Here is a 144,179-nt window from a genome sequence, read left to right as displayed (position 1 = left end):
CCTCTTAACTACAAAATCTGTCTCTGGTCCTTCCCTTTTCAGCCCTGATGCTTAAAATTAACTTTTTAGAATGTATTCCTTTGGGTATTGAAGATGTCTTTGCCTTAAGTATGCCCTATTAAAATGTAATGCCTCTGAGTGAGTTAAGAGTATATAATCCATCAGGTAATGCCTCCAGGAAATTTGTTGACAGCTAAATGACAGTTAGCTGAAAACAAGATCTGTGAAAAAAGAAAACAGAGAAGGCATCTGGGAGGGCAGGGAGTTGGGTGCTGAGGGAGGGGAAGGTGCTGAGAGGAGAGGCTTCCACAGGGTGCTTGTGGCTCGCCCTGCCTGCAGATGGTATGTGCAGGCCAGATATGGGGTCAAAGGGAACTTTATCTGGAAGCTGACGGGTGGTGTTCAAGCCTCCAGTTTTGAAGGGAAACACAACCTGTGTTTAAACAGGGAATTGTCTCTCCAGCCAGCAGCCTCCAACAGCTAGAAGCACACATTTGCATTTGGTTTGAAAGGGAGAAAGAGGGAGTGCTGGCTTATGTGAGACTCTAGTTATTTTCTTCTGCTTATGGAGAAATATGATGGATGTGACTCCAAACTGGGATACTCTTAGTCTCTGCTAGGGACCTGCTTCCTCATGTGGCGGGTGCCTACAGACTGGTGCAGGTTTTACATTAAACTTGTTTTAGTCATCTCCAGGATATGTACTGCATTTATCTCCAAATTTTGATATATTGTCTGCCCATTCTACAATAACTAATTGAGCTACTAAGTGACAGAGAAAAGCCTTGAAGTTGTTTCTGTTATTAAACCATGAGGACTATCTGCCTGTGGTGGTCAGCCTCCGAGCTGGCCCAGGATTCATACTCTTGTTAGCATCCTCTCCCACATGGAATAGGGCTGAGTTCTGTAACAAATAGGATATTGCAGAAAGGACAGAGTGCAATTTCTGAAGCAAAGTCATAAGAGACAGTGTGGTTTCTAGCTTGTATGCTTGGATCACTGGCACTGGGGATGGCCAGGTGCCAGGGCATGAGGACTGACGCAGCCTAGGGGTAGGCTAGCATAGTAAAGGCCTAAGGTCTCCTGCCAACAGCCTTGTGAGTGAATCATCTTGGCAGTGGATGCTTCAGCTCCATCAGGCCTTCAAATGACAGCCCTCCCAGCAGTATCTTGACATGAGATAAAGACCCTTTGCCACTCCCAAACTTCTGACTCCCCCAAACTATGCACAATAAATGTTCATTGTTTTTTGCCTCTAAGTTTTGGGGCAATTTTTTACATGGGACAGATACCTACTACACTATTACAATGAAGTTTGCGATAAAGTGTGAGAGAGCACTAAAAACCAATATATAGTGCTCTAAACTACAAGAAGGATGTGTATTTCTGTTGTTTGTTTGTTTTTTGAGACAGAGTCTCACTCTATTGCCCAGGCTGGAGTGCAGTGGTGCAATCTCAGCTCACTACAACCTCCACCTCCTGGGTTCAAGTGATTTTCATGCCTCAGTCTCCTTGAGTAGCTGGAATTACAGGTGTGCACCACCATGCCCAGCTGACTTTTTTGTTTTTTATAGAGACAGGGTTTCACCATGTTGGCCAGACTGGTCTTGAACTCCTGGCCTCAAGTGATCTGCCTACCTTGGTCTCCCAAAGCACTGGGATTATAGGTGTGAGCCATCATGCCTGGCTGGATATGCATGTCTCTAAACATGTGACAATCCTATAAAGTTTGTTCAATAATCTAGGGTCCTGGATAGGCCATCAGAATATGAGGGAATGTAAATGTGTCAATACAGATTAATTCCTGACAGACATGATAGGTAGATATAAAGGAAAAAGCACTCAGGCATATGCAAGGGTCTATTATGGAAGGGAGATAATGCCCAAAAGACAGAGAAAGGGAAGCCATAATCACACAGAGGGTCTCCAAGATTTGGGTGGCATTACTGTGAACTTCACTGACTTCTTGCATTCTCAGAAGGTGGAATTATTGAAAATAGGAGGATGACGTATTCCTGGGAGGTGTAGCAAATTCAGTGAGAGAAGCATCAAGATAGCACCTTCCAACTAAAATCATGAACCTGGCCAATTCACTTATCCTCCCCTTCCAGGTGATATTTCAGCTGGCCTCAGTGGAGACAGCTTCATTCAAAGATTGTTATTAAAAAGAAAAGAACCCATGTAAAATGCATGCATTGATTCTTGTGGTGGAAAACCAGGGAAGAAACATAAGCAAAGGTACACAGTCAACATGTTTCTTCTCCTAGATTTACTGACAGTATCCACTTTTTAAGCTGGGAACTAACATACTCTCATTTCATGTGGCTCCAGTGTGAGTACCAATCCCTCTCCCCTACTTTTCCAGCCAGAACTATGTAACCCAAATCTGACCAATCAAACCAACCATTTGCCTAGTCAGAGGATACCTTCAGGGATGAGCATGTGACTAAATCTGGGCCAAGCAGAGTCTTCTCTGGAGTTTCTGTATCAGTGCTCTGGGTAAAGATGCTTTTTTTCTTAACTGGGTTTGCTAAGCAGTAGAATATGAGTCTTGGGTTGAGAGCAGCCATCATGGCAACCACTTGTAAAGAACTTAAGACACAGTAGAGATCCCAGATGTTTCTAAAGCTACATTGCCTTAGGACTTTTCAGAGCTATGAGCAAATGCATTCCCCTTTACACTGTTAGTCTGAGTAGAGTATCTAACATAAGTACAAATCAATTTAATATTACAGAAAGCAGAAGAGTTCACAAAATAGTCCCCTAGAGTCTTAGAAAAATGAAAGATGGCATGGACTTTCGAAGTTAAAAAAGCTCAAAAAGAAAAGAAATAGGAATATCAAAGAAAAGATGGGATAAGGCAGCTTAAAAAGTTGGAAACTGAGCTGGCAGAACATAGAAAAGAAATGGAAGAGAGAATAGAACTATTTCAAAGAGGAAAGCCACATAAACAAAAAGCAGAAAAAAATGGATGTAAGCATTGTCAGAGACATTGTTTACACGCTTGATAAAATTATCTTAAATAATAAAAATTTGATTTTAATTTTGAATTTAAAAAATAAAGTAATAGCAATAAAATAATAAATATGGAAGGCAGACCCATATACGTGATATATATGACTTAGTTTAGGTATGCTACTCCTTATAAGAACCCTATGGAAGTAGGTCTCCATTTCATAGGTGAGGAACACAAGGCACAAGGAGGTTCAGTAACTTATCCAAGATCACTTTGAGGTAAATGGCAGAGCTGAGATTTGAAACCAATGACCCGGCTTCAGGGTCCATATTCTGAACTTCTGTGTTATACTATCTCTCCTATGTGATACAAAACAAATGGAGTCTTAAAATATTCAAATATGGGGCTGGGCATGGTGGCTCATGCCTCTAATCCCAGCACTTTGGGAAGCTGAGGCAGGTAAATTACGAGGTCAGGAGTTGGAGACCATCCTGGCCAACATGGTAAAATCCCGTCTCTACCAAAAATCTAAAAATTAGCTGGGTGTGGTGGTGCACACCTGTGATGCAAGCTACTTGGGAGGCTGAGGCAGGAGAATCACTTGAACCAGGGAGGTGGAGATTGCAGTGAGCTGAGATGGCGCCACTACACTCCAGCCTAGTGACAAAGCAAGACTCCATCTCAAAACAAAACAAAACAAACAAAACAAAACAAAAAAACAGTCAAATATATAATCAAAGAAATGCTTATGGAGACAATAGTAGTAATAATAAGATATTACGTGTCACTTATTTTCAGGCTATTCAAAATGCTGTGTCAGCAAAAAATAGATACAAAATTGTCTACATCCAAGTAACTCATGCTATAAGGCAAGACTCTTGTGGTATTTAAGCAAATCATACCTATAAGAAAAAAATATCTAAGTGGCAGCATTCAATGATAAACTACAATTGACCACTCAGGGGAAAATCCATATGAAATATAATTTTGATTTTTAATTTCTATGTCTACTTTAATTTATACTTTGGCTTTAAACATATGTATGTACTATATGAAAATTACATCTTATTTTGCATGCTTTGGTTCATTACTGCCAATAGAAAACAAATTATGTTAAAATCTCAATTATAAAAACATAATATGTGATTTTACTAAAGTACAAAAAATAAATACGTAATACTTGGTAAATTATGTATGTCTTTATTTTATTACTGACTTAAACATCTAAATGTATCAATGGGATTAAAAATAATTATATTTGCTTCTCTACAATATTTCCCAACTTTTAACCATATTAAAAAAATATATAATTTTACTCATGCACATATTTTTCAATTTTGTAATTATAAAGGTGTATTTGTCAAGGTAGGAAGATAAAGTGTATTTCATTTAACAGTTAACATTTATAACATTTAAATGTTTAGGCATAGGGACCTTTGCTATAACCTCACAAATGGTAAAGCCAGACCAAATAGTATAGAATCAATAATCATGAGATGGAAAGAGAAAGCTGTGTGCTAATTTTCTTATAATTTATTGCAAGGATCAATAATCTGTCTAAAGTCAAAACAGGGATTTTGTGTGTGTGTAGCGGGGAGGGGGAGACATAGTCTCTCTCTGTTGTCCAGGATCAAGCGATTCTTCTGCCTCAGCCTTGTGAGTAGCTGTGATTACAGGCATGTGCCACCATGCCCAGCTAATTTTTGTATTTTTAGTAGAGATGGGTTTCACCATGTTGATGAGGTCTCAAACTCCTGACCTCAGGTGATCTGTCTGCCTTGGCCTCCCAAAATGCTGGGATTATAAGCATGAGCCACAGTGCCCAGCCAGAATAGGGAACTTTAAAAAAAAAATTATTCACAGTCTCTTAATGCTATCTATAATCTTCCCTTTCAAACTGTAGGCATCTTTTAGAAACTTAAAACTCTTTTATGTGAAGACCAATGTACTTTATCTGCCTATAAATTATTAACATTTAGATAAATGAAGCTTAATATATTTTAATAAAAATAGTTTTCCATGAACTTTGGGAGGCTGAGGAGGGTGTATCATGAGATCAGGAGTTTGAGACCAACCTGGCCAAGATGGTGAAACCCCATCTCTACTAAAAATACAAAAATTAGCTGGGTGCAGTGGCAGGTGCCTGTATTGCAGCTACTCAGGAGGCTGAGGCAGGAGAATCACTTGAATCCAGGAGGCAGAGGTTGCAGTGACCTGAGATCATGCCACTGCATTCTAGTCTGGGTGACAGAGCAAGACTCTGTCTTAAAAAAAAAAAAATAGTTTGCACAGTAACTTCATTTTTTGTGAAATTTGCTTCCCAACCTCCTTTCTTCTGTCTGCGTATGGATAGCCAGACTCATGGTCCCTAAAGTTTCCTGAAGCCTGTTTGGGAGGCTCCTTAGCTGGGGTGCCTCCCCATGATTTCCTTACTTTGCTCTTTGTACTCCGCATTGTGGCCTTTTTTTCCACGAGCCGCTATCATTTTTACAAATATATAAATGTGAATGTGTATATGTGAGAAAACAAAGAAAATCATATTAGCTTCACTTACCAGAGGCTAGTGATTATTTGGCAGTTTGTTTAATTGAGGTTTCCTGTCTTGATGGTATCAGCCAATGTCATCCCGTTCAGGTTCCACTTGAGGTGATTTGCAGCGTCCTTACTCATTTGCATAGCACCATATGCTGCCCTAACGGAATCTTTGCACAGTATGAAATAATTCCGTTTGACAGGATAACCACTCTTACAGCAGGTATGCCAAACTGGGGGAAGATAGTAATCAAATTAAGGAAACAGTAAGCAGGCAATTATGTGTACCCACCACCAAATGCTGGCACTAATCTGTTCAGGATGTTTGTAGAGTATTTGGCTGGGAACGGCTTGAGGGCCACTTAGAATGTTACTGCAGTGTGAATGTGGGACCTCCTGAATGAACTTATTCATAAACTGTTTAGAACTTACTGATGGCGTTAAGTCTTGTGTTTTGCCATATTTTGAAAAATGCCCATTTCAGTCCATGCCTCAACACCCAAAGGTATAACCCCAGGACCAAGAATACAACTACAAACAGGCTTTCCTATTTAGCCCGATGGCCTGTGCATTAGTTTAATAGCCATGTTTCTAAATTTTAGTGTCAAAAGTTAATGTTTAATTATCTGACAGAAAATACAGCTGCAGAGTCTGGAATGTAGTGCTCAGATGATACTCCCTCTCTCCGACCTGCCACCTCCTCTGTCTCCCTTCTTTGCTGTCAATGAGGAAGCCATTTCAATAAGTTGCAAAGCAAGAATGTGATTTTACAAAGTATCTCACAGAGAAATCTGAAGTGAGCTGGCCAGGAGGCACTAGGAATCCCTTTACATTCTGAAACCTTATCCTTTCCTTGATTGGCATGAAGCAGTTGACTTCTAGATGCCCTAGAAAATTGCTGCTTTTTTCTCCTCCCTAATGTGTGATCCTGAACAGAGCAAAGACACCCTCCCTTACCCCTCTGCAAGTCAAGTTGAAATGCCTGAGATGAAAAAGCCACTCTGGAAATGACAAGATGTGAGAGGGCAGAGTTCTATTGGACAGCTCCTCTGGGAATAGGCACAGCTTCTGTTCTTCAGGAGGTCAAATGATTCCAAGGGATGCCACTGAGGCAGGAATGCTTCTTAACATCTCCTGAAGTCCAAAGAAGAAACTCTCAAAATGTAATTGTGCAGTCTGTTGGCTTTTTTATAACCTGGGTCTTTAGGAACAGTCAATTAGAGTTTACCTGCTGGAGCATTTTGCAAAACAAAGGAATATCTCATTTATTAAAAATTAAGAACCCATAAGCTAATACATGAGTGAAAAAGCAGGGAAATAATGTGGCAAGGAAGGCTTGCAAGTTTGGGGGGAAAACCACAACATACATTTCTGATTTAAAATCTACCACAAAGTTTGGGTGCTGTTACGCTGCACTGCATGGTATTAGCATAATCAAGTTTGCTTACTTTTAGTTTATGAGCTGAAGACTGTAGTTAAGCTTGATTTGCACTCTGTTTCCTCTAAATCACAGGCTCCAGCCCTGAACGCCAGAGAATTGCTAAAGAAGTTGCTCACGGAGGCTGGAGAGAGTCAGCAAGCTAATGGTTTCCTTCAAAATGGAATAGGAAACAGAAAGCATGGTGAAATAGAGATTTTTCTTACTGAACTTTGCATTCATAGATTTTGACTGGGTTTCTCCACCCAAGAAGCCTCCCCAGAAAAAACTCTCTTGCTCTTCCTCCCTACACTCTAATTTTAAGAACAATAATATATTGACATTCCACAGATACTTGCCTATTGCACAGCTAAATCCACTGATTGGATCATCATGTCTGTACTTCAGTCACAGGTTCTGAAACTTGTCTGTGCATTTGAATCATCTGGGGAGTTTTTTGTTATTTGCTTAGAAACAGAGTCTCACTCTGTCACCCACCCTGGAGTGCAGTCATAGCTCACTATAACCTTGAACTCCTGGACTTAAGTGATTCACCTGGCTCAGCCTCTCAAGTAGCTAGGACTGCAAGCATGCACCATCATGCTGGATTATTATTATTATTTTTTGTAGATATGTGGTCTTACTATGATGCCCAAGCTGGTCTTGAGTTCCTGGCCTCAAATGGTCCTCCCACCTGGGCCTTGCAAAGTGCTGGGATTATTTTTACAGGCATGAGCCACCACTCCTGGCTCATCTGAGGAGTGTTAGAAATCACTGATGTCTTGGTCCCACCCAGAAAAATTCTAATGTAATTTATGTGGACTGCATCCTAGACACTGACATTTTAAAATTCCCAAAGTGATTCTCATGTGCAGCCAAGTTTGAGAACCACTACTATAAGCCACTGGTTCTTAAAGTGTGGTCATTGGACTACAGCTTCCGCATCAACAGGGAACTTGTTAGAAAGGCAGACTTTCTGGCCCCACCCCAGACAAAGTGATTCGGAAACCCTGGGGATGAGCCCAACAATCTGTGGGGTAACAAGCCCTCCAGGTGACTCTGATACATGCTAATATTTAAGAGCAATTGCCTTACATAAAGCTTTGAGGACCCACAGTGTATCGACGCCATTTGTGTAGCTGCTGTTCATGTCTCAAATTGATGTCTTTCTCAGGAAGCAGCAAGATATGATGGAAAGACTACAGGCTTTGGGGTCAGGCCAGACCTGGGTTTGAATCCCAGCCCCATCATTTACAAGCTGTAAATGTGTGAGCTTAGACAAACATGTAATTTAACCTGTATGAGCTTCAGTCTCCTCGATTCTGAAACAGTAGAAATTTTATCTAACCCGTAATGTTGTTGTGAAAATTAAATGGGATAATAGCATCTAAAATGGACTCGTAAAGTACTATAAATCAGATCTTAGTTCCATATCCTTCCTCCCTTCTATTCCAAATTTTAACAAGCAATAGAAAGAAGTAATGGGACATTTACATGAGTTGGACTTATTCACTTTCTTGTCAGTTCCTAAATATTCTTTTCTAGCCTCGTCTGATAGCATCATTTCTTTGCACTTGAATCAGCAGCATGACGTAGGACTTTGGCATCCGGTGAGTCTAATAAACCAGGCACAGGACCAGGCTCTGGCTACTGGGCCACTGAGAGAGAGTCCAACTGTGGTCTCATTACTCGACAAGGGCAAAAAGTAAGGTCGGGATACTCAAATCTGGCAAATCCTTTTCCAGCATCCACTGAGATGATATATATTTATTCTCAGAGGTAAGTCAAATTTTTAGAAGTAGTTGCCTACTTAATTTAGACAAATTGCTTACTTTATTCTAATAATTCACCTATTGTGTGACTTGTTTATAGACTTTGTATTTTAACATCAAATATTCAGTTTCTCACTACTGCTTAAGGAAAAGGTATCCAAGTCCTCTCCGGGACAAGTGTGTCAGTATAGTATAATACCTAATAACAGTACTAACAATTAATATCTGAATAAGTCATTGCTGCTTAAACCCATAAATTTTTTAACTCCATTTCAGCCTCACAGCAACTCAAAGAGGGAGGCATAACTATTATCCCCATTTTACAGATGAGAAAGCTGGAGCTCAGAGAGGTTAAGTGACTTGTCCAAGGTCACACAACTAGCAACTAAGAGAGCTGTCTCCCTGACCCCTTCCCAAGTCTCGTATCCTAACTGCCAGGCTGCCATAATAGTGATAATGAAATGAACAATAGTAACAATTTAAAATACAGAGCACCTGAGAGATGGAATGAATTGGCGACTAGAAGACACGCATGAGTCTCATTCATGCATTAACGGCTGGTTTCAGAACGACTATTATTAATAATTCTCTACTCTCCACTGCTATTACTATACTGCTCCCTCTACTATTACTCCCTTGCCCTCACTGACCTCAGTATTGTTAATCCCTAGAATAAGGAGATGATTTCCCGAGAATTTCCTTAAAAATGGAGAGAGTAACCTGCAGTGAAATTACCAGGTGTCCTAGCGCCGTGCTTGTTGTCAGATGAGCAGCAGCAGAGTCACCAGGGAGAGATGCAGACGCTCAGGACTTGCCCCAGACCTCCTGAATCAGAGTCTACCATTGAACAAGCCCCTCTGCCCAGGTGACTGATCCACACAGTCTGCAGTTCCTAGCAAGCTCCCAGGTGAGTTCAACACTGTTGGTCTGTGGATTCTGCTTCAGCAGCAGGTTCTAGAACAGGTATATCTTCCACTCCTCTGCCAGCACACTGAGCCTCAGGTCTCAGTGCTGTGGCAGAGCCCATTAAGCTGATCATATTCTATGGTCTACGCTGACTCCTCCTGCCAGCACCTTCCACCTGAGGGAAGCTGGGAGAGCAGGAGAGGCTCTTTGAATCTCTCTAGGTGCCTGCTCTGCAGAGGTACCTGGGATGTATGCTTCAAAAGGGTGCACTGAACTTCTCAGTGGAAGTCTCTCAGCCTGCCTGCATGTGGCAGTGGGAAAAGATATCTATAAAGCTGGTTCTAGGTGTCTGTCTGTAAAAATGTCAGGACAAGAAATAACTGAGATAAGCTATGTCTCCAGTAGATCTTACATCATTCAGGAGGATGGCCCTAGAGCCGCATCAGGTAAATTTGGTATATTTTATAGAAGGTTGCATAGGACATCTGCCTGGGCATAACTGGCCTCTCCTTGCTGATTCTGACATGCCCCTTTCCTCTTTGCACACAAAAGCTATGCTGCAATCCTCTGTCAACCTGGCCTGTGCCCCAGGGATCTGCCAGTGCTTACCTGGTCCATGTCAGCTTTCCCCAGAAGCTCTGTTGTGTTCTCTGTTCCTGGGCTCGTGGCACGGGATCCAATGCCTTGTGTCTGAGTTTTGCTCTCCTGATCCTCTATCACCTAGATGTCAATCTAGGTGGCAAGCATCCTTTTTCTTGTTGCTTCCTTGACTTCAGAAACAAAAAAGGCAATGCAGTTAGAGGAACTTGAAGGTCTCAGGTCGTGAGAGGGATTTAACTCATCCAAACCAGAACTGTTCATCATTCCACCAGGCCAGAATCTGTTTCTCCCTCATGGAACTTTCCCAATTCAGGATAAAGTATCATCACCCATGTAGTTGCTCATGTTGAAATCCCAGGCAGAAGTCATTCCCGAATGCCTCCTTCCATCACACTCACATCCAGTCCATCAGCAAAGTGTCAGCTCCATGTCCAGAATACATCTTACGTGTGCACACTGCACTTCCTGTTTATCAACACTGCCTTGTCCACCATCTCTAGGTTATAGCTGTCCCCAACTGGCCTCCTGACTACCAGTCTTGCACTTCACATGGAAGCCAGAGTGATCTCAAACTCGCTTCTCACATTATCACTGTAATCTCTCCTCTTCCCCATTTCAAAACACTCAAAATCCAAATAGAACATCATGAACTTTTACCTTTGTCTCCATCTCTGCCTCTATTTCTTCCTATTCATTCATTAAATGAACTTACTCACTTCTCAACTTACTCTACTCCAGCCCCATGGGCTCCTCCCATCGATGGGCCTCCTCGTGGCCTCTTTTCATTGGAAACTCTCTTCCCCCAGAGGATCATGTGGGTGATTTTTTCTACTGAAGCCTAATCTTTGAACAAACCTCAAAGATTTTGTCCAAAGAGACGCCCTCCTCTGACCACACTATCTGAAGTAAGTTTCATACCAACCTCACATTTTAATGTTTTCTAGGCCTATTGCTACCGGAATCATCTTATTACTGTTTCTTTTTCTTTGTTCCTGTATATGTCACCACTGGAATATGAGCTTTAGAGAGAAATTACCTTACCTGTTTTGTTCATACATTATAGGTCCTCCACAAATTGAAGAAAATGATGGCAGGAGATAGGACGAGTGCCATCTCCATTTCTGTGTTAATTTCTTTATTTTTATAACATTTATAATGCCAAAAAGAATGTTAAAAACTATGCGCTGGGCACGGTAGCTCACACCTGTAACCCTAGCACTTTGGGAGGCCAAGGCCGGTGGATCACCTGAGGTCAGAAGTTTGAGAAGAGCCTGGCCAACATGGCAGAACTCTTATCTCTACTAAAAAAAAATACAAAAATTATCTGGGCACGGTGACACGCACCTGTAATCCCAGCTACTTGGGAGGCTGAGGCTGGAGAATCACTTGAATCTGGGAGGTGGAGGTTGCAGTGAGCAGAGATCGCACCACTGCACTCCGGCCTGGCTGACAGAGTGAGACTCCGTCTCAAAACAACAACAACAACAAAGCTACACTGGTTGGAAAACGCCATATAAATGGACTCATGCTTAGACCATGCTCTGGTCAACCATAACTCCAGCACGCTGGGGTGGCAGGTGATGCTGTGGGAAGCAATCAAGGCTATCTGCTTCTATTCTTGGCATAGTAGTTCAAGGTGCAGAACTCAAACAGCACACCTTACAGGTAATGAATGAATCCATGGTGTCACGTGAAAAAGGAAGAAATGAGGTTAAATCAATGAAATCACTGATTTGCCCAAGAAAAGGAAAAATTTTCTTCCTGGTTTAATTGTTTATTTGTGGATAGCTCACTCAAGATCAGAGCCAGTGTCCCATGTAGACAGAATGACCCATCTGGGAAGTCTATGTTCCTAACTTGAGAGCAAAAGCGTTGGAGAACAGATTTCAAAACTATGCCATGGGCTCTTCGACTATGAAAGGATGACAAAAACAAGACAACAACCTAAGAAATAAAGAGACGTTGCTGGCAGTGCCTTCCCTGCCCTCATCGTGAGTCCTCTTGCTCTGCCAGTCCCGTGTGGTGTTCCCACAGGATTCTGTTTTCCTTTCCCTCATCTACATTCATCTACATCCAAGGTCTTAAGGACTATTCACCTATCGATTCCTGTCTTCAATTAAGATTGTTTTCCTATGCTGAAACTTTTATCTCCATTTGCCAGGTAGGTTTTTTTTTTTTTTTTTTTAAATTAACAGCCTTATTGAGGCAAAATTGGCCTACAATGAACATCATATACTTGAAGGGTACTATTGGATACATGTGATATATGTTTACAGCTGGAAAATAATGACCATCATTGAGATAATGAACATAACCATTACCTCCAAGTTACCATGTGCCTGTTTGTAATTCCTTCTCCTGCTCCTTCACATCCCCAGGGAAACACTAACCTGCTTTCACTATAGATTATTTTATATATTCTCAAATTACATAAAGGAAATGATTCAGTATGTACTCTTTGTTGTCTGGCTTCTTCCATTCAACTTAATTATTGTGAGATTCATTCATTCATGTTGTGGGACTCAGTAATCCATCTCATTTAATTTCTTAGTAGCATTCCATTTGTGGATATACCACAGTTTGTTTATCCAGTCACTTGATGATGGACATTTAAGTCATTTCTAGTTTATGGCTATTACAAGCAAAGCTGCTGTGAAGATTTGTGTACAAATATTTGTATGATTTCCCTCTTAGATAAATACCTAGGTGTGGAATATTTAACTTTTAAATAAACTCTAAAATTGCTTTTCAAAATGGTTGCACCTAAATTACATTTCCACTGGTGGCATCTAAGTTCCAGTTGCTTCCACATCCTTGCCAAAACTTGTTTAGGCCAGTCTTCTTATTTTTAGCCATTCTAGTAGGCTTACTTCCTTAATTCAGGGCATCCTTACATCTTCCCTGAATCATAACAGCCTCTTACCCTCTGCCTTCTTCCATCCCTTGTCTGTATGCTATACTTTAAGAACCTACTCAGGTCTGCGATGTCTTCCCACATTTCTTGTCACCCAAAAAACTATCACCTTCCACAGAATTTGCCACTGTCTCTTTGGCACCACATCCAGATTCCATAACAGACATACCTTGGAGGTGCTCCTATCCTGTACTTATCATTTTACCCATCCCACTGCACTGCAATGGTTTTCTACCTGTTTCCTACCATGGATTGTTACCTTGAAGTCAAGGGCTAGGCTTTATTCATCTTTTCATGCCCAACTCTTTTTAAACTCAGCACAGAGCCTGACACATAAAAAGTACCTATTGTTTCTGAAGGATGGAGTGAAAGAAACCCCTGAGTCTCCATTTAAGGTGAACTTGATATTTCTAATTATTACAAGACCCTTCAAAAAATATTTAATGATTTGAGGATATGCCCTATAACCAATTTTATCTATACAATGAATAATGATGTTTTCTTTTCCTGTTTTCATTTTCTTTTCAAAAGATGAATTTACTATTCATCATGTTAACTGAGAAATTTATTCTCATAAAAGGGATGGCTCCATTGATTATTTTCTTTTACATATATATATATATATATATATATATATATATATGCATACATGCATACACACAAATACACACACACACATACCCCACACACATTTGCAGTTTTTCAGTGTCCTCCTGTACATTGGAACATTTAGTCAATAAGACAGTCAGTAAGATCTTTTATTTCTTTTACTAAAGAGACAGGGTCTCACTCTGTTACTGAGACTTGAGTGCAGTGGCATGATCAGAGCTCACTGCAGCCTTGACCTTGTGGGCTCAAGCAGTCCTCCCACCTCAATCTCTTCCCCTCCACCTCAAGTATCTAGGACTGCAGACGCACACCACCACACCTGGCTAATTTAGTAAGATCATTTTTTAACTCAATTTATTCTTTTCTCAGTGTTACAGTTGTTGTCTTTAAATAATACATCTAAATATTACAGACTTTTTTGTATGAAAATTCATATTAAAAGTGGGAGAGAAATGACAAAGTTAAACACAGCATTGCCTCAAGTGCATTGTAATTCCCAGCAACTGTTATTAAAAGTTTTTGCTTTATTAAGGGACAGTGAGTTATACCACAATTCAAAGTGAAGTTTAAAATAAGATGATCAAATGGCTTCTCTTTCTTTAATAATTTCTCCCCTTCATGAAAGTACTATTTAAAGTGAAATACGGTATTCATATTTCTGAGAAATAAACCAGAAAAGGCCACTAGCAAGAGATGATTACACATGATATTTCCATTAAGAATTCCCATTTCTTTCAAGTTTCAGATCTACAATTTAAGCACTTACAACCCAGGGGAAAAAAGAATTCTAGGGTTGCTCGCCCTAGTTTACAGCATGAAGCAGGACTGTTGTGTGGACGCCCCAGGGACCTCTACAAAAGCCTCGTAACTGGAGCTCAGGAATACTTACTACCACTCCCTACTGGGACTGAAACACAAACTGTTTAAGTGAAGTAAGGTAGATGGAACAGAATAAAGGGGATTATTTTACATCACTCTTTCATAGTGTTCATCTTTCCTTTTGCTAAGTCAGGTATCAATAGCTAGCTGATGTTTAATGTTTTTTTCACTATGTATGTGTGTGTGTATATATACGTAACATGCCCATCTCAGGCTTCACCAGCCAGTAAGCACAAATTTTTAAGACCTAAATCTCATTAGCTTATATTTAACTGCATACCCCATCCCACTCCAGGGTAACTGGACTTGTTATGGCTTATTATTTTATTTTAAGAGACAGGCTTTTGCTTTGTCGCCCAGACTGGAGTGCAGTGGTACAATAATAGCTCACTGCAGCCTCAGCTCCTGGGCTCAAGCGATCTTCCCACCTTGGCCTTCCAAAGCTCTGGAGTAAACAGGCAAGAACCACTGTGACTGGCCTGCTTTTCAATCTGGTACTCAGTATTTCCTGGAGACTCTGAAGCCTTGCCCTGATGTTTCTAGAAAGAGTCTGTTAGGTTTCTAGAATATGGCTCTACTCTCTACTACTGTTGCCTGAATCCTGCAGGAATTGAACATTAGCTGTTCTTCATGTCAATGAAACTGGAAGCCTACCTCAAGCTCTGATGCCAGAGATCCTAATCACCACTCTTGCAAAGTCAGAAGAAGAGGGTGGAAGGCAGGATTTCCTGCAGAAACGCAGCTTGAGCCTCAAAATAGTACAGCAATTAGTGATCCAGCTCTCTTTCCCTCTAGGTGGTAGATCTGAGCCGGGATCACTAGCCCATAGATGAGCAGTTCCTCACAGTTCTGAGAGTGGAAATCTGCTCGCATCACTTTAACGGTGACTATCTCTTCATTAGCTGAGGTTTAAAGTAGTGTGCCAGACATGCCTAGGGCAATACTTTTGAAGAAAAAGGGGGAAAATTGCTTCATTTTCAGTCTGGAAAGGTCCAAAGGAAGAACAAGAATGCATGAATAGCTCTCATGTATTTAGAGATATATAATCCTTTCAAGGTACATGTATGCATGCACACATGAATACACACTGCCACTGTAACTGGATGCAGCAGATTAGAGATGGTGGCAAATTCTTTCACAGGCTTCTTATGGAGAGGTGAGGGCTATTTGTCCTTCCCATGAATCTAGGCTTGCCTGAATGTTTCACCAATAGAGTATAGTGCAAGTGAATCAATGTCAGATGTGAGCCTAGCCTTTAAGAGGACTGGTAGCCACTGTCTTGGCTTCTTTGAGCACTGTGCCTGACTAGCATCCTGCTTGAGAAACTTTGTGGAGAGGCTCTGAGCCTACATGGAGAGGAAGAGAACTGAGGCATGTGGAGTGAAGCCCATGGACCCTCCAGCCCAGCTCAGTCACCAGTTGGATACAAGGGGCCCCAGTCAACTCCACTTGATGCAAAGAAATCAGCCAATTCTTGACCCATATAAAATGATCCTTGTTTTAACTTACCAAGTTTGGGAATACGCTATCATGCAACATTAGATTCCTGGAGCCCTAGTTAAGTACAAATATTATGAGGTCCTCCAGGCTGTGTTAAGAACTCCCATCCCCCCCTCTTTTTTTTTGAGATAGAGTCTCTCTCTGTCGCCAGGCACCAGGCTGGAGTGCAGTGGCATGATCTTGGCTCACTGCAACCTCTGCCTCCCGGGTTCAAGAAATTATCCTGCCTCAGCCTCCTGAGTAGCTGGGACTACAGGAGCACACCACCACGCCCAGCTAATTTTTGTATTTTTAGTAGAGACGGGGTTTCATCATGTTGGCCGGGATAGTCTCGATCTCATGACCTAGTGATCTGCCCACCTCGGCTTCCCAAAGTGCTGGAATCACAGGCGTGAGCCACCGCGCCTGGCCCCCATCCTCTTTTAAGAGCAGTTCTGCATCTGACCCTTCTCTCCAGACTCTTTACACTGGGTGCAGACCTGTGGAGACCTTGAGAACAACCAGCCTCATTAGATGAGTTTCAAGTTTTCCCCTACTAGATTCGATTACTACATGCAAAGGGGTACACTCAAAATGTGGAGCTCTGTTCTCTGCCCAGCCAGGACACCCTGTTACATGTACTTTACCAGTTGCCGTGATTGCTATTTTAAAGTTTTAAAAAAGGTTAGAAGATGAGGCTTGAGCAGGAGAAAAAAGTACATCTTTTCAAAGTTTTTCTTAGAATTTGAGGGGAAGGAATTATTCAAGGATGGGAAGTACGAGAGTAATTATATTACTTTAGAGTTCCTTTTTTCTTTGTAATCATTATGTTTTGTCTTCCCCAAAGCTCACATCCTAAACCCTGTGCTGCATTTCAGAATAAATCCCAAAGTTCTCAATTATTAGTATCTGTTAGAACTGTTTTCTCCTCATTTTCTTTTTCTCTTTCCCTGCTAAAATTAGCGTTCCTACCACGGCTCTGTAGTTAACTTAGTACACGTTCGAGCTCTGAGTCAGATGCCAAGAACACCTTTTCTGTCTGGCTCCCAGGGTGTCTGCATTGATGTACTATGCTGAGGACATCAATATGATGTTCAGTGATGCATAATCATTTCTATTCTAAGGGATACATTTGACTGTTTATAGACCAGCAAGAAACAGCTCTTTATTAATTAATTTATTTATTGCCATCAAAATAGTGTTTATTTCACTTTTCGTCTGCCCGGTTCTCTGGCGCCTCCTCCCTGGGGTGGCATGTGGGGCTCACTCTCTGTCTGACCACAGGCTGGGGGTGGCGGATGGGTTGAGGGACCGGGAACTGAGGAAGGCAGTAAGAGCTGGACAACCGGGGGCGGGGGACGCTTGGCGGCACTGCAAGCTCAGAATTGCAAGCTCAGCCGTTGTCGAGGGACAGAGCGTGGCCGTCCCCGGGCTGGGGAGGCGCCGTCGGGACCCGGAGCGACAGCTGCTGGACGTGCCTGCTCACGGGCGGTCCATTCGGAAGGTGTCCTCGGTGGCAGGGTCGACCAGACCATGTCCGGGTCTTTGAGCATGTGCAGTCCGTTGAGGGTCAGGGGGTAGATCTTCAGTTCATCCAGGGGTAACTGGCTGTCGGAGTGGAAGCTGACGTCGCCGGACCCGGCCAGAGCTGGTCAGTTCTTTAGGGAGGCTGGGGGGTTGGGTGGGACTCTCCCATCACTGTGAGGATGATGTTGGGGATACCACTGTGGCTGGCGTTGCCCAGCTGCTGCGAGTCTGGCAGGCTCCCGTGGCTGCCCGTGAGGCCCATCAAGGCCGCCTGCGAGTAGTTGAGCGTGGAGCTGGGGCTGTGCTGGCTGCTGGAGCTGATGGCGTTCTCCATCATGCTGAACTGCTCCAGCTGGTGGGACAGAGCATTGGCCTGCCTGGCCGCCATCTGCTTCTCGAGTACGCGTCCCCAAACACGGGGCCCATGGTGGAAGTGTGTTGCGGGGAGCTCCCTGGGGAGAGGCCTTGACTGGAGACTGGCAAGGTGAGAGACTGGTTGGTCCGGGAGCTGGTGCCCAGGCGATGTCGATCCCCATCTACCGCAGTCCGGGGGTTCTCTGGGGGAGACTGGGGAAGAGACGACGGTACCGTGACCGCGAGCAGGGGTGGCTGTGGCCCAGAGCTAGGCAACAGGGGGCTGCGGAGGTGGTGGGAATAGGTGGACGGATGCCTGCGGGGGTGGTGGGGGTGGCGGCTGTTGGGAGCCCGCCTGGGTGATGAAGGTGTAGGGGAGCTGCTGCTCCAGAGACAGGGCATCCATGGCCACGGCCTGAGTGACGGGTGCCAGAGGGGACAGGGTGGGCGATGCCTTCTGACGCCTCGCCTCTGTGCTCAGAAACACGGGCTGACGCCGGCTGCGCTGTGCCGTGGAAGAGACCCAGGTGTGCTCATCCCCTGGCCGGCGCCGCCGATGCCCAGGTGTGTCAGGTTGGCCGCGAGGTTGCGGGGGCTGCTGGAGCTGCTCAGCGCGGGGAAGGTGGGCTCCTTGGGGTCCAGCTGCGTTGGGAGCGGGAAGGGGAAGTGAATGTTGGTCAGGTCGGGCAGGGAGCTCCCCGTGTTGTGAGTGGCGGGGATCAGGGCTGTAGTGTTTTCTTGGTCGGCTGACGAGAAGATGTTGATTCAGGGGACCTCACAGTACTTGGGCCTGGACCCCGTCTTCTTGGAGTCCCACGCTTGCTTGGAAAGGTTTTTGTCTGCTTCTGATGTGGTCTCTTCCATTCCTGGGACTGTTAACAGTAAGACTCTTTTCTCTTGCACGTCCCGGGACCCACTGGTAAAGGATTCTGGCTGTGTGGGCTTCATTGTGCTCTGTTGCAGGGCGGAGTCAAAATTGGTCCTTCTCCAGCTGGTGTCCGCGGGTGGCGAGAGGTACACGGTGCAGTAGGGGCAGCTGTTGGCCTCTGGTCGTGTTTGTCCACTGACAGGGGCCGGCGATGCTGGAAGCTGAGCCGGCAGAGCTCCCGGTACACCCTGTCTCCCAACCCGTGATGCAGGGTGGTCCGGCTGGTGTCCAGGCCCGAGGATTGGAAGGGGATCTGGAAGGGCAGGTCCATGGTGCCACTCTCAGTCTGGGTCACATTGGGCAAGGAACCGCTGTAGCAGTGGCGGCGGCTCGGGCCCAGTTGCAGGTACTGGGATTTCTGGAGCTGGAGCCTCGCGGCCCACGTCAGGCTCAGGTCCTTCATGACCTCCTCGAAGGCGGGCGTCTCCTCCGCCTGCTTCTGATAGTGCGGTGCGATCTTCTTGCGGAATTTCCACGGATTGTTTGAATTCGCCATTTTCTCGCTGCTGCCGCCTCCTCCTCCTGACAAAATGAATGTGTATAAGATGCTTCTAGATTTCTGGCATAGATGCCTGTGAGCAGTGATCAGCTAAGTTTAGGTGTGGCTTACAGCAGGTAGGAACTCGCTGAATCTCAGATTCTCAGATGAGTTTTTCATCTGGGCAGGAAGACAACTTTTCTTAGCTGGGCAAAACTAAGAAGAGTTCAGAAATTTGATGTGTCAGATTCACCATGATTCATTTATCTGAGTCAGGGGGTTATTTTTTTTATCTTCTCACATCAATTTGCAGAATATTAGCCAAAGCCCATAAAAGAAATCAAACTGGATGAGGAAGAATTGAATGCATTCATTAGGACTTGTTCCTAGTTATACAAATACTAGGGTGGCTGTAGGATTTATAATATAGATGAGGACACTTTAAGAGTGCAAGGAAGCACTACTAATAATTACACCAAGACGGCAGGTGTGTAGGCTTGGACAGTCCTAGGCAAACAGGGATGCATTTCCACCCTTGAAATAGCCCAGCTCAAGTTGTCTTAAGGCAATAAAGGAGATTCACTGGCTTGAATAACAAGAAATGCAAAGTTTAGATGAGCTTTGAAACAGCTCAGCCAGTTTCTTTTAATGTCTCTATTTTGCCTTCTGGAGGGTAGCTTTTTTAAAAGATAAATATTTCCCTAGGAATCAGACTGAGAATATGGTAGGTTTATCTCAAGACTGGTTCTTCCTGTGGTCATAGGTGGATGCCAGTAGCGGTTGGCCTGTTTCCTTTTTCACATTCAGCAACAGAAAGGACACCTCAGTCCCAGCATTCTAAGCAAGAATTGCAAGGGTCAGACACATCAGTGCCCACTGTTATAACTGACAAGGAAGTGGAATGTCTTGTTTGGCATCAACCAACAAGGGCTCACCATTGGAGCTCTGAGTGGGTTTAGTTTCTTACAAGTACTCGGGACAGTTTGGGGATGAGTGATTTTTTTTTCCATGAAAATTTTGGGTAACATTTAAAAAAAAAAAAAAAGTGGCAATGAATACTGGATAGGTAAGAGCAAACATCTGCTCTATTGGAAACAAACCTGAAATTTAATAAAGTGACTTTCTTGGTGCTGTGAAAGTTAAAAGAGAGGGACTCTCATGTCAGACTTTCTATGTGTAAATGCAGGTTTTACCCTTAATAACCATGTAACCTTGTACCAGTAATTTAAGTTTCATTTCTTCAAACTGGAAAATGGGAATAATGCTAATAACTGCCTTACATGTTTGCTATGAGATTAAACAAGACAATATATACAAAATGCTTATGACACTTATGACAGAGCCTATCATATTGTCAGAGCTTAATACATGTTAGCCTCTATTGCAACAGTCATTGAAGTGGTTGTTTTAGCAGGATGTTCATGAGAATGTACGAGGAAATTCTAAGGTATCAGCAGTAAAGAAATGCATGTAGTTAGTTGAGGGATAAATAATGAAGGCAGGAATAACAGCTGAAGGAACTAGGGTGTGAGGGCTGCATCCAGGAGAGAAGAATGATCCCAAGTAAGTAGATGAGTAGAGTTGGGTTCCAGAAAATTTAAAATGATTCCCGTCGAAGATGAGTCTCTCATTTTTAAACATCACAGCAGACTCTCTCAGGATCCTTTTCTCATGTTTCATGGTCAAGAAATTCTCCCTTATATTAAAGATAAATCCGTGGTTGTCACATAATCCCGTTTTATGTCTTCACACAGGATAAAACATAGGTAAAGGTTTTAGAGACATGGAGAGCTGAGATGGAGCTTTAGAGATGTTGCAGGGGAAAAGTGACAAGGCTTAGTGACATCCATTTCTTAGTGACAGGGAGAAAAGGGTAGAGTCAGATGCAGGTCCATGATAGTGGGCATGAAAGATGAGGGAGACAATGGTATCTGTGACAAAGAGAGAGAGGGGAGAGGTTGGTCTGCTAGATAAGGAGTTGGATTTATAAATATAAGGTGGTGGCATTACCGGGGCTTTGATAATAAAATCAAAATGGTGCCAGAATAGTAAAGAAGACATTTTCTCTTCTCTGTTCTCTCCTAGATAAGTAGGATGCTAAAAAAAAGGGGACATAAAAAAGATGTTATAGTTACAGCTTACGAGAATCTGTACCCATTCTGGCAAGGTTTACTCATTAGAAATACATCAAAAATGGATATAATCCAGTCCTGCTTTTTGTTTGGAGTGTAGGAGTGGCAGGTGGTAGTAAAGGTTGGCTTTTCTTTGCCTTACAGTGGCTTTTATAACAAAAGTGGCACTTTGCCCCAGTCATCAATTGAGCGAGTCTTCTGTCTTACAAATGCAGTATAAATCATTCACGACAACCACATATGTGCAGCAATTTTTGCTTTCCTGTGTTTTCCTATAAATTTTCTGTGGGATTGGGTTTGAATAGACTCTTGTATTTAAAATAAAATTTTATTTTCTCATGATTGGTTTCAATAAAAGACAAACTAGATTATCCACATTTTGGTTGTTTATTAATATAGCTGAATTAAAGGTAAGTTCTCCAAAAATTAAATACGTTTTAATTACACAAAGTTATATGAGGTTTTTTAAGTACTTAGTTTAACTCGCTATACACATAGCACCAGGTAATCTTTTTGCATTGAAAATAACGAGGAATAAGGATCCATTGTTGAAGTTGGTACCTTGATTTGGAAGGTGCAAATATCTAGTTGTATCATTGATGGAAAATCGAAATTCTAGGGAGAATAGTGTCCCACTTAAAAGAGATCATATGAAAATAATGTTTGTTTCTTGTGTTTTTGCTCTCCAAACACATGCACACTTAGCTTGTGAGACCATTATAGATTTTTCATATAGAACCATTATCTCCATCATCAAATTGATGGTAAATAACATGCTTTTTTTTTTTTTTTGGCAAATAGTAGTTTCTCAAAGATAATTGCAACTGAATGAATGAATGAGTAAATAAATAAATGTATCTATTATACTTGAGAAAATCAATTCAGAGTCCTGAATTTGCTCATGAGAAGCATCAAAATAGTATGTGTATTGATGCAAAGTTATGGACATAATAAAGTTACATTTTGTATTATAAGCTATATCTGACCCTGATTTATTAATATGTTTAAGAATTTAATTCTTGCTTAACTACTTGACCTACTACTGTCCACTAGTCTCAATTATTTAACAGCTTAAACTGACACTTAATAAGTATGTAAATGGAAGGCACCCTAATGTAATACAGGTATCTGCCTAAGTGCCAATTATATGCCTCAACATTCCCTTCAATTTGAATGTGTTAGTAAGAATCTAATTACACTGGTTTATAGCTGATGGAACTACAGAAGGAGAAGATTTCTCTCCTACATACTTATTAGACCTCAGTAAGTGTTCCTTTGCAATCTGTTGCTATTCAATTACTAAGTAATAACTGTCTTAATGAATCTAATTGAAATGCTTATTTCAGACTCCTATCACACCAAAAAAGAGGCTTGACTTGCAGTGCTGCTGCTGGATGGGGCCTGATTTGTTTACCCAGAAAGAAGTGAGTTTTCTGGGAAGAAAATTATATTTGTGAAAGCCTGTGCAGCATTTCAAGGACATTCATGTTTTCATCATTCATGTATCAGAAAATTGAAGCCCCTACTCAAAAACCTTACTACTCAAGCCCATGACTATGTGTGCACTTACACAATCATTCTGCCTGAATTTTTACCTCGCCATAAGAAGCTTTTGTTTAGCTTTCCTCAATGAAGACAAAATAATAACAATTAAAATATCAGTAGCTAATATCTGTAGGGTACTTACTAGTGCCAGTAGTGCCTAAACGCTAGTTGAATCTTCACAAGTCCCCAAACAGAGATACATATTGTTATTGACTCTATTTAATAGATTTGGAAACTGAGCATAGTTCAGTCTTTGGCAGAGGGAAAATTCATACCGCTTATAGATTAATAAGTGGGAGAGATCATGATGCAACTGCAGGCTCACTGGCTTTGGAGCCTCCCATCCACCTGCAAAAACTATCACAAAAGCAAAGACATGAAATAAATAATTAGTTGATGCAATCTCTTGTTTCTTGGGAAACTGAAACTTCAAACTCACACAGCAGATATGAAACTAGCTCCAAGTCTCCTCAGCCCCAGTCCTGTGCACATGAACCTACACCATGATGCATTAAAAAAAAAACAAACTCATCGAGCTCAATGTTCTAAGTAATACTCTCTGCATCCCCATTCTTTGCTGTTTTTTTTTGGATCCACAACTAGGACATAAAACTCATTGATCTCAAGGTTATGATTAGAATTTGTTTGAAAGATATGTAAGAGGACAGTTCAAAACATACTACTGTGTTTTCTCTTTTTTTTTCAATTGTTCTATATTATGTTTTTGTACTTTAGGTTCTGGGGTACATGTGCAGATCATGCAGGATTGTTGCATAGGTACACACATGGCAATGTGATTTGCTGCCTCCATCCACCGGTCACCTACATCTGGCATTTCTCCCCATGTTATCCCTCCCCAACCTCCCCACCCCCACACTGTCCCTCCCTTGGCACCCCCCCAACAGACCTCAGTGTGTGATGCTCCCCTCCCTGTGTCCCTGTGTTCTCATTGTTCAATGCCCGCCTATGAATGAGAACATGAAGTGTTTGGTTTTCAGTTCTTGTGTCAGTTTGCTGAGAATGATGGTTTCCAGATTCATCCATGTCCCTACAAAGGACATGAACTCATCGTTTTTTTATGGCTGCATAGTATTCCATGGTGTATTTGTGCCACATTTTCCCTGTCCAGTCTGTCATCGATGGGCATGTGGGTTGGTTCCAGGTCTTTGCTATTGTAAACAGTGCCACTATGAACATACGTGTGCATGTGTCTTTATAATAGATTTATAATCCTTTGGATATATCCCAAGTAATGGGATTGCTGGGTCAAATGGAATTTCTTTTTCTAGGTCCTTGAGGAAGTGCCACACTGTCTTCCACAATGGTTGAACTAATTTACCCTCCCACCAACAGTGTAAAAGTGTTCCTATTTCTCCACATCCTCTCCAGCATCTCTTGTCTCCAGATTTTTTAAATGATCACCATTCTAACTGGCATCAGGTGATATTTCAATGTGGTTTTGATTTGTATTTCTATAATAATCAGTGATGATGAGCATTTTTTCATATGTTTTTTTGTTTCATATATGTCTTCCTTTGAAAAGTGTCTGTTCATATCCTTCTCCCACTTTTGAATGGGTTTGTTTTTTTCTAGTAAATCTGTTTTAGTTCTTTGTAGATTCTGGATATTAGCCCTGTGTCAGATGGGTAGATGGCAAAAATTTTTTCCCATTTTGTTGGTTGCCAATTCACTCTAATGATTGTTTCTTTTGCTGTACAGAAGCTCTGGAGTTTAATTAGGTCCCATTTGTCTATTTTGGCTTTTGTTGCCAATGCTTTTGGTGTTTTAGTCATGAAGTCCTGGCCTATGCCTATGTCCTGAATGGTTTTGCCTATGTTTTCTTCTAGGGTTTTTATGGTGTTAGGTCTTATGTTTAAGTCTTTAATCCATCTGGAGTTAATTTTAGTGTAAGGTGTCAGGAAGGGGTCCAGTTTCTGCTTTCTGTGCATGGCTAGCCAGTTTTCTCAACACCACTTATTAAACAGGGAATCCTTTCCCCATTGCTTGTTTTTGTCAGGTTTGTCAAAGATTAGATGGTTGTAGATGTGTGGCATTGCCTCCAAGGCCTCTGTTCTGTTCTATTGGTCTATATCTCTGTTTTGGTAACAGTACCATGCTGTTTTGATTACTGTAGCTTTGTAGTATAGCTTGAAATCAGGTAGCGTGATGCCTCTGGCTTTGTTCTTTTTGCTTAGAATTGTCTTGGCTATGCAGGCTCTCTTTTGGTTCCATATGAAGTTTAAGGTGGCTTTTTCCAGTTCTGTGAAGAAGGTCATTGGTAGCTTGATGAGGATAGCACTGAATCTATAAATTACTTTGGGCAGTATGGCCATTTTCATGATATTGATTCTTCCTAATCATGAGCATGGAATGTTTCTCCATTTGTTTGTGTCCTCTCTTATTTCGTTGAGCAGTGGTTTGTAGTTCTCCTTGAAGAGGTCCTTTACATCCTTTGTTAGTTGTATTCCTAGGTATTTTATTCTCTTTGTAGCAATTGTGAATGGCAGTTCACTCATGATTTGGCTGTCTGTTAGTCTGTTATTGGTATATAGAAATGCTTGTGATTTCTGCACATTGATTTTTTATCCTGAGACTTTGCTGTGCTTATTTTCTTTACAGAAAAAATTTCAAGTTTTATTGGTCCAAACACAGAAGTGATGTTGAGTCAAGATACGGCAAATCACTTTGACAGGCACAATTTTTATGCAGATTCTGTGAGGCTCCCTTTATTAAAACCACCCTGGAGATCTGGGCATAGCCATGAAACTGCTGACACTGCTGGGCTCAGCCCAGAGACTCCCTGAAAAGTCAAGTTATCCTCAACAGTGTGTGTGACCCTTCTTGAGTTGCATCCTCAAAGTCAGGGTGAGGGATAGATGCCATGGTCCATCTTTGGGACAGTTGCAGTATGGAGTTTCTTCCTCTCCAAAAATGATGATGATGTGGTCACTTCAGGGATTTCAAGGATTTCTGGTGAACAATATCTCTATGGAATTTACAAGGATTCTAGGTACAAATAAAGAATTTGACAAGAATAAAAATAACACTTTATATAAATTATCTAGGTTTGCTAAAGAGTCACCTTATCACTTACACAGGTGTGGTGTTCATCTTTAACTGTTGGTTCTTTTCAGTAGCAATTGGTTTCATCATTTTGTATGAATAGACAGAATTGCTCAGGTCTGTTCCTGCCCCATTTTTCTCATTTGAAACTATGATGTTTCCCTCCAAACACCTGTGCTGGTCGGTGCTAATTCCAGGGGCTTAATGCCCCCTCTGCATTCATCCAGAAACGGTTTTGTTGTTGCTGTTTCCCCAGAGAGGGTCTCTGCTGTCACCAGGCTGGAGTGCGGTGCAGTAACACGATGATAGCTCACTGATGACCTCGAACTCCTGGGTCCAAGTGCTTCTCTTGCCTCAGCCTCCCAACCAAGTAGTTTAGACTACGGGTGTGAGCCACTACACAGGCTAATTTTTTAATTTTTTTGTAGAAACAGGGTCTTGCAGTGTTGCCCAGGATGGTCATGAACTCCTGGCTTCAAGTGATTCTCCTGCCATAGCGTCCCAAAGTGTCTGTATTATAGGCATGAGTCACTGTGCCAGGCTTCTAACAAGCAGTTTTTAAGGAGCAACACGTCCTTGTATTTATCCACTTAACACAGTATCAAAATTATGAGCCTGCCAACAGGCCATAACTTCTTTTATATGGAAAGAAAACAATAGGATAGCAGAGAGTTATTTAGCCTCTTGAGTAAGCTCTGAGTTCACCCAGCCAGATGACCTGATAGTTTTGAGTGTCATTAATTTGCTGAGCGCTATGCTAGGTTCCCTCCCTCCCCTTAGGTCTTGCAGCCTGGAGAACTACAGCTTATAAATGTTGGAAAATTCCTGGGAATACCCTTACAATGATGTACATGGGAAATTTGAAGTGGGGAACAGAGAATACACGATAGTGATATGAAAGTTTAACTTAATCCTGTCCTTTCTAAACAGAGAAATCTCAGAACAAGTGTTCATATAAACATCCAGCAGGCAGGGACCAGCTCCATGCAGAAAGAGTAGTTTATGGAACAAAAAATGGGCAATAATTTTTATTTCCAAAATTGGTTGTTTTGAAAATGACAAAGGATTATAAGAACATGAAATCTTTTATATTGAAATCTTAAAATATTTTAAACGTGAAATTATGAAATGTGAACATATTTTAAATGTGAATTTGTGTAATGACTATCAGTAAATTTAATAGAGAATGAGAAACTTTTTCTGAAACAGAATAGATTGTAAAGTGTTTATGGAATATACAATACATATGATATTACTATTTAATTTTTTTCCAAATAGTGAGTTGTTTGGTTTTTAATTTTTGCAGGGTTGTTAAATGCATTTATTATTTATTTAATAATTTATCAATTATTTATTAATGATTAAATTGTGACCAGTTTTACTTTGTTGTTTCTTTGAGGCAGAGGTTGTCAATCATCTATGAAGAGTTTGTATTGCTCTGTGAGTTACCAGAGGACCACAGTCTTTATTGCAATTCAAAGAGTGATTCACCAGGCTTTGTGCTCAGGCCTTTTGGTCCTTATCAGAGGCCTACAAGCAGCTCTTAATGCAGCTGCAGCCCTGAAGAATTTCCCTGTCTCCTCCTCTTCTTTCTCTCTCCTCTTCCTCCCTCTTCTCTTCCCTGCCTTTCCCTCACCCCTGCACGCACGTGCACACACACGCACACACACACACACAAACAACTCTTTGGCTCTTTAATTTTCCTTTTAAGGCGTTAAAATCTATTTTGGAACTCTAATTGCTCTAATTGGTACAAAGAGTTGATACGGATTTGATACCGATAGGGTTGACTAATCTCTCCTCTGGGTTTGAAGATCTTGATACAAATGCAAAGGAAATAATCTCAGACTATTGTGAGAGATGACACAGTGTAGAGGGAAGAGCAGAGGACTGAAGGTGGAGAAGCACTTGTTTATCAACATGTATTTCTTGAACTTCAAATATGAGGATCAAGCCATGAAGGAAACAGAGCCCTGCCTCTGCCATACACGCGTTCTGGTTGGAGAAGACAAGTAGGAATACACCAACAAATCAGAGAATATCTGATGATGATGAGTGTTTTGTGAAGGGGATAAAGTGTGACTGCAGGGCTCGGGAGGAAGTGATTATTTTAAGCAGGGAAGGTATTTTGTGAGAAGGTACTGTTTGAATTGAGACTTTTTAAGCTGTGCAACTTTTGATAAATTATTTAGCCTCACTGAATCTCTCAAGAGTAAAATTAGGTTAAAAGTATCCAGCTGTTTAAACACGAAGAAGAGGAAACTTCTTTTTTACATAAAGTGGTTCAACAGCTAGTAGCTGTTCTTGTTGCCATTGACAAAATACTGTGTCAGTTAGGATCTGAGTAAGAAACTGACAACACATGCAAATTAAGATAGTCTGAGTGAGTTTGATAGAGAATTTATAAAACTGCGGGTGGGGTGTAGGGAAACAAGAAGGGAAGTGCAGTCTCTGAGGTCTAGTAGAGCAGGGAGCGTTGACCCACTTCAGACCCCAAAGAGAAAGGACAGTCAGGCTACTGGCACTTGGAGGCAGAGAAAGCCATGTGGAGAGCGCAGCCCAACTGAGCTAAAACCTTTAGCCTGTCCGCCTTGAGCTATTTGACGGTCTGTTATGTGCAGGATTAGGCTCAGCACTATCGAGGATCACAAAAGTGTGTTCGTTATGGAGTCTTCCACCAGTAGGCTTACAGTCAAGAATGGGAAACAACACGTACGCATGTAATTTGATTGAAATACAGGAAGTCTTAAGGATCATAGGAGGAGTTCAGATAAAGACTAGAAAGTTCTCAGGTGCCAGATTGCTTCCAGCCAACAGATCAGAGGAATTACTATAGAGGAGGTGGCTGTGTATGCCCTGAACCTCAAAGGAGAGAGGATATTCAGATGTGTAGCAGTGATGGGCAGAAGCACATTTTAAGTGGAAGGAATCAAACAGGATAAACAAATGGCTGGTGACTGAAAAACCCTGGTTGCATGTGCAGAAAAGAGGAAGCTTAGTTTGACTGGAGCCTCTGGCATATGAAAAGGATTTAGAATTTGCTGTTTCTGTGACTCTGTCCATCTTTACCCTCACTCAGTTCTCCTGTCCTCTTTTATCCTATATCTTCTCTCTCCTTGTTTTGTTGACTTTCTCTTTTTTGTTTTCTGTTGTCCTTTTTTATGAGTAGAGCATTTCAGTGTAAGGGCAAATGGGAGTGGAGTGGTGTTCTGTGGAATGTCAGAAATGCATGCTCAACCTAGATTTCCCAAGCTCTCACTCAGTCTTATCCCAGGGATCACTTGATATGATGGGAAATGATGAGAAAAAACAAACAAAGTGATCCCAGAGCAAAGCCTATTTACTTCACCCCGTTAACCCAATTCTGCTTCTCTCTCCACTTCCCAAGAACCAGGGGCAGAAAGCATGAGAAAGCAAAAGGAAGACAGATTTTAGAGAATGTGAATTTGTCGTTTGTCCTTCCAAGACCAGAGGCCATGTCTGACACCACTAGTTTCAGGGAATAACCGATTCATTTCACAGCCCCACCGATGTATACAACCTGGCTTGTTCTTGAGTCAGGTGCTTTCTCATATCTTATTAGTGACAGAGCAGCAATGCTTTCCAGCATACTGTACAATTACCCAGACTAAAGGCCCTTCCTCTGTGTGGATTGACCCTATTTAAGAAAAGATACATAAACTGTCCTGGCTAATTCTGTGTTTTCAGTTTTTGTTTCTTTATTCATCATCAAAGCCCGGTTCAAGTGGAAAACTTTAAGCTCAGTGCATTTCCACTGATTTCTCTAGGTGCTCTCATGAGGCTCAATGGTAGACACTCAATAAATGCACATTGAATAAATGAGTATTTGCAAAAAGGTATCTAGGTTTAAGGAATCATCATAATTATCATATAAAAATGATGCCAATCATTACTTTTTCCTTTCCAATAAGCTTTGGTCCCACTGTGGAGAGAAACAATACTTTTATCATTTTTTAAATTTCCAGCTACTAGAAGACTGCGTATGGTTCATAATGGGCCCTCAATACATACTTGTTTGAAGGAATGAGTAACTAAATCACCAAATACACAATCCTGTCTTCTAAGCTGATTTAGGGAAATGATGGGAGATCATAAGTCCCTTCCCAACATGGAGACTGTGTTGGGAAAGGCCTTGTATATGAGACTAAGGATGTTGCATTTTATTATTTATTATTTTTGCTATAGGGGATAACTGAGCATTTTAAGTAATCAGTGAGTGATTTAGTGGTCAAGGCTGTTTGAGAAAGATCATTCTGATGGTTATGTAGAAGATGAATTTCTGTGGTCATCAATCTGATTTATGTCTAAGCTTGTGTTGTTTTCAAAAAGTAACAATGAAAACTTCAATGAACAAGAGGCTTTAAGTTGAAACATAGGTGTGGTTAAGTCTATTGCTTACTGATGGAAATAAATATACTTTACCCAGATTACATGGTCTAAAGGTGTTGTATAGTTTTAGAAACAACATGGCCTCATGAGACTAGTATAAGCTAAATGTGCTCAATTATTTGTCATTTCTGTAAAGTACAAAGTCACAAGGATGTCCCATGTTTTTAATTGCAAATGACAAGACTATCTTCAAACTAGGAAGGAGAAATGTTCCCGTTCTTATTTATTAAACAGCCCTCTGAGAAGAAACAATGCTCTTTAAAGTGCTGGACCTAAAATTGTAAGCTTTTCGTAGCCACTCTAAGGTTTGAAGAGTTAAACTTGTAAAAGCAGATTTTTTTGTTTGTTTTTGCCATATGACTAGCTGACTTGTGATGGTCACACCTTAACATACTATTTTAGTTAACCACTTGGGATTTTCTCAGTCAGAGCCATCTGAAACATGTTAGGCTGTAGCTGAGGATAACTCAAATCCATCTACCCATGATTTTTTGCACCTCTAAAGCCAAACACCTCTTTGTTAATATATCATCATAAATATTGATTGCTTACTGTGATATATACAGCTATATATTTTTTTATAGCTCCTCTATCAAGCAGTGGAGTCTATTTCCCCTACTTTCTGATCTGGACTGGCTTTGTGATTTGCTTTGACGAGAAAGAGGTGGCAGATGTGATTTTGTGTGATTTCTAAGCCTCTTGCTAATGAGGGCTGGGAGCATCCTCTCTCATTCTCTTGGAACATTGCATTTTGAAAGAAGTTTAGGCAGCCTCTTTGAGGTTAAAAGATCACATGGAGACAGTGAAGGATACTGTATGACAATAGAGATCCATCTGTCCCAGATGTCCTAGCCAAGGCCCAAGGTACGTGAGCTCACCGGGACAGCCAACCTCACAGACAACTCTGCTAACTGACTGACTGCAAATGCATAAGTAAGCCCAGCCAACATGCTGTGGAGCAGAGGTGAGCTCTTCCAACCAAGCCCTGCCAAATTGTCAATGTACAGAACTGTAAGAAAATAAATGGCTATTGTTGTCAGCCATCAAATTTGAGGCTATTGTGGTAGACACAGTCCTAAAGATGGCCCTTCTAAGATTCCCATTGCTTGGTTATTCCATCAAATACTAATCTAGGTACTGCTGTGAAGGGATTTTTCAAATATAATTAAAGCCCCAAGTCCATTGACCTTCCAATATGGGCCTTATACAATCTTATAAAATGCTTAGGTGAGCATTTAAGAGCAGCAAGTTTTCTCTGGCTGGTAGCAGAATGAAAACTCATAGGAATAAGAAGAATAAAAAGGATTTGAGGCTGGACATGGTGGCACATGCCTGTGATCCTAGCACTTTGGGAAGCTGAGGTGGGAGGATCATTTGAAGTCAGGAGTTTGAGACCAGCCTGGCCAACATGGTGAAACCCAGTCTCTAATAAAAATACAAAAAATTAGTATATGAGTGTGATAGCATGTTCCTGTAATCCTAGCTACTTGGAGACTGAAGCACGAGAACTGTTTGAACTCGGGGGCAGAGGTTGCAGTGAGCAGAGATTGCACCACTGCACTCCAGCCTAGTTGACAGAGCAAGACTCCTTCTCAAAAAAAAAAAAAAAAAAGGGATTTGATATGGCCTTGCTGTCTTAAAGATACAGGGGTCCACATGACAAGAAGTAAAACAGGAAGTAAAACAGCCCCTAGATGATAAGAGCAGCCCCTGCTGACTGCCAGCAAGGAAACTGAGACCTCAGTCCTACAACGATAAGAAACCGAGTTCTACCAACTGTCTGAGAGAGTTGTGAGCAGATTCTTCTTTAGAGCCGCCAGCTAAGAGGACAGTTCAATTAACACCTTGATTATAGATTCATGCAACCCTGAGTGGGTAACCCAGTCCAGCTGGCCCACATTTCTGACTTATAGAACTGTGGACTAATAAATTAGTGTTATAAACTTCCAAGTTTGTGATAATGTGTTATGCAGCAATATGAAACTCATACAAGAGTTTATTTCATACCAATAGATGGCAAATACACACATGTACATTTTTACAATACATAGAAAAGACATAACACAGAGCAGGAGATTTCAACTCTGTACATTGAAATCTTTTGGAGACCCCTTTTAAAATACCAATGAGTTTGGTATTTTTGGGTCACTCTAGAGATACTAATTTAATTGACTAATTATTCTGGTATGTAGCCCAGGCCTTAGTGGTTTTAAAAACCTCACCAGGTGGTTCTAACATGTTGGAGCACCAATATACATGCATTATATAGGCAGATAAATAGATAGGAGAGGGGGGAGATTTTCATCCCATCTTCCCTCCAAATCCATCCACTATGAGATAACCACCTAGAACATGTTGGTTACTCTGTTATGGTGCTCTTGCCTGGAAGAAGCAATACCTGACCAACAATGGGACAAAAAGAACATTCACCAGGTGTGGTGGCTCACACCTGTAATCCCAGCACTTTGGGAGGCTGAGGCAGGTGGATCACCTGAGGTCAGGAGTTCAAGACCAGCCTGGCCAACATGGTGAAACCCCATCTCTACTAAAAATACAAAAGTTAGCTGGCCTTGGTGGTGAGCTCCTGTAATCCCAGCTACTTGGGAGGCTAAGGAGGAGAATTGCTTGAACCTGGGAGGTGGAGTTTGCAGTGAGCTGAGATTGCGCCGCTTCACTCCAGCTTGGGCAAAAGAGCGAGACTCTGTCTGAAAAAAAAAAAGAGCATTCATGTCTCCTAACAGGAAATCCAAACCTCAGAGTCTTCAAAGTTCATTAGTTTAGCAGCTCTACGTAGCCATCAAGGACTTGAGGGATCTGTCTTTACTATGCCACCTTCTGCATGTGAACCTTTCCCCCAGTTTGCTTTCATAGAACCAAGGTAGCAGCTGCCAATCCATGCACCAACTGTGGCTTGCCACTACCAGAAAGAAGAGAGTTTTCTTCACGTATTCCCTTTTTCTTAGGGAAGACAATCTTCCTCAAAGCCCTCCCACACTTTTGCTCAGATTCTACTGGCCAGAATTGAGTCACGTTTCCATGCTCTCACTGTAGGAGAGACTGGAAAAGGAAGTATTTTGCATTTTCAGGCTCTGTAGATGGAGGTGACCGCTCCCAGCAAGTTAGAAGCAGGGGTAGGTGGGTGGATGGTTAGCAGGTAGACAGCTAAACATGCTGATCTTCCAGACACCTCTTTATCCTGATACAAGACAAGGCATTTGTGTATCTACATAGATATAGATATGGATATCTACTCAGGAATGGGATGATATCGTACATGCTCTTTGTTTTTTTTGGTTGCAAAAAGTGATTAATTTAGACAGAGAAAGAGGAAAAGGAGAAGGAGAGAGGAAGAAACAGCTAGCTCTCACACTGAGTGAGAAGGGTTCCCAGAGGGGGAAACCAGAGAAGGAAAGCTCCTCTCACACTGAGAGGGAGAACCCAGAAAGGTGGAATCCAGGAGAGGAAAGCAACTTCCACACTGAGTGGAAGGGAATTGAGAGGCAGAGAGAGGTGGAGTTTACGAGAGGAAAAGCAGCTTCCACAGTGGGTGGAAGGGGACCCCAGAGGGGGAAAATCCAGAAGGGGACAGAGAGCTCCCACTATGTGGGAGGGGATTCCAGAGAGCTGGAAATCCCTCATACATGCTCTTTTCTGTGGTCATCCTCCCTCTCACATTCTATTATTGTTATGACCATTTTGACTTCCCGCACTTTACTCAGTAACATGCGTTAACACTTGGTGTTTATCCTTTAATAATTTTCTCAATGCTTATATAAATCATAGAATATACATATACTTATAGAATGGAAGTGTGTCATTATTTACCAAAATAATACGCTGTATATTATGACAATCCTTTTAAATATATTAGGTAGCTAAGTATCTAACATTTAGGTACCTAGCTAACACTTAGGTACCTAGCTTACTAGTCTTTAAATGTTACGCATTGCTGCCCAGCTCCTGCCGGTTATCTCTCCTATCCAACTTTCCTTTCTATCTCCTTCAACTTTTATCAAAGAGTCCAGCGAAGCGTGAGTACAGAGCTTCCTAGCCTCCCTCATACTTTGTCGTCTGGGACGTCAGGATAACGTAGTTAAGAAGCAGAATGTTCTCTATGTGCCCTTCTGTCTTTCAACTAGTTGCTTGCTCTTAGAGAAGTTTTCAGGGTCTTCCCACACTCCCATTTAGTTTCTAAAATCCTTCGTTCTCTTTCTGCTTTTTCAACGAAAGCCTGTAATTAATCTGTCCCTCCTAAGCTTCTGGAAGCTACATTCTTTCCTGAGGGAAATATAAGACCTCAGAGTGATATTTTGCATTTCCAAATATGCCACATTCTCATGCCTTTTGCCACTTGCATGGTGGAAGGATCTGAATTGTAGGGCTGGAGAGCTAGTCATTCTTTCTAGACTCCCTGCCTGCCTTTTCAGTGTTTATTCTGACGCTGAAGGGAGTTTTTTCACAAAGCTCTAAAATTCAATCGTTTTGCCAAGAATTTGTGTTGTGTTGTTTTTATGAACTGTGACTTTTCCTGTTATGTTTCAATCAGATGTGAACAAAACCAAATAGTTGTTAGACACGTTTATACAGGGATTATCTTATAGATTTCTGTCAAACATAGTTAACCTGGATCTTTCTTGTATGTCTTCTAAATAACTGCCTAAATATACTGATGTTTAAATAAAGATGAGAAGAAAAGAAGCAAAAGATGAGATCACTGGCAAAGACATAAAACCATTCAAAGGGAAAAACTGCAAAATATTGTAGCTCTTGACCACCATCAATTCAGGTGCAGGGCAATAACTTAGCCTAGGGCCTGACATGATTCTCACCAAATGTGTATAAGGCCCAGTGCAGCAGGGGTCTCAAAATGTTGTAACCAATGTGTTTTCAGTGTTCCCAGGGTACACATTTTAGGCACTGGAGATTCAGAAAGTATTCAGTTGGGGAGATTTCATATGTACAGCTGAGAAAAGCATTCTATCTCCAGAGCTCTCTCCTCGTTCCCTGGCAGTGGGTAACTCATCTAAAACCATGAGACACATGTCTCTTACAGGAAAAGAGTCCCAGTCCAGATCCCAAGAGAGAGTTCTTGGATCTCGTGCAAGGAAGAATTCAGGGTGAATCCACAGAGCAAAGCAAAAGCAAGTTTATTAAAAGGGTACAGTCTTGAAAGAACAGCTACTCCATAGACAGAGTAGGGCGTTTCCAAAGGTAGGAGGAGAAATGTGTCCCCCTAGGCGAGCTACTTGTGTATGTATACATACAGGATGAAAAAAGATCACGGGAATATGTGCTCTGCTACAGAGGTTTGTGATAAAGGATTAATTTTATTAATTACTATATTTTGCAAGAATCGATATTGTTATCTTTAAAGAGAAATTAGGAATGCTTTTGTTCTCAAGATATCAGGGCATTAGAACACTCCCAAGTCTGGGTCTGTTTAGTAAACATTATCAATCTGTTCCCTTAACCATAAACATCTAGAGGCTAGGAATGCCTAACTTTCTGGGAATGCAGCGCAGCAAATCCCAGCCTCATTTTCCTAGCCCTCATTCAAGATAAGGTTGCTCTGGTTCAAATGCCTCTGATATGTCCATTTATGGGCATGAAAAAAACTTAATTTTTTTTTTCAACAATGGGGGTAATTTTCTCTGTGGTGGTTTTTTGTCTTTTGTACCCTACGCTTATTTTTAGGGAACAAGATCTTCCTATTGAATGGTCTTGGTATTGACATTCTTGATGTAAGTTGGAACCATGGAAACATGAATGAAATAATATGACATACAACCACATCATTGAAATGCCAATTCAATTTTTGCCGGCTAGTCTGTTTGAGATTACCCCAAAATGTCTTCCCTCTCCTTAAGGTAGTCTATAGCTACAACAGAAGGGAGGAGCAGAGTTATCTGTCCCAAAAGAGAACCTGGTGAGAAAATTTACTTTTTAAAAAGTAGGGGGAGGGGGGATATTGCAGGGAACTTTGCAAAGGGGTGTGGTTTTCCTGACATCCTTAACTGGCATCCTGTCACAGAGGAGAGGATTTTGCTCTACTAATTATTTCGTATTTTCCCAAGTTGTCATTACCATAATAATCTCATTGTCCTCAAAGCTACCTGTTCTCTATTCATCTGCTTGCTTGCTTTGTTATTCTTGAATTTAGGGAAGAAAAGACAAAGGAGAAAATGGGGTTTTCCAGCTTTTTGTATGGTTGCCCTTTGAGACACAGAGAAGGCCCAGGCTGCCACAGTACCTCTATTCTGAGTTCCTGCTCTGGACACTAGCCATGTACTCACACCATGCTCTCTGCTGTTACCTGGCTATTCTGCCTGGGTCCTAGTTCTGTGCTGAATTCTGTCTTGCAGTTTTTTATAATTTCCACATTTCATCAGTTTATTCCCAGTATCTCCAGCAAAAAAAGAAACCCTTTATTTAGATACTCTAGGAACCAAAGAACATCGAGGTCGATCATGATCATTGATACCTTCCTTGCGGTGAAATAAAACCTTTTGGGAGTTTGTTCTCAGTAGTAAACAAAGACTTCATCTTTTCTTGAGACTTAGATAGCTAAACAAAGTCAGGGGCTGTTTCTAGAATTTTTTTTCCTTTTTAAAACAAACAATAAGAATGTACAGCGAGTTTTCAGAAATGTATGTTTGAATGAAGCATGTTTCAAAATGATACGTCCGTTTTAAGGATTCTAAGCAGTTTTTGATATTGTGTTTCTTTCTAGACTCCTATATACGTATATATATTTAAAATAATTTGAACTCAATTATGTTCCTCCATTTTAGTGTTTTGCTCTTTTCACTCATTTATGATATTCATGTAAATTAAGCAAACAACATGAAGCCAATCATTTCTATTTCTTTGAAGTGTGGGTTCCATAGGTACTTGGAAATTATAGTTTAGTAAGTCCTGAAAATCTGATGGAATTTTGCAGGGGGAAGGCTTAATTGAGCAGCCAGAACAGGCTATCATCAGGTCAGACTGAATCTTAAGAATTGATCTCAATTTTATGAGTCACTCCAGTAACATACAGACCAACAAAACTTCAAATTGCCTGACTCTGTCTCTGAACCTGAGATGTCATTGAACTCTGGAGCCTAATTCCTATCCCAAATGCTCTCTGAAACTCAAGGTTTTGCAAATTTGCAAAAGCACTACAAGGGTTCCATTTCTTTATTATACTTTCCAAAGCTGTCTCTCAAACCCATGGAATGCTCCTTTGAGAATGGTTAAAGGATGTTATAATCCTCTTATTTGGAAACCTGATTTGCAAATGCTAAGAAGGTATATATGCTTTTACTATGCTTATTAGCATTAACAATTGCAAATATCTGGCAAGGCCTTGCCACCTGACTTAGGATATGAAGTTGGGGCAATCACCAAATGTGTTTCTTCAACAGATGTTTTTTGTGTGCTTACTCTAATGTCTCACAGAAGGCTAGGCAGCTCAAATGATCAGAAAAGATTCTTTAAGATAGTCCAACTCCTAAAGCTCTCCCAACCTTAGGGGGAAGTGGAAAAATCATAACTGTGTTTAACTTGCAGTATACAACCACAACTCAATATGAAAACATTCCAAAGTAAGAAAAAAATTTTCTTCCAGAGATTGTCTGCCGGTCCACAGATGTAGATCGGGGCAAGATGCCCAGAAACCTAGACAGGTACAATTTGGACACATCGGGTTAGTTCCTTGTAACGTCTCTGAATGCATCCTTTTGGTTGCTTTCAGCCTACACCTTGTCAGCTTAGCCCATGGATTCTTTTTTCAAATAATTGACTTGGCATGTTCATTATAATGGCTCAGTATGTGACTGATGTCACTGAATGTTCCATTTTTCATTGGAGGTTTGGCACATATTCCTGGATACTGTAATTATTCTACCTTTTTTGTTTCTCATTATACATGAAGTGCTGGAGAGAGGCCATCCTTACTGATTGAACACTGATGCTCCCTTTTCAACCCTCTTACAGAGGGTGTTAGCTTGTGCTTCGGGCATGAGTGTGAGACTATGTGAATTAGCCCTGATTTGTGAATTGACTGTCATTTATATTTCCATAGTTGTCACACTCACACAAATCTTAACTTCTGTACCTTGAAAATGGGAATGGCAATCTTATCCCTTTCAAAAAGAAAAAAAAATGCGTGTTGGGAATTAACTGAGTAGGGCTCAAAAGCACCAGGAAAATGTAAGAGAAGTCTGTCCACATAAGCCAAGAGCTGATGCTTTCTTAATGGTCAATGAATTTGCTTATTATAGTTTCTAAATCAGAAAACAGACCTCAGACTAGATCTGTGATTGATCGGCGATCAATTATGAGTCCACTCTTTGTGAAGTCCCACGGTAGATATACAGAATGTACAAGGCATGTCTTAACTTTTAATCAGAGTTAAATAACTCATGGAATTGCTGTATTCAGAGCCATAGCCTGACCTCTTACGGTGGTGCCAGCAGCAGGGGTGGCCTTGTAGATGGCTTTGCAGTCCTCACAGGTACTAGCCACTGGTCACATTTCAAGTACTCAGTAACTGCATATGCTAAGCTACTAGGTTGGACAGCACATACTAGAACTTTCATCAGCATGGAACATTCCACTGCACAGGGCTGCTTGTCACTGACAAATGTTCCTTCTTACCACTGCTCTAACTAGTCTGAAGTCAGTCTTTACAGTAGCGTTGGGTAGGTCCATCTCACTCTAATGAAAAACATTGTGACACTGCATATATACTACTATATTTTCATACTTTCCTTTACCCAAACAGTATGTATGAGGCTAAGTGTACTCAAGTGCATGCTAAAATGAGATTTATCAACCAGTAATCAATACCTAATTTTAAAAAATTATGAGACAGGGGTGAAAATATGCTATTTTCCTTTATATATGAATTCTAGTTGATTCACCTTCTGAATGACCAAGACATTACCTCCCCCTCCATCCTTGCACCCTCCAATCCCCCAAGAATTAGAGATTGATTTTATTATTGGCCCATCCCTCTTTGTTTATGATATCACATCTATTTGATAAAGAATGCAACACTGGCAGAGATGTAAGTGTTTTACGTGTGATATATGCAAAAAGTGTAAACATAAAATATATTAATAGATCCAAGGTAATTTGCTTAAAGTGCATTGTTTATAGTATCTTTATTGCTAACCTCACATATATCTTATATCTAACAGGGAGTAGGCTTCATGCATCCATGAACATACTACTAACCGAGAGATCAAACTAGTAATATTTCAGCATAGCATTCATAAAATAAATAATAGACTTGCAGAGTTGACAGAGACAATAGAACTGTCAGAGAAATGGATGTCAAATCATCTCTTTGCCAAAGTCAGGAGAGGTGGAGTGTCCCTTAATCACTAGATGAGTGCTGGAGTCACAACTAGAACTCAGCTCCCTGGACCTGGAGCTAGGGCTGCTTTGGAACCTTTGTTCTTTGCCCTCCTTTGACAAGGAGATGAGGGAGACCAGCTAGGAGAAGAGGAGGAAGTTGATCTCTCTCTGACGGCAGGAAGGTGAGTCCTTCTGGTGCCTGGCCAGCACCTGGGCCATCATGCCACTACCTTGCAGAAGAAGAGATGCCCTTTCTTCTTAGCCTGTATCATTACTCTAAGTGTTCCATCTGACTTCAAAGTTGCCCCTTCCCAGCGTAGCCCAAGTGCTTAGTCGATGGAATTTCTGGAACCAGAGCACAGTACCTTGGCCTGGTGAGTTCATTGTATATGTGCCATTACTCTCTGGTTTTATGTGCTCCCGTTGAAAAAAAACCCAAGTTCTCTTACCCTACTTCTCTCAAATCAGATCTGAGCATTTATCTTGAGGATTCATAGATGTGATTTTAAGGGACTGTAAATGTCCTGGAGAGGAAACGGAAATCCACCTTTCAGTCCATAGCATTCATTAAATGATCAAAACTGACTATGATAGAATAAGGCTTACAACTCCAATAAGGTAGAAAAGAAAGTTGCATTTTTTAAAAAAGAAAACAAAATTGCTGAACTCAGAAAAACTAGTAAATGGGTAGTAGGTATAATAAACACCAATTTCATGGAAATAGGCAATGTAAATGAATAATAATACAATGCTAAAGGAGCCTAGGAAGAGGCTGGTGTGGTGGCTCACGCCTCTAATCCCAGCACTTTGGGAGGCTGAGGTGGGTGGATCACCTGAGGTTAGGAGTTCGAGACCAACCTGCCCAACATGGTGAAACCCCGTCTCTACTAAAAATACAAAAAATTAGCCTGGTATGGTGACAGGTGCCTGTAATTCTAGCTACTCAGGAGGCAGAGGCAGGAGAATCACTTTGACCTGGGAGGCAGAGATTGCAGTGAGCCAAGATTGCGCCATTGCACTCCAGCCTGGGCGACAGAACAAGACAAGGCTGAAGATGCATTTCCCTTTTGTCTTCCTTCAACCATTTGTTCGAAATCTGAATTACAAATTGAATTCTGCAAGTCAGTGAGATGGGAGACACCTTCCATCCTCTTCTCCAGCACTACAGCAGTGTGCAGATTTACACAGACTTCCTTCCAATGATGGAGTAGTTTGGAATGCCAAAGTCAGGCTCTGTGGTTGGTGGCACTGCCTATGGTGTCGGGAGCTGTGAAATGGGGCAAATAGGCCATCACTGGTCTTTCTTTCACAAAAGGATTCCTGCAAATTTTTCCTCATGTCTCTGGGGTATTGCATGCCATGATAGGAGTAAACAAGGACTTCTGATACCACTAAATTGACACTGAAACGCAGCACCCCTAATTAGATGACACCATCAAGGAGAATAAGACTCAAGACAGGAATATGGTCATTCTGCTGTTCAGCAAAGATGCTGTTGAGGGTCCTTGAGAAAACATGACCACACGGGAGCTGCAGATGGGCTTTGGCCAGGAGTAGCAGCTAGAACCAAGAGGGCAGGGATTGCTATAACCACCCCTGTTGTCTTTCTCAGAAGTGGCTTGCCACTGTCAACATCCATGAGAAGCAATGACAGCAGCCACCAACTTATTATGTGCTAAGGAAGAGCCAAGGAATCATGTTGTTACCTTCCGTTTCAATACTTAGGGAAGATAGCTCCTAATTTATTCTATTCAATTAAAACAAGGGAACTGCGAAACTCCATATACCAAATAGCAAATGTTCACAGGAACCCTGTTTGTCAGTTATAATTTTGAACTAAAATTACATGAAAAACTTCATGAAGGAAAACAAATCATGAATTTTAAAAATGTATGTTGATCTAGATCGATCTATGGACAATGTGAACTACTGTTTGCCTAAAGCATTTGACTGTTGATGCAGTACAGTTCATCTGGCTTTCTGAACAGTTTCTCATTTTTTTCAGGGGCTCTGACCTCCAGTATCAGCCTTCCAAGGAGAGAATGGTAGTATAACCATGACTGGAGACCAACTGTTCCAGGTAAGAATATTTTGGCAGATTTTAAAAGCAACTCTTACTGGTGTTGATTGACTTAAAAATATTTTAAAAATATAATATGTTATAAACCTCTTCAATATCAAGAGGCAGGAATATAATGATTTGTATATTTTATTTTGACTTTACATGCGGTGTTAAAAACCCAAAGTACATATTATTTACACATCCACAATACAAGTTTACAAGATATCTATACATGTTAAAGTACTCTATAAAACAGTATAGAGCCACTTCACTTTAGGGTTACTTTTTATGCCGTACCATTAAAAAAGATACAATCTGCGTTTACCTTTGCACAAATGGATAAAGCATTTAAAAATTAAATTAACAGGATAGAGACTAGATTTAATGTTAGAAATTTCAACATAAATACTGATTGAACTCACATTACAAACTACAAGGAAGCACAATGTTACAAAATGTTATCTGGGGTCACACACAGTTACTGTTCCGTTTTACACACGCTGGGATTAATATTGGTAAGGTGAATTCAAACATGTTGTTGGTGGACTGAGTAGTGTTTATCATTGGTTGGTTTAATTTATTAATCTGTAATATTTTAGTTGCAAAGCTGAAGTGTTTCAGAAATTTTAGCTCTAGCGCTTCCAGAGATCACCAGAAATCATGTTCTTTATAAGACAGTGTTCTTTAAAAAAAATAAAAATAAAAAAGAATAACTGTATCAGTATTTCACATTCTGTATAAAAATGATCCGGTCTTCTGCAGCCTGTCCTCCTCCAACAGTACCAATAGGTACCAACAGTATTATCACAAGAAATCAGTCGAACTCATTTGCCTGACTACATCAGGAGCATTCCTCTGCCTTGGTACTTTCTAGATTTGGTTCACTAAACAATCGTGTGGTGTGCAGCATATTACTGAAACAGTCAGCAGGGTTGCACATCATCAACCGTAAGTGGTTTCTGCCAAACTACGTATAAATGACGCTATATAGTTTCCGCAGGTGTCACATTACCCAGGAAACCTCATTTGAGTTCACATTATCACTGTTTCATCCTTAGGAAAGCAGGAGTGGAATGTTTCTCATGGCAAAGAATGTAATGCTGCTCTGAGGGTGGATTATGTAACAATTAATTGTTCTAGATTGTTTCTGTGATTTTTTGAAAAGAGTCTTTTCAGGTGCTGGTTGAAAAACATTTACAACTGGCACTCAGTAAATAATGTGCTATACTGAAAACACTTGACATATTTTAGTACTTCTATCATTCTCATGAATAAGGCACAAAATGCACAGATTCAGGTAAACTCACATGTGGTATTTACAGTATATTGTCATTACCTGCATGACTTGGGAGAAAATTCTCACATAACACAACATGGACAACGTGATTGCACCACTATTAGGTTTTCACAGACTGTTTCTGTTGAGCCAATTACAATTCCTTTCATATGTCTTTTGTCTTCTATTTTTTTTGTTTTGTTTTTTGTTTTTTTACTTGAGGGGTAGGAAGAGTTAAAGGAGGAGAAATTTTACTATGTGGAAAAAAACCAAACACAATCAAAATAAAACCTTATTAGTGTGTCCAAGGTTAAATAGAGTGACTCAGGCTTTGATTCACAGTGGACAGGTAAATTTTACTACTGAATACTGGAAAATAAATCAAGGATACCTCGTAATATCTTGATCTCCTTAAGCTGGCAAGACTGGAATAGAAGTTTTAACAAATAGCAGCACAAAATCACTTGCAACTCTTACATTCTGGCATTGGGTACCACATAGTAAAGTTCATCATTTTGATGGTCAAAGGAGCCTTGATTCTATTCCTCTTTCAAAGCTGAACCCAATGGACTCCTGTGGGAAGTAGTTATTGTCTCTTGTTCAGTCATGCTCTATGTAAACAACTCCATAGCACAAAAAGATGCAATGGGCACCTAAACAAATCCTAGTGGGTACAGAATGAACACACACACACACACACACACACACACTCGCGCGCACATGTGCGCGCAACAAGTTTGTTGGTGGCATGAAAAAAAATGCCACACATGAAAAGAAATGCTACAGCTTGGGTCAAAGATTGAATTTTTAGCAAACTGCCTGGTAATCTACAAGTTCATTTCTTTGAGACATTACCATCTTATTTTGACATTTGTGCAAGAGGCAAGGTGAATGCATACATAGTAAAACGTTCACATTTAATGGGAAGACCACACATAATGGCAGTCTACATTGAACCCATTTTCAAGTATTTGTTCACAGATTCGTCTGAGTACTGTTATCAGCTCTTTATACTGGTAAGGTAGCCCCTGGGAGCTACACATCTCTTTAGCTTCAAACAAAAGAAATGGAATGACCAGCACCTTCCTTTGTTTTCAGGCAAGTACACAGAAGCCTTGCTGCAATAGCTACATGTGGCAAGTTCTGATGTTGCCAAAGTTAGAAAGAGTTTCTTTGGCCACCTGCTTCTCTTAAAATACAAGCGAGTCTCGTTTTAAGGTACCCTTACAACATCATCCTCTCAACAACATGGACGAGATAAAGCCACATGGGAATAGCACACTCGAGGCCTAGTACGTGTATTTGTTCAGTGGTCTGACAGACGGGGTTTGAGGAACAAAGGAAGGCTTTGGTGGCACGTCAGGTTTTAAGGACGGCGTCCTCTTTAGTCCCGTCCTAGGAAGAGTACCATTACTGGTGTAGCTGCTCTGTCTGGAGAGGGAAGGCTGCAGATGAACACTCACTGGTGTTCCCTGAATATAGTCCACCTTTGCCCCAGTGGGGGTGGGCATATATCCTCCACGGTTCATACTAGGCTGTCTGGATAACAAAACACCATTTGGTGAGTTTAAGTTTTTAGGCATAGCAGATATTGAGTGCCTCTGGGAGGAATTTTTGTGATAACCCCTTTGTCTTTCCAGAGAAGTCATTGGGACTCCAGGAGTGGTGGGGACATCCACTCGCTTGGTGGGGCTGTTTCTGGGGAGAGTTGAAGGAGGGGAGTACAGCGATGCCTCCCGGTTGGGAACTTTAGGCGGGACCTCAGACATGGACCCCACGGGGTCCAGCATTAAGTTCTGGTGGGCCATTTGGATGTCTCCCATGATGGCTTTGGGGTTACTATTTGGGTCATTCAGATGCTTCAGGAGATCATTGAGTGTATTTCTGGAATCGACAGAACGCCGGTGATCTCTCTTACTGGATGACTTTGTGAGAGGGTGATCAATGTTTTGAAGCTTCTTTTCGGCTTTGTGAGCATTGGAGTTTGAGAAAGACGTGTTGTAGTCATGCGTAGCATTTGGAAGAACAATGGCACTGGGGATGTGCCCATGACTTAACGGGGAGTGAGGTGGCGGACTAGAGGGAAAGAACTGAGGGGTTTCTTTCCTTGAAGCCCCATGGCCATGGGCCTTTTCTGAGTGGCTTTTCATGGCCTGCAGGGTCTTCTGGTGAAGCACAGGTGTAGACTCAGGAGTGGGAAGAGCAGCCAGTTCTGGAGGTTGCCCTCGATGGTCCATTACCATGGATTTAGTATCTCCATTGGGTGGTAGCTCTTTCCGACTGGACAGCAGGTTACTATACAGTTTAGGAGAATCAATATTCTGTTGGTATTCCTTGACGGGGCTGTCAAAGAGACCATTGAGTTTGGCAAAACTTCCACTGGAGTCTGTGCATGACTGGGCGGATTCTGCATCTTTATGGATCTTTCTGTTTTTCCGAACAAACATGTCTCGATAGCAGTATACTGCCACACCTGCAATGAATGCCCCCAGAACAAAAGCAGCAAAGACACAGGTGATGAGGACATTCATGTGGACCATCTGGTTGGACTCTCCAGACTGGACTTCCCATCGTACACCTGCAATAGACACATGGGACAGTATGAATGAGGTGCTATTTAAACATAATAATAAATAACAAATGGCTTTCAGTGAGCCAACATGGCCTTCACGTGGTCCATATGCTTAGCTTTGGAGGGTCAAGTAGACTCCAAAATTCCTTGTATATTTTGTTTTTAATCAAACTAGGATCCCCAGAGACATACAGGATTGCTGCAAATGCCAGAATAACTCTAATCTCCCACTGATCTGTATTTTTCTGTTCTTTTCCTCCAATCTCTCATAAATGGTTGTTATATGTTAGGAATTTTAAGAGTTTCTATCTTAAAAATAGTTAAAGTGTATATTTTCTAAATAGCTAACTTTAAACTCCTTATATGTTTTGTGTCATAATTTTCTCTTAATTTATAAGTCAGAATTTAAGGGTACTGCTAAGATATAGGAAAATAATAATTAGCATAAACATATATTATGCTAAAGTAATTATTCCAATACAATTATACTAACTTAAAAAAAGAACACATAATTTGTTCACAAACCAAAAATATCTGCTTGATCACAGTTAGCTATAAATAGAGACTTTCATGTTTGCTTGGATTTGTTTTTTCATTCCATCTTGGGGTGAAGCACTCTTGAATGACTGACTATGTCAGAAATCCAGACAGTCTAAGGAAACATACTGTGTATTAGTTAAGTAAATTGTCAAATTATCTGAACATATTTGAAAATATTTAAATTACACCTAGAAAAAGAAGAGCAAATTAGTTTATAATTATTGAAATTAACCTTTTAATGCAACCACAGACATCTAACAATTAATCAAAAAAATGTTAGTTTAAGAGGTATTCAAGTCTGTTACATGCTATAAACACAGCTATCCCAGAGTAAGGTAAATCAGAGTGATTCTCAAGATTCCGTTGCTTTAAGTTAGTACTAAGGCCTTTGAACATTAGTTGTTTTTAATTAATGTTCAGGGTTATGGAATTCGGTGGCACTGTGAAAGAGCAAGAAAGAAAAGTAGAAAAAAATGGCGCTACTAAAGAAATCAAAGCAGAAAGAAGAATGATTATAAAATTGTTTACAACAAAAACACATAAAACGAAAATCAACTGATATAAATCATAAATGACAATGCACTGCCTTAAAAACTGATTGGAAACCTGATACCATCGTTTAGTAAGCACTAAAGAATAGATTTTTTTGCCTAGAGTAATATATCTAATAAGCTAACTCAACAGGCAGCTATTTTATAACTGCTCTTATTAAGGGCTGAAAATGATAGTTATGGACAAGCACTCTGCTATGTTTTATTGCTTGCGGCATTCAAGCAACTTAGCATCTCACATATCCTTTTCAGATTGCATTTTGAACTGAAGCTAAACAAGAGACTGACAAAGGTTCCTAGACAAAATATCTGCTATCAGGATTAATTAATGAGTTTTGTTTTTTGATGTTGCTGCGGTGACCCTTGAAATTCCCTGAAATCCAGCAGGCTCTCTGCTTCTTCAGACAGAAATCAACACAGATTAGATTGTCGGAGTGGCTGTTTCACCAGCCCTTTCTCCAACAGCTTTCTACCTCTTTTATCTTTTAAGGAATGCACTCAGATATAACCACAGAAAGCCGGAGAGACTGTGGCCAGGGGCGGTGGAGGTACAACCGCAGAAGCTCCAGTGAGGCTCACCTCTGGAGAACCACATACTCCACAGTGATATTAAGGATCAGGTTTCCATGCAGTTAGAGATGAGGTCCCTGCTGAGGCCTTACCCTTTGGGATACCCGATAAAGGATCAGTAAAATCAGAAGTGTTTGGATCATCTTGAACTACAAATTTCCGAGAGCTTGTCAGTTTAGGTCTCCAGGTATCAATCACTTTAGGTGTGATTTCTGGGATACTTGCCATTGTGGTAACAGAAGATGAAGATACCTCCATGTCTGTGGTGGCAAACAGATTTTTATTAACATGGACAGTGTCAAGATTTTTTTGATTGGTCTGTTGCATTTTTAAATAAAGTTTAAGTAAATTTTATGAGAAAGTATATTCTAGGATTTTGTAAAAACACACCTGAGGAAGCTACATCAAATTCCTTTCTTTTAAGGGAGGAATGGAAACTAAAAATTAACAAACAGTAACAACATAGTAAGCAGATTTCAAAATTAAAGATACTCAAAAGCCTTTTAGGAAAGCCCCTGTGGTTACTAATGACACTCATGAAAAAGATAATACAATTCCCAGGGCAGATTAGTTGCTGTTTCCTCATTTTCTTGTGAGACATCTTTTCATTTCTTTTTGTGTATTTTAAAAAGCACTTTCGGCCGGGCGCAGTGGCTCACAACTGTAATCCCAGCACTTTGGGAGGCTGAGGTGGGCAGACCATGAGGTCAGGAGTTCAAGACCAGCCTGGCCAGCACAGTGAAACATGTCTCTACTAAAAATACAAAAATTAGCTGGGTGTGGTGGCACACACCTGTAATCCTAGCTACTCAGGAGGCTGAGGTAGGAGAATTGCTTTAACCCGGGGAAGTGGAGGTTGCAGTGAACTGAGATCGCGTGCCACTGTACTCCAGCCTGGGCAACAGAGCGAGACTCCATCTCAGGAAAAAAATAAAAAGCACTTTCACAGATGGTTAGAAAATGTGTAGTCTTCGTTAAGGAAGAAGCTATGATGGGACTTGGTTGGAAAATATCTGGTTAAATCTGTGAAAAGACTTGATTTTGGATGTGATAAACCAGCTCTGCCTAAGAGGTTATTACCAGGTGCCTCCCATTATCCACTACACTGAGGCTCTGCCGTCCCCAGTAAAACACTGAAGCAGGGACTTTGCCTGTGCTCTCAAAAACCGCTGGGGAGTTCCTTCCAAAAAGAGTTAGAGGCTGCTAATGCAAAGGTACTGGCATTTACTAACTGAATGAGGATATTCTGATATATAAGATCTGCCATCTTTTTCTCCCCCTGAGGAAAGGAATTGCTGGTGAGTTTTAGAAGCAGCAATAGGACCGGGAGTAACTTAACCTTTTAGCATGTCTATTACTGATTTCCTCCAAATAAATTTTCCCTCAAAATGTAAGCTTACGCTTTTAGGCTAAAACCTCAGAGACTGCAATTCTGACTGGTGCAACAGTTCCAGATGAAGGCTCCAAAACAGGTACAGAGAGGCTTGGAGAGCCCACTGAACATCTTAATACATCAAAAATTAGCTCAACTCCACTGAAGTCTTTTTCACACCACTGAGACCAAACATTCAAAGATTCCCAGGATTAGCGCAAACCATTCAAAGATCTCTAACTTATAAATACACATTTATGGGAAATGTGTATTTGTTTACTAGGTCATAGGAAAGGTGAGGAGAGATGGGGAAAATAATGAAATTCTGCCATCCATTAAATACGGATGGCCAGAGGGAACATTCACAATGCAAAGATGTGAGAGAGAAGAAAGCTTGGGTGGGCGTGCGTGCAGCTGGAATGCAGTCTATGTTAGCCCATTTGAATTTTCTTTAAGGATGTGCCTTGGTCAATGATGAAGTGTTAACATGCTCTACAGGGTGAAGTGCTAAGTAAGAAAAGTCTTTTGGTACCATCAGAGGGATTATGAGTCAAAGCGGAAAAATGAAGGGCTGCCAAACTGCGCAAAAGGAGGGGAGAAGGGGCTGAAAATGCTGAACTGAAGGAAAGAAAAGGTAGTTAATTCAAAAAAATTAAAAAAAACTAACCAGATGTTGGACCGCCAAATATTTTGTAATCTGGTGTAGTTGAAGTAGGCAAAATTTCTAAAAGAATTAAAGGAACAAGTAATCAGTGAAAAGTAACCAAAAGAAAGCAAAAATTTATGAATTCCAATTAACTAAAAAAGTCAAAAATAAAAGAGACTACAAATTAAAAAGATTAACCTACTGGTTAGACTACCTCTCTCTAGATTTCCTACAAAATTGTAAATCGTGAAGGAAAAAAACGTAAGCCTGTTTTCTAATGTCACCCCGTGACCAAACAGCTCAGCTTTTGCGAAGTTTAAGTTAAATGCTAGGTGGTATGTGTCCTGAGTCATTAAAAAGACTGATTGTCCACGTGCAAATGTGGTCCAAAAGAAGGTCCAGGTGGGAATGGAAGACTCTGTCTTACCGTGGCAGTCCCCTAGATGAGCTGTGTTGCCAAATTCTGTGTCTTGCTCATATCCTCCAGCACTGTGGTTATGGAAAGCAAAGAAGTCTTCGGTTAACAGCCTTCATAGGAACACAAGTGACAACCAGAGCAGAACCAAGAACACAGACTGATTAGTAAGAATGGGCAGAGAGAAAATATATATATATATATACATTTCAACATAACTTGCTAAAATGACTATTTCTGTTAAAAACTGGTAAACTAGAATGTTTAAGAGAACAGAAGAGAATTGGTGTTTTCTCTCCATCCATTTATTTTAAGTATTACTAGGTCTACCATTTCCCTTAAGTATTATTTGTTTCCTCCTCACATCTCCAGGTTTTCTTTTTCCTATTTCCCCCACAACAACAACAAAAGAAGAAGAAGAAAAGAAAAGTAGTGTAATTGGAAGTTTTCTACAATTTCTAGCTTTAGAGAATTTGGAGAGGATGGCTCATCCTAGTTCACGTGACAAAGTATACTTACAGCATCCCTGGGGTCACTCTACCGCAGGATCCCTGACTTAACCAGCCACAATACGGGTCACGAGATGCAATACAAGACCTGTATGAAGCCAAAGAGAATGTAGCTTGGATTTTCTCATCATCAAAGGTTTCGATGCTGCAAGACCCAGGGTAAGTAAAGAAACACGAGCTTACTTTTTACATGATCCGTAACGCTCACAGCGACTGAGGGGGATGCGGATAACGCAGCTAGAGAATGCCACATATATAGCGTGGTGATCTTTATCCAACTGCAATGAGATGACCTTTTTGTCTTCCTCATTCTCAGCATTGCACCTATTTTGTGGGAAACATTTTGAAGCCATATGTTTAGTCAAGTGTGGTTTGATTTAGCAATTATTAAGAGCTGGGAAACTTTAAGGAATATTCTTGGTTACAAACAAGGAAAGTACATAGTTTGGGAAATAATTATGTAATTCATCTTCTATTTCTCTGCATGGCTGGTTAAATTTCAGGCTGGACAAAGGGTTTTTAAAGATTGCTTTCCTGTTATGATGATAGAAGTGAATTGGATTTGTGAAGGCCACATTTGACTATAGAAATAAAAACGATAGTGTTTTAATGCATTTAAATTTTCCTGTGTTAGATGATTCTAGATCTCTCCTTAGTCCCCTTTGCTCCATTTCTCTAATGTATTTCTTGTCTTCTTTTTTCATGGTCTAAATAAACATTCTCCTACATATTAGTGATAGGAAGGAAACGCTTAACTAGTATTACATTCTGCATATGTATGTGCATGTATATTTGTGTGTGTGTGGTGTGCAAGCTTACAACTGTCTGCTGCATGTAGCATCTTGAAATATATTTGCAAGGTAAGAGAGGTGCTGCTAATACGTTCTCATATTTACAGGTGAAAAACAAGGGCTGAATTATTTTTAAACTCATCAGCTGTTCACTCTCCTTACCCTAGTGGGCTTGGGATAAAAACAAACCCAGGATTTATTTCAATGCGAAAAAAACGCAAAACACTAATATGCCAAGCCACTGCTAATTGAGAGGGCCAAAAGGAAATGACTAGATGAAATACATGTTGGAAATTTTTTAACAGTGCTGAAGCGGGTTCTTGTAAGATACACCTACTTTGCATGGTTGTAGGCTTCAATCTCTTCCAGTAATACGCTGTCGTTCAAAGAGAAAGGACTGGTCTTCGCCAGAACTTTAAGTACCACGCCAGCTTCAGAGCCAACAAAGATGACTGTGTAGTTCTGGTAGGGCCCGGCAGAATGGTCCACCGCGATGGCTGTCAGTCTGTACCTAACAGAGGAGATGGCACAAATCAGAAGGGGAGGCCAAGGGGCAGCGAAAACGTTGGAGGAAGGAGTGTTTCCCACACCATCTCACCTGACCCGAGTCTTTGTGAACCAGGGCTCATCGGCAATGGGTGGAACGGCAGAGTCCATTAGGGGATGAGATTTGATGAATGACAGGGTTTCATCCGGGAAATCGATGGAGGTTTTATAAGCTTCGGCAAGGCCGTGTTTTGCACAACAGCCAGGCCTGGAAGGAAAACAGCATTCTTTTATGCTCTCGGCCACCCCTGCCACACCATGTACTGTATCTAAGGAATAAGTGTACATTCTAAGAGAAGAGGTCAAGGGAGGAAGGAGGTGAGTGAAACTAAAGGAGCAATGCTATGTCCCTGAATTCAATGGGCTGTACATTCACACTCATGAGCTTGCAGGTCACAAGGCTATGTCTACTGGTTCTGTCTGAGATGCTGCAGAGGGAGGGACCCTTTCCTGGTGTGGGAGGTTGGCCCAGCTGCTCCCTGAGGAGGGATGCTTCCAATGACTGGAGGGTTTTGTTCAAGACAAAACACTTTTCGACTTTTTTGTTTACCTTGGCTTTGGGACTTTGTCTTCGGGAACTGCTGTCCACACAGAATCTGGAGTTTTCTGTTCCTTAAACCGGCCTTTGAATACTTTTTCAATGTCATCCATGCTAAATGCACAGACAGCAGAACCAGGGATGCTGAAAAAGGAGAAAACCATCAGGCTGGTGACATGGGCCTGTCTTGGTTCTGACAGGCATGTACAGAACATGTTTGCAGTGCCGGGGTTCTGCTCTTACCTATTGAGCTGTGTGGTAAACACCCCGACCACAGTGGGGATGCCATTGATTTGTATTATGTCTGTAATAGACTGCAGAACATCAAAGTAGAAAAATGAATCTCCAGGGACAGAACAGTTCAGTCGAGCTTTCAGAAATGAAGTCCAGTGTTTCTCCAGGACCCGCTGGGATCCACCCATGTCATTTTTGCATATGCGGGCCACACGGGAATATACAGCCTGCCCAAAGGACAGAAGCAAAGCGATGGGGTTATGAGCACGGAAAGGAATGGAAACAAAATGATACTATTTAAGGGAGGAACAAAAAATGCGAAAGATGTATCTGGTTCACTAGAATCCAGCAGTCTTCTCTCTAGGGGTCTATACAGTAAGAGGGTAAACTAGATTCACCTGTGAGAAAAAAAAAGCCATTTTCCTGTTTTGCCAAACATGCTCCTCAAGAAGTGAGCTGTCTGTCTGCCTTGCTGAATGAAAACCATTCCTGCACTTTGTCTCCAACTTTGCCTCCTGTATTGTTAATGAAATGTTTCATCTTTCAACTTGGCATAGAAGGGGTTGCAATACTTTAAAATCACATGGGCTTTCACTGAAACACTAAAAATTGAATGGGGTCCCTACTTTCTATCCTGCCTTTTGACACTGAGAAAGAATAGACTATCAGTGGATTTCTAAAGAGTAAAAAAAAGCATCCATAGCTCAAGGGTACCTGTAGAACACACTCTGTGGCTGCTGGAAAGAAAAGAAATCTTCTCAAAACTCAAGGCTGCTGTTCCCACTCAGGCTATTGTTCAGATGTTTTCCAGCAATTATTCTCATGATAAGCAACCCACCTCTCTGCATTGGCCCTGTGTGCATTAAATTGACAGCTGGAAAACATGTCAAGGGAGCGTCCTTAACTCTACCACAGTGGTCTCAATTTCATGCAGCACAAGTTCACAATTCAAATGCATATACTTGCCTTGCCTAAATTATTATGTTCGACAGCAATTTCTCGAAAGAAGAAATAGACATAGTTTCCGTATTCTATGGCATGAAGAAAGTGTGGTTCTGAAAGAAAAATTAAAAACAACTGGTTCCTACAGGATAATTCAATTAGCATAAGACCCTGACTGCAAGGCATGACTGACAGATGTTGCACAGTTACATTCAAGCCAACAAGAACTCCAATCTGCCAATGATTTTGAGGAGTCCCAATGTGGGTGTGTTCAAGCTTCAGGGAACCTGTCGTCTCTAAAGTCAGCTAATGGACTGTAAAAAGGCCTACAGGGAAATGAACTACAGCAAAGGTCTTTGTTTCAACAGACTTATTCATTAACCTATTTAACTAGGGAAGAAAACCTCTTACATTGAAAATAAAAAATCTTGATTTCTAGACTCTGAAGAACAAAATGGCTCTCACATGGACTAATCGATTCTCAGTTAACTTTCCAAGACGGGTAGGGTGGCAAGTAGGACTATGTGGATTTAGAAAGTTAGACAAATTGGCACACACAGAGATGAGATCTCTCTTTTTTTTTTTGAGGTCACCTGAGATAAACATCTGGATGAACTTACTCTCCTGACGTGGCTACTAGTCTCCTCATTCCCTGTCAACGCTCCCATTCACAATCAAAGCAGTATGTACTTGTTCTAAATAAACAATATAAAGTCATGCACTGAACCTCTTGATGGCTGTGGCTGCTGTCCCCACTTGGACCATCCACTATCCTGGTGACCCCACGACACTGCTCTTCAAAGGTACCTTTTATCCATTTGGAATCATATTTTATTGTGCGAAGGGCAGATCCATCACCCATGCTTCGATAAATAACGGCATCACTGGCCAAGAAGTCAGCCACTGTGGCAGAATACAGCTTCCCATCTGAAACCAAAGTTATAATTTTGGTAAGATAACCGTAATTATCCTGCAGTGTGTTAGCTTCAGAAGCGTGTTATGCCCTTTGGAGTGCTCTCACTGGTATTACCATTACCTATACAAATAGGGCTACACCTGATGCTCACCATCAATGCGTGACAGGTCAGCCGTGGTATTATCTAATTTTACAGATGAGGGATCCAGGCATCAAAAAGTTAAGCAACTTATCTGGGGTCACTGGCCTAGTTAACAACAGGGTGTCATAATACTTACAATGTGCACTGAAATATCCTTCCTTAATTTATTTTCTTCTTTTTTTTTCTTTTGGAAATTTGTGCATAGATTTTAGCCTTTCAAACACCTAGATCAGGGTGGCTATCCAAGTTTTTAGCTTTTACTCATCCATTAAATTCCTTTTTCACCTTCAATGTCATTAATCATTTATATTCATTACACTAAAGGATCTTACCAGCAAAGAGGGCAACATTGGTTTGTCTGGCATCAAATGGGCATCTTGCCAGGCCACTAATTTCTTCCCCATCATATTCTAAGGTACTCAACTACAAAAGAAAAATAAATAGCCAGTGTCATAGCTATTCAATGTATCTGTTTCAAGGCAGTACTGTTTTATTTGTATTAAAATTCCATTTGAAGCATTCTGTCTTCTTTCATAGCACTAGAGATAAAACGAATTACTGGAAAGCGGAAAGGTTTCAACTCTAACAGCATGACAGTGAAGGGAGAAAAGTTGATCAAAAGAAGCACATCACATAAAATATACTTACCCTATAGTATCTACACATGGGATTGAAGGCATTGGTACCACAAACAAAAACCATCTCATCATTTCTTGGAACAAATACTTTGATAAAGTTGTGGCATTCATCCTAAAGAAAGTAGTAGTTAACATTAATATCAGACATTCAAGCATGCTGGCACTGTGGTATCAAGCCCACAGGAAGACTACATCTAGCAGACATTTGTCTGTTTAACTCACTTTATGCTTGCCTTTCATAGCACAGTTTTCTCGATCCTGTTGTCTTGATCGCCATGTCAGTTTCTGTATTAATCAAGCAAAACCAAAGTTCAGGTTTTAATTGGGAACATTTTGGGGGAGGGAGTGGAAAGATTAATCAGGTTCAGAGGGAATGCCAATAAATTTGCCAACTACCATTGCTCACCTTGCTTGGTGTTACTTCTGTTTTGGGCATTTCATTTAAGTTTACTGTATAAACTTGATCCCTGTTGGAAATAAGGAAATAAAACATACCACGTGAATACATAAAAATGTTAAGCTGCTTCTTATTTTATTTTGACAGATCTGCCTTTATTATGTTTTAGAGATCATCTGGATTTTCTCTGTCTCAAACAAAGTCAACAAAGAGCACTTTTTCATTAGTGAGATGCTTTTATATATCACTGTAGTCACAGAGCAAAGAAAGCTTCTCTCCAGGCATGGGTCAAACTGCTACTTGGTATTAGCATAGACATATTTCTAATATTTGCCTGAATAATTCTAAGTTAAAAATGAATAAAGAAAGGTTTTTTTCCCCTGCTGCTTTAGGAAAAAAGAATGGTGTATGATTTCTTGATGGCAGTAATAAAATAGCACTGCTGAAGGCTTGAGCTCTGTATTTTGTTCCTGGTACACAACACTGACTCTTCTCGGTGAATATTTCTGGCTACTTGCAATTTTTGATCACAATCACATATTAGTTTTTCATGAACTAGACACATTAATGCAAGCACCACAAGAGAAAAGAATTTTAATCTAATAAACCAACGAGAGGAAAATTACCTGCCAGCAATATAAAGTGTGTCTCGAATTTTCAACATCAGCTGAAAGTCCAGCCTGTGCTGCGATTCATTGCCTGAAGGGCGTCCTCTAAAAACCGGATATTGCCTTGAATCTGCAAGTAAAAATGGGCTAAACCATCATTCAGGATTATGGAGCTGAGGGATCAATAAACAGCATTGATTAGCTGTATATACTTGTTGTAGAAAGGTTTTAACTAAATTCCTCTCTTCAGGTCTTGAATATAAATGAATAAAAGACAGTGAATGTCAGCAAATGGTCTTTCTTTTAACTCAAAATATATAACCTATGCATGGGTTGCTGTAGAAAAGCACCCAACAAAACTGCCTCATTTTCTCCAAACACTAGGAAATGATTACTGATAAACTCAGGTGCAAATTCTTGTTTAAGACATAAAAAATCTCTGCCTCTTTCTGAAAACGAACATGCTTAGAAAATGAAAAACAGAAAAGCTTCCTTCTCTGGAGAAAAGACTGTTCTTGAGATGACTTACAGTGATAGTCGACAGTATTAAGAGGTTCATCATCTTCAGGAAAGCTGATTGCCCTCAACTGGGAAACCATCAGCAGCAGTATGTAGGCACAAAGCAGGAAGACCCTCATGGTGGGCCAAGGTGAAGTCAGGGTGGCCCCTGCTCAGAAATGCCACTGAGCTACCTGGAAAACAGAAGCAGTTTGGAAAGATCTCTATGCTGAAATGAAATGGTTTTCTTGTTTGCAATCAGCTTAGTTTTCACCATCGGCTCCCTCCAAAGCCCCTCTCCCACCAGGAATGCTGGCAGTGGTAGATCAGGTATCGCCAAAAACACAGGCAAAAGATGGCAGCATGCCAGGCCTGATTAAAGCATTTGGTTGAGCATATTGAAGTTTTCAGCAAATTCACAAGAATTTTGGAGGTAACTGCATGTCATCACAGCAGAGTCACCAGAACCATGAAGAGAAATGCTAGCTGCTGACTTGGCAAGAAGATGGGCAAAATTGGAATCAGAATTTTAATTAAATTCCAATCCGCTTCCCTTCCCTCAGTCCTGAAATATATCCAATACAACTTGTCTCTGCCCCCCATAAAATGCTCAAGATGCCTCAAAAATAGCCAGAGGGCTGATCCTGCCATCATCTCTCCTCAGCTCTTTGCTTATGGTGTTGTGAAATTCCCAGCATTACCCAAGCCTTAGCCCTAAATTCTTAAGTCGAGCAGTTCCCTACCCGCATGGAGACAATGACAGGAATGACCCTGAATCAGGGCAAAAGGGAATTAAAATGATTTCATGATAACCAATCAAGCAAAGCAAGGCAGGGATGAAGTGGCACAGCTGACACCAGGCCACCAGGGAAGTCTACGTTTTTACATAAAACCATTTGGACACAAACCAATACCCTAAGTACACTGGTCCTTTTAGCTTTATTGAACTCTGGAGCTGTAGGGGTCCTTAGGGACCATCTGGCCCAACCCCCTCAGTTTTCAGATGAAAAACCAAGGGCCAAAAAAATTAAAGAACTCACTGAATTGTGTGGAGCTAGTTAAGGCAAGGTTGGAGTCCAGACCCACATCATCTGAGTCCCCGTCTAGGCTCTTTTTACCAAATGGAAAGGAGAACATAAATGACTGGACTTTCTTCCTCCAAAAATATAGCATTACAAAAAACTTTTTGGGGAAATGGATATATTCATCATTTTTATTGAAGTGCTATTTCATAGGTGTTAAATTTAATCAAATTGTACATTAAATATGTGCAGTTTATTATATATCAATACCTCAATAAAGCTATCAAAACACAGCATTAATTGCATTATAATAGCAATAAAAAATTTAAAAGATCTTTAAATGTTATTAGCTTATTAAAAAGATAAATTAGGGCCCTGTTGGGCCAATGAGATGGATATTTTTGTAAAGTTGTAAGTGTTCCACTTTGCAACAATACCACCCCCCTCCCTCAACCAAAACTGTCACTTCCAGCTACTGTTCTGAACAACAAAACCTTTAGCATTATCTTCAATCTTACATACCTAAGAACTTCAGAAGAGATCATAAGAATCACTGCAAATTCCAGGCGAGTCCAACTACTAAACCGGGTGTTTACTGTGCCTTTTTTATGGATCTCACGTGAAGCACACTGATATGCATGCTACCCAATGCTCTAAATATTTCTCCAACTAAAGTACAAATCAAGTATATGTGAGTTTTAGAGTCCCAGTTTTGCAAAAAGAGAGTAATATATTGCAGTAAATGTTGCTTCGTGGATGATCCATCCAGCACTAAGTTAACATGTTTAAACTGCCTTACAAAAAGCAGGTGGAATGGAAATGGTGGTGGCATCGTTTTGCACTCAAGAGCGTGGACTTTGGAGTCAGTAGGACTTGGGCATGGATGAAATTATACCACATGCTAGCTTATTGGCCTGGGAATGTTCCTTTAATCTCTTTGAGCATTAGTTTATTTATCTGTGAAATATGGATAATAGCGCCTTCTTAGAGTGAAAAGGAACCAAGTGCCTAGCACATAGGAAATACCGAGAAAAGTTAGACCTCTCTACCCATTTCCTACTGGAGAATACTGGGTATGAGCAGATAAGAGTCTCAACAGGGCCTGGGGAAAAGATATCCTAAAATATTAAGGTTATTTGGCCAGTTATTTTTCACAACTAGTTATTTTAAAACACTAGAGGACTACTCCGAGGGTAAATTTTACAACTTGTGCCTATGTATTGGAAAAATAAAGTAACAACATAAAACAAAAAAACAATCACCAGCAATCCTACAGTCGTACCCCAACAACCACAATGATTTGGTTCTAGTCTTTGTACATCTACATGGTTTCCATTGTCCTGACAAGATGATTTCTCCTTGTTTACTCATTCTTCTGAAGCAGAGTTTTCCTGTCTTGCTTTTCCATACTGTTTTTATCATTTATAAAGACCTTCTAAAGTTGAAGTAGCATAAAAGTACAAAGTGTTGCCCTATGAATTAGATTCTACTATGATACCAGTTCCAAACATCATCCTCTAGATACAAAGTCACTGAATCTTTCTGCTAGATATCAGGCAAAAGAAGTAGAAATACCAATTAATCCCAAAGAAGTATAGAAACATCTGCATTAAAACAAAAAGATCGTTCTGTGACTCTTTCTCCTCCATGACAGGTGGGTGAATGGCTCACATCAGGTAAGCAGAGCCTCCATGTCCCAGACAGCAGGATGGGGAGGAGCCCTCACCAGGAAGACTGTCTCTCAGCTGTGATCCCAGCACTGGGGCTGAGGATGGAATCACTGCTGACTCACTAGCAAGCACCAAGCTGCTGGCTGAGCTATCATTTCCTATAACTCATTCATCTGACACTGCAGAAAGCAATTTCTCCCCATGCCCCACCCCCTACCACTCTAATCCTCCCAAAATAAAGCCCTACCACTAACTGCTTCCTGTCTGCATAAAGCTGTATTTTTGAAAAAAAAAAATAACATTCAGACTTGCCATAGTAGTTATAAATGGAGGCATTTAATGTGATACATATTTCAAAGGCTGGGTGGCAGAGGGAAGAATCTGGAAATACCTGAAAGCAATGTACCAGGAAGGAGATGTATTTGCATGTAAACCACTCAGACTTCTTATCTCTGACTTTATTTAAGAAGATATATCAGGAGTCCAGGGGTCTGAAATCATGATACCAGTTAGTATCCTGAAATCATGATACTAGTTAGGTTGAAAAGGGCAGGCCATGAAGCAAGATGAAATGTTGGAAAAAAACATGGACCTTGGGATTAGAAAAATATGAGTTTGAACTTGCTTGTGCCATTTACTTCCTGGATCTTGGGCCCTGTTTAAATTGACTTTATCTTTTTAAGCCTCAGTTTCATCAAATGTAAAATGGGAGTAATTATCTTTACTACCCCATAGGCTCCTTTTAGGATTAAATGAGATAATCAGTATGAAGCATCTAACCAGAGTCTGCTCCACAGTAAATATACTAAATTTTAGGGAATATCATCATGTCTATTCTGGTTATATCTTGTCTGGCAAAAAGGTGGAAAAAAAAAAGTTCATTTTTTCATCTTGTACAACTATTTGCCAAAGTGTTTATGTATACCATTCTAACAATGACAGGGGCATTCTTAGAGGATAAGGCACACAGCTTCACAGATGTAGAGGCCTCCTACAAAGAGGAAACCATATTCCTCATATGCAAGCTTAAAAAACATTCCTACATGAAGTCACTCCTGTTAGTGACACAGTCAGAGAACACGGATGCCTGAATAGGCAGGCTTATTCAGTTTTTGTTATTTTATATGAACTTCTCCCATACATTCCTGATGTTATATACTAAATATGATGAGGAAAGTTCTTAATGGGAGTTCAGAGCTGCCAGAACAACTAGGGCTTGAGTGACAGGATACTTGAGAGAAGGGAGGTACACAGAGCTAAGCCCTACATTCAGCACTTGATTTTGCCTTATGGATATTTGCTGATTTTATATTTTTATAATATTTATATATATTATATTGTTATAATGTTATATTTTTATCATTTTATATTTGCTAATTTTATAGAGCTTAATGCTATATACAATAACTATAAAACTTTCTGGCAGTCACAAGTTTAGGACTCACCAAGAAGGAAGAGTACCAGTAAATAACCAAAGGCTATCATTTGGGCTTCTGAAAAGCTACACTCCAGAAGAGGAGAAAAATGTAAGGCAAACCCTGTTTTACAAAAATTCCAATCCAATCCAATCCAATAAGCTAAGTCCCAGACTGGATGGATATAATCTCCCACTCTAGCTGCTTGCCAGAAAAGATAAGATTACACTTCTCTAGAAAAAGATATCATCCAGAGACTACAGTTCTTTACATGTATTGCCCAACATTCAAGTAGAAATTATCACAAATTCCAAAAACTGCAACTAAGAAAGAGAGAAAATAACACAACAGAAATAGGCACACAGGTAGCCCAGATATTAGAGTTATCACACATATGTTTTGAAAATAACTGTGCTTTTTTTTTGTCCAAGCAAAAAAGATGACAAGATGGAGAATTTCACCAGAGAACTGGAATCTATAAAAAAGAATTAAATAAAAATTCAACAGCAGAAAAGCACAATAAATAACACATCTTCAATAGATTTGTTTAGCAACATGTTTGTCAAAGGTGAAGAGAATATTAGTGAAAAGACAAATAGAAATTATCAGACAGAAATATGGAGAGCAAAAAGAATGATTAAAAAGGACAATAGAGTAAGAAACATAGGAGTCTGTGAAAAGATGAACATATTGGAGTCCCTGAGACTGCAGAGAGAGAGACGGGATAGAAATGATATTTGACAAGATAATGGCTGCACACATTTTCAAAACTGATATAAGATTATAAACCATACATTCAAGAAATTCTAAAAAGTTCTAAATAAAAAAAAAATCACAGACACATCGTAGTCAAAATGCTAAAACAAGGACAAACTTTAAAAATGTTAAACACTAAGATATATTACCTTCCAAAAAGCAAGAATATTACAGACAGCGGACTTCTCAGTGGAAACAATGGAAGCCAGCAGAACATAGAATTACATTTTTAAGTTGCTGAAAGAAAATAAATTTCCAGCCTAGAATTCTACAACATGTAAAAATACTCTTCAAAAATGAAGGCAAAATAAAGATGTTTTAGACAAATAAGTAAGAGATTTGTTGTTAGCAGATGCAATCTAAAAGAAATATTGAAGAAGAGTTCTTTGGGCAGGAGAATTTATAGGGAAGATTAATGCAAATTTTTAAACTTTTAAAGAAATTTTATTTTGCATTTTTGGTGGAGCTGAGGTCTCACTATGTTGCCTAGGGCGGTCTCGAACTTCTAGTCCCAAATGATTCTCCCACATGGGCCTTCCAAAGCGCTGGGATTATAGGCATGAGCCACCATATCTGACCACAAGTTATTTTTATGATTACAGCCTAGTAGCTCAATTTGAAATTAATGAATCCCAGATAGAGAAAGTGGTATATAGTCTTTGTCTTTCTGAAAATTAAATAGCTTAAAGGAAATGAGAATGTAGAAATGGGGTAGGCCTACTTTATCCCTAGCCCAAAGAACCCAGAGAGATACCATGTTGATTTGAAAGCTATCCCCTACTTCTTGTCTGGAGATGCCACTATGCAAAGAGTATCTGCTTAGACTCTCAGACTCCACTTGCCTCAGAGTCTGAATGTGGAGTTGGTTCCTTTTAGTTTTCTGATGACTCTTCTAGACCTTGGGCCTCCAGCGATCTTACAAAAAGTCTTTGGTCGAAGTCCTGCTCCTGTCTTTTACCTGACAGTTTCCCAGTCATTTTCTCTAGCTTTTCAAAGGCTTTACTAGTCCCAGCCCATGGTTTCATACGGAGACTTCAGTCTCAAAATCATAAAGTCAAGTGTTGTGTGCTGGGATGCTAACCTCCTGTTCTTCAGCTTGCTCATCTGGCCACTTTCACACCATGACTGCTCTTCCTTCTCACCAGGGCCTTCAGCCCACTAACTGTTCTCCTTTCTTCTAATCATTAGTCTTCTCTGATCTTGACATACCTCTTTATCCATCTTAAGTATAATAGTCAATGGTCAATCATGTCCATTATTCTGCCTGTACTCCTGGACTCCCTCATCCTCCGTATCTTTGTCAGCCTTTCTTGCAAAGTCTTAACCTTGGATGAACCTGCCACTCACCTTCTTCACCTGCTCGAGAGCAGCTGAGCACTGGTTAAGACAACCACACTCTGGGACAATTTGCTAGTAATGTAACAGAATTCGTTGTCATCAACAAACAGCATCACAAACTCCATAGAGATCCTATGTTTCTCAATTAAATTAGACCACTCCCCCAATCCACACATGTAAACTTCCCACTTTCCTCCAGGCCCCAATCTGCTATGTCTCCATACTCTGCTACTTACATTCCTCCCTCCTTCCCCACAGCTACTTCACATAGAACACAAAAGCCATAAGATGGGGGTTTCCTCAGTCTTCTCCTTTCCCATTGCCAAATACATCCACCCTCCCCATGTGCTTTTTTTTTGAGACTCTCTTGCTCTATCACCCAGGCTGGAGTGCAGTGGTGTGACCTTGACTCACTGCAATGTCCGCCTCCCGGGTTCAAGCAATTCTCCTGTCTTAGCCTCCCAAGTAGCTGGGATTAAATGCATGTACCACCACATCCAGCTAATTTTTATATTTTTAGTAAAGGTGGGGTTTCGTCATGTTGGCCAGGCTGGTCTTGAACTCCTGACCTCAAGTGATCTGCCCACCTTGGCCTCCCTAAGTGTTAGAATTACAGGTGTGAGTCACCGTGCCCGGCCCACCCCCCAACGCATGTGCTTTTAATCCAATCCCTTCACTCTTTTTCTGGAATAAAAAGACATTGATTATATTTCTCTCCGTTATTTTCTGTAACTCTTAATCAATTAAATAATGTCCATCAGAACTGAAATTTGTCCATGTCTCCCTCATCACACACACAAAAGGAAAATACCTCCTGTATCCCTGATCCCACTCAAGCTATCACCTGTGTCTTCACTGCTCTTCACTGGCACTGAAACAAACTTTGCTCTTCTGCTGTAATTTCCTCACCTCCTGCTCATTCTTCTTCTTTCTGTGCTCTAGTTCCTCTCTCAGTAGAGACTGATGACCTACAAGTACCTAAAGGCAATGGGCATTTTCCAGTCCTATTTCCTTTGACTGCTCAGGAGCTTTAGACACAGTTGACAGTTCACAGCTTTTCCAAATACTGCCTTTCCTTGCTTTTCCTCATACCACATTCCTCTGATGGTTTTCCCACCTCTCTGTCTGCCTGTTTGTCTCCCATTCATTTTCTAGACACAACACAAATGATCTTTTCAGAATCACGGAATCTCATAATCACTCCAGTAACCATCTACTGGATGGAGCCCAAATCTTTTAAATGTGGCCTTCAACTTTTCAGGTTGTGAGTCCTGCCCCGTCTCACAAGGACTCCTGTCTCACCTTGGGCCTCCATCTCTCTTTTCTTGTGCTTCTACCACCCTGCCTCTGTTTTCAGCCCTGGAGTGTGTCATACCACCTACCAAACCTTGCTCCTACTTTCCCTCTAGATGGCCCTTTTTGCCTCCCATCCTTGGCCTAGCTAAGTCCCCCTAATTTTTCAGAACCTAGGGAAGATTTTTTTCAGTCCCTCAGGTCAAGTATGTCTCACAGTTGTCAATTCCTGAGGCAACTGTGAATGAACTGTGAATAAAGGAATAAACAGAAGAATGAACCATGTGTCCTGAATCACCACGTCCTCGCTGACTCTCTTAGGGTAAGGTAAGCATTTTGGACTCAGTCTAATTTAGATTTATTTAATACTACTAAACAAACAACAGAGGGCAGCAGACCCAGGGAGGATGGGTCTCCGGGGCTTCCACTCCCCAAGAGCAGGGACTCTGACTGGAGAATGCTGTAAGTAAAAAAAGAAGAGGGGGTTGAACCGGACCTGTGGCACAAAGAGCACCATTCACTCTGCAGTCTATGACATTTCAGGGGGCACTGTTCACACTGTAGTCAATGAGAACGATTACACCTGGAGTCACAGGAATTATCCGTTTACCACCTCTGGGTCACGAGGGCCCCATGAGACTAAACAAAAGGGGAACAGTGGGTTTAGTAAGTGGGGAGAGAGCAGAGAGAAGCAAGTTGACTCCTATACCTTAGAGCCTACCAAGACAAGGAGGGCTGTAACCGAAGATCAGTTATAAAAGAGAGGTTTAGGTTTATACAGCATTCATGTGCCTCGATTCTAAGCAGTATGTTCTGGCAGCGTTTTAGATCTTAATGACCATCATCGGTATTTAATCAGAGTGGTATGACAGCTTGGCTGACACCACAAGCTTTGGAATATAAGAAGGTAATAGCCACTGAATTGCAGGCCTCCTTTCACCTTCCATGCGTGGTAAGAAGACTAGATTATTAATCATCACTATATATTCAGATTCCAAGAGATCCCTAAGTAGAGCTGGGGCAGGCTACTCTGGGCCCTTCTGAAAGGCATGGGTAGCTCCTTGCCTCCAGGCTCACCAAGTGACTCTTGGTTGATGTGTTTTAAAGGAGCAGAGGCTTTTTCATTTAAGGAACCGCTACTGTTACCCCACCCTCTACCTCGTGCACACAGGTTCTTTGTGCAGGTGCCACATCTGAACAAATAACTACATCCTCCTCTCTCACTGTGGGCCATGAGGAGGTTGCTGAAAGGCCCCTGACTCTGAGACCCTTCCTCCTTCTAGGAATGTGGACTCCCAGGTTAGAGGAAGAGGCTTCTAGCACTGTTATGTTACTGACACTTTATAATTAACCACCTAAAACTCTGCCCCACGGCATGTGGAGGAAATGACGAAGCAGCTCTCTGACTCACCTTCCACACAGCTGAAACCCTACTGACACATCAGAATCTGTTAAGATGTGGATTCGGAAGGAGCAAGGAAGGGCCTGGATGAAGCAGTGGAGACTCACACCATGAGGAACACATCAGGGATGATTCTTCTCCCACCGACACTGGCAGCAAGAGAGGAAAGAGGCCAGGAGCCAGGAGATCTGGGGTCACAGACTTGCTATGTGGCCAGAGACAAGTCATTTCACCAATCTGCTGATTTTATGTAATACAAGGGGGGTTGGTAAATTAAAACTGTAAAAACTTGTTTTTCTCTAAGAATCCATGTTCTCCTGACAGCTAGAGGGGTTCCTATTCCCCTATCTAGTGGGAACAGCATCCTGGTGTAATTCCCATGGCTCAGGGGTCTTTCCCCTCAACATCCATGCGTTTCGAGTCACTGTCATCATAAACAAACAGCCATTCCCCTGACCTTCAGGCTGCCTCTGTTTTCTCTCTCCCATTTCCTTTCTCAGCCAGGCTTCTTTGAAGAGAAGCCTGAGTCCATATTCTCCATTTTCTCACTTTGCGTTATATTTTTAGCCCACTCTAGCCTAACTTTAATGCCTACGCCTCAACCACCTAATTGCCAAATCCAAGGCAATTCTCACTTTAAATCTTCATTCATCTACTTGAGGCATTTAATTTCATTGGCCATTCCATCAGACAGTGAAACTCCACCTTTGACGCTCCTAGTTCTCGCACCTCACTAGCTGTTCCTTTTCATCAGTCTTCCCAAATTTGTCTTAACATGCTTGCCCGTTGGGTGTTCGTCCCAGTTCCAGCCCGAGTCTTTAGGGAGGGGCTCACATGACCCCTCCCTTCTTCACTACCACCAATTCACTAATCCTAGATCACGCATCCAGCACACACCACACTCCTCAGCTCCAGATCCAGCTGTCCAACTCCCTGCTAGATATTTTGACCTCAGTATAATATAGGCAATTTTTTTTTTTTTTTTGACCTCAGTATAATATAGGTCCAATGTGACCTTGGGCATGTTACTTAACCTTTCAAACTTTCCCGTTTTCCTGCCTGCAGTGAGGATAATGCTAGCACTAATATTATTACGATGACTGAATGAGATAACCTATGTAAAGCATGTAGCCAAACCCCTTGTGTCTGATAAGAATCCAATAATTGGGCTGGATGTGGTGGCTCACACCTGTAATCCCACAGCACTTTGGGAGGTCGAGGTTGGTGGATCACTTGAGGTTAGGAATTTGAGACCAGCCCTGCCAACATGGTGAAATGCCATCTCTGCTAAAAAAATACAAAAATTATCTGTGCATGGTGGTAGTTGCCCGTGATCCCAGCTACTCAGGAGGCTGAGGCAGGAGAATCACTTGAACCCAGGAGGCAAAGTTTGCAGTGAGCTAAGATCACGCCACTGCACTCCAGCCTGGGCGACAAGAACAAAACTCTGTCTCAAAAAAAAAAAAAAGAATCCCACAATTACAACTATTACTATTGTTATTGCTGTTTTTCATATCCCTCTCAGGGACCTGTGTTTTAAGCCTAGGAGTCTTCCTACACGGCCCCCTGCCCATCATTCTCTCCTTAGAACCTGTTAGTACATCCCATTGCTTCCATCTCTTCATTGCTCTAGAATTGACTCTTCATTGGTTTCTGTTCTCTTAGACTTGCAGAGCATTCTCCACAATGCCACCAGAATGATCTTTCTAAAGCACAAACAGTATCATGTTACATCCCTGTCTAAAAGCCCTTTAATGGTTCCTGAAGGCCTATGTGTAAAGTCTAAATTCATTTCCAAGATTTACAAGGTCCTTCACAATTCTATTCTTGCCAGCGTCTCCATTTCACCTACTGATACTTCCCCACCTCAATCCCAAAGCAGTGTCTTCTGCACACATATTCTTCCTAAAATGTCCTTCCTGAAAACTGTCTATTCACCAGCTGAAAACTTTCCCTGGCCCTCTCCCCTTTCTCATTCTTCCCTCTTCAGCAACACTGCTTTGCTTAGGACAGCTAGTCACACTATCATATTGTATAAATCTTCTACTGCATAACTTATCACTCCACAGCAGTCTTACTGATTTTCACATTTTCTCTATTGGGCTGTGCTACTCAAGGGATCATTTTCCTCTTTACTGCCAGGATCAGGCACAGGGCCTGGCACCTGGGAGGTCCTCAGTAAATACTTAATGAATGGAGGAAGAAATAAAGAAAGAAAAAGATAGAACACTGAAGGACTCAGCTGTGACACACAGGCTCCATCAGAATGAACAGCCCTCCACCATCACCCCAACACTGAATCTTGAGTCTACTGTCATTCTCCTGCATCGCTGGCACAAGAGCCTCCAGTTCATGAGTTTCAGGTGCTCCAAAACCAAGAGGTTCTCTATAAAAGGCAACAGATGCCTCTTTTCACACCTACCCATGATTAACAAACTCCCCACCAGAAATGGGCAACAGAGGCCAAAGAACTAAACGATTTCTGTCAACCTCCCCACTACCACTGCTGAAATTCCGGCTTACTTTGCAGCTTTCCTAGAACAAAGGGAAGGAAAGCAGAGCTATTCCTGAGATTAGAGAGTGGGTATATGGGACTGGCAGAGAGGAATCCTATGTGACTCCCCACTACCCAACAAATATAAAATGAAAATCAGCCTGCCTAAGGGCTGGCTTATGTCTGAAATTCTGCAATGGAAAATTCTTTTCTTTGGCCGATGGCCTTTTTTCCAGTTATAATGTAAGTAATGCTAGAATATAACATAAGCCAGAAACCAGTATGAAGACACTTATAAGGTCTTATCCAGCGTAAAGGGAACATGATGGATTCTGATAGAAGAGAAGAAAGCACAGGTGGCAGTAGATACCATGGGAGAGAGGAAAGGGGAGGCTGGGGCTATGGCAGTCTGGGTGTTCATTATTAATGCCTTGCTTTTAAAATCAGCGTCTTCCTCAAAGTTGGGTCAGTTTTATTTGAGTTATATTTTATGTGCATGATAAAGGTGTCGACTCAAGTTTTCTGAAAATTAAAAACCTCTTATGCAAGGTTTTCTCTATTAAGTCTGGATTTTCTTAAAGCAAAGCACACCAATATCTGAATCAGTAATGCTTTGGTCACATATTAATAATTCAAAAAGGAACTGAACTTAAAAAGAGTTGGGCAGGAAGGGACAGAAAACAGGATCTAACCTGTTTTGCCAATTCTAAGCAAACTTGGACAAGAATCCCAGGATTTGACCTCTGATCAGAACCATTGCTCTGGGGACCATAATTCTAGCGACAATTTTCCTACAAGTTTTGGCCTGTCTGCCCTAACTCAAATTGAATAACATTCATTTTAAAGCAAAACTGTCCTAGAAACAATCCTCATTAGAAGTGAAAATAATAGAAAAAACTACTGAGAATATGAGCTGGATATGTAAGCAGAAAATCTGCTATTCAGGAAGATGACAAAATATATCAGCCTCTTAAGACATCAAGATAGTAACTTGCTTTGTGAAAGTATGAAGCACAAGGAACCTTCTATAATAGAAAAAAATATATATATACAGCAGGAGATTATTGTGGCAGAAATGAACAACGGTGTCTCCCTTTTTCAGGGGAACCGAAGGATTTTCAAGGCTAACTAGTGACAAGAGAAATTAAAAGCCTTCTTTTTTGGTTATCTCCTCCATATGCATAGTTCCAGCCAAGCCGGGCTCCTCCCCTTCAGCTTCCAGGAATAGGAGCCACGCTAGACAAAGGAAGGGCTCAAGGTTCCAAGGGATGACCCAGATGCTCAAGGACTCAGCCTGTCTGTGGAACATTGGCTTATTCTACCAGATGTCCTGCTGGGCTGCCATATGGCCTGCATGTGACATTCTGTTCAGGATAATAGGGCCTGGGTCTATGCCTGGTTCTGCCCTCTGGGCTGGGATGACAGAAGTAGTGCATGTTTGTTCTGATGCTACTGACTTGTCTGATGCAACCACTGTGTAGCCATAGCTTTCACTGAACTCCATGGAGCCTTTTCAGGCTTTCACAGAAATGAACAATACCCTGGCAAAGAAGGACTGAGGATGGGCTGCTGCTCTCATTCCTGTCTGACAAAGGGAGAGAACAAGCAGATAAATTAAGGGACTTATGATCCAAGAGTGGTGAAGCCAGTGCAGAACTCAGATGTCACAACAGAGTTCAACGATCTATGTTAGCATTATTGCCAACAACGTGGGATTTCACTCTATTTAAAGAGGCTCATGTCTTCATGTTTAATAATCAGCAAAGTGCCTCATCAGAGGTTCTCAGGTGATGTCATGCTTTAAAACAGTTGGTGAAGGGTTTACAGAATGGTTAAAACGCTAACGACTCAGAGGAAGAGAAGTGAAATTTTAAAAGTCAAGGATTTTTAGTCCCAAGTCCTTTGGGTTTCATCACCAAAAATATGGCCTTTGTATTAATATTTGCCTTCTGTATCTGAAAACACAGTAACAGTTGCCTGTCTCTGACAAATGAAGAGAAAGATTACTGATTGTTCAGAAGGAACTAACTAAAGCATTAACTTTATCAAGATTCCGCAAGTCAATCCTAATTTGTTTTTTAAAATGTACTTCCTGGGTGAAGGGGACATGGAACTCTCTGTACTATTATTACAACTTCCTGTGAGTTCCAATTATTTCAAAATAAGTATTTTTTAATGTATTTTGTCCTACTGATGGAAATGTGGCCCATGGTAAGTTAGGTTCCCTTTGATAGTTCTGGACTAAAAATGAAGCCATAACCAAGAATGAGAATAATAAACAGCCCGAGTGAATTTTATGTCCTGAGAAGCTCAGGGAGGGCCCAGGCTGGGCCTGGGTCAGTGCACCTGTGGCTTACCTGCAACCTTTTGTCTAGGCTCCATATCTGATGGACTATGAAATTCTGAAACCTCAGGGGCCACGGAGGCAAATGGGAGTTTAGGTCAATCCATACAAGCCCTTAAAATCTCAGTTCCTAATTTTTACTACACTGATGCAAGACCAAGAGGGTATTCAGCAAGCTCAGCCCTTCCTGCTGTGAGGGATGGAGCCTGACAAGTGTTGAGCAGTGGAGTGCAAAGTGGAGAACGTGGCTCTGGAGCCAGACTGCCTGGGTAGGCGCCTCAGCTTTTCTGCCTCACCAGTAATCTGACCTTGGGCGAGCTAGTTCACCACTTGGTGCCTCCAATACCCTGTATCTTGGGGATGGGATCACACTAGCAGCTACCTCAGAGAATTGCTGAGGACTGAAGGAGTTCTTGAAAGAGTTTATCAGAGATCCTGGCACATGGTAAGCAGCATAAAAATCACTATTAGGTGAGGTGAGTACCAGGAAGCCTATTCAAGGCTAAAGGTACAACCTTGGGAAGGGTGTGTGGTTCTAATGCCAGGGATAATTACACTTTGAACCTTATATTACCCTTATCTACCTTTATTCTTACCTTCCTTATGAATTCACCTGGAGGGATGGTAATCTTATCCCAGACAACAAACACACCTGGAGATAACAGGGAGGTAAAAAAATCTGGATTCTACTCTTAACTCAGCCTCTAAGGATCCGACAGACCATGAGAAAGCCAACTTGCCTCTTCCAGCTTCGGTTTCCCATGTATTCAATGAGAAGCTAGGCTAGAATGCAGGTGATCTCCAAGGCCCCTTCCAAGTTGTGGCATTTTATGATTCTGAGTTTGGTGCCTGGGTTGAAAAACGTTCTTTACTCAAAGTAAAATTCCTCCCAATTCACACTTCTAAGTTTTTTGCTGTAGCATTGCCGTTGCCTAGGATACAAAGTGCATGTGCTCTCTGTGTACCCTGAGACAGGAGAGCGCTGAGACCGCTGACTCTGATCTGTGATGCGGAACCACAAATGGGCTTTGTACTACAAACTGACTGATGCCTTGAACAGGGAGCGAGCCTCTGCTGGCACTTTCAGATGTGGACTTGGCATTCTGATGGCATCCCAGATGAAACAGCAGAGGGTGCATTCTGTCCCCCACCCCCACAACCATGTGGTCTTGGGAAATAATGGCCTTTAAGTGTCCCCTCGAACTTTCCTGGACCCAGGGGTGAGGTGCTCCCACAGGCCAGCAGGTCATGTCCAATTTCTTTGTTAAAGTGTACAGTATGCTGTGGGATGCTCAGTTCACATACACTCAGGACCTCTGTCTAGGTTTCTTAGCCCCTCTCTGCATTCCCAATGTACTTTGCGGCTGGTATTTAATAAACTTCTGTGTGTGGTGGGGATTGGGGTGCCCAGCTCTCATTGATATTCAGCCTAGACCAGGGTTTGGGGAAAGAGCTTTTCGCTTATAGTGTTTTATGCTTTTCAAAGCAAATATGTCTTATCTATTCTGGTCCTTAAAGCTTCACTTAGAGGTTTAGGGCAGAAGTTATTTTCTCCACTGAACTTCGTGTCAGTTTTGGGAGAACAGAAGTCATGTCTGTCTGTTCTCTATCTTTATTACCCACCATAACATCTGGAACTCAGTATCTACTTGGTAAATATTTGCTGAATTAGTAAATAAATGCTTTTCAGACAAGGAGTTAAAGAACTACTGGAGCCCAAACTGCTGATAAGAGGCTTCTGGGTCATGTGTCTCCAGGTCCATTGCTTTATGACCTGGATAGCTAATCTCAGAGAGGCTCAAAATGGATTTGCATTGACAAAAATCAAAACCAGATTCCACAGTGACATTCAGCAGTAGTCTTACAACTATGGGGCCAAGAGGGACCAGGGGACAGCATTTGGATGACATTGCTCTGAACACCCTGTATTTCGGGCATGGTAAAGCGCCCCCCTAATTCCAGTGCAAACTCTGCTTCTCCTACCTCTCTGCCTTTGCACGTGCTGTCCCCATCAGTACCTGCAATGCTCTTCGTGTCCCTTCCTCTTCATGACTGATTCCTCATGACAAATCACTTCCCTCCAGGATCTACCTTCTTTGGCCATGAAAATCTGGGCTCACTTTCATCAGCGCAAATATCACATGATATTATATTTCCTTATTTTCATAACTTACTCCCCCTCACTGTGGGGTTCTTTGAGTTCTGGAACTGTCTTTTATGGCCACAAATAAACTCCCCCCAAAATGGTTAGCCCACAGGGTTTTAATAGTTCCTGTTGAATGAATTTCTGTGTGCAACCCAGTGCCTTCTCAAGAAAAAAAAAAAAAGCTGAAAAACCTCCCAAGAGCACTTTACTCACTGATGGTGAACTGCTATGACAGGTCATCCACGATCACTCGTAATGAGCACGCACGCACACCAACACATTACATTATGCATTAAAATTATTAAATTAAGTATTAAATTATGCAGCAGTATGTGTGGTAGGCATTTGCCCTTACAGCTGCAGATGTGACCACAGTGAGATCTGGGCTTCCCTTGATTTTGCAATTGCCGGGAAGGACATATAGGACTTAGCAGTGTGCCAGTGATACTGTCTGGCCTATTTCCTAAAATGACCAATGCTGTGGACCTAGGGCTCCAAATTCTATTCCAATCACGGGAGACATCCTGGGGAGGTAGAGAGAAAAAAGAATGTTGCTTTCTTTAGACATGCAAACAGGCTAAACATTGGTGAAAAGATTGAAAGAAATTAGCCTGATTATCTTTGGTGGGGAAAAGTGTGACTGGTTTTCCTTTTCCTCACCTACTCATATACTATAGAGACTGGCAACTCTTTGATAAAAAAAAGAAAGAATTATAAAACCAGGAAACGCAGAGGATGTGGTGGTCTTTTGTAGGAAGGATACAGGGACAAGGTACAAGGATGAAGCTGGAAACCATCATTCTCAGCAAACTGACACAAGAACAGAAAACCAAACACCACATGTTCTCACTCATAAGTGGATGTTGAACAATGAGAACACATGGACACAAGGAGGGGAACATCACACACCGGGGCATGTGGGTCAGGAGGAGCCTAGGGGAGGGACAGCAGGGTGTGGGGGGATTGAGGAGGGATAGCATTAGGAGAAATATCTAACGTAGATGAAGCGGGGGATGGATGCAGCAAACCACCATGGCATGTTTATACCTATGTAACAAACCTACACAAATAAACCTGCACAATCTGCACATGTACCCCAGAACTTAAAGTGTGTGTGTGTGTGTGTGTGTGTGTGTGTGTATATATGTGTATATATATATATATATATATATATATAAATATAGGCACTCTAGCTGGCCTGGGGAAAAGAACCGGAGAGATCTGTGGGTTTCTTCCCAAGAGGCTGCATCTATGCCAAGCTGGTTGGAGAGGGAGAGCCACCTCTTTCATGTCATATGTGCTGAAAGTCCCAGACAGCCTTCAGATCAGTAGACATTCAACAAGTAGAAGCAGCCATCAACACAAACACAACCCCAACCCAACAGGGCTGGCCTGGTTTATAAGGCACTCTCATCACCAGTCACCAGGCCCTAGGCTCTATCTCAAGTGTGTGGGTTATGCCTTCTGCTTACTGTCTTTCAGCAGCATCCAAGCTGCTCAAGGGAAAAGAGGGGATGGAGGCCAGTGTGAAGGACAGGAGGGATCCCTCCCGTGCAGGACGGCACTGCTTGCCGCTCCCACCTCCCTCCTTACCTCTCCTCTTCTGAGATGAGATAAGGGAGCATCTCTGCTGACTGCCTCTTTCACCATGTTTTTTTTTTAAAGGGACAAGTGAGAAAATGTAAGTAAAAATACTTCATAAATTGTAAAGGTGCTATGCAAGTGTGAAAAAGTAGTATTATTATCAGTGCTTTCTTTAGTTGCAGCTTACATCAGCCTGGTATACTGACATTGCTTACACTTTTGCTCAAATCAATATTCACACTCTTATTTCCATGGCTGCAGCTCCTCTGCGAGTGGCCAGCTTAGCTGAGGCCTCCTGCCCTTTGCTCCTGTTGTTCTCTGAACCTGCAACACTTTCTGCAGCTCCTCTGACAGGCAAATTCCTAGCCAACCTTAGGACCCAGCACCGAACTGAGACCTTCCCCGTCCCTCTCTCTCCTCTCCTCTCAGGATGCTCTATCCATTTCTACTGTGGATTTGCCACAGTGGGTAGATTTGCTCATCTACCTCCTGTCTTCCTCTTCAGATTGTGAGCTCCTAGAAGGCAGGGTCTATGGCTTATTAGTAGAAATAACTTCCCAGGTCCATATATAAAATATTTCCCATGGCTGCTCCACTAAGAGAAGAGAGTTTGCTTGCTAACCTTCTTATTTTGTTTTCATGGGACACACCTGGAGTTAGGTGTAATATGTAGATGTCAGAGACCAGAAAATTAGAGCTGATAATAACAAGCCAGGGTCGCATGCTAACAAAGCACCAGGCATTGTGCTAGGCACCCCCTAGGAGGTTGGTGCTATTTTGCAGATGAGGAAATAAAGAAGTAATCTGCCTTTGGTCACAAAACTAAATAATGGGGCTTAAATCGGTTTGACTCCAATGTCTGTAGTCTTAATCTCTGCAGCAGAAAAAGGTAATGCAGAAGAAAAGGAACAGAGAAGAAGAGGTACTTAAGAATTTATTAAGGTAAGAATAGTGTCATAGTTTTTTAGCTTGATTTTATGATTGTTATTTTAAGATATGAACAGCACTATTCCCCCTTCTAGTCTAACGGTATACCAGGTAACTGTGTCAAAAAATAAATAAATAGGCCAGGTGGGATGGCTCACGCTTGTAATCCCAGCACTTTGGAAGGCTGAGGTGGGCAGATCACTAGATCAGGAGTTCGAGACCAGTCTGACTAACATAGTGAAATCCCATCTCTACTAAAAATACAAAAAATTAACTGGGTGTGGTGGCACGCCTGTAATCCCAGCTACCTAGGAGGCTGAGGCAGGAGAATCATGTGAACCTGGGAGGCGGAGGTTGCAGTGAGCCGAGATCACACCAATGCACTCCAATGTGAGACTCTGTCTCAAATAAATAAATAAATAAATAAATAGAAGTTTCTATGAAGAAGTCAAATAAGAGAGAAGATTCATACAAGGAGCTAGCAAGGATCCTGTCTCCTAAGTCTTAGGTATTGGTTTCTACCTCTTCCTCCTACCTCTTTATCTTTGAAGTAAAGGGTCAGCAGTGGTCAGAGGCCTCTTCCCTATCATCCTAGACCTAACATCAAGCCTTTGTTTCCAGAGGTGACAGGGCAGTGGTGTAGCAGGGACCTACCCCAAGATCAGGGAAGAGCATATATTGAGTACCTCCCTGCTTAGGTGCTCTTGCTTGGAAATAAACTGAGGGCCCGTGGCTCGCTCCTCTCCCTCCTGGGACCTTCAAAGTTAATGAGAGGCTCCTTTTGAACCCCTTCTTAAGTATCTGGCTGACCAGGCAGAGTTGATACGAGGGAGAAGCACATCAGAAGGCAAATCTCTATCTCTGTAAAGCTTGTCTACGTTTTTTACTTTCTATTTTCAACAATCAACTAAAATACTGTAACCCAATCCTACAAAATGGCTGAAAAAGGAGTGCCAATGCATGAAACCCTCAGGAGTGCCTGAATCATGGCCATCTTCTCACCGCACCTGAGGATAAGCACCCTCATATAAACCAATGGGAAACCAGGCTCTACTGTATGAATATTTTGGCTTCACCACCCACTAGCTGTGTGATGTTGGAAAAGCTACTTCACTTCACATTTGTTAAAAGCAGAAAATAATTGGATCTATCTTAAATGGTTGTTTCCAGGGTTGCAGACTTAATATACGAAGAACTTAAAGTTACGGAAATAAGTACAATAAGTATTAGCTACTATTATGGTCATTGTGTTGGTATTATTCTTGGCATCACTATGCTTCCTCTCTACTGTGTCCCTTGCCCTGTCATATTCCAACCTTTTCTGAAGACCACTCTGATGATTTCAACATCTTTTTCTATGTTCCAAATTCTCTCTTGGAATATTCTTTGGAAGACTGGACCAAGAAACTGCAGTTCAAATAATTTCCCTTTTCCTAGTAATAGAGACACCTAATGCAACCACTCAGCAATCAGGTGGGAATCTCATACACATGGCTGTCAACACGTTAGAAGTTAAACGTTTTGCCAGTGTACACGGACCGAATATGCCTAATGTCATTATTCTTCTTGAGATGCATCACACGCTCAGACCCACCTCTAAAATCTATCTTAATAGGAAAGAGCAACTACACAGATGATTAAAAGCCCTGAGACCTGACTGCGTGTGTGGGCGGGGCGTGGTGGAATACTGCAGATTCCCCATGGTGCAAGAGTCAGTCCGAGAGACACCTGGCCGAATTCTTTGTTGTGAAATAGGTGGGTTAGGTTAATGGAGAAGCCCTGGACTACTCTGGAAAGCAGAGGTGGAGGTTGGTGCTATAGTATCTACTAGTCCACTGTGCTCCAAGTATCCAGTTTTTCAGCTTCTCAAAGGGCTGAAAATTCTTCCTGGCAGTTTACAAACACAGTCTCTGTTTTTTAATATTGTTTCCATTCCGAAGTGGGTGAATATATCCTCCCTGTGACTCTGAGCTATGGCTGTTTGAATGACAGAATGTGATGGTATGATGCTGTGCCAGTTTGGGGCCCAGCGCTTAACAAATGGGCGGCTTCCACTTCCTCTTCCTTTGGACACTTGTTAGAACCTAGCTACTAAAGTATAAAAAAGCCTAAGCAGCTTGTGAAGACGTTCTCAAGGGCTGAGCCCTGAGCTGACAGGCAGTACCGACTGGCCTTCCATGAGAATGAGCACCTTAGAACTGGATCTTCCCTCACCTACTAGAGCCACCCCAGTTGATACTACATGGAGCAGTGAAGAGTCTCTGCTGAGCTCTGCCCACAGGCAGATTTAGCCCCTGTAGATTCAGGGGCTAAACAAATGATCACAGTCATTTTAAGCACTAGGTTTTGGGATGGTTTCTTAGGTAGCTAGGTAAGTGATTCCTTCCCTGGATCCCCTCAGCACTCTCTTTATCCCAAAATCCTGCTTCCTTTGCTCTTTTTTTTTTTTTGAGACGGAGTTTCGCTCGTTACCCAGGCTGGAGTGCAATGGCGCGATCTTGGCTCACCGCAACCTCCGTCTCCCGGGTTCAGGCAATTCTCCTGCCTCAGCCTCCTGAGTAGCTGGGATTACAGGCACGCGCCACCATGCCCAGCTAATTTTTTGTATTAGTAGAGACGGGGTTTCACCATGTTGACCAGGATGGTCTCGATCTCTTGACCTAGTGATCCACCCGCCTCGGCCTCCCAAAGTGCTGGGATTACAGGCTTGAGCCACCGCGCCCGGCCCTTCCTTTGCTCTTTCCTCTCAGTCCAGCTGAAGACTGAAATTAGCTGTCAGAGCTGGAAATATTGCAGAGAATACCGAGTCTTTGGTTAGAATACAGATGTTATGACAATTCCCTAATAATAGTCTTCAGATTGCTTTTTTATGTGTCAAACAGTTGAAACTTGTCCCTAAAATGTCTTGTCCCAGTCTCCCAAACAATTAGGCTTCTTAGCACATTTACAATAGCAAAGACATGAAACCAACCTAAATGCCCATCAATGATAGACTGGATAAAGAAAATGTGGTACATATACACCACGGATACTATGCAGCCATAAAAAGGAATGAGATCATGTCCTTTGCAGGAACATGGATGAAGCTGGAAGTCATCATCCTCAGCAAACTAACACAGGAACAGAAAACCAAACACTGAATGTTCTCACTCATTAGTGGGAGTTGAACACCGAGAACACAGAGATACAGAGAGGGGAACAACACACACCAGGGCCTGTTGGAAGGTATGGGTGAGGGGAGGAAACTTAGAGGATGAGTCAATAGGTGCAGCAAACTACCATGGCACATGTATACCTATGTAACAAACCTACACGTTCAGCACATGTATCTAGTTTTTAAAATTTTTTTTAGAAGAAATAAACAAAAATCAGGCTTCTTGATAGCAATAGTAGAAATGCAAATTGTTAAAAGAAGGTACAATTTTACACTGGTTAAATTAGCTTCTTTTTTTTTTTAAGATAATACTTAATATGGTAAAATTGGGATGAAATCATTCTGTTGCACATGGCAGGGTAAATTAGTATAACCATTTTAGAAAATAACTTGGCAATGTGTAACACACATGCTCCCATACACACAACACACACTTACAATACTAACCTTTGACTCAGTAATTTTACTTCTGGTGATTTACCCTTAGCAAATAATCTAAGGTAGGAAGGAAAAAAACTTATTAGAGGGAGGTGCTTTTTTATAATGGTGAACAAACTGGACACAGCTTAAAATTCTAAACATAAGAGAAGTAGTTAAAAGTATATTACACCGGCCTCATGAAATATGATGCAATCATTCAGATAATAATAATGAAAACCAGTAATCCTCCGCTTATGATGCAATACTAGGAAGGGAAAAAATCAGAATATGAAGTTGTATGTTCACTGATCACAACTTTATAAAACTGGAGATGCATATAGACAAACACTTGAAGGAAACAGCTAAAGAAAAATTTAAGTTATTTTAGATTTTCTCTTTTAAAAGCAATGCTTTATAATTTTAACATTTAAAAAAGGGAGGATTGTAAGATGTTCCACTAAAAAGCATTAAGTTACCTTCCATCCAAATAAACAGCCCATTTTCTTGGTGAAGACAGTTATTGTCTGTTGAATAAAACCAAGAACCAATACTTGGGCCCTATGGGATATGATTTTTGAAATATATAATTTATTCTAGACGATAACTTCCTAGAGAACAAGTCCTTGATCATGTTTTGTTTTATTTATACTGTGGCTGTGCCCTAAGAAAACACTAAGGTAATTAAGAGATTTCAGCTAAATTAGTATAATTTTTGCTCCCTCTTTTTTTCTTATCTCCTACTTTTTCCTTTCTACCTCCTACTTTTTCCTTCCTAAGCTTCTGAAATATAAAGTGCTAAAATAAAATTAGCAACAGCAATTCCTATTTTTGGAGTGAACTTTAATCTGATTTTTACAAAGCTCCATGCCAATTCAAAATCACTGCTGTTCTCCTGGTGCTGGTATTACAGGGATTGCCTTTTGTAATAAAAGTTAAGAATCACAGTCACACAGGAGAAAGAAGACCTGGCTTAAACTTCTCAGTGGTCAAATCTACACCAATAAAAGCAAATGAAAAACTGATTGCAATTGTGTACTTAGATATTTAAAGCCAAAAATATTTGTACCCCAGTTGTTCAAATACTGGCATTTAACATCTTCCTCAGCTCTAAAACATGCACGGGGAAGTGGAGAATGAAGGACCTGGCTTATCCAAATTCCAGAGTCCCTCTTAAAGTCCCGTGTGAATGGCAGCAGGGAGTAAGAACATTTTCTCTGCCAGCCTTCTTGCTCTTTGCCGGAGTCATCACCCTACATCACCAGGATCCAAATAAGCAACAAACTAAGCATTAAGTAAATTCCTATCTGAATATGTAGCAAAACAGTAAATCGGTTATTTTTTAAACTAATTTCTACAGATGACTTGTTCATATTTTACTTTGAAGATAAATAGCTGCTTGGAACACTGAATCTATTTCAAAATTTGGTCACATTGAGCATTTTTGTCAGTCAGAAGATAATCATAGCAGATAAGGGTGATTCTGCAATTCTGCCTCTGTTAGGGCAACAAGAAGTCAGACTTCACTTATCTCTGTGGCTCTTTTTAAATCAGCCCACTTAATCCTAATACACATGTAAACATATTAGTTAGTCAGCCATTAGGGGCTTGGGAGCTGAAATGTAAACTCCCTTCTTTCTTAGTAGACTTCTAAGCGAAACAGCCTACTGTTACACAATAAAACAGACCAACAGACTGAAGTCAGAATGTTCCCCACCAAAATAAAATTAAAGTAAATTAAATACAATTAAATTAAACTAAGTAAATAAATAAACCCCACAAACTGGATAATGAATTTTAAGGGGACCAAAGACTTACAGCTCTGAAAAGTAGAAAAGGTAATCATTCCCCCTCTCTCCCTCTGCATCTTACATGCACCGTAAATCACTTGAGTTGTTCAAAAGAATCTGCATTGACACCTCTTGATCAGTGTCAAGGTAAAAATTGCTTAATAGTTAAGTGATGAAATGTGTAGAACTAAGCGTCATAGCTATGATCTTAATTGGCTTGATATTCTGACTTACACTGGAGTTGTTTGTGGCCTTTTACCGTCATAGAAAATCTCCCCATCTCTTCAGGCCGACAGCAGGCTCGCAAAGTGGAGAGACTAACTTAATGATGCAAATGTTTAGGCGGGTGATTAGAGGCACTCTGAGCATCGAATTCTCCTGTGATCTCAAATTTGCTCAAGTAAATGATGGCTTCAAGCAGAACTGAAGGTGTATCTAAAAATGATGATTTCGGAGTCTCAGTTAATTTAGAGTTGTTTGTTTTCTTTGAAATGCCTTTTATCATTTCCATTTGTCAGTGACCTTAAGCTGATGAAAAACAAGTGTATCTGAAGTCCGTGTCTGGTATTAAACAGCAATAACTTTTAATAAAGACTTTGTAGCAGTGCTTGCAGAGGTGCAAGCTGACTGAACTAGGAGAGATCTTGGTTCCCACACTGAATAAACACAGACTCACTGGGTTTAATGGTATCTCTTTCTTGCATCTTGTCTGGGTCTCTGGAGAATAACTATTTGGGCCATGATGACTATACCGTAGTGCCTTCTCTAAAAGTTACTGTTGACATGTAAGACTGTAGGGCTGCCAATCACTTGGTACCACATTGTGGGGTCTGTTTTGATTGGTTAGTACCCGTGCCAGAGGGCTGGCAACATATTTTTGTTATAATCTCCCAACACACAAAACTTCCTGGGCTGAAAATTAGAAAATCCTCAGTGATGTCAATATTTGTATATTAGAGTTTTAACATCTTGGCTACAGATTTTTTTTAAAGTGTGGCAAAAGTACAGGAGTAAGTTAAGTCTCCTCTGGGAAATCAGCATAAAATCTATAGAAACGAAAGGACAGATCTAAATGAAATGAGCAGAATAATACCAGTGCTCAATCAGTTTGGTTTTATATTTTAAAAACCACCAAACTGCATAAAGGCCTAGGCTAGAAGTCAAAGATTTCAGCTACACAGCTCATCTATATCAGGAAGAGTGCAAATTTCTGTTTTTATTTTGGTCCCATAATTCCCATAATCCCCATAATTTCTAGTTTTGGAAGGAGAGTCACCACACTTACAATTCAAACCCAGGTCTGGCATTATTTTACCTATGTCTTATTCTCCTGAGGTATCAAGATTACAGCCATGTTCCCGGAGACCATGTGTGCAGTCTACCTTAGTTCACAGCTGAGAAAACCAAGGACCAGAAATTAGGTAGCTTCCTGAGTATGTGTCATGGTGGGGACTCAAGACTCAAGAGTCTGTGGCTCTTTCCAACTCACATCTGCTTACTCAGATCAATACAGAGTAAATGGCATTGTGAAAAGGAGAAGTCAGGATCAGCTATATGATTTGCAGGGTCCAGTGTAAAATAAAAATGTGTCTCTCCTTGTTAAAAAAAAAAAATTCAGAATTTCAAGATGGTGACAGTGGAACATTCCAAGCATGGGACCAAGTGCAGCTGCAGGTCACATACCGAGGAAACTGATGCTGCATGCAGTTGCTCCATGATTTACTGGACTTTGATGCTTTGAAGACCAAGGGGAAGAAAAGTCCCGTGAGCACTGAAGATGCTCTAAAATTATCCACTGTATGGATAAATGAATGGATGAGTAAGTGAGTGAGTACAGGACTTAGAAGCATCTTAAAAATTACTACTAAGACTGAGAGTCAGGTTGAGCTAATCCAGTAAGTTACTATGAGTACTTGGTCCATCATTTAAGTTCCAAAATTCGTCATCTGAAAATACTTCACAACATGATAAACCTTCCCACCCCACCACAAACCAGTCACCAGAATCATGTTAAATAATGAGTGGCCATATATACATGTGGTGCTGCTTCTGTGTTCTGATGGGCTCAATAAATGCCACATGCTTACCAGAATTGTTCTTATATTTTCTCTGTCTCTTTATGCTTTTAGAAATAGCCATCCAAATACTTTTGGTGGGGGTGAACCAATCCATGTATAAAATCCATAAGCCTTTCATATATGAATATTTCATATATTGCCAAACATCATTGATTTGAAAATAGTAAATGAAACCAAAACTACTATAACTTACTGAGTTTATGTCAGATACCATGCTAAGTGCCTTGCATATATGTCCTCCTGAAGACATAATAACATCCTTATTTGGCAGAAATATTACCCTAACTTCCCAGTGAGGAAACCAGGCTCTGAGAGGTTAAGTGGCAGAAGCAGAATTGAACTCAGAACTCTTTGGACTCACAAGAGTGCACTGTTGAGAAGGAAAATTGTGCGGGCTGAATATAGAGAGAGCAGCAAAGCAAGGGTGATTGCTTTTCCTTAAGAAACAAGACTCGTATTCAATAAAGCCTGAGTGGAGTTTTACCTTGGTGAACAAAAATGCAACTATAAAACACTGAAAGTAGAAATTTCAGATATTGAAAATCTAGGTGGTTAATTTTTATAGCCTCTTGCAAAGAAACATCAGCTGTACAAAGAGAGGTAAAGGAGGAGCCTCCTCACCCGTATTTTATGATGTCTCAGGACTGATTTATTGTATTATTGTACCAGGAAAAGAGGTTAAACAGGACACGTGAAGGAGGACCTGGAGCCAGGCCAAAAGTTTCACTCAGTTAGTCTGTAATGTATTTCATTAAGTGATAAGAAAGATTTAAAAAAAGTAGATACAGAATTTATCACATGTAATAGAAACGCTATGAAACTTAAACTTTAGAGCTTTAAGGGTTGTTTTTTTGAAGTAGGAACCATGAAAAAATGTGAATTATAATCATGAAATGTCTTACAGAATTGAAGAGAATCGAGTTAGCATTTGTGTCTCCATCTCTCAAGAGATAAAAATGCCTTCATAATTACGGCTCATGTTTACTATGATGTGTTAAAGTGTTAATCTGGCAGGGGTATCTTATTTCTCATTTAAAAGAAGCTACAGAAAAAACAATATGGAAGCATGCTGAAAGCAAAGTCATTTTATGAATCCACCCTACATTTTTATAGCATTTTCTTACAATGTCATGTCTTTTATTTTTTTTAATTGCCTAATCAAATGCAAATTCTGTTCCAAGTATGCAAAATTTTCAAATCATGCACAAAAATATTGCTGGCTAAACACCAAACTTTGAATAGTTTGAGCACATTCACAAATGTGTTTAATGTACACTGTGTGTAGGTAATATGTATAAATAACAATGGTATAAATAACAATGCATAATACTCTGTAACAAAATGCTGATTTTGTTTATGTATCCACTGGTAAGCCAATCTCTCTCATTTGAGTCAACTGAGGTGGTCCATTACCCTGCCCAAGACTGCTTTAGGCTTCAGATATGAGCAGGTGACATGATGCTATCCAATGAGACCCAGGGGAACTCTGCTACTAGGAAAGGCTTCCTGGGAGAGTTTGTCTCTTGATCTGTTGGATTCTCATCTGGAATGTACCAGTCTGATTAGGAACAGAAAGGAGCTAGCAAAGGAGAAGGTTAATAGGCTGAGAATGGCAGAGAAGAAACATGGAAAACACTTGAGTCTTTGATGACTGTTTAGCCAAAGAATTAACTAACCTTGGGGCAACCACATTTCAGGACTTCTTACTATGTGATTTAATAAGATCTTAACTGTTTAAGCAATTTTAAATTAGGTTTCCTCTTACCTGTAGTCCAAAGCATAGAAACAATGGAAAACCCAACATGACTGAGCACCTTATTGTGTTCTAGGAACTGTGATGGTCAATTTCCATGCATTATATTTAACTGATTTCACAGCTCTTTAAGAATATTTTCTCCATTTTACAGAAAAGGAAACTAAGACTCAGAGGTCTAGTGACACACCCAATTTCTCATGTCTGTTAAGCAAACAGGATGGGTTTCCAACCTACATCTGTCTGACTTTGAAGGCTATCATTTGAAATCTCTGTAGAGGCACATGCCTTTACGTGGTGAGTCATATTTTTATATATATCTACATTTACATATACCTATGTACAGTGTGGACATATGTACATACTTACATAAACATATATGTGTAGTGAAGGTGGTATCTATAGTAGCATAATTATTTACCATATATTTTGAATCTTTGATGGAGTATTAAGATAGCAAGAATAATTGAGGGAATAGGCAACAAAATAAATCAAATTGCAAGAACTGGGTAAAGTAATAATTGCCAAGCTTCTTTATGCATTGGGAGTTACTTATCTGCCTTCCCATGGATCTGTTCTTGCAGCTAGCTGGGACATCACTTCAAATGACATCTGCATTAAATACTTATCAGCCTGTACAAAAACCATGCTCAATGAGGGCTACCATACACTTTCCCTTTTTCATAGAACACTTTGCTAATCTACGAAGGCATTCTCTTTCTCTTTGACCTTGGATGCAGGCCTACAGATTTCTGTAACACAAGCTGCAACAGCCACTACCAGTAAGTCAGGTTTGGCTCTCTACTTTGAAACTCATTTGCCCTCTCAGTTCTACGCATTCAACTGCGGGGAGGGTGGGTGGCTCTTTGGGGATATAACTGAAAATTACAGGGAAATTGAGCAATGGTAACACATCAACTCCTGAGAGCTGAATAAGGTGCAATTACTGCTAACTGAAAATATTATCTATGTATTTCTGAAAATTGAATCTAAAAACTATATTAGCAGCAATGAAGTTTAAGTGATCCCCAAAGAAAAGGGCAAAGTGTTATAAAATGTAAATGGCAATAATAAATTTGACAAGTTCGGCTATCTGTATGTCTGTCTCTTTTTACAGATAGCTACATGCATGTTCATGAAGTAGATTCATATTTTCTAAAATCAGCATGTTATTTGTTTGTACTGACTAGGTAATTAAAATAGGAAGATAAACATAGCATTAATGGATCTTACTGTCAGAAAGAACTCTGGAGGTCATATAGACTCTCTCCCGCCCATCACCACCTCTCTGTTCTAAGGAGAAAACTAAGGCTAGCAAGGCCAGTCCTTGTCCACAGATAATCTGGTTGTCTAACAGTTCAGCTAGGCTGTGTTTCTCCAGACTTTCAGCTCTGTGTTCCTCCTCCATTTTCAAATTGCTCTGACAGCCTTTTCAGTAATGAGCACACATTTTGAACTTTAAAATCATTAAACCTCAGAGATTAGCTAAGTGTGTGGTGAAGAGAGGAGCGGGAGACATGGGTAAGAGAGTGAGGAAGGGATCTCTGATAACTTTCTACAGTTCTTTGGAAACCTAGCAGAATACAGGCTCCTGATTGTCTGACTCCCCTCTGTGGGTATCAATCCTCACAGGCTGGAGATGGTCTTGGCCATCAGTGGATGGAGTGGGGTGATTTTACCTGATGAACCCCATCCAATCGGCCAAGAGGCAGTGCCAGAGCCAGAAAACGATGGCCCAGCTGCCCCTGCCATCCTTCTTTAACTACCCATTGCTGAACTAGTAGTTCCATTAAAACACATTCCTATAGACCTCCACAGTGGTCCCTCGGCCCCCAAAATTCTCCTTGTTCCTTCAGTTATCCAGGGAAAGACAAATGGATTCAGGGATCCCTGTAAATCTGGTTAATCGGATAAATAATATACACCCTCAGAAGAAATTAATAAATGACTACATGTCGTATGCTTAGTACAAAGCAGGACTTAAAGATCAGGAAGTCAATGTTTCTGTTGCTACTTTTATGATGATTATATTTACAAGTCCCCAGCGGATTATTCTAAAAGCAACAGGGCTTTCCTGACCATTCATGTTCTATGATTTTATTGTTTCCTTCACTGATTAAATTGAAGGGTTAATAGTGAGTAGTTGAGACGGTGGACTTTGAAGTGACAGCCTTGGGTGTGAATTCTGACTCTGGCTGCATGCTTCTAGCAAGATACTTCACTGTGGGAGGAAGAATAACATCCACACCCCTCAAAGATGTCCATGTCCTAATCCCTGAGGGTGAATACGCTGCCTGAGATGGCAAGAGGGATCTATAATTAAGTAATGGATATTAAAATAGGGAGATTATCATGGATTATCTGAGTGGTCCCATGCTAACCACAAGGGTCCTTTGAAGATGGAAGAGAAAGGCAGCAGAGTCGTAGAAGGAGAAGTGACTACGGAAGAAGTCTCAGTCACAGGATCACTGGCTTTGAGGATGGAGGAAAGGGGTCACATGTGCAGAAATGAAGACAGCTTGAGAAGCTGGAAAAGGCAAGGCCTCATTCTCTCCTGGAGCTGCTATCCGGATTTTAGTTCAGGGAAACCCTCCTGTACTAACAATATATCTGTGTGGTTTTAGGCCAATGTGTTTGTGGAAATTTGTTAAAATGGCAATTGGAAACTAAGTGATGCTCCTTGAGCATCTGTGTCCTCATCTATATAATGGGAGTAAAAAAGCATGTGCCCCAAAAGGCCGATATGAGCATTATATGAGACAATGTAAATAAAACGTCAGTGCTTGGCACAGATTAAGAACTCAATAAATGTTTGCTGTCATTATGTTGTGATGTCACCACACAGAGTATGAATTTATAGATAGCTGATTATAATAAAGTGATTCCATAAAGTATATTTCATTATATCATAATAATATTTTTCACTAGAGCAGCACCTATCTGGTTTTTATGAAGCACTTCCATCCATATCGACTTATTCAATGCTCACTGTAATTGTGGAGGGTCAGTAAAGCATCTGCAGGAGGGGAAACTGAGTCTCCAAAGGGAGAGTACTTTCCCTAGGTAACTTAGAAGTTCATTCTGTTGGCCAGGGCTGGACTACAGGGCATTTGCTTCCAAATACAGTGTGCTCCCAGCTTCACCGTGTGGCTTATAGAAATACACACATTCAGTACATAGAATCTTAATATGAAACAAAAATGATAAAGCCAAATGATGATGGGGGTTGTTCATCGCAACCCAAACCATTTCCCTACGATCTCAGCCAGCGGAGCATTCTGCTGGGCCTCCAGTTCTTCCAAGCACGGCTTGAGCACTCTCTCTAATGCATCTAGTCAATTGTGCAAAGCACAAGGGAAAAAAATTCCATCCTGACCACAGCAGGCAATCACCTTATGCCCTGAAGCATGAAGTTTGATTACCCTTATCTCAGTTTATCATTAAATCAAAAACTGTTGCTATGAATACTGGCCCAGGACTTCATTTATGAAATGATATAGGCCAGTCAGCAGAAATAAGTGAGTGTCCTTTTTCTTTCAGAATTTCTGCTCACTGTAAAGATCTTTCATGAGCTAGCAGGGATGTCTCTGGCTCATAATCATTCTCCTTGCCATAGGCAAGAGGTCTCAGATCTACTACTGAGTGGCCTGCCAACATTAGCCCTGAGGTCTAGCACCTTGCTTAGATGGGAATCTGCATTTTAGCAAGATGCCAGACAATCTGTAGGCACACTGATGTTTGAGGAGGTCTGGCTACACTAGAGCACTGTTTCCCAAAATGTGGTGAAGGGACAATGGGCATTAAGTTACCTGAAGTGTTCCTTAAAAATGCAGACTACTGGACTTCATTCCAGATGCAGCAAAACAGACTCATTGGTATCGGGGCTCTGGGAATCTGCATTTTAACGCTATGTGGTTGTGATAAATTTTAAAGTCTGAAGACCACTGGTTGATATCAAAGATGTGGGTAATGACAGAGATGGTCTGGAGTGTGCTTAAATTTTTATGCGATCATTCAGACTTTTAAAAGCCCTGAGGCCATCAGTATGGAACATGTGCTAATTATCAATGTTTTGTCCTTCAACAGAATGGGCAGTGGAAGCCAGATATTTGACACTACAATTCTGAAACAGCTGACATTGGGGTTACGGATCTTCAAAAAGGTGCCAAGGTCTAGGGTAAATCTCCAGCCCACTGGACCCCTCCTGCCAAATTCCCCTTTCCAGTTTGGCTGAATGTATGGCAAGTGTACTGAGTGGGAGTTCAGGGTGGCTATTGTGGGACTGGCTTCAAGGTACATATATCAGTTAAAGAGATAGGATAAAATCACATGGGAGAAGACAGCACAGTACAAGGGCCAAAAGCATAGGCTCTGGAGCCAGACTGCACTTTATTTCTATTTAACAGACACTGACATATTTATAGCACTCAATACATGCCAAGCACTATTATAAGTGCTGTTCAAATAATAATCCATCTGTGTCTCACCACACCCCTAGGAGGTGGGTACACCATCATCATCCACCTTTTATAAGGTGAAAATGAGACCAGAGAGGTGAAGGAATTTGTTCAAGATCACACAGCTTATCAGTCACACTCCAAGACTCACACCCCACAACAAGCTGACTCCAAGAGTTCATGTTCTTACTCATACTGCTTATCATGGATCCAAATTCCCTGATTCCACTAGTCACTCGCAGTTTGACCCTAGGAAAATGATTTAATCACCTAACACTCAGTTTCCTCCTATACAAAATGAGAATATTTATTACTAATAATATGACCATGTCAAAGAATATTGATCAAATGATTTAATACATGTTCTTACAAGTGTATCAGGCACACAGTAAGCACTCAATATATGTTGGCTCTTAGCTAGCTATTAGTTCTATACTCCCAGAGGCAGAGTGAAGATTAAATTAGATAACATATTTGAAGTGCTAGGCGCTGTGCCATGGCACATGGTAAGCACACAGTAAGTGCTAGCTGTTATTATTAGTCTAGTTGAACCAGGCCAGTTTATTTTTGATCCTGTCTGAAGGCAAGTGTGCTATGTGCAGGGGGAGGCAGCTTGCCCTTCACTTCGACAAGCAACTGGGTGGTAGCCAGACCAATTACTAAACCAAACAGGTTCTCTGCTTTATGTCACTGGAATATTCCTGAAAAGTTCCCAATATTGAATTTGTCTATGCTTAATCCTTTTTCCCTATTGACCTATTTTATAATTTCTGATTGATCTTTAATTGGCAGTGATTCTTCAGACTTAAGATTTGTCTCTAAGACTGTCTGTCACATAACTATTAACTTGTAACAGACTTAAATATACCATGGAAAATTGAACCACTGGAGCAATTCTTGGCAAAGCAATTGACTTGATCATTCCCTAACGTAACTGTTTTCATTTCATTTTTCCCTTATTATGTGTTTTAATAAGCATACTTATACTACACAGAATTTCTGGTCTTTCCTTTCATGAAGCTTATTACCTCCATTATTAAACTTAACCATGGATTGATTATAATTTACGGTAACCAAAGGGTTGATGATGGCTTAGAAACCTTAATGTCCAAAAAGGTTATCTTTGGTTGGGGGGTTGGGTATGGTAGGAGGAAGGGAGAAGGTGAGGGAATTGGGAAGGTGGATAGTTGGGGGCCGTTAATGGCAGGTGAGTTTATCTGGAAGACTCAGGCCCCTAAAGGGGTGCTGATTTCCCCTGGGAACCTTAAAATCAGATTTTCCAAAAGGAAGTATTAAAAATGTTCCAAATCATTTCCCTTTTCTCTATTGGGAAATGGTTGTCATAGCTCCAACCTCATTCCTTTCAGTTTACCAGCCATGATAAGCTATATCTGCAATGTAATAAAAGGTTAAACTCAATTAGCACATTTATTAAAACATTTGCTATGTATCTACTATGCGTCACTCCCTCTGCTAACTTACAGTGGTGAGCAGGCTATATAGCCTCAAAGAACTTGCAGTCTAAGCAGCACCTGGAGTCCAACTCATATGAGCACAGTTTCAATACGTGTCTATCCTCTCTTCCACTTCCTATCTTCACATTCCCTTCTCTCCCCTCCAAAAACCCGCACATATATATGCAACATATTCTTTATTATAGAGTCTACATCTAGAGTCTTTTCAAGTTTAAGAAAAAGATGAAGCCAGTGAAGCAACAGCCTTCCAGTCTGGTTCTGCTGAACAACTCTATGAGAGGAACTCGGTGCTGGGTAATTTGAGGCAAATCATCTTATTCCTTGTGATGTTCATGTGTATCACTGAACCAGTTGGCAGCTGATGTGTGGGTTTTAGTCCTGATCACGGAGCAATCTACTGAATTGCCACAAGATTGATCCCATTCATTCTGATGGCTTAAGCTGCAGGGCCATCTGCTGAATGGCTAAGTATAGTAGACCAGAGACGCTCAATAAATATTTGTGGATTGCATGGCAAACTGCCTCTTCACACCTGGATTGCAAGTCTGTCGTAGGTAAGGGCTTAACTATGGACAACTGACCCTCACTCCCACTGCCCCCCTGGGCCTTTGACTAAGCTGTTCTCTATGCCTGGAATGTCCTCCCTCTCAACACCTCCCCCACCACCCCTCACTGTCCACCTGTCCAAATCCTACCTAGTTCAAGAACCAGCTCAAATATCAGCGACTCCACAGAGCCTTCCCTGACCACCATAGCCAGAAATAATCTCTCACTCCTCTCAATTTCCCTAAGTCTGTGTATATCTTTTCTGGCACTTAAAACACACACCATTTCAGCTATTTGTACACCTTGTTTTTCCTATAGCACTCAGTAAGATCCCGGAGCTCTGGAGCTGAGCCCTCTCCAGCTCTGTACTCACTTGTACAGAGTAGACCGGGGTAAAAGTTAACTGAGTGAACAAATGTTAGTGCCAGCAATGGCAGGAACAACTGCAACATTCTTTATTCCTTCTTCTGCCTCTTCTCCTTCTGTAGCTTTTAAAAATATCTTTATTTGATCCACCAATTACCCAGAGGAGGCCTAAGGACTTACTGATAAATAAAGACAACTCTGTAAACCAGAAAAGCTTGCAAAGACCCTTATGACAACAAGTGAGGTGTAGGCCAATGGAGGGGGGAATCTCAGTCCTTGGTTTGATGACAGCCTGCTTCTGGGGAGTGGAAGTGTTATTTTCTCAAAGAGCTTCGTCTGCTCTGGTTCTTACGTGCCAGTTCCTCAGCTGAGTAGAAACTCCTGACGTTATTTTTAAGTACAGACTCCAATAATAGGCTAAGTAATTGTAGATCTTCCAGAGGGCTTATTATATATGTACCAACATATTGGGCTTTAAAAGCCCATATTCCTTCCTATAAATATATGTTGAGAACCTTATTTCAGTATTATGTGTACTGGTCATGCATATTTCCCATTTTGTTTCCTCTTATAGAGATCTTGAATAAAAAAGAACAAAAAAAATGCTGATGCATGGGAGAATTTCTCAACAATGTGTCTGATTACTTACATGGGTTAAAAGATTTTCCCTCCATCATAACTAAGAAAAATGTATGGTACAATCTAACGCAGAGTCTAACTTCAGTAACACACTTTCCATCCTAGTGCCACTAATGCTTGAACAGCTGCAGCTCTCACTGTCTTTGCTGATGGGGCCCATAAATACTCCTGGGAAATGGGACAAAGATATGTAATGGATCTTCACCTGCCAAGATCAGGGAAATGAACGTCAATCGCATGGGGACGCAGAAACACTTTTTGGTGGAGAGTGATGAATATTGCCATTTGTCCTATGCCACTGTAATCTTGGACAGGAAAGCCTAACATGGAGAAAAATGGTGAGAGAAGATACTGTTCTAGGATGCTTGAGAAGAGCATGTAAGAATTATATGGCCAATAGGAATAAAAAAATGAAAGTAATGTGTAACAATATGAGTTAGTTTAGAAAAAAAGATTGATTTAAGAGCATATCCACACTGTACAAATCATTTCATTCAGTATGCAATTTCCCCCTAAAACATGACTTTTTCACTGAAAAACAAATGTCAGAAAGATTAGGTAGTCAGAAAATTGCATGGTGGTCTTTGTTCCTGGAAGCAATCAAGCGCAGTGGTAAAAAAGTGAGCTGAGGCCAGGTGTGGTGGCTCACTCCTGTAATCTCAGCACTTTGGGAGGCTGAGGCGGGCAGATCACCTGAGGTCGGGAGTTTGAGAACAGCCTGACCAACATGGAGAAACCCTGTCTCTACTAAAAATACAGAATTAGCCAGGCGTGGTGTGGCATGCCTGTAATTCCAACTACTTGGGAGGCAGAGGAAGGAGAATCACTTGAACCCGGGAGGCGAAGTTTGTGGTGAGCTGAGATTGTACCTCCAGCCTGGGCAACAGGAGAGAAACTCTGTCTCAAAAAAACAAAAAAAGCAGGCTGAGATGTTGGGAAGCTTGGGTTCAAATCCTGCCCCCACCACCTTTCCATTGTGTGGCCTTGAGAAAATGACAGCTCCTTAGCACCTCAGTTTGTTTCCCAATAAAGCAGCGATAATAACAGAATTCACCTTACAGAGCTGTTTGAGGGTTACATGATATAATCAATATAAAGATCTTAGTGTGGTGCCTAGAATTTAGTAGCTAACGTTAAGCGTTAAATATTGTGGTTGCTGCTGTTTTCTCCTCTTCTTCTTCCACCTCCATCATCATCACCATCATCATTATCATCCTCCAGATGTTTTGTGGCTGATTTCACTACTAAATGCTGAAGAAAGACTACATGCTAACTCACACCAAAACATGAGGCAATATCCCCTTTACACATCAATCTCCAAAAATTGGCTTCCTAATTATGAAAAGTTTGAACATTCAAACAAAAAAGCTTGGCAACATAACCTAACAGATGTATCCATCTAATTCATGTTATTCTTGCTTGAACAAGCAGTGGCTACTATAATAGATAACTTACTGATTAAAAAGAAGAAAACCAAACAAAAAAATGCGATAGAAAGTATTGGGTACTAGTAGACACGGGCCTCGTATTTAGGCATGTCGCATGTTCTTTGTGAAGAGGGATGTAGCAATAACGTGCTCAGTTCACCAAAAAACTACATAGGTCTTTTTCTATCTTCAATCATTTGGGATCACAGGCTAAAGGCTACTTCATTCCTTTCTTCCCTTTTTCAAGTAGTCTAAGTTCTGAAGGTGTAAGATGAGTGGGATTTGAATGGCTCCTTCTTGTGCTGTGATTCTGGTGGTTTGATCTTACCAAGTCTCAAGAGTCTTTCCTGTGGTGGTATTAGGTTGGGGCAAGCCCCCTTTTAAATGGAACATGCCATTGCAAGGTGGCAAGGCCTTTCAGCAGGTGTGACCCTAGAACTGGATGAGGGGCCTGGGACAGGTTGCCAAACAATGGAAACATCCCGTTCTGGGTGTTAACTTTAGTTACCACAGCCAGACAATACTGCCAGTGGTGTGGAAGAAAAAATTGCTGTAGCCAGCTGTGCTGTTCACAGTCGGATAGATTCCGTGTAGCTCCAAATGGTGATGGAGCCAGAGCCTGTTGTAGCCAAAGACAGGATGATGGATGATCTACATACTGTGTCCAAGTAGAGAGAATGGCAGAAGTTCACTTCAGGGTTGTTAAAATGCTAATCTGGGTGAGTTAACAAAAGTTTAATAGAAAAGGAAAGTTTGAGAAATAAGTACACCTCATGTGGTATCTGTGTGGACCACTGATTTCATCGCTCTTGGTTACATAAACGGTTGTTTTTCAAAGTAAGAACGTTTAGTAGTTTTCCTGTTGGGAGAAATGCAAGCAGCTTCCATTATCAGTAGCACTGCCAGTGTTGTCAGGGTCTGAGGAGGAAAACTCCACTAGCCACCTCAACTGGAAAGTGTCATGGTATATTTAAAATAGTTATGTGATTTTTATTCTCTCTGCGTGTCATGGGAATAAATCCGAACACTTTTTTTTTTCAATTGGAAGTTGGCAGCTGTTCACAAAATCAGCGGCAACCTAAGACACTAGCTTTGGTAGATAATAACACTAAGTCTCCATTCACATGAGCCACAGAAAGTGAGCTCTCTCTCACTCTAAGGACAGATTCAATGCGTGAATTACACTAATAGTACGTTGAGTCATTCACTAGTGTTAAAGGCAGGTAGGCTGCACTACTGCAAATATCTGGTATGGATAGTCTTGCTTTAAAACCTCTAGGATAAAATAATTCACTTCTAAAGAAAGGAGCATATCTCCATTTCTTGTCAAAAGGTCTGTTTTGCCATCCTTTATTTCTTTTTATTTTTGCTCAAGTTGGAAACACAGAGAAACATATCTGGCTCACCTGGTGTTGGAACACTGGCTAGCACAGCTCCTTGTAAATGACAAATATTCAATAAATACTTGACTGGCTGGCACACCCCAACTGCTACTTGCTTCCTCTAGAAAGGCATCTAGAATATGCAGGCTTAAAGTCCATTAATTAAAATAAAAGACAATATTTTATCCTGCAATATGCCAAGGAAAGAGTTCACCTCCTATGGTTACACTACTAATGGTTAGGCATTCAGCCAGGCTCTTAACTCTGCATAAAATGCATCAAAAGGGTGAAAAATGACCCTATTTCAGATGCATTTTTCACTCTTTGTATCTTAGTGAAACTCACATGCAAGAACAATGACTAAGCTAATTACCGAGGTTTATTATGATGGAGCAGCAAGAAGTGAAGAACTTCTCCAGTTTCAATAAGTCTGTAGCAATTATGGCCATGTTTGTGAATCAAGGTTCTGATTCCTGTTTACTTGCTTGTGGCCTTTCAAGCAATAGAAACCATGACATTGATGTAGGGGCCTTCTTACCCCAATCACAGTTACTGGACAGAGCCTTCCTGTGCATGCAGCAAGCAAGGGAATTGAAGTCTTCAGGATTTGTAAGTTGTCCTCACTCTAAGGACTAACGGATTTTATCACAGCCATCTTTCAAATCCATCAACCCATCAAACCAGGGGAGACATGACCAGATGGTGCTATTAGAGGGCACCAAAAGAAAAAAAAAAGAGAGAAAGAAGAGGAAGAGGGCAGAATGCCCACAATCTAAATCAAACTCAAGTTAACCAGCTGTCGGTGATGAAGAAGTCACAGTATTTCTGGCGTACTCTCCTGAATCACAGAAATGTTCCTCAAAAAGAAAAAAAAAAGGTTATTTATATACCATCCCTACTAGAAATAAGGCCAGGTAGGAATATTCTGTAGGATGCAGTAAGAAATAGTTGCTGGTTGTTAATCTAACAAAATGTGCCAATGGAAGAAAACAGTCTGCTCAACAACACATTTTGGAAGCCTTAGGGTTATCTATTTAACTGTCTTTCTGGAAGCACATTCTAGAGACCTAAACTAAACAAAGCACAGATAGTAACCATAAAAAACAAAACTCAGCTATGGCTGAGCTATGGTTTATTTATCTCTAGATGTTTAGGTCATGGTAATATAGACCCAAACCTCAGAGCTTATCTGGCAATTTCTATTTACCTAAGCCAGAGTAAATGTTTGTATAATATCTGCCAGCTTGACAGAATATGCCTGTCACTCACTACATTAAACATGACTACACACAACTTAATTTCCTGAGTTAGACACCTAAAAGAGTGAGATATTTATTTTATAACAACATGAATAAACCAGCATCAAAACCTATTGTTTTAAGCCACCAAAGGATAGTAAAATCCTTCCCTTGAGCAGTCTGAGATGAGATTTCTTAATACTACAAGGAAGAAACCTTGAAAATGTTCTTCAAACAAGAATTTTTCCTATTCTAAGGGACAGAGATCAAGTCATTTTAGAAAAATGTAAAACCTTTCCCTGGGACTTCAGCTTTGGAATAAACAAAAGAATCCACTTAATGGACCCCAAATATCAAGTAGGGGGAAGGGCAACCTTAAAAAGCACCCATAATCTTTACTACAGACTTAAAATTCTTAGTGGCCACAAGTTTTAGGGAAAAATCGTCCTACTCATTGCCCTTTCACCCCAAGTAATAGGAAACACTACTGTAATTTTTAAGGAAAAGCCCCCGCTGTAGTGGCAGATATAAGGTCCAATGACTGTTTACGAAGTCTATATATCTGTAATCATGATGTGCTGCGCCTTCTGTGTGAGATCACCCAGCTGACGGCGCTGAGAGCTCGGCATGCTGGAACATCAGTTACCGACTGGTCACCCCAAAACCGGGAGTACTGCCCTAAGTTCCTCTAACGCTGCGATTCATACTGGGACTTCAGTCCCCCACACACACCCCAGCCCCGCCAGCTCCCTGACATTTCGCCTTTTAGCAAGTTCAGGATTTAAACAATCACCTGACATCAATGGTCCCAAGAGTGGACGGAGTACAAATATTTCAAATCCAATTCTCATCCACACTTCCAAGTCCTTTATGACCTTTCATTTCAATCCAAGAATTACACATGACAGAGGAAGCTTCAAGCCCTTCTAAATTACCCAAGGAAGGCTGCTGCTGTCTCTGTTTCTGCAGACCAGGGACAAACACCGCCGCTGTCAACACGGGAAATAAAAGTTTCCCTACCTTCCTCCTCACCATGCCCCTGCCAGCGGCTGCCGGCGCGAGCGGCGGCTCCCTCTCGGCTGCAGGACGCCTCTCACCGCTGGAGAAGGGGCTCATGCAAAATTGACTCTTCCTTATTTGTTTCCATCCATAATTGATGGGGAGATGAGAACGTAACACATCTCAGCGCCGAGCTCTTGCCGCCTGGCGGAGACCCTGTTCAAGACGCTTCCGTGAAGCATTTCCAGCCGGGGAACAAAGCACGGAAAGTTGCTGAGGAGAGCGGCCAGGAAGAGACATCGGGTGCCGGGTGGGAGGTGGGGTGGGCGGTGGGCAGCTCCGAGCCTGGGAGCCTGCCCGCCGCGCGCTCTGCCAGCAGGGGGAGAGGGACGGTGGGAAGTGGCCGCCCTCCCGGCCGGAGCCTTTGCCGGGGCCCCAGGGGCCGAGGATGGGGGTGGCCAAGTCACTCGAGCCCCCGCCCCTCGCCGACGGGGACTACCCGGGGGCTGGGCAATCCGAGGGCTCAATGACAGGTATCCTGTGACCGCGATGGGCTGCTCCGGCCTTGGCAGCGCCGCGCCCCTTCTCCAGAACGCAGGCGAATGCTAGCCCGCCCGCTCCTAGCCGGGCCCGGAGCTGCCAGACCCCGGCCGTCTCAGCGTCCGCTCCGGGGGGCCGACGGGCGGAAGGGGGCGGCTAAGTCCGCAGGCGGCTCTTTCGGCCTTGGCTCGGCTCCCTCCGGCGGGTTGGCGACGCCGTGCCCCGCACCGAAGCTACCCTGCTCCCTTAAACTGAGTGGGGGACACCGAGCTGGCTCTGCCTGGCAAGAAACTTTTACTCGCTGCCCCTCCGCTTTTTTTTCCCCAAGGGGGTGCACAGTGGAGGAGGGCCTCCAAGTCTACTTGCCCCTCCCCCTAAGCCTCCAGCTTTGCCAGTTTTGACGCGTCCGCCAAATCTCTCCAGCCCTTTGCGCGTCCCTTGCACGGCACGCAGAGAGAGCAGCTTGGAAAAGAAAACCGTCCAGTGGCAACACACACACACACACACACACACACACACACACACACACACACACACACACACGCAGCGATACGGGCTCTCAGGTTCCGACGCCCAACCGGGCGCCAAGAGCATTAGCAAATTGTTGAAAACGGTCTTACCTCATTGAGGGGAGGCTGGTAAGAAAAAAGAAAAAGAAAAAAAAAAAGCTTGCCACGCGCAAGGAAGAAAGAAAATAAAGAAAAATATTGTAAAAATAGATATCCCTCTGTCTCCTTAGGTCTTGGCTTCCCTGATAGAATCCTGAAACTCGCCACCACCCCTTGCAGCAGCAGCAGCAGCAGCGGGACAGAGCAGGAGCAAAACAAACCGCTGCACGGCAAATGGTGTAATTCGATCCATCTCCAAGTCAATCCATCAGGCGAGCCGGAGCCTGGCTCCCTCCACGCACTCGGCAGCTCCCGGAGCGGGTCCCACCCCCAGGCACGGACGGCAGGAGGCGCGGGCAGCCGGGCGCGCTCCCTTTCGCGGGTGCGCGGTGGCCAGCGCCGCCTGGAGGCCCCCACCCTGGCGCCGCGGCCCTGCTGACCCCTCGGTGGCCTCCGCGTCCCTCCCCTCCGGCGCTCTGCTGCGCACCCTCCCTCTCCCCACCTCTGAGGAGCTGCTCCTTCCAGCGACTCCCAGAGCCTCAGTCATCCAGCTCGCGGTGGGTGCTGCTGCCTGCGAAGCAACCTTTTCGATTCCCTCCCTCTTTCCCTCTTTTTCTCTCTCCCTCACTTCTTTCAGAGCTTTCCTCCAGACACCCAGAGGACAAATCACTGCAGCCCAGGAGAGCTGCAGGCGCGGTTGTTCCGTGAAGTTCTGCCTTAGTTTTCTAGTGTAAGATTTATTTTTTAAGTACATCTTTACAAGCCCGCCCTCACATTACCAACAGCCCCCCTCCCCCATTTCTCTTTATAACCGCTAAGCAAAACAGCTGGGAAGAAGCAATCAAACATTGCTTTATCTTTATAAAATACAGAAATTGCCTACTAAAAATCCCATTTCTACTTTGAATGAAAGCCATTCTGTACAGTATAATTTTGCAGGCTAATGAGCCGGTTTTACAGGCAAGTGTTTCGTGTAATATGTTGTGGGAGAAATGAAAATGTCCTTGAAGTGACATCATTTAAAATTGACTGTCACAAATGAAAGGAAAAAATGTCACATATTCCAAAACAAGAGGATTTTAATTCAAACTTCATTTCCAAGAACGGACTGCGTTTTATTAATTTCCAGTTGAATTATGGATCACTGAAGGCTCTAAATGGCTAGAATGAACCATGATGCCCCTGTTTAAAGAAAAAGAAAGAAGAGATCTTTTTCCGCCAAACTTTTAATTTTCATTTGAGTATGGTTAATTACCGTGAAAGAGAGAAGAGAGGGGTGCAGAAAGGACTTCCTTTTCTCAATGGTTCCTGCTTTCTCCCAAACACAGTTACATGTTTACATTTAGGAAAAATACTCTGGTCCTCGTTGTTTCTAAAACTTCCAAGGACAGCCTTGAAAAGGAACTCAAAAAAGACACCCCAAGCAACTGCTGCAAGACTCATCCGGAGAACTGTTTCCTCACTAGTTAAGTCTGTAACCCAAAGAAAGAACCGGCGAGGAGGATGAGGAGTCTTTTAGAATACAGACTCTTTCCTGCTGTTCTTCCTATTAGAAGAAGAGAGTAGGGGGCGGAAAGAACAGCTTTGGCAACACAGCTCTGTGATTTTTTTCCTGTTGTTATTAGGTCTTTTGTTGGCTGGCTAGTTGGTGTTTTCTGGTTGTGCTGGGCTCTGACATCATTGCAAGTTACTTGGCAGTCAGGGCCCTTCCCCAGCCAACTTCTGACCCAGAAAGCTGTGCCTGTTTCCTGGCGTCCAGTTCTTCTGTATTTTCTCCATCAAGGGAGCAAGCCCCACTGCAGGCAGAGGATACTGTGCACTGCATAAAGATTGCAAGGGGGTGGCCATTGGCTTGATTAGGAATCAAATTGCCACCCACCTGGAGACAGAAAACTCTTGAGTTGTCCTGTGCCTGCAGTAGCAGCAAAGAGAGAAAAAAATCAATTCCGGAGATTCCTAAATTCCTTTCTAAAATTCCACAACAGCCAGCTTTACAGAGTGTTACCTGAAGAGTACAATTTGCCCTAGACTGAGTTCCTAAATCCAGGAAAAAGGAAACTTTTGGGTTGCAGAAGGATATGCTGGTAGGTCATTTCAAGCCATGGATTAGACATGTTTTCAGTCTAAGTATCAGTAAAGACCTCGGATTCAATCCCTTTATTTGGTCTGTTGGAGATGAGAGGTAGGGGAGTAGGCTCTTCACTGCGGCATGGTAAGAATGGTATCCTTTACTGTTTCGTCAAGACCAAAATATTACTTTTAAGCATTTATCATTTCCCTGGTTCCAAGAATCTTGATAGGAAAACAACACTCCTTTTATATGGATTTCAGTGGAAAGAAGTCTAAGGAAAACTGCTCACTCTTTATGCAGCTCCCACTGTTGTGGTTTATTAGCATTTGGTCTCATCAGTTGATTTTACACACTTTTAACCTTTTAGCTTTGCCTACTTCTCCAGCCTGATCCCTCCTCTCTCTACCTTCTGCTTTAGATGCTAGCACTACCCAGAAACTTGCAGTTCACTACTGTGCCACACTGTTTCATGGTGACTCTGCTTTCTGGGTACTCCATCCCCATACTGGCATGTGGTTTAATTTCTGCTTTTCTTGACTTCTAGCCAACAATTTGCTTAAATGTCAAAACTTGCCTCATCCTACTAGCCCCTGCAATGGGCATAAGTGCTTCTCTTCTGTACTCCCCTAACCAGTTCACTTACACAATTAAGCAGATGGAAGGAAAATGATGGATTTAGCATGTCTTCCCCACTCGACGCTTCTTAACAGCAAAGATCTTTATTTATCTAGACAGTCCCAGTTCCTATGACAGTGCCTGGCATTTAATGGATGCCCAATAAATACTTTTTAAACAGATCTAATAATGGAATCTACAACTTTCTCACACTCCCTTATGTGCTTCCAGAGAATATCATCAGCTTTAGATTGGATGCTTCTCCATATATTCACTCTGTGTCCCCAGGACTCAGCAAAGTACTGGCATGAGAATGTTTGTTAAATGAGTAAAAGAAAGAATGTATGGATGAATGGAGGTAATTGACTGTTTTCACCAGAAAGGAATTGTAAAGGGCCCAACACTTTACATGGTTAGGATTATGCTTTAACCTTATCTATACATTTCCCATCAGGGGAAAGTAGTCATTTTGTTTACAATTTAGTTTGAAGCATAACAGTCATCTGAAAATTACAGAAAATTTGTGTAATTGTTAATAAAAGTTAATCAGTTATCAGAATGTACAACTTCTTAACTGTTACAGTTATTAAACAAAACATCAGTACTTATTACACACCCAAACCCTGTTCTAAGCATTTTAGAAATATTAACTTGCAACAATGCTACAAGGTAAGTATTATCATTATTACCATTTTATAGATGAGAAAATGGAAGCTTAGAGAGTTCAAGTGACTTGCCTAATGCCACGGAGGTAGTAAGCAAGCAGGAGCTGAATTCTACCCCATACTTAGTTGTAATAGTAGTTCATAGTGAGGACATAGTTAATAGCAGTAGTTAGGAATGAAGTCTTTGGAATATTAGACAGTCTGGATTGAAATCCAGCCTCCTCCTCTCACTAGACTCGTGACTTGGGATAACTTATTTAGCCACACATGCTTCAGTCTTCTCATCTGGAAAACAGATATGGTGATAATAATATTCAAATGGATTTTATAAAAACAGAATGTGATAATACATGTAAAGTGTTTAGCATGTGACCTGGAACAAAGCAAGCCCTGAATAAATATTGAACAATGCTTTTATAGATTCTCTGAAGGCAGCAGAATCTTGGAATCCTGCAGAAATGAATTCAAAATTTAATCCAATCTCACATTAAATGTGAGATTAAGGGCAAAAGTTAATAGTTAATAGCAGTATTGTGCTACACAATAGGTTTGCAATAAAGTTTTGTTCCATTCCATCTCCTTCATTTTCTTATCTACGTGTATATGTCTATTAATTCTGATACACACACCACTCACGATCCAGTTGATATGAAATAACACTTTGTATGAATTTTAATGAATAATAAAATTTAGGATATAGAGTTTCATGTTTCAAAATAAAAAGAAGTATTGAAATTTCAAAGGTTGCTGCAGCTTCTGTGATTACTTTAATTCGGAATGCACATATAGTAATTCCTTGCGTTCGCACATTATAGAAAGTGCTTTTGTGGCAAGGGATTGCTTTCAAAACTAATCTACGCTCTCCATGACATGATAAATCATTAATAATATAGACCCAAATCTCGGCATCTGCATAGGCACAGCTGGCCTCCTTGTGTCAACAGTCTGCATATGAAAGTGACTCTGCCAAGATATTTCACTTTAATGAAAAATATTTATCACAGTAAATCTTAAGCCTCAAGATTTTACTGACATAATTCATTTCTATTATTATGCACTACACAGTATACCACCATGGCACTGCGTATGTTTAGAATGATAAAAATGTGCTTTTTAAAGTCATTTTGATTACTACCTCAGCATGAATAATTTTTGCTAGACACTCTGATAAAGGGACTACACCGTGCACTTACGGAGCTAATACATCAGTTACTTATCTAATTTTGCTAATGACTCTCTAGGTGTCACTGTGTGGAAGGACACTGAGTGCCCAAGCCAAATAAGAATCAGGCTTTAAAAAAATACTGTTATTTCCATAAGAAAGATGAACAGCAAACAGCCTTTAATAACACTAGCTCTTTTGCAAACAGACGAGATATGAAGGCTATCATCATTTTATCAAAGATCTTTTGAACAAACAAGCAAAATGAACTTTTTGAAGGGTGGGTCATACAAAAAGCGGGCAACTCAGACAGTCACTTAATTGTGCTTATCTGAACTTGGAAAGGAATACTTAGGATACTGGAATGCCAGCTTACATCCCACCAAAAAAGAAGCCGAGACTCCAAATTCCTGACAGACTTCTCTCTACAAATTTACAATAACCAACCCTCTGACCTTGAAGAATTGGAGCTGAATAATACCTATTAAATGTTAGAATGTCTTAACAAAGGAGAAAGATTATGAAATTAATTAAAAGTGGTAGAGAATTAAAACAGTTTATTTACTTTTTAAAATATATACTTCAAACTTGGTTTATAAAAACAAACCTCCTTACCTAATGTTATTATTATTACTATTTTATTTGCTTCAGCCAACCTTAAAATTCAAACCAACAAAGGAAGAAGGAATTGACTGGATACCTATTTCATCCCAGATCCTGGCCAGAAACAATAGTATGAATTCTCACCACAGTCCTTTCAGACAGACATCATTATAAACAAGGAAACCTAGGCTTGGTTAAAATAACTATCTTGCTAAGGTTTTCTGCCCTAGTAGGTTGGTAGCCTGGATTCTCATCCAGGTTTGTTTGCCCCTCAAGCCTATTTTTCTTTCTAGTTTACCATTCTATGAAAAATGATATGAGCACAAGTTTTTAAAACTATGTCTTGGATAACACAGGAAATAAAAAAATTAAAAACCCATAATTAGATATTCAAAGCTAGGCTACAAGTAAATGTGTGCTTCAATGTCAAGTGTTTTGATAGTTTTTGCTTGTCACATAAGATCCAGTTTAAGGACCTCTGCGATAGGATTCATAGCGTAGTTTAAACCTCTACACATTATATACATTCTATTATCCATTGAACTGTTCTGAATCACTTGTAAATGATAATAAGACTTTTATCACACCATGCAAATTTATATTAAAATAAACCTCTTTGGTTAAGCTATAAATGTTTCAATTAATGTTTAGGGCCATATGTTCACACCTTCCTCACCCTCCCTCAAATCTTAATCATTGATTGTTTTACACACAGAAACCCCTACATTATAGGTACAGAGAGCTGATCCATTGCCAGAAGCCACTAGTGCCACCTACTGGTTAAGGGAAAGAGAATAGAATTCTGGGTAATTTCTTCCATCTTTCCAAACAAAAGGCACTCAGTGAAAACAATATTTTCTTTCCTGTTTGCCTTCTCAGATAGGATGTTTACTATTATGGACATTTTATTAACATCAAATATATTGAGGTTATTAAAATTACACTGCTAAGATGGAGTGAAGGGTGGTGTGTGTTTGGAGGACAGGAAGAAGCTGATGTTCTGGGGTAAAAATCAAAAGTGGCAGGTGGATCACGAGATCAGGAGTTCAAGACCAACCTGGTCAATATGGTGAAACCCTGTCTCTACTAAAAATACACACACATACACACACACACAACTTAGCTGGGCATGGTGGCACATGCCTGTCATCCCAGCTACTTGGGAGGCTGAGGCAGGAGAATCGCTTGAATCCAGGAGGCAGAGGTTGCAGTGAGCCAAGATGGCACCACTGCATTCTAGCCTGGGTGACAGACTAAGACTCCATCTCAAAAGCAAAGACTATTAGAGTACAGCTTTAAAAATAGGTGTTGTTTAAAGTCCCAAATGCCCTCCTAAACTATGGTGAAGTGGCAGTAAGTGCTCTCTCTACCAGTCCCAGTTATGGAGGTTTCATTTATGTTCTAGAAAGAGGCTCAAGAGAAACTTAGTTTGTCTAATTTTCATTTGGTTCCACCAAGTGAACTGCCCAAGTTCTGGTTCCCAAACCCCTCTGGCCTTTGAACCTATCATCAATTGCCAGTCAGCGAGTAAAAATAATTCAGGTCTATAAATTTTTACAACAAACTTTCTTAGTAGGTTGGCTCCAGAAACCAAGTTAGATTTAAACATTATCTGATTCATTTGACCATTGCTAGGGTATGTTCCTTGGTGGCTGTCTTTTAGAAGTTTGAATTGTGATATATGCTGAAAAGATCACTTCAAGTTTATACGTTTAAGGAACGCTTAAAACAGGAGCCTCACAGAATTTGCCATCATTGGGCTTTGTATTTCACTTACACAGCTAAAATGAAAATCTGTTTGGCTGAGAGCTTTTCATCCAGAAGGACTGATTAGAGGTTTTTAACAATATCACACACCCATTAAACTTGAATATTTTTGTTATAGTTGTATTTGATGAATCTTATTGCCGCTGTATCATTACACACATTGTGTGTGTTTGTGTGTGTGTATGTGTGTATTTTTCCTCCAATACTTTCTGTTTAAGGCTTTATGAATTCTTTTGCTGCATTAAAATCTTTGGAATTGTGTTCATAAGCTACCACAATATGTTCTGAATTTCTGGGTCATAATTATAAAATAAACAGATTCATTTCTCATCGCAAATTTTAATTAAGAATTCCAGTTATGCAATTATTTGCTAATGAATAATACCCACTCAGTTCCAAGGCATACTATTAAATATGTTTACTCAAAAGTTTGTTTTCTAAAGACAATTTCCAGGGGTCGGTTTCTCATTTGTAAGCCATCAACCTCAGTAACTGTCATATTAAAATAAGAAGAAATGGTTGTGTCCTATATCATTGAGATAGGTGAGGATTCAGGAGACAAGGATAATTTATAATTGATGGAAATAATTTAATATAAAAAGCCAATCAACCAGCCACTATTTCAGTTCCTCATACATATCAAGCTACTGAATTCCGTGATTTATTTTGTTTAGATCTTTTCATCAGGCTATCCAATTGGCCATTCACTGGCTAGGCTTTTGCCTGTAAAAGGGGGCAGTAGAGGAACTTATTTGCCTGATGTTTATTTATTGTGCTTTGAAAACACTACCCCAGTCTTGGCTACCAACTCCCTAAATATGATCTTGGTTCCCATGTAGTAAAGGAACAATCAATTTGTTTGCTTTTGACTTTTTTTTTTTTTTGCCAGTTTTTATGAAGAAGAAAAAATATGAGTAAACAAATAAGTAACCTATTTTTTACATAAAGTAAATGTGCAGCCTATAGAAGGGGGATATTTCTAGAAATTGGAAACAAAGTTAGCCCTTTAAAGTTAAACCACTAGAAATATACAAGGGCTGACATTTCTGCAGACAGTCTAAGAGACAGTGAGTTCCAAGGGAAAAGGGGACCTCCCAAATCAAATCAGGGCATTACGAAATCTAATCAAGGTGACAAGGATATATCCCCAGGATAAGACTGTAACTAAAGTGGAAGGGGGCAGGATCATTCACTCATTCATTCTTGCATATATTCATTTCACCATTTGTTATTAATAGCAGCAATCTGCTTTGTGTAAAGCACTATGCAGAGATAAATGAGAAATACCTTGCATTTAGACAGCAACTTAAAATTTCAAAAGCAGTTTTATCATGTAGAGTCGTGGCAGGGAACAGATGGCACACTTGACTTTGGTAATTTAAGGAGCCTTTAATAACGTGACTGTTTATTAAGGTGTGGGTAGAGAATAGGGAGACCATAAGGGCCAGTTACTCTGGGGCCTTTGCCACCCCTAGGTCCTAAGAAGTCAGATGAAGGAGCTAATTGCTTCAGCAGAACCTGGAGATGTGAAGACTATGTAGAGAGGACCCACCTGCAGGAGCTGTGCCCTTCAGTCAAGGGACTGTCTCATCCTGGGGTGACATGTAGGAAGGGGATGGGGAAATAAATGTCACCACCCACTCTCTTCCCTCTTTCTGATCCCCTGCTGGTGCTGTTCACTGGTTCAACCTCACTTGAAGGCAAAGGGCAAGGAGGCCCGATGATGCAGCCCTTAATGGTCAACCTCTAGGGAGTAGGGAGAAAAAGGATTAAGGGTAGATCTGGTGGCACAAATGAAAATTCACTACTTAATTTTATTTTGGTCCTTATAGAGCACTATGTGGTAGGGGTGCTCCTTTTGCAAATGAGAAAGCTGCAACTGGGAAATTTGCTTATTATAAAGATAACCCAGTTACACAGCAGAGCCAGACCTTGAACTTGGGTCTTCTGAATCTAAGTCTGGTGCTTATCACACTGTCTCCCTATTCTCTGCCCTTTGGACTTCCTTATTACACTTATCTCATCATGTAACCTTATTAACATGTTTTATTACTTACTAAATGGAGCTCCCTGAGAGAGGGAACTAGGTCTTTGTATCACTACTGTCTAGAATTAGAGGCTGAGACAGGAACCAAGGAGATTTTGATGGATGGAATAGTAAGTGAGAGAACATGCAACCTGACTGAAGAGACAGATGTGCAAAGAGTTAACATCACATGTAGTAGAATACTATAAATTTTAAACCCAGAGGTAGAGAAAAAGTACTTTGGATGTATAGGACAAGGGGAAATGCATAACACTGCAGCTTCATGACACGAGGTCCTATAAGCTGAGTCACACCGGAAGACAAGTATCTCCAGGTAGAAACTCTAAAGGAAGTAGTTTGGGCAGAGGGGACACCAGAATCAGGGGAGGGTGACAGGGCATAGTACACTGGGGCCATGACTGCTGTTCTTGGAGGCAAGAAATAGGAGATGTGACTGAAAAGACAGGATGAGATCATTGTACAAAATTCCTTAACTGGCGTATGCTGAAGCTTGAATGTTTTCCTCATGTGTTTAGAAGACAGATTTTTAAGGAAAAGATGATTGTAATGTTTTTGATGGAGAGACAGCTCTCAAGCCAGAGGAGGCACAGCTTGGAGAAGCGAATGGTATCAGATGTAAGAATGCTAGTGTAGGGGTCAGGACAGAAGATGACCAATGGAGGAAGATTCAATAGAAAAGTAGGAACATATACCAGAAGACACAGCAGAGTTGGTACATGTTTGAGTGGCCAGGAAGGGGATGTGGGAGATTTTTCCAAGTTTCTTAGTCTGGCCAAATTTAAGATAAATTGTATTATTATAAGAGGAACATGAGGTGGAAGAGGTTAATGGGGGGATGATTGAGTATGGTTCTGGGTAAATGGAGTTTAAAGGGCTGGCATGGTGTCCACGAGGTGATGCCTAGCAGAAAAATGGAAATTACTACACAGTTTCCTCAATAGATAGGGAAACTTATATCTTCCAGAAAAATACCAAAATCTACATGAGCCACATACATATGAAAACATAAGAGGAAATCCAGTTTTTATCTAGTATGCAGGTTAGCCTATCTACCTTCTGAAGGCGCACGTGCTCAGGAGAACCAGTGCAAGAAACCCTTCATCCTTCACACTCCTAGATTCAGTCCTCCAACTTGGAAATCATGCAGTCTCACTAGTGGCTTGCAAACACAGGAAATGCAGACCTGGCAATTCATCATCTTTTATCTACTATCTTTTTGAGCTGACCGTTTAGTGAATTCTTTCCAGCCTGATGCTTTTATAGAAAATACTGATAGATACTTTTAAAACTTTCAATGAAACTATATAAAATCATTATTTCAGAAATTTTAAGAGAACTTTGGTCTTAGTGTGGTGTAGATGAGGTTGAAAAATTACCCAAACCAATTTACTTAACCTTTACCGTGCCATTTAACTTAGGCATCTTAGCCCCTGATCATCAAGATTTGCTGCTAAAGTGTAAATGAACCTAGGGAAATACATTTCAGTAGCTTCTCTCAATTTTCTTGGACAACATGAATATGTCATTTTACTTGATTTGAAATGCTAACATGAAACATTAAAGAGAGTGGATATTTCAGAGGAAAAAGAGTCACATCTTGACAGCCAGATGACAAAATGCTATAACAATAAAAGATTAGATCACTTCCAATTCGGTTTACAAAAAGACCTCCTGAAATTTATAGGAGGTAACTTTAATTATTTAAGAAGAGTTTTCCATTTTATTTAGAAAAGGAAAGCTTATGAAAAGTGAGTATGGATATCGTCAGTATCATGATATTATTTAATGGTTAGGGTGCTTTGCGTTCAAGACAATTTATCATGTAATAGTGATAGGATTACAAAATGGCCATTTTCTTCTTTCTGATGGTGATTTGTTTCTTCATTCATATTATGTGGGTCATTTTAAAACAACTCATATAGTGTTCTCTCAATATATCTAGAGGAGAGAGAGAGAAGAAAATAGAGAGAAAGAGAGAGATCGAGAGACAGAGTGAAAAGGAAAGCAAATGAGAAATCTAATTAAATTTAATGGAACATTTCCAAGAAAAAGATAAAGTCTTTAGCAGCATCTGCAGTTTCAACTTGTGCACCGTAGGTACTTATGTTGGCAGGAACTTACTTTTCTTTTCTTTCTGTTTTATGATTTGTCATTAATGCAGAGAGAAATAAAATAGATATAAGTATTTGTTAATGTCATGCAAACCATTTCGACTTACACAGAATGTCATAGAATGTATGCTTAATTACATAAGCAACCTTTGTATTAAAAATATCACTTTATTACCCTTCATAAACATTTTATGAATCTCTTTAGTTTATGATTGAATTAAGAGAAAATGAAAGGCAGGAATAAACTACAAAGGATTTTTTCCTCATCTTTTAAACTGACTTCATTAAAACTGTAATTTAGTGCTATGTATAGCTGAGCAATCCAAGAGAAGAGATGGGACAAATCTATACTTCTATTATTTAGTCAAATGTTGAGAAAGTAGTGTTTGGCTTTTAATGAATATTTAATATGCCAGAGAGCTCTCAAGATCCTGCTTTAGTAGTAAGATCTGGGGCAGTTTTCAGCAGAGATTGAATTTCTGATCTGGCCTCCTGAATTCCCTCTACCACTTTTCTTCCTCTCATATTCCTTAAGTTGCAAAGAGGCAGAAAAATGCAACATCCTTTGCCCAAAGAGCCTCTTATGTGTGCTCTGTAACTAAGACAGGTTAGGAAAAGGACTCTGGGACTGCAGCAGTCTTCCTTCTGGAGAAGGAACAGGCTGTCCTTGATTGGAGGCCACAGGACTGTGGCTATCCAGTGAAGGTTCTGGCTCCCTGGTAATGGCCTTAAGCCTTAAGGGCTTGATAGAAAGCAGAATTCTTCACACTGCAGCACAGACTTTGGCCCTGATTTTAGCACTTCCTGTCTTAACCTCTTGATAGCACAAGTCAATGTGGGTCAAGAACCTGGGAATTTCCTGGGGGACTGGTCTTAGGTATCCCTGTACTTCAGAAGAATTGGGAAAGCACAGGTTGGAAAGACCTGTTCTGATGAGATTAAGAGGTAATTCTCTTGTTGAAGGAGGAAATGAGAGAGATTGGGTAAAAATCCGGGAAGAATGAATTCTAGATCCCACTGCCAAAAATTATAAAAATTATTAAGTCATGTATTACACTTATTCAATTACTTTACAAGGGTAAGTACAAAGATCACAAGTTTTGATTTTTGCTTAGCTTTGGCTCTAAACAATTACAACCTTCAGTTTCCTCTTCAGTCATGCTGAGATAATGTTTAACATGAAGTTTATTTTTAGGGGTAAATAATGTTGGTAAAAACATTGTGTAAGTTTTATAAAGTAAAACTCTAAATTAAAGTTAGTTATTACCAAACCCCAGTGTCCAATTTGGTGACCATATCAGAGTCACTCGGGGGTGCTTTGTTAAATGATCTCTGCCATGCCTGCCTCCCTTCCTTCTCCATTACAATAAGCCCCTCTAGTGTCCTCCTCTCTCTCTTCTGTACCACTGATATCCTGACCCACTGTTGTGCTGTATATAGGTGTTTCAGAGTAAAAGTAGTTGCCTTCAGCAGTGCTGGAAAGCATGGGCCTTACATTTATCTGGAGTACTTAGGACAATGCTTGGCTAAATGCATACTTATTGAATGGATGGCTTGAGTGGTAACACAAAGATGCTTACCAGAAAAGTGAATGAACTTATACTATTACAGTACATTGTTAAAAAGCTGTAAGTACATCTTGATTATAGCTCTTATACAAAACTAGAATAGGATAATTTTTTGCTATGTTCAAACTGTAAACCTCTCATTTCAAAATCCAACAGTTTTTACTGGTAAAATACAAGAATCCTTTTTTAAAGAAAATAAGAGCCATGGATATCAGTCATCAATTGCTAATATTATTTACCTATGAAGATGTAACCAATGCAGTAAGACAAGTTTTTTTTTTTTGTTTTTGAGATAGGGTCTGGCTCTGTTGCCCAGGCTGGAGTACGGTGGCATGATCATGGCTCCATGGCTTACTGCAGCCTTGAGCTCCTGGGCTCAATCAGTCCTGCCACATGAGCCTCCTGCATAGCTGGGACTACAGGTGCATGCGACCACATCCAGCTAATTTTTTGTAAAGATGAGTTTTGGCCATGTTGTCCAGGCTGGTCTCAAACTCTTGGGCTCAAGTAATCTGCTCACTTGGGCCTCCCAAAGTGCTGGGATTACAGGCGTTAGCTGCTGCTCCTGGTCTCAAAATATGAATTATCATTTATATTCTAAGATTGGCAGCAAAAACTCACTATTTAAAGTGATGGTATACATTAAAACTATACGAAATATTTAAAAAATATGCAGTGATGGTATTTATTAACATTATATGCATAGAAAGATATCCACTGTAGGCTGGAGATAGTAGCTCATGACTATAATCCCAGAACTTTGGGAGGCTAAGTGAGGAGGATTGCTTGAGCTCAAGAGTTTGAGGCCAGCTTTGGCAACTTACTAAGACCTTGTCTCTACAAAAAATTTAAAAAAGAAAAAAAAAGAAAAACATCCACTGTATATCAGAAGATATAAATATGCTATAGAAAAACTTATTTCATGTGATTCCATTTTTGAAAAACAAAAGCAAAATGAGGGCTGTGTATATGAGCGCATATGTATGTGCCTGTGTGACATAAACTATATAAAGCTATATGTCAAAACCCTAAAAACCCCTGGGTTTTTGAAACAGATAATTTCCTTCTTTTACATACCCCCATGTACTATGAGAAGTTTGTTCTTTCATTGAGAGTAATTAATTTTATTAGTAGACAACTTAATCTTTATTAAGAAAATCTGAAACCTTGTTAAAACTTTTCAAGATATTTCAACATTGGATGGTAAAAACACACAACTGAACCTCCCCATCTCCCCTTGCCCAGAAAAAGAGAGAGAACTGGGCCACTGTTCAGTATTGGACCTAACCATAATTTTCATCTCCATTACTGATTTGGATATTACAGGTTGCTTTTTGTGGTTTCTTTTGCCACAATTATCTATATAATCATGTTAATTTTCTACTTTCCTTTATGCAAATGCAAATTCAAAGAACATCAACCGTTTTTCACAGCCATCATTTTTCTCTGCAGGAGTTTCTGAAAATTGTCACAAAGTGGGTTGCTGCGAGGTGGGTTCCTTTCATTTTTTTTTCCCACAGAAATAGTGATGCACATGAAAGTTTGCATATTGGACAAAATATGTTGTTATTGATACTGTGATATAAATCACAGTTAGAACCTATGTCATAAATTTATGCAAAAGTGCACCTTTATATTTAAATAGCGAACTTGTATTTCGTGTCTTAGAAAAAAGCATGAAAATGTTTTTATTGATTTTTACAGAAGGCCCCAAAGTACAATAAAATGAATGTATAGCCTATAAAAATATAATTTCATCCATGCCATATATTGCAGTGATCTAAAATTAATGGGCTAGCTAGAATAAACGTTAAACACTTGATTAACAACATGTACACCTGCTATAGATTATAGAAATTCTTTTGGAGGGTTCTTTCGATGGACTGTGTCTTTTTGAAAAAGCTGTATGTGGAGATTTGAAATAAGCATATTTTTGCTCTTAATAAATTCATTTTCATGCAGATCTATGTACAAAATCTTTCCATCTATTATACTGTATAAACACATATTACATTTACATTACAGTTCACCATTTGTGCTGTACATTCTAGGAGTTTGGATTAATGCATAATGACATGTATCCACTATTACAGTATCATATAGAGAAGTTTCACTGCTCTAAAAAAAAATCTTCTATGTTTGGATTACTCATCCCTTTCTTTTTCCCTCTTTTCACTGTTTTGCCTTTTCCAGAATGTCATAGTTGGAGTCATATAGTACATAGCCTGTTTATATTGGCTTCTTTCACTTAATAATATATATTTAAGTTCCTCACATGTCTTTTCATAGATTGATAGCTCATTTCATTCTAATATTGAATAATATTCCATGGTCTGAATGTATTATAGTTTATTTATCCATTCACCTACTGAAGGACATTCTGGATGCTTCCAACTTTTGGCCATTATGAACAAAGCTGTATAAATATCCATGTGCAAATTTGTGCATGGAAATAAGTTTTCAGCTTTTCTGTAAATACTAAGATGTGTGATTTTTGGATTGTATGGTAAGCACATGTTCAGTTTTGTAAGAAAATACCAAACTGTTTTCCAAAGTGGCTGTACCATTTTGCATTCGCATCAGCAATGCATGAAAAGTTCCTGCTGCTCCACACCCTCTCCAGCATTCCTTGTCAGTGTTCTGAATTTTGGCCATTCTAATAGGGGTGTGGCAGTAACCTGCTGCTTAATTTGCATTTCTTTGGTGACATATGATGTACAGCATCTTTTCATACATTTATTTGCCATCTGTATGTCTTCTTTGGTGAGGTGTTTGTTAAGGTTTTCGGTCTTTTTCTTTTTTGAGGAGCAAGGAATGAGGTAGAGACATTAATGCTGTGTCAGAGGCATCCATCAGCCAAATATAACTGAAGGTAAAAATCACTGGGAAAATGTGTTCCTATAAGCAAGAAGAATTAAAGCTAATATAAATTTCTGAATAAAAATTTGGCTAAAAAGAAGAAGAAAAATGTTGAGTACAGGAAACACTTCTGAGCTAGGTTTGACCCAAAGTCCACTTTTTCTGTCTACCGTAGAATCAGCAGACAAGCAGAGCTGAGGATGTGTTCACAGTACGGATGAGTGAGAGGGTACAGCTTCCCTAGGTCTACCTCATTCCTCAGGGAAGTGTGTCTGAATTTCACTCTTAAAAACTGTATTGTGTCTGAGGAACCAGGTAAGGGGCTGCCAGAGCTAGGCTTCCTGCATTTCATACCTTTAGCCAAGGAAGGAGATATATCATCATGAAAGCAGTTTCTCTAATACCATATAAAGCAATTTTTGCTATGCTACATTACATATTTCTACTTTCACCTTCTTTCTGGACCAAAAGTCTTTTTAATTTTAACTTTATTTATTTAAGTGGATAAATACAAATTGTGAATATTTATTTTAAAATATGTATACATTGCAGAAGGTTAAACTGAGCTAATTAACATATGGGTTAACTCATGTAATTACTGTTTTTCCAGGTGTGAGAAAACATAAAATATACTTTTTTAGCAGTTTGCAAGAATATAATTCATTGTTATTGACTATAGTCACCACGTTGGACAACAAATATCTTGAATTAATTCCTCCTAAGTGAAAGTTTGTATCCTTTTGCCAACATCTACCCACCCCACCCCTCGCTCTCAGCTCCCAGTAACCACCATTCTACTCTCTACTTCTATGAATTCAACATTTTTAGATTTCACAAACAGAAGAGATATTTGGCCTATTTTTTTAATCGGGTTGTTTTCTTATTATTGAGTTTTAAGAGTTCTTCATAAATTTTGGACAACAGTCCTTTATCGGATATGGTCTTTTGGAAATATATTTTCCCAATCCTTGGTTTATCTTTTCATTCTCTTGACTGTGCTGTTCATAGAGCAAAAATTTTAGATTGTAACAAATTCCAGCTTATCACTTCCTTCTTTCATAGATTGTGCCTTTGGTGTTGCATCGAAAATGTCACTTCCAAGCCCAATGTCATCTAGACTTTTTCCCATGTTATCTTATAGAAATTTTATAGTTTTACATTTAGATCTGTGACCCATTTTAAGTTACTTTTTGTGAAGGGTATAAGGTCTCTGTCTAGATTAATGTTTTTTTGCATGTGAGTATCCAGTCGTTCCAGTAAAATTTGTTGAAATAGCTGTCTTTTCTCCATTGTATTGTATTTGCTTTTTTGTCATACATCTGGGCTCTCCATTCCATTACGCTGACCTATTTGTCTATTCTTTTGCCAATACTATACTTTTAAAATATGACATGTGACCTTGCTATGTTACCCAGGCTGGCCTCAAAACCCTGTGCTCAAGTGATTCTCCTGTATCCGCTTCCCTAATAACAGGGACTGCAGGTGCATGCCATGTACCTGGCCTATACTTTCTCCTTCAATAGGCTATTCTGAGTCTTTTGCCTTTCCATATAAACTTTAGAATCAAAATTTTTAATTATTTATTTACTATTTATTTATTTATTTGAGAAGGATCTTGCTTTGTCACCCAGGCTGGAGTGCAGTGGTTTCATCATAGGTCATTGTAACCTTGAACTCCTAGGCTCAAGCAATCCTCCCACCTCAACCTCCTGAGTAGCTTGCTTTTTTTTTTCTTGCTTTTCCTTTGTTTTCTTTTCTGCCACCAATATTCCCCTTCCTTTGCAATGGAATTGATGTGAAATGCAGGAGGGCAGTTTAGGTATATGCCTAGGCATGACGCAGAAGGACAACCACTATCCTCTGTCTGTTGCTGGTAGCTTATATTTTCCAGATTTGCTCTGCTAATATGTTAATTAAACAGAATGACAAATGTCTAAGGTCCTTCTTAGAGGTGATTTGATGTGGTGAAAATGCACTGCATAGAGACAAGTAAAGCCAAACTTCACTCCTTAATAGCTGTTTGACCTCGGAAAAGTTACTTTAATTTGATGAGTTTTAATTTCCTCATGTATAAAATAGGGATAATATCAATCTTTATAGGATTGTAAAAGACAAATGAAATAGTAAGGACAAAGTACTCTGCACAGTGCTTGGCACACAGTAGGCTTGCAATAAATTAGTTATCTTGCTCTTTGACCTAAATCCTATGATTGTCTGAAGGTTAATTTGAAGTAAAATACAGGTTCTCATTGAGTAGTATTGAATACAAGGAAAAGTAAAATAAAGGCCTTTAAAAAGCTGGCATAGGCTCACCCTTCTTGTTCTTATTAGACTGGGTATAGAGTAGGTGCTCAATAAATTTTACAGATAATTAAGATAGAAAAGCAACTTAGGAATTATTTTACTTTCACGTTCTCCTTCTTTTTAAAATCAGTCACTTTGCCTGCCTCTGCTTTCACAGCCATTTTAAATTTGTTTACTGAATTATACAATGGAGAATGTTATAGCTACTCCTTGTGGGGGGGTGGTGGTAGGTTATGACGGTGCCTGGAAAATCATACTGTCTAGGGATCTAGTTTGATCTCTAGTTCATGGGAGGCAAGTAAGTACAGTATATTGTGGCAACTCTGATAGTGACTGCATGGGATGTTCCATTGACAAAGATGCTGTGGCTGTAGCAGAACTCATGGGAAAAGACTATTATCATTAATTAGTTATGCCTGTCCTGGGTTTAGCAAAACAGACTAGATTCCTGTGTGCCATATATTTCTACTTCATATATGTGAATTAGCTACATCAGTGAAAAAAATGGAAGAAGGGAAAAAGTAACAGGTGATTTCCTGGCAGGAAGGGAATAATCAAGTTTATGAATGTTTCTCATTTAGTAGATTCACATTTTTAGGTCCCATCTATAGCAACACATTTTTCATTTCCCTCTTGAGAGGTTTTCCCTGGTAGGAAGATTTTAGTAGCCCAGAAGCCATGCCTTGAATAAGTCTTCAGAGAGTTTTATTTTTATTGCCAGAGGTTTTGCAGTAGCAGCAAAAAGCATTTATAAAATTTTGCTCTTGCCATTGGAAAATTTGATCATTTTGTCTGTTGAATAATACCTAAGCTTATACTGGCCCTTTTCTCGTCATCTCTTCTATTGGTTACTTATGTCCGTAGAGCGGCAGAATATCTAAAACAGCCTGCTTTTCATCCTTTTTTGACCACTCCTCATTTAACCATGAGAAGTGTTTAAATGTTAATTTTTTTGGATTATGCAAAAATATCAATCTCAAAGGGATCTCCCTAAACCCATATTTTGATAATAGGAAATAGCCATTTTGATAGAAAGTGAAAAAGTAAAGATTAAGTGATTTCTGATAGAATAAAAATATTGAATGGATTCTAAAGATCACCTATGGCCAAGTGGGATCTTTTACTAATGGGAAAACTGCGACCCAGAGAAGCTGGCAATCTTTTGGCCTTAGCAAGTTAAGGAAACGTCATATTGGAATGGAATCTCGGTTTCATGACTCTCAGTATTTTCCAACAAATGTTACTGATCTTCAAAAGAGCTATGTCAGATATGAGATGGTGGTGTGTGTGTCGAGGATGCTATAAGGCTTTCTCCTGTGGGGTGGCAAGTTGATATGGAAACATCAGAAAGCTTTAATCAGTGATGGAATTAGATTAATTAGAATTAATTTCAAATTCATCACACCTTCTCTTTATAGAAAGAGATTTTGAAAGAGACTAAAGGACAATTAAAACAATCAAACAATGGGCTAAAAGGGTTTTGGAGTTTTATTTCTAACAAATCCAGTTTATTAAATTATTACCTAAAAATCATTAGAGTTTAGAAGTAAAAATAGGATGAACCTTGGAATTCAACAAATATTAGTCAATATTCAGCCAATGGGCAAAATTGCTACAACCTTTCTTAGTGGGAGATGAGAGGGGGCAAAAAGTAAGTTAGGGTGACACGCCATCATTGTGGATACTTCCTGAGTCCTGAGAAGTTCTTGTGGGAGCTCAGAGAGGAAATCAAGGCAGGGCTTGCTCTGTTTGGGAGAGCAGGATAACTGTTACATGCCAGAATTCCTCTCAAGATATGAATACTTGTGAACAGACATTTCCTTCCTGTGGTTCTCTGCTCTGGCAGTGAGGAGAGATATTCAGGGCCCTCCATCCTGCTCCCTTGTTTCCTGAAAGTTCACAGATGTGCACTGCCCTTGCCCTTCCTAGACAAGGGAAATGCAGCTGACTTGTTCTAGTAAGTTCCTTAAAATCTCATGCCAAGAAGGAGGGTGGGAAGAGCAGCAAATACATTCTTTCCCTTATTCGACAATTTCGTAAAAAATTATTGGACACCTGTGAAGTGCCAGCCATCTGATCCCACTGCAGTAGAGGCCTAGGTAGGACTTACAAGATGATGATGGTTATAATGAAGATGACAACAACCACAAGAATGATGATAATAATAGCCGTTCCCATGTACTGAGTCCTTATTGCATCAAGTATTCAGTTAGATATTTATAAATGTTAATCTTCATAACTATGAGACATAACTTCAAATCTATTAGACAGATATTACTATCAAAAGTATTATACCTACATTTATGAACTGTGCAGCCAATCCCTAAAGCAGAATTCCAAATGCTCAGCTCTTCCTTTATGATTTAGGGGAAAAAATGATGTTTTGGAGCCTCAGTTTCTCACCTACAACATTGAAGTAATAATCCCCATGCCCCCGTCCACATGGCAGGATTCGGGTGAAGTGCCTGTCACAGTACTTGGCTGATAAGAAGCTGCACAGCAGATGTCAGGTCCTTACCACTCCCTCCATCCTTTCTTTTCATCTTTGGCAGCAAGACAAGTCACTACAGGCTTTTGCCAAGTAGAGATACCACCACGGAGAGACCCTCTCTCCCCTTCCCCCCAGCCCCTATGTGTAAAAATAACTGCTGAGACTTACAGTCCCTGGGAACAAGGTCTAAAGTGTGACGTTCAGACTGAAAGAAACCCCTGGAAGTCCCTTGTTCTGCTTGAACTTAGCAAGAAACCCCATTGCTCAGAATTGCAGTGTGAGACAACTTTGACTGGTGGGGAGAGGTAGAGAATGCTGAATTTCCAACTACACTTGGAGTACATTCTATAAACGGGTGGATTTGAAGACTGAGTCATCTAATGAAATTTTGAACTGAAAACAAGTTTTTCAGTCCCTAGCCAAATCTTGGAAAAGTGGAGTTCAGATCACCCTGGTAACTCATCATCAAATGAAGTCAAGGAAGCACACTGAGGGTGAGTGAAGAGAAGACCTCTCTTCGTGCTAAGGAAAAAATAGATTTCCTAGTGGATATATGAGAGAATTAAACAGCATCAACATGCATGCACATCTGTAAATATGTTATGTTGCTTCTTGCAAAAACTGTTTTAAATGTGTCCTGAAACTACCAATAACCAGGTTATAAGGATACATTACTGAAACTCATCCTTACTGGATATACTGATGGTTTACTGGTTACAAAAATGTCATCTTGGTTTATCACAGATCAATAACTCATTACATGCTCTAGAATATATAAAATCCAATATAAATCAACTTGCTGTCACATCCAGGCATTCAAATATCACACCAATATGTACTTTCAGTCATGTGACTCTTCATTTTTCCTTCCTATACTAGTTATGGGGACTAAAATACATTTTATGTTTTGTTAGCTAAAAAATAACAAACATGTTTCTATTTAATTGGAAATTTAGATGGTCGAAGGGCAGACATCAGATGATAATATGAATTAAGAACTTCATTTAACAAGACCTAGCCTATAAATTTGTGTCTGTGTGCACGTGTTCATGTAAAACACATCCCTCTTTCCTATGTAGAAGTTAACAGGGCTTCCATAATTCAGATTAACAAAGCTAAGCCAGGAGCACCAGATCTCTTCCAGCTGGTCTTGACTGAGATGATTATTGGCACTTTGCAAAGAAAGGAAGAGGCTCAAACTGTCCCTATAATGTACTAGGAAACAGTACAGAGCTTCATTGAAAAGAATATTAATTTGCGTGGCTAGCCTAGCAAGATTCTTAAAGGTGAATAGGAACACATTATCTTTTTTTCTTTTCTGCCTTTGAAAAACAAGAACTCAGGTTTGGCATTGGTATTATAAATCAGCTTGAGTCCACAGAAGTTTCATTTACATTTGGACACAGATGAGGAACTTCATTAAGTGTGCCCACCAACAGGCATTGACCACCTACTGGCTAGGCAATCTGCCTGTCTATGTAACTTAGGTCTTAAGCCCTGGGGGCATATGCTGGGCACAGTGTTGCCATTCAATAAATAAATAATCTCCATCCATATTGACTTTAATTTTTGCCTAAGGCAATGCTCTGCTCACAAGCCTAGGGTGTTCAGACCTTCGGATCTCTCCCTGGTACCAGCATATATCACTACCATCTCAATAATTGTAACACATACTGTAATTAGACACAGATGTATTTTAATTATCAACCTTCTCTGCCATGACTTTTCATCTTTGTCACTTTCATAGAAAAATGATCTGATCTGAGAAAAGCTGCCGTATCCTTCCCGTGCCCTGCTGCAAAAAATAACTTGCAGTTGACTGGCCACAACAGACACATGCGTTGATCTTTTCACAGCTGGGTTATTTGTATTCACATGAGCCTAGGAAAAATATTGCTATTTGTATCAGGTGAGTGAATACACAGCTCAGCCACAGGCCTGTAAACCTCAGCATGGAGACTGCTGGTCACATGCAGGAGACATAGGTTTCACCCAAGCAGGCCCTGAACTGGTTGAAGAGGGGCATATGAGGGGCACAGGAAGAAAGACTTTCCCTTTCGAGGTTTATTTTGTAATAACAAAGAAGCTTTTTTTCCTAAATGTATGGTTTGGTGGGTTGGAGGTGAAGGTAAGGAGTCTTAAGTTCTCAAATTGGGGTCCTTAAAGACACTGAGCTGTCATGGACCAGACTGAGGTAGACCAGTGAACTCTGACATTAAGTACAGACTTTTTGCACATATACTTTGTGTATGTGTGTGGGAAGCTCCCATGATTTTTCAGATTCTCTTGACCTTCTAACATGTAAAGCATCGAAGCATTAGATTAATGTTTTTCAAATATGAGCATGTCTCAGCATCATTTGGAGGGCTTGTTAAATCAATGATTCTTAGACTTTGCCCTAAGAGTTTCTGTTTCAGTAGCTCTGTGGGGCCCAGGAGTTTGGATTTCTAACAAGTTCCCAGTTGACTCTAATGCAGCTAGTTTGGGAGCCACACTTTGAGGACCACTCCTTTAAATTAATACAAGGGTTTCCAAACCTATTTGCACATTAGAATCTCTTGAAGAACTCTGAAAAAAGCAAATGCTAGTCTCTGCTCTCAGATTTTTTAAGAGAATGGTCTTGCTCTGTTGCCAGGCTGGAGTGCAGTGGTGCGATCATGGCTCACTGTACTGTCGAACTCTTGGGGTCAAGTGATCAATCCTCCTAACTCAGCATTCCAAGTAGCTGGGACTATAGGTATGAGCCACCATATCCAGCTAAATTTTTAATTCTTTTGTAGATATCGAATTTCACTATGTTTGCCCAGGTTGTCTCCAACTCCTGACCTCAAGCGATTCTCCCGCCTTGCCCTCCCAAAGTGTTGGGATTACAGGTGTGAACCATGGCATCTGGCCCGCAGAAATTTAGTTTAATTGATGTGGGGTCCCCAAGCATTTGAAATTTTTCAAAACTTTCCAAGTGATTCTAATAATATGCAGGCAGGACTGAGAATCACTGTCTCAGAGCTTGGGCGCTGTCACAGTGATAGTATGATAGGGGAATGGAGAGGGACAGATGAGCCCTTTTACTTTCATATATTTAGCCATCTAATTTTCCTTCCACCTCAGGTTATAAACGATCGTATTAATTTGCCAGGGCTGGCATAACAAAGTGCCACAGACTGGGTGGCTTAAACTACAGAAACTTATTGTCTCACAGTTCTAGGGGCCGGAAGTCCAAAATCAAGGTGTTGGCAGGCTTGATTGCCTCTGAGAGCTTGGAGGGAAGAATCTGTTCCAGGCCCCGCCTTTTGGCTTGTAGATGGTGGTCTCCTCCCTATGTCTCTACACATTGTCTTCCCCTGTGTGTGTCTCTGTGTACACATTTCCTTCTTTTATATGGACAACAGTCATACTGGATTAGAGACCATCCTAACAACCTCATTTTAACTTGATTACCTCTATAGAGGCCTTACGTCCAAACAAGGTCATGCTATGAAGTACTGAGAGTGAGAATTACAGCATATAAATTTTGGAGGAATTGGGGTATAATTCAACTCTTAACACTAATTCTTCTTGAAAACTGAAAATGTATGAGGGTGGGAGAGGGATACTCTCTACTCCTTTTTGCAAGATTTCCCATTCAAATCAGAGCACTTCCTAATCATATTAATAGAAAATCAATCTTTTGCAAACATTGTCTTCTCAGCCTATCATTACAGATTCTGAAATTTTATATGATGCTTTTGAGGCAGAGCTGCTAGATACTAGAATGAGGCCCCAGGGTCACTGAAACACAACTAGAAAATAGAAGGTCACTGGCACCTGTTGTGAAAAGCCCATCCAGACACCATCAGCCATTTCTGCAAACAGACCCCAAGAAAACTTCAGCCAGTTTAGCCAGCCAAGAATTCTCCAGGAGGTTGACATGAGTCTGCTTTGCTTTGAGCATTGGAGAATCAGGTATAATGTGTTTTTAATGTAACGTGACAACATTTAAGGTGCTAGACAACCTTGTTTTCACAGCTTAACTCTCTGGGCTGAAGTGATGCTATGTTTGCAGCATGCTTAGGGATTGTTTTAAGCAGAGCAAATTGTGCAATCAGCAAGTGGACCTTAGCAAGATTGATACCAGGTCAGCTGAACAGAGCTGGTATGGAAGATGTGGGAAAGCAAAGAAAGGAAGTGGGTGCACATTCAATACTCTGATATGTTCACAGTAGAGGAGGGAAACCTCTGTGGAATAAATAACACTTTCAACTACGAGCGGAATTAAGGTATGGGCTGGAGTCAGGAGGAAAGTACATTTCTAATACCACCAATGACTTATAGAAATGTCTAAAACAGGGCCGAAGTCTAGATGGTCATTAGCTAAGGGACAAATATGCGCGTAAGCCTCCTAAATAGTTTTGGCTATTAAGTACACGAAGCTCTTAAATTATTCATTGTGCTCTGGCCACTCTGGCTGTCTTCCATTTTCTCAAACATCCCAGGCTCTTTTCCCATGTCAGAGTCTTTGTCTTCGCTATTCTTCCTGCTAGAAATGCTTTTCCTCTTGCTCTTTGCATAGAGCAGTTTTTGCCGTCCTTTGTGTTTCATTGTAAATGTTGCCTCTTGAATGAAGTTCTCTTCTCCTCCATCTAAATATGTTCCCTCTCCCATTTTTCTTTTATAAGCATTTCACATTTTGCATATTTTCTTTTCTTTTTTTTTTTTTTTTTTTTTTTTTTTTTACTGGCCTTTCTTCCACGAAGGTATACTTTCCATGATGGCAGAGATATACAACCAGCATCTGGCATATGGTAGGCACTCAATATAGGATTTTTTTTTGAATAAATGAATGAACTAGGCTAACAAAGAGTTCATGAATATGATCTGTGTTAAACCAGAACAGAGACATCTATCCCATCTCCCATCACACACAGCTAATACTTTTCAGTAAGTACCTACTGTGGGTCTGGCCCTACATGGGAACCTTATATTTATAATCTCTAATATTCAAATCAATCCTGCAAGATAGAAACTATTATCACTACTTTTTGTTGAAGAGAAGGTTAATGACTTGTCCAACACTGCAGACCCATGATTCAAACCTTCGACAATCTAACCCATATTATTCTCATTTCATCATGAGAGTAACAATTGTCCCTTGGGTCTCTGTGTGCCTGTTTGACTACAGTGACAAAGATGAGGAAAGTATTTATACTGCTTACCACCTCCAGTAAATACAGATCCAAAGGAGAAACAGCATGATTTGGCTTCCTGCCCTTCCTTCTTTTCAAGCTCAGAGGGGCAAAGTAATTACTATGGTGGGTTACATAGGCCTTCGGGTATCATCCTGAAACTCTAGTTTTGAAAAATCATGGTTTCAAAGAGAAAAACAGTAACTTCACAGTGGAGCAACGTGGAAGACTCTGCTTTAACCAAGTGATCAAAGTTAACATCAATATTAAAACATATTGATATCAAGTACCTCTTGATGGGATGCTCTGAGATGGGCTGAATGTTGCTTCTTTGGTATTCTTGGCAAAAATGCATAACCACATTTTAATCATGAGGCAACAAAGGCAACCCCAAACTGAGGCATAGTCTAAAAAATACTAGCCAGTACTCTTCAAAAGTATGATGATCATGAGGAATAGTCCCAGATGAGAGGAGAGTAAGGAGACATGAAGCTAAATTATTCTGTGGTTAGATACAATTTTAACATGAGGGGGAGTTGGGCAAAGGGTATCAGGGGACTCTGTGTGTATTTTTACAGCTTTTTGAAGTTTAAAATTACTACAAAATGAAATGTTAAAAAATAGCATGGTTTCTACAAAAGACTATTCCAATTTCTAAAAACTAAAACAATAACTCACCAAAGGGAGTTTAGCGCAAGCTTGCATGTAAGTTGGGAACTCTGTATAAATTCTTGACACTGGGAACCACCTTGTAGTGGCAGAAGTTGTTCAGCGGATCCTGAAGACACAAGGTGGTTATGCTTTGTTATTATTTGGTCTCTTAGAGTAGAATGAAGAAAAAAATGTGTGACGTCTACAGGACATCTGTGCACATGGGAAGGGAAACAGACAATTTTTGGACCTATCATTTCTAAATACATTCTTGGGAAAATGAGGAGTTCCTTGTGGAGAATAGTGAACAAACTCCAAAATCAAGAAAGGAAGTAGATGTTGATTGTCTATTTTACAACTATAATATCTCTTAATATTTGTGGTTTCTTTTTTTTCCATCTATCATTAAAGACTAAGTCAAATACTTTTTCTTTCCTGTCTTTATCTTTTACCTAAAATAAACCAGGAAAAATCTCAGAATAATTTAGTTAGGATGCAGCCTCTGTGTACAATAACCTCTCAAGGCCTTAAGAGGGAATCACTTACGTTTTGAGGCTTTTGACTTTCTCAGTAGATGTGACTTGTTTCCTATTGCCTATAACTTCATCAATGGGCTATACATGATGTCTGCAGATGGGCAGCACAAGTGTAATTGCTGGGTCATCCAGAGCCTCTGTCCCTGTGACAGGAACACTCCCCTTCATAAAGGAATGGAGGCGGATGGCCATGGAGGGGCTTTTTGACAGAGAACCACTCTGCCCTGGAAACATTTTGCTCTAAATCCCTGCTTTTACTGCCCTGCCCCATAGCAAATCTCTTGCTGCCCAGGAAACCCCTGAGGAGCTATGAATAGGAAAGAGATGATGATGAGCAAATTCATGCATACCAAAAAGCTGTGTGCCCCGGCAAGCTCATTTCATCAGACTGTCAAGGAAGTCAATGCTCTAGGAGAGACATGCCCAGGAGAAGGGGTGGGAATAGAGTAAAAACTTTGCTCTGAAACAGGAAGTCCTCAGCTCTCAGTGTGCTGGCAGTGCATCTGAAGGTGGTGGCAGGGCCGGAGAAAATTAGGATTCCTAAAGACCAGTCTCTCTCTTTACTAGAGCCTTTAGGTTGTCTGGAGCTCTTTGTTACAGAGCTGAAAGGAGTAGAGTCCCTTCCTCATTTTGCCCAATATCCAGGGCAAGACCTGAAGAAAGCAATGCAGAGGTCTGCTTATTTTCTTTTTTCCTATCATCTCACTGAGCCAGCAGCTGATTTATAAGCCCAGGATTCCTATTCTAAGAGATAGCCAATTGGCGAAGAATGACAAAGTTCTCTGGATATTGCCATTTCATTGGTATAATTTTATATGTGTTTATTTGTGAAAGAGCCCATCAGCTTTTACTACTGAATTCAGTTACATGCTGTCCAAGGCTGCCTTCCTATAGCATATTCTAGTATTTCAGCCTTTTTTGAACCTAGGTTCAGAATATCAATATCAAACCTAGAGATATTCCAATTATCCATATAAAAATGAAATTCAAAGGGGTTAATGAAACAAGAAAAATATATTTTAAGAATCTGAATATGAGTGTATTGTTTGAGCATGGTAAATGTGAACAGATATTACTGATAAATGAGGCCATGTAAAGTCTAAGCTCATATCTGTTTTCAGGTATGGGAATGGCATTACTGTATGATCCATACTTCTGCCACTGTCTCCCAGACCCTCCTTTTCCTGGGTGCGTCTTTAAAGAATATTAAATCCATTATACTTGTAATGATTCAAAATGGTTTATCCATGATTCGAAATTGGTCTACACTGTCTTTGCCAACTTGCACAACGACCCATGAGTCATTTCCTTTGCCAGCCTGGAAGCCCTCATTTTTTAAAAAGTCCTTTCATCCAACCACACTACGCATGTGATAAATTTACATAATTGAGGCATATCGGTAATGTGTGTAGAAACTCTCATTAGGGACCTTCCCAAACATTTTGTCAATCCCTCATCTTTCAGTGAAGAAACTGAAGTACAGTTTGGTGAGGTTGCCAGGTTACACTATGAAACGGTAGACTCAAAACTCGAAATAAGTTCTCTTCCAAGTAGTCTGCTGAAACTATATTGCCTCATCAATGTCCCTCTCATCTCCAGTCGATGCAAATCAGAGTCTCAAGTTTGGAAAGCACCTTAAAGGCTTGTTAACCTACCCATTTATCTGATCTTGTCACACTCTACAAAACCCTTAATAGCTTTTCCCCTCCTAGCCTGTGCTTAAATACTCCCATGACAACGCCTCCAATAATAACTGTTGAATGAATAAAGACATAATAATTTTATTCCGGCTTCTAGATGATTGTCTTTTTAATATTTGAAAAAGAATTTTCTTGTATTTAGATCCAACATTCATGCTTAATTCAATAGTTTTTAGGTTTTATCTCAGTTTTCAGCCTCCTCATCACCAGGACTCTCTTCTGAAGCTGCTTCTAGTATAGAACTCAATAATCGGTATGATACTCAGCATGACCTGTTCAGCTTCAAGGAGAATAGGACTGTCCCTACCTTATTTTAGAGCTAAATGCATTCTGGGTTAACACACACTATCATCACGCTATCACATTGTGGACTCTATGAACTCAGTCTAAATTCAAACTCATTTCTAATATTCTATCTCTAAATCTCTTGTCTCATTTATTCCCATGGTTTTAGTTACTACATATATGCTGATTCTCAAATATGTACCTCATTAAATCAGTTTAGACCTCATTTGTGAGCTCCAGGTTCTTAACGCTCAACTGTATCTTAGTCATCTGTAGTTGGATAACTCACATTCCTATGAGTGTACACTTGGCCACACATTTTCATTTTCATTTTGTTGGCCTATGAGCTATCCAAATTCTACATGTCCTACATTTTAGCCTTTAGTTTCTCTTTTAAAACTGCTGTTCCTCCAATATTCTCATCTCACTAAACGGTACCATCCTACAATGAGATACTCAAGTCGGAAATCTCAATATCAACATCATCAGTGTCTTCCTCACCCTTCACATCTCAAATCTAAAAACTTACCACTTCTGGTTGCTCCTACCCCACAAATCTCTCTCTGCTACTTTTCTCCATTCTCACCGTTACTGGGTGTCAGCCTTTGTTGCCGGGATCTCTCCTGAACGTGCTTACTCTCCACATGCTTCCAGACTGATACTTCTAGCGCTTACATTTGATCATACTACTTCCCTGCTTGAATTGCTGAGTGGGCTTCCATTGCTTTTATAATAAGATCTAATCATTTAATATGGCTTTAGGGGCCTTTGGTGATCTTGATTTTGCTACGTTTTCCAACTCCTTGAATATCTATCTCTCTGCTTCGCTTAGCTAATTCCAAATCTTCTCTCTTTCTTTTTTTAGATTCCAGCCTAAATGTTGCTTCTTGGGGCATGGACGACATTACCCAGGTAAGTTAGGCCCCTCTAACACTATTTCTACTATCGTAACACTTGGCCACACATTTTCATTTTGTTGGCTTAAAGATCTGCCTTCCCTGATGCACTCTAAGTGTTTTGAGGGTAGGGAAGCATCTGTCTTGCCCACCACTGTATCCACAGTGCCTAGTCCAGTGGCAGGCATATCACAGAGGCTCAAAATTGTTCATAGAAAGAAGAAAGTACAGGAACTTTCATTTTATCTCTACAAAACCTTCATATTTGTAGATCCACTTGAAGTTTTTCAAGTTTGTTTAGGGAATTCCGTATGTCATAATTAACAATACTTTTTTTTGGGTACAGGGTCTTGCTTTGTCACCCAGGCTGAAATGCAATGGTACAATCATAGCTCACTATGGCCTCAAAATCCTGGACTCAAATTATTTTCCTGCCTCAGCCTCCCAAGTAGCTAGGACTACAGGTACAAGCCACCCATCTTAGCTGATTTTTTCATTTTTTGTAGAGATGGGGTCTTGCTATGTTGTCCAGACTTGTCTCTAACTCCTGTCCTCAACTGATCCTCCCTCCTCAGTCCCCCAAAGTGCTGGGACTACAGGTGTGAGCCACCATGCCTGGCTTGTTATCTACAATTTTAAGTCATCTACAATTGTGATAATACTATATATTTCATGTGTTCATTCAAGGAATTTGACACACATGTTGAAGTGCTGATGAGACATGTGTGACTGGAGTGTTGGAGGGCCTGGGAGGGTGGCTGACGAAGAAGAAGGAGAAAATGACACTGGAACTATCCTGAAGGTCTCACTAAGTTTGGTAAGAGTAAATTTGTGTGTTATCTTTTGTTTGTCTATAATGTTAGCAACTTAGGTATCATGCATTTGCATGATTATTGAGCATATCTTAAATCTCTTTGACATGGCTCTTCTTGCAGAATTTCATACCATGTAATTATATGTATTTTTCCTCTGAACATTTATTTTAAGTTGGTGAAAACTGAAGTTGGTTAGGTAGGTAATTCTTCACGTGTAGGACTGAAACTGTCATTGAAGGATGTCAGGAAAGTTTCAGAGGTTTGGAACTTAATTCTTCTAACACATCTAAATATTTAAAGGTTTTTTCTTTTTGCCTTAATTTATGACTTAGTTTTTTATTTTACTTGTGAACCATTGCAAATGATTCTATAATATGATATCTTACTGGGAACAGGTAGAGTATAAGGAAATAAATAACTTGAAGTCCTCTTAATATATGTTGCCACTGCTCAGGAATGCATCTTCCATTTTTTGTCCACCTGAATAGTAGCTGAGAGTACTACTCACTTTTTTTCTACCTGATAGTAGCTGAATGTCTGTAATATTTTGATTTCTATTCCTTTCTGCAAATCCAGACCCATCTGCTCTCCAGTGGGCTCTCTGGGTCAGGAATCACATCCATCCCCTATTTTATATCTCAGATATGCATCTTTTAATCAGGCCATGTTTCCCTCTGGTTTTGAGTTCTCACAGGGGTATGGAGTCTACAGGCGATACAAAGTCATCACAGGAACATGGCACATCTTTCTGGGGCCAGTCTTACTCACAGGTTGTATTAGATTCCTCATATGGTCAGCCCTAGATACCCGGGAATCAACCTGTCTCCAGGATCCTTGTTCACATGTTCTACCACAGCTGTGTTGGTTTGAGGTTCCCACTAGGGGTCTCAGGATGCTCCCACCACTCTGCACTCGAACAAGTGCTCCCCTATGGGTGATGTGGCTTGCTCTATGGTGTCTTGAAGGGGTCATGTGGCCCTAATCCAGAATGCGGAAGTGTTAATTCCCTGTGGGGCAGATTTTGCTAAATATGTAAAGGACCCAGCAGACAAATTCCCTGCCATCTCCTTCCTCTCCCCTTCAATGACAGAGTACCCATATGGCCTTGAAAAGACATATAGCAGACCAGGCAATCAAAGCGAAGGCTCCAAAGGGAAGGCTAACTTGGTGATGTCCTTCATATCTGCATGCCTCATAATCTGCCTCATCCTTCTTCTCCCTCCCCCCTGCTTCTCTGGGATTGTGCTACTCAGTAAAGTGTCAGTGTGAAAGCATTTTGCCTCAGGCACTGTTTTCTAGGGATTCTGGGAAAACCTATTGGATGGTATAACACAAAAGTTTCATGAATTTTAGGATAAAATACAACTCTTCAAAGATATTGAATGCTCACAATGGGCTCTTCAAGAGAAACAGACCTCTTGGAAGGACAGGTTTGATCTCATCTGCTCTTAGGGATTCTTCAGTGGAAACATTTGAAGAGGACTAGAATATGTTCTGAATTTTTCAATACTATATTTAATGTTGAATTTTAGTACACTCTTTCCTCCTCTTCCTTCTTCTCCTTCTCGTCCTTCCTCTTTTGTGATATAATCATTACTTCACTTTATTATTTATGTTCCCTGCCCTGGTTTCCATGGTGAGTTTCCCCATGTGTCTGGTATTTGGCATGGAACCTGGCATATAGAATCCAGCCAGTGAATATGTCCAAATCAATTCATGAATGAATGAATGAATGGACTACCTTTCATTTTTTTCTATCAAAATTAATAAAGATTGAATAATTGAAACTGATACTAGCTGTGATAAATCTGCCAATTCACACACATTTTTTAAAAAGGGAATTAGCATTTTAAAAGTTCTTACAATTTGCTAAGTATTTAACTTTCAATTATTATCGGGCAACTCTTGGCATAGTAACCTTAGACAAGCTATGTTCATTCATTCATTTATTCACCAAATGGTCATTGAGCTCCTGGTATGTACTAGGCATTATATGAACTCCAGGAAACACAACAGTGAACTAGATACTCAAACCTGCCTGCTATCATGGAGCTTACATTCTATAACATGTCTCTGTGCTTTAATATGAATTGTAAAATGAGTATAGTTCCTATCCCAACCTTTTTAAAAGATAAAATGAGGATTCCTGATATAGCTATAACTAAATATAACCTGAAGAATTTGTATAACTTGAGGAATATATATATCCTGATTATATATAACTAATATATAGGTATAATTTTCCATAGTTTTAAAGACGGTATCAAGCATGTAGTGAGTGCTTAATGAATGTTAGTAGGTGTTGTTATTGTTGTTAATTTTTTATTACTGTCATCATTAAGCAGACTGAGACATATTCCATAAAACCGTGTAATCCACATAAAGATAATCCAAGCATGACCACCTATTTTAGTGCAGGCAGTGTTTGATGTAGCTTTAGGAAGTCATCACCATCTTTCAGGGAGAGGGAAATTGGGCTTATAATGCTTTTCTTTCTGCCAAATCTGCTTAGATGTGAAAACCATTGAGTCTGCCATCCTGAAGATGACTCCATATCAAGTGATACAAAACATATTCCATCCTTTTAAAGAATCCTGCCTCTTTATTATCTGTCTTCAGCAGCTCATGGATTTTGCTATCACTAGGTATTAAACTTGAGGAGGGTCACTAAATGCACGTTGATAGAAAAAACGTAACACTAGTTACACATTATAAGATCTGAATTCAATGAAGATACGATGCATTCCCATTGTGCAGTCAATATTTCACTCAGCCTTGGCATCAATGCCTGGACTCCCAGGGAATGTGAATCATTCATGTGCTAGTAAAGCCATACCAATACTAGTAACACTTAAATAACTCTTTTGTGTGTGTTATATATGATGTCTGCTTCTGAAAACAGAGTAAATATTGATGCAAATTAAGTAAAATGTGTAAGGCTGATTCTTTTTCTAAAACAATGAAGACAAGATGTATAGCCAAACATATCACATTCAGTTAAAACGGTAGATACGACACGCAAAAAGCACTGACTTTTCCATGTACAGAGTATAATATGATGCAAATTTAAGGATGTTGAGATTTTTCATAAATGATTAGTTTTTCTATCTCCAGAACTTGGGCATTAGTACTTTTTGGTGGAAATCTTGACATAAAAATATGTACAGACATAAAAAAGAATGAAATCACATCATTTGCAGCAACGTTGATGGAGCTGGAGGCCATTATCCTAAGTGAACTAACTTAGAAACAGAAAATCAAATACTGCCTGTTCTCAAATGGAAGTGGGAGCTAAGCGATGGGTACACATGGACATCCAGAGGGAAATAACGGACACTGAGGGCTCCAGGAGTGGAAGGGTAGGAGAGAGGTGAGGACTGAAAATTGCTATTTCGGTATAATGTTCACTCTTGAAGTGATGGGTACACTCTAAGCCCAAACCTCATAATTATGCCATTTATCTATGTAGCAAACCTTCATATGTACCCCCAAATCTATAAAAAAATTTAAAAATATGTGCACAGACTAATCATTTCTACTCATGGTCTGCTCTTTAGAGTCTCAAGGCAGCCATCAGAATTAAACCTGAACGTGCTCACTGTATTCAGGAAACCAATCAACAGCGCTTATATGCTTAGCATCAGCGATGAGCATGCACTTTTGCTGGGGAAATCTGTTCCCCTTTTCTCAAATGGTGTTTGTGTGGTATCCAGGGTTTCCACCTTCATCTCTATCAGAGGACCTTTGTGAGGAGAGTTTTATGTACTGCGGGCAAACGAACTCATTTCAAAAAATGAGTTGTCAGTTTAACTAGAATATTATTACTTGGCAGAGCTGTGTTATTCCTAGAGGAATGGTACCACATGATTTGCAGTAGTTTAACTGGTCTTTTACTCATTTGGGATAAGACGGCAAAGCCATCCTGGTAAAGAAGCATCCAAGATTTGGTATGCAGAGTGGGTAAGCCAAGCCCTGTAAATGGGACGATAAAGAGGAAAGCTGGTCACTGAGGTTACCAATTCTTTACATATTCTCATTTGTGATTTGAAGATATACTTGAGAATGATGTGAGCATTGCAAAGATAACTCACACAAAAGTGGCACTGTTTGGATCAGGCTGTGCACCATTGTCTCCTCACATAGCAACTGGCTGAGAAAAGATCTCAGGGCTAACTTTACCCTTTAGGGGTTTATATACATCCCTTAAATCATACCTTACTCAGTGACATTTAGTAAGATTAATGTTATGGAGCTAGAACTTGGCTTTTATAAAAATTGAATATTATTTGAAACAACGAGACCATTGAAGCTAAAAGCTTTTTCTTAGAGAGTAATTTTTATGATCAAATATTTTTATTACTGATTACACTTGAGAAATTTTGCCAACATCAACTGCACCCCCATGATATTCTCTTCTTCAGGTGGACAAATGGTTATACAATTTATGATAACAATAATACATCCACCTTTCATTTCACAATGTTTTATAATTAATAATCATTTCAATCCAACCTCATACAACCACTATATAGAAGATATTACTATTTGAGGACTGGAGAGGCCAATTATGTCCAATGTCATCTAGTGATAGACTAATAAAGGTTGGTCTAAAGCAGACATTCATTCATCCATTTATTCATTCATTCTATTTTTTCTTTTTTTATAGTAAATAGCACATGAGATTTATCCTCTTAACATGTTAAAGTGTATAGTATAGTAGAGCTCTAGACTCTTTACTAATTAAACAGCAACTCTCCATTTTCTCCTCCTCCCAGCCTCTGGAAACCACCATTCTGCCTTCTGCTTCTATGCGTTTGGCTACTTTAGATACTCAGATAGGTGGAATCATAGAGCATTTGTCCTTTTGTGACTGACTTATTTCACATAGCTTAATCTCCTCAAGGTTCATCCATACAGCAGGATATGACAAGATTCCTTCCTTGTAGGCTAAATAATATCTTAGTGTATGTATATACTATTTTCTCTATCCATTCATAAATCCATCTATTCATATTTTCATATGCATTTAGAGTGTTTCTATGTCTTGGCTATTGTGACTAGTGCTGCAGTGAACATTGGAGTGCAAATATCTCTTTGACATACCGATTTCAATTCCTTTGCATAAATACCCACAAGTGAAATTGTTGGATCATATGGTAGCTCTATTTTTAGTTTGTTGAGGAATCTCTATACTGTTCTCCATAGTGGCTAAAACATTTTATATTCCTAACAGTTCAGAGGAGTTTCAAGCTCCCTAAATCCTCAAAATACTTGTTATTTTCTGTTGTTTTGATAAAGGCTATCCTAGCATGTGAGGTGATACCTCACTGTGATGTTGATCAGCACTTCCCCAGTGATTAGTGATGTTGAGAATCTTTCTATACATCTGTTAGTAATCCGTATATCTTCTTTGCAAAAATATCCATTCAAATCCTTTGCCCATTTAAAAATCAGGTTATTTATTCTTTTGCTACTGAGTTGTATGAGTTCCTTATATATTTTGGATACTAACCCCTTTTCAGATATATGGTTTACACATATACTTTTTCTATTCTTCCATCTATAATTGTTTAGATTGAGTCATCTGAGCAGTAGGCAAAACTCCACATTGTCAATAAATATCTGACTTTCTGATGTGTTCATGTCTCCACACTTGTGTCATCAACCTCATTATTTTGAGGGGTAAGGGCAAAATGTCTTTTCAGTGCATGTATATTACCAGGAAAGGGCAATATGTTGACTAATTAGTACCCATGCATTTGTGTAAAAACAAATTCATTCATCAAGTTTCCATCCTGTCATTTGGCTCAGAGCAGGATTCATAAATGATGTGACCCCCAACTACAAGAAATCTGGTAAGTGAAGTGTATAAGGCCAGATGAGCATAAAGTATACCTAGGAAGCCAGGCTGTGGGGTATGGGGGTGGATTTCAGTGAGGGCCTCTGAATTATAAAAAATAGTAGGAAAAATAATATGAAGATTATGAACGTGTGCTATGCTAGAAGCTGCTATGGGCAGGCGAAAAGGGCAACAAAGGCAAATTTTTGTCATTTTGTCCCGAGGAGAGTAAACTGGTTTCCCTGATCTTACCCCTGACAGCATGGGGGCCTATTTACACTCTAATCAGATTCATGTGGGAGCCACTTTGTGATGGGGCTTCACGGGGTCCTCATGCAAGTAAGTGGGCAATTTTATGACAGGGAATATCTGGTGATTCTCAGACCCTTAACTCTTGGCATGGAAATCCAAATTCTGTGATGCTTTGAGGCCCACTTTTGTCATTTAGTAGCTTGGAGACTGAGACAATCTGGGTGGCTAACCAGGCAAACCACCTAAAGCAAAGGGAGCTTCAGGTTTCTCCTCTATGGAAACCAGGATTGGCATGGGGACCAAAAAGCCAAGGATTGCAAAAATGCTTTCATACCTGCAGAATGTTACAGTCACATTATTTATGGGTATTGTGCTTCTTCAGCTGTCTCCACATTGCAACATTTCTCATGGAAAAATTTATTTTTATCAAGTTAAAAAATGACTATACACTATGAAGCATTTTGGGGAACAGAGAGTAAAATTGTAAAGCCAAAAAAAAAAAAAAAAAAAAAAAAAGACAGTGTATTGCTTCTCTGCAAGGCTGAAAATCAGCAGGACAAGGGACCCAGGGCTGCTGAGAGGCCAGAGTGAAGCTCCTGGGAAACCAGGCATTTTCTTCTTTTCTCCCAGTGAAAACGGAAGAGACCCACTTAGAAGAATAAAAGAACCAAGGCCAAAGAAGTACTTCTTATCTTTCTCAGCCAGGAAATATGCATAGATAACTCTATCAAGTTTTTGGATTTCAGAGTCATCATGTCTACTTAATCCAACCCTTTTATTTTATACATAAGGCAATTGTCTAATTGACCAAAGAGGGCAATTAACTCCCTCACAGTCAAACAGCCCTAAGTGACAGAGCTCAGTCCCAGATCTGGGTCTTCTGGTTCTCAATCCAATGTTTTAATCTCATGTCAATTGAAATTATAAGAAAACAAAAACACATATCTGTAACATAAAAGTTAGTCTAGGCACTTATTTGCAGCAGTAGCAATTATTAGTCAATTCTGTGTGCATGAATATACAGTGTATAACACTGGACATATTTTATTATCAGAGTTTGAAGCCTCTAAATGTAAGTATGAAATGTCACCTTCTCAGATGACCAGCATTCATAAGGATAGAAAATATCTTATGAATAGCTGGCATTTGGAGTTAGACATCCTGGCTTTTGTTCCCATTTTAATGCCTCAATTTAACCTCTCTCTACCTCAGTTTATCCATCTGGAAATGGGGCTAATAATAGCAAATAATTCACAGTAACTTTATTGTGACAATCAAATAAAATATGTCACAAATACAACATATAAATATGAAATAATATAAATACATACATATAAAATATTATAAAGTACCTCACACAGAGCCCAACACATAGAAATGACTAAATAAATCTTAGGCATTAGAACAAATATTATGGGTAAAGGGAAATAGAAAGTGTGCTAAAAAAAAAACACCCAAAAATTAGGATAAGAAATCAGTACTCTGCCACTCCCATCCATGACACTTTGCTGCTTACTAGCTATGTGTCCTTTGGCAAGTCTCTTAACTCAAAAGGGCTCCATTTCCCTCTGCTGTAAAATGCAAACAGTAGTATTTAGATGTATCACAGGGTTGATGTAAGGATCCAACAAAATAGCTTGGACAGCATTTTCTGATATATAAAATATCCATAATAAAAAATTGAGAAAGAAAGGAAGGATGGGAGGGAGGGAGGCTATGAAAACACTTGAAGACCACAAAGCATTTTTTGACTGTCAGTGACTGGGGACTTCTGCTAGTCTGTGGCTGAAAAGTCGGGAACTTTACCTTTTTGCCACAGCTCAGCTGCTGACTCATTGTTTGATGCTGGGGAAATAATTTAATCTCTAGATGACTATCTCAGTGGGTGTATATAATTTGAGAGTCACCGCATTGGATGAGATGACCTTGAGGTCCCCTTCAACTCTAATTTTCTATGATAAAATTATGTTCTCTCTGCCAGTGGTGCCTCTCCAATGAAAAGAAAATAGTAGAACCTTAGGCTAGTGAATGTGTCAAATGCTCTGAGATTTGCAGGAGAAAATTAACTTTCACAGGGTGGTTCTTGTTGAGAAAGGATACTGCCCATTTTCACACTCCCTTTTTTCTATTGAGGTTTTTAATTTAGTTGAATTATAATACTTTTTTGCTGCTCTACAGCTTTCAAACATGGGTGTGCTTTTGTGAAAAGTCTTTAATCATCTAATTTCTTACATTCTCTGTCTAAAAGCGACATCATAAGAATTGCTAGCAATTTAAGCTTTTCCTTTTATATGACTTTTTGGTTTTCAAGACCTATGGCTAGGTAGATACAGATACTGGTGTTCACAATGAGCCAAACGCTGAATTTTTAAATGTGAATGAACTGCAAAAAGTAACTCATTCAATTCTGTCATTTAACAATAAGAGATCCTGGGGCTCAGAGAGGGAAAGCATCTAAATCAAGGTGACACAGGAATGAACTTCAAATCTCTTGATTAATAGCAACTATGGCAAATTGCCCTTTTCAAAGATGTTTGTAACACTGTCTCCCATTCCACGTGCTTCTCTGTAATGTGATTTTTGCCACTCTAACACTAAGAGATGGAGGTCAATTCTTCTCCCCTTGAATCTGCTTGACTAATAGAATGTGGCAAAAGTGACATTGGGAAATTGAAAGGCTATGTCATGAGGGATTTTAGCAGCTTCTCCCTGGGTCTCTTGGGATAGTCTCTTGGAACCCAGCCCCAGCGCTGTGGGAAACTGCAGCCACATGGAGAAGCCATATACAGGCAATACAATCAGCAGTCCCAGCTGAGCTCCCAGCCCATAACCAGCACCTATTCTTAGTCAAGAAGTAAAGCTTTCTTGGATGTCCAGCTCAGCTCAACCTTTAGAACAGGGGTCCCCAAACCTTGGGTCACAGACTGCTACCAGTCTGTGGCCTGTTAGGAACCTGACCACAGAGCAGGAGGTGAGTGGTGGGTGAGCGAGCATTACCACCTGAGCTCTGCCTCCTCTCAGATCAGCAGCATTAGATGCTCAGAAAAGTACAAACCTTATCGTGAACTGCGCATGTGAGGGATCTAGGTTGCACTCTCCTTATGAGAATCTAATGCCTGATGATCTGAAGCGGAACAGTTTCATCTTGAACCATTCCCCCTTCCCCTCCATGGAAAAATTGGCTTCCACAAAACTGGTTCCTGGTGCCAAAATGGTTGGAGATCACCGCTTTAGGAGACTGAAGCCCCAACCACCGTCTGTGACCCCATGAAATATTCAGGAGAGAGCTCTCTGAGTCAAGCCTACTCACAGAACCTTGAGAGATAATGAAGATCTTTTTCAAGACCTGTGTGTTTAGGTGGTTTGTTTTGCAGCAATAGGTAACTTAAACAGTACCCTGGTCTGCACTGGCTGTCAGTCACACTATTTCTTGTTGAGCAAACTATTTGGAATTAGCAGGGTATCTCAATTGTTGCAAGTGAGAGTCATTAATTTGAGCTTGACTGGAGGAACAATTGAATGTCAGAATTCCTAAAATTGCAGAAATTGTAACTTCCCATCTTCTGCTTAAATGGAAAACTTGCCTCCTTTGCCTCTAGGGGTAGTCACAGGACTAAATGTTGACCAATGAGGTGTAAGCAGAAATGTGTGTGATTTTTCCAAAAGACTGCTTAAAGGAGTTGAGGTAGCCAAGAAGCAAGACCTTTTCATTCTACTTCGCTTTCTCTCTCCTTCTGTCCTAGGACTAGACATGATGGGTGCAGTTTTAGCAGCTGGCTTGGATAATGAGGTGATCTCCAGTACAGAAGTTGCATCAGGCAGGGTCCAACCAGGAAAGCAAAACCTTACTTCACTTCGAATGTTGATTGAATTTAAAGGGGGAAATTGGTTACACAGATACTGGAAGAGCTGAAAAGCCAAACAAAATGGTGAGAAAACCTAGAGATTAGCAAGAGATTAGCCACTACCAATAACAGGGTGAAGACGGAAGCAAAGGAGAGAGACAGTGTTGCTGGAGCCAATTGTAGAGTCTAAAACAGAAGCTGCCTGTCTCGCAGGAGCCAGAGCCGAAAGAGACACAGCCACTGCCAGGGGCAGCCCAAGGCAGAAAGGCTTCTCCCTTCCTCCCGTCCATCAAACGCTGGCCAGTGCCTTCCACTGGCAAAGCTCCACAGGAGGCCAATAATCTCAGGAACCAGGGCAACACCAGCTATGGGGGTCAGCTTCCCTGCAGTACAGGGTACATCAGGGAAAGGGGTAGGGATGCCTCTGAGGGCAAATAAGCCCAGAAGCATCACAGAAGCCAGTGCTGGGATGGTGAAACAAAGGCAGAAGGAAGCTGAGCTCTGATGAGCATAGAATTGTCATAAAAAATAAATGCTGGTTTTCTGCAAGCTGTAATTTATTCTGATATTTTCTTATATACAGAAAAACACAATATTAATTGATATCAATGCCTCTTGGGGAGGGGAGTATATTAGTGTGCTAAGTCTACCATAGCAAAATATCATAGACTGGGTGGTTTAAACAACATAAATGTATTTTCTCACAGTTCTGGAGGCTGGAAGTCCCAGATCAAGGTGTCAGCAGGCTAGTTTTCCCTGAAGTCTCTCTCCTTGTCTTGCAGATGACCACTTTCCTGCCATGCTCTCAGGTCTTTCCTCTGTGTGTGCCTTTCTGGTCTCTGTGTGTTCCAGTTTCCTCTTCTTGCAAGGACTCCAGTCTGATTGAATTAGGGCCCATCCTAATTGCCTCATTTTAACTTAATTATTTCTTTAAAGGCTGTCTGTCCAAATATGGTCACATTCTGAGGTCCTAAACATTAAGGGCTTCAGCATACAAAGTTGAGGAAGACACAATTCCATCCATCACAGGGGCCAAGGAAAAGAATCAGAAAGCTGGCGAGTTAAATCATCCTAAATTATGCATGCCAACTAGAAAATAATAGTGTTGATAATCCCAAATAGTCAGTAACTTCCAAAACATTTTTATGTGGCTTTACGATACCACAGTCACTTCTGGATCGAACACCTCTGTGTCTTACATTGCTGATATGCTGTTATGTAACTTAGCCTGTTTTATTTGCTCTTGCAGAGGCTCATCATTCCTCTCCACTTAAATCTCTGAGCCAGGAGGTCTTCTAAGAGACCTAGAATTTGGCAGGTGCTAATTATTCGCTAACCCCTCAACTAACAGGAATTCCCACTTCTGCTGGGGAAGGGATTCAGATGCACAGTGAATCCTCAATAAAGGGGCAGCTGCAAAATGGTGTCAGTTCCATAGTCTGCTCCTATAATTAGCTGCACCTTAATCCTCGTGTACACAATTCTTACTGAGACTACAAAAGCCCCATCCTCATCCAGCTGCCAGCCCTTTCCCCTAAGCTTGCTTTTGGCTACACAGCACTCCTTCTGAAGATGTAGTTTAGCCTTTCAGTTTAAAAGGCAAGGTCTAATGAGTGATCTTGAGTGGTGATACGCAGAAGCCTCACCCTTCCAAGCACAATGGCTACACATAGAGCGAGAGGAAGCAGAGGCAGTCAGAATGTCACTAAAGGAGGCAAATGTGACCCTGTGGGTGGAAAGGCCAAGTTATCCCCTTAATCAAAGAATAGTTTATTGACAATGTTTTTGACATGGATCAAGCTTTCTCAAAGACCATACTTTAGTCAAGTTGAATTACAAGGGTTTAAAATGGCCCCAGTGACTTCTGATGACAATAATGGTGTCTGAGGAATTAGTCGCTTTCCCACAAGCTACATCTTTCCTTCCAACCTGCCTTGACACTCACTTTTCTGTGAGAGAAAGCCAGGCTTGACATTTCAGATGTGAAAATTACACTAAAACTGATTTCTGAAGTAGACGCTCAGTTCTTATTTGGAAATAATTCTGTTACCAACAGCATATTTTCCCTATTTTACTTTAATTGGGCTCAAACCAGTGGGGGTCTAGGGCACTTGACCTGAGATGGGGTCCCAGGAGCCGGCGCTGGTTTTGTGTTGAGACAGGGCCATCCCATGGGCTGCAGAGTGTGAAGGGAGATCTACAGAGAGTGTCCAGGGACAACATTACACAAACCCTCCAAAAGGACTGGATGCAAAGACTCAATCAGATAGGAGACAATGACATAAGAAGCAGAGGTGTCAAGACATAGAAATACTAGCTTGAGAAGCACTGCACAGAGGGCACAGCCTGAGGACATAGCCTGAGGGATGGAATGTAGCATTACTCCTCCCACAGAGGCCTTTATACAGTGATATGCCTGCAAGCTTTCCTGGGGGTAGGAGGGTACTTCTGCAGGCATCAGGCTAGTTTGCAAACTTAATTCCCTGGTCTCTCTCCATATTCTTTCTTCTAGTTATCCTGGTGCTAATTCTCCCCCTAGGTGACTGCTCCCTCCTTTTCCGTCCTGCTGCAATTTCCTGAGCGGGGCTGGTTTTGCCCCATAGACTGGGTTGTTTTTCAGCTGATTATGAAGCTTACAGTGTTCCCACTGCATCAAAACAACAGGCTTGCCCTGCAAACCTTATCCCTGGATGGAACGTGACATCTTCCACTGAATGTTTTCTGGACCAGCCGGTCATCCTGTGACAGGCAGCATGTAGGCAGCATTCCCAGACATGGATTCTGGTAGACAGCCATTTGAAGGCAGGGGTTAAGTTGGAGAGGGAAAAGGGGAGGGGGAGGAGTGTTCTCAGCTCATGTTGATTCTGTCAGATTTCAACTGAGGTTTGTGAAGAGATAATTGTGTTATATTTTCTCATCCTTCACAGCCTGGTGGTTACTGTATAATTATATATGCCTGAGCTTAATATTATTTCAGAAAGAAGAAAAGTATACAACAGATTTTTAGCCTCAGGCTTCTTATGATTGGGTACAGATTTTACTCTTGCAAATAATTTAGTTCTTTTTTCCCTTTGCAAGGAGTAATTGTAGGGACGTGGCTCAAGCTGGCCTTTGGGGGATTTTCTTGGGGTGAGAAAAGAGTCACCAGACTAGGGGCATATGTCATTCGGGACATGATGAAACCTGCAAAAGTGGTCCTCCTATGTTTTAGACAGCAACCAGGGAAATGAAGGATCTCTCTGCCGTAGGCACCCAAAGCTAAAGGTGTTGGCTTGCAATAAAAATTCCATTTGAAAAAATTCCTTGCCTTTCAGATAACCCAACCAACTTGTTAAAATTTTAGGAACATTTCCGAATATCATTTAAGTTTTGCCACTTACATTATTAATATGATTAAACATTATTAGGTTATATTTATTATGTTACACTGAATTATTACGCTAATTAATACATTGCCTGGACTACAAAATAAAAAAGAGCACCTCAAGTTGAGTGAAATTTTCATATTGATGCTATATAATTATCATTATTGAACCAGAAAGAGAAGCTGAATGCAATTAGGAAAAGAAAGACTAGTCCAAATGTTTTTATTGATATCATTAATACACGTACTCAGGATTGCTGACAAAAATTTTAATACAACCTGGTGATAGAATAAATTATATCAGTAATATAATTATTTCAAGTTAATTAAAATGCTATCAGTATATATAATATTTTTCTCAAAATTGAAAATGTAACCCTTCCTATTTATACAATTTAGAGTTTCAATCACCATGTGATTGACTTTTATGTATAACTTTGGCTTTTTCTTCTAAGCTTTTGTGGTCTACAGTCAACAGAATATTTGATATTTCTGCAAATACCTCACTTTCTGTGAATCAGTTTCTGATATGTAAAATGGGGATAATCAGAAAGCCATTTCTCATGGTGGCTGGGTTCTGCAGTGGTATGACAGCGTCAGACACACAAAACACTTAGCAGAAAAGCACGGTGGTATGAGTTCAGACTCTGACGCCAGGCTTCCTGGTTTTGAATCCTGGCTCTGCCTGTGACCTTTGGCAAGTCACTTAACATCTCTGTGTCTTGGATCCCCTATATGTAAAATGGGGATAAATATATCACAAAGGAATATTATAAGGATTATACGTGATAATATGATGGAGGGATGTTAAAAGTCTTCCAAGAATTCATAGAGGTAATGTTTTTAGAACCACGTTTGGTACATAATGCTCACAATAAAAATGTTTGAAATATTATTAGCAGACTATTTGGCACGTCATAAATGCTCAATAAATAGTCGTACTTTTTATTTTTACAAACATGCTCACCCACACACCGCTACAAAGCAGAATGCCCTGACTTCCTATTCCATTCTCTGTCATTCATGTTATTTCTCTCTCGCTTGCCCTTATATTGATCCTGTTTCCAAGCCTTAGCGCTGCTTCTTTCACATCTCTTCTATTCCATTTTATTGCTACTACCACCAGGTTTTCAAACTTAAAATATCATGATGGCCTTCAAACTGCTATTCCTGCCTTCAAACTTTTCCCATTTCAATCCATCTTTTGTGGTATTAAAAAACATGTTTTTTTTTTTTTTTTCCTGCTCACTGACTACTTGAATCCACTGTTCAGATTTTTTACTTTATCAACTGAAGCTTTCCATTTGTGGTCCTCAAATATGTCCCATTATCCAGTGCTCCAGTCAGGCTGACTCATTCCCAGTGGTCATGATCCCTTTTCCTTTGTCTGATGTTTGTCTAACTATTTGAATCCTACCTGCTTTCCTACTTAAGTTATTCCTCCCAGCTCTTAGACTTTTCTCATTATGTTGATTCTTGTAGGCCTTTCCTACAGCTTTCATATACTTGCCAATAGGAACAAATACCATATTGCATTATTTTGTAATTTACATTATATCCACATTTTACATATACCTTTAAGAACCTGGATCACTTTTGACAGCTCTCTTGAAAACCCTATGTTGCCTAGCCTAGTGACAAGCAAAATGGTAGGTATTTTAAAAATTCTTAGAACAACTATCATATCTAGCTGAAACTACTCAGTTTCATTTTTCTACTCAATTCAGCATCATTTTCTGGTTCTTATGTGCTGTGTGTAATGAGATTTGCTTTGAGTTATCAACACTTCAGGGAAATGTTTAAATTAGAAGGAAAAAACCCACTACCAATTTCTTTGAAAATGGAATAAAAACACAAAGATTTTTTTTCTATATTCTATTATCAGAATATCTAAATCCAAAGCTATCATCTCAACAATATCACTTTCTTTTTTCTTAAGAACATAAACTTGGTTTAGGAAATGTACTTATAGAAAGTAATTAAATGGAAACCAAAAATCTCTACAAAACATTACTGCATAATATTTCTTGCAACAAAAATATTGCCTAATGCTTAGAAATTGACGGAGTAGTAGGAAAGACCAGATACTCACCAGAAAAATTCCCACTGGACTTGGGAATTTAATAGCAGCCCTTTAAAAATGAGGATTCAGGAAAGAGGGAGCTGAGAAGATTTATAAGTGTAGAAGTGTTTGTATGGGAAAAAGGCACTGGAAATTCCTTTCGTTCCTCAAACTCAATCCCTTAACTACTTCAATCCCTTGAAGATTTTTTCTTGTGCTTATCACAGAAAGAGAAAACACTAAGCCTTATGGAAATTCTACACTGCTAGGAAGACATCTTTAGGGCAATGCCTTCCCCATGTGCATTCTCCCCATGTCTTGCTTGTTTCCTGCTATCCATTAGCCAAAACTCCTGACCTTGGTTCTGTGATCAGGCACAGCACTAAGCAGGCAAGGACAGACACACTGAAGTCATGAAATCATGCCCTCTTACTCAAGAAATTTCTTAAGGAGTGATTACTTCTCAGATGAGGTACCATGTACTCTGTGATGAAGTTAGCATCTTAAGACACAAATGAAGAACACATTACTACTCATAGTGTGGTGTGTGGGACAGACTCTCAATAGGTGTTCACAATGCAACACAATGAATATTTCCTAACAGTATTTATGGAAGTTAAGGGAGCATGGAGAAGGGATT

General features: G+C 40.5%; 1 protein-coding gene and 1 pseudogene across 16 annotated transcripts; both read right to left on the bottom strand.

Moving 5' to 3' along the window:
- Positions 1-17,546: 17,546 nt before the first annotated feature.
- Positions 17,547-19,369, bottom strand: LOC105709957 (CREB-regulated transcription coactivator 1-like; annotated as a pseudogene).
- A 22,670-nt stretch (positions 19,370-42,039) lies between these two features.
- On the bottom strand, positions 42,040-98,157 carry SEMA6D (semaphorin 6D). 16 transcript variants are annotated; one of them, XM_012442340.3, is made up of 19 exons: positions 97,882-98,157; positions 56,641-56,803; positions 56,130-56,241; positions 55,513-55,573; positions 55,329-55,391; positions 55,117-55,218; positions 54,801-54,891; positions 54,218-54,337; positions 53,435-53,523; positions 52,478-52,695; positions 52,247-52,378; positions 51,749-51,904; positions 51,488-51,661; positions 50,543-50,683; positions 50,370-50,447; positions 49,863-49,963; positions 49,457-49,513; positions 47,510-47,677; positions 42,040-45,762 (listed from the first exon to the last, which is right to left on the bottom strand). In XM_012442340.3, the coding sequence occupies exons 2-19, from the start codon at positions 56,747-56,749 to the stop codon at positions 44,474-44,476; spliced, it is 3,261 nt and encodes a 1,086-aa protein (XP_012297763.1). In that variant the 5' UTR covers positions 56,750-56,803; positions 97,882-98,157; the 3' UTR covers positions 42,040-44,473. The 16 variants fall into 16 exon arrangements, with proteins under 16 accessions (XP_012297763.1, XP_012297767.1, XP_012297766.1 ...); XM_012442344.3 differs by having other exon boundaries at positions 49,863-49,924; XM_012442343.3 differs by having other exon boundaries at positions 51,488-51,655.
- Positions 98,158-144,179: the final 46,022 nt, after the last annotated feature.

The sequence above is a fragment of the Aotus nancymaae genome, unplaced genomic scaffold, assembly GCF_030222135.1.
Source record: "Aotus nancymaae isolate 86718 unplaced genomic scaffold, 86718_ANA_hifiasm-v0.15.2.pri h1tg000062l, whole genome shotgun sequence".
NCBI classification, from domain to species: domain Eukaryota; kingdom Metazoa; phylum Chordata; class Mammalia; order Primates; family Aotidae; genus Aotus; species Aotus nancymaae.
This window is presented reverse-complemented; position numbering and strand designations above follow the sequence as displayed.

Excerpts from the sequence above, each read along its gene's own strand:
- SEMA6D (XM_012442340.3), bottom strand. The coding sequence starts at position 56,749 with ATGAGGGTCTTCCTGCTTTGTGCCTACATACTGCTGCTGATGGTTTCC. Across the intron at positions 55,574-56,129 it reads ACACTTTATATTGCTGGCAG|GGATCAAGTTTATACAGTAA; the intron begins GTAATTTTCCTC and ends TATTTCCAACAG. Across the intron at positions 47,678-49,456 it reads ATTTGGCGGTCCAACATCTG|ACATGGAGGTATCTTCATCT; the intron begins GTTAGTTTTTTT and ends TTGCCACCACAG.